General features: G+C 40.8%; 1 protein-coding gene across 1 annotated transcript; it reads left to right on the plus strand.

Moving 5' to 3' along the window:
• Positions 1–48,635: 48,635 nt before the first annotated feature.
• On the plus strand, positions 48,636–121,009 carry MKLN1 (muskelin 1). The gene is made up of 18 exons (XM_063448296.1): positions 48,636–48,770; positions 71,875–71,944; positions 72,100–72,242; positions 73,635–73,723; positions 78,455–78,564; positions 80,273–80,465; positions 83,030–83,107; positions 86,055–86,120; positions 91,450–91,562; positions 96,560–96,772; positions 97,559–97,780; positions 99,051–99,180; positions 101,233–101,380; positions 109,507–109,621; positions 110,716–110,855; positions 116,568–116,670; positions 120,351–120,405; positions 120,571–121,009. Exons 1-18 carry the CDS (start codon positions 48,676–48,678, stop codon positions 120,690–120,692), a joined length of 2,205 nt encoding a protein of 734 aa, XP_063304366.1. The 5' UTR covers positions 48,636–48,675; the 3' UTR covers positions 120,693–121,009.
• Positions 121,010–134,811: the final 13,802 nt, after the last annotated feature.

Consider the following 134,811-nt stretch of genomic DNA (forward strand, 5'->3'; position numbering starts at 1 on the left):
ACAGCATGGGAAAGTTCTTTGGAATTTTCCCACACTGTGTAATTTGACTCATAACACACTGATTGGTTACTTAATCCACCAATCAGAGTGTTATGAGTCAAATTACACAGCGTGGGAAAACCCCGAAGAACTTTCCCACGCTTTGTAAAATGACACAGAGCACTCTGATTGGTTAGCTTGAAATCCATCCAATCAGAGTGCTCTGTGTCATTTTACACAGCGTGGGAAAGTTCTTTGGAATTTTCCCACGCTGTGTAAAATGACACAGAGCACTCTGATTGGTTAGCTTGAAATCCAGCCAATCAGAGTGCTATGTGTCATTTTGTACAGCATGGGAAAGTTCTTTGGATGAATTTCCTAATACCAAGTAATCTGTCCTTAGTATTAGTAAATTTGGCAGAAAGACCAATTTAGGTCTTTTAGCCTTTTGGTAGATAGCTCCCTAATACCGTGGGAATTAGGGAGTTATCTACTAAGCGGCTGCTTATTTTATGTTAAGTGATTTCCCTCTCCACATTTGTTTGCAGGGCACTTGACCTACTCTTACCCCCATTTTACTTCCTTTTGCAGCCTTCTAGCCCTTTCCAGGACTTTTTAGAGCCATTTTTGTGCTCAAAAGTTTGGTTCCCCATTGACTTTAATGGGGTTCGGGTTCGGGGTCAAGTTCTATCCCGAACCCGGACTTTTTTCCGAAGTTCGGCCGAACCCACCGGACCCGAACATCCGGGTGTCCGCTCAACTCTACTCCTGACATCAATGGGGGCAAGAGCAGTCCAATCACAGGCATCTCGTAGACCATTTAGTTGGCTTAAAGTACACGTGGATGATCCGAGCCAGGGGAGGGAGTAATGAGGTTTTAGGTTTTCTATTTCTGATTGATTTGGAAGGAAATGTATTTTTGTATAATTTTCTTGACAATCAGTCAAATTGCATTTGCTGTTAAAAGGGTTTTCAAATGTGCAATGACTGCTGCAAACAAAATAAGCATTTTAATGAAAACTGTGAATCAATGGGAGTTCCTGAGTTGCCTTGCTCTGCTCTGTGGCTAACAGCATCGTGGAGAAGTGGACAAAAGTTCCTTATTTTGCTTGTAAAAGATGATTGCTGCTTTTAGCAAAAAGCTGTATCCTCGGTTATGTAAGGATAGATTTACTTTTTCTGCTGTTTCCAAAGAGTTTCTGGCTGTAAAAGAAATAATAAAAGTGGGAATTAATGCCTCGAATCAATATTGTTTGGTAAGCTTTTAAAATAATTTAATATTTTTGGATAAACTTTTAAAATAATTTAATAGTAAAAATATTTAATTTTTTAATATTGTGATATATATTGATATATATTTTTAAAATACAATATATTTTTTGAGATTTTAATATTTCCAAAAAATCATTTTAGAAGTTTATCTAAAAATAGTGATGTCCCGAACGGTTCGCTGGCGAATAGTTCCTGGCGAACATAGCTTGTTCGCGTTCGCCACGGATGGCGAACATATGCGATGTTCGGTCCGCCCCCTATTCATCATCATTGAGTAAACTTTGACCCTGTACCTCACAGTCAGCAGACACATTCCAGCCAATCAGCAGCAGACCCTCCGTCCCAGACCCTCCCACCTCCTAGACAGCATACAATTTAGATTAATTCTGAAGCTGCATTCTTTTTTTTTTAATTATTATTTTTTTATTTTATTTTTTGTGATTGTGTTTATTATTATACATTATCCTCCAAAGCCAGTAACCTGTGTTTATTATACATTATCGCCCCATAGCCAGTAACCTGTGTTTATTATACATTATCCTCCCCATAGCCAGTAACCTGTGTTTATTATACATTATCCTCCCCATAGCCAGTAACCTGTGTTTATTATACATTATCCTCCCATAGCCAGTAACCTGTGTTTATTATACATTATCCTCCCATAGCCAGTAACCTGTGTTTATTATACATTATCCCCCCCATAGCCAGTAACCTGTGCTTATTATACATTATCTCCCCCATAGCCAGTAACCTGTGTTTATTATACATTATCCCCCTGTGACAAAGTGCCCTTCGCCACTTTGTCCTGGAGAGGCCTGCTTGCCTGCCTCCTCCCCTGCGACTATGGCCCTGGACTATATTGCCCTAAAAAACTTACATTTGGGGGTGGCGAAACCGACCTCGCCACGTGTCCTTGGAGGGGGCTGATTGCCCGCCTCTTGCCTTTGGACTATGGACCAGACTTTATGGGAATGTGATACCCCAGATAGCTCTACCATGGAGCCTATTCATATAATGAAAGACTATGGGAAAGACTTTAGCTCCATGGCAATTGTACTGTGTGAATAGGATCTGCGCGCTATTCGGTAGTTTTGTGCGCTCAGATCCCAGCTATCTGGGGATATGTGAAATGTCTGTGTGTTATGGATAAAAAGTAACTTTCTGTATTTTAAAGTGTTTTATGTCTTTCTGTAACCATGTGGTTAATGGAGTCTGCTTCTAGCCCTGGATAATTGGATTACTTTCCTCTTTGTCTCCAGGATAGAGGCCTATGTAAAACCTGTCTAAACCAGTTTGCCATGCGGCTAGTAAGGGACAAAAGATACTTTTAGTAACTTTTGAACCCCTGGTCGGATTCATGCCATTTTTTAATATGTTGTTCCCCTGAATGGATTGATTGTGGATATGTATTTTTATGTGAATGTGATGTATGGTTTTAGAGTTATGAAAGTTGTGTAAAAAGTATATTTTAACTGTATGTATAATGGGATTATGTGTCACACTAAGGGGAGGGGATGTGTGGGTTGCACCCATGATACTATTGGTTATTTTATGCCTCCCCCTGGGTGTGGCCTGTATGTGTACACTTGTAATAAAAACCAGGCTGGGCGTTCCAGCACCTCAGACCACTGCTTGACCCTCAACACGGAGCCTCGTCTCGTTCTTGGGGGGATTTACTGTATGTTGTTGGAGACTGACTGCCAGGAGTGTAAGCTGATGTATGCTTTTCCTGTTCATCTGCTAGCAGCTATTCGTGAGGTTCCAGTTTGGAGTGCTATTTTGTATCCAGTTTGGGAGTTTGATGTTCTACAATAGCTGTGCCTGTCTCTCAGAAAGGGGATTATCGCCTAAACGGATTTTAACCCCTTGTCTGCTGAAACGGTCCGTTACACCCCCTACAACCAGTAACCTGTGTTTATTATACATTATCCCCCACAACCAGTAACCTGTGTTTATTATACATTATACTGCCCATAGCCAGTAACCTGTGTTTATTATACATTATCCTTCCATAGCCAGTAACCTGTGTTTATTGTACATTATCCCCCCCATAGCCAGTAACCTGTGTTTATTATACATTATCCTCCCCATAGCCAGTAACCTGTGTTTATTATACATTATCCCTCCCATAGCCAGTAACCTGTGTTTATTATACATTATTCCCCCATAGCCAGTAACCTGTGTTTATTATACATTATCCCCCATAGCCAGTAACCTGTGTTTATTATACATTATCCCTCCCATAGCCAGTAACCTGTGTTTATTATACATTATCCCTCCCATAGCCAGTAACCTGTGTTTATTATACATTATCCTCCCATAGTCAGTAACCTGTGTTTATTATACATTATCCCTCCCATAGCCAGTAACCTGTGTTTATTATACATTATCCCCCCCATAGCCGGTAACCTGTGTTTATTATACATTATCCTCCCATAGCTAGTAACCTGTGTTTATTATACATTATCCCCTCATAGCCAGTAACCTGTGCTTATTATACATTATCCTCCCATAGCCAGTAACCTGTGTTTATTATACATTATCCCTCCCATAGCCAGTAACCTGTGTTTAGTATACATTATCCCTCCCATAGCCAGTAACCTGTGTTTATTATACATTATCCCCCCCATAGCCAGTAACCTGTGTTTATTATACATTATCCCCCATAGTCATTTATCGTTGGACCTAGGCAGCATGATGTCTTAGGCCGGCCCAGAGAGTGAGTGAGTGAATAATATATAATATATATGTTCAGAAACATATTAGTAATATATGTAAATCGGGTTCATGCAAAGAGGGTGAATAGGTATTAAAGAAAAACACACTTATTGCATCAAATTTACAAAGTCAAACTTTTAAAAGCTTTCCTAATTTCTTTCTCGGGATGAGGAATATATCGGTTGTAGACTGAGGATTTCCATCTGCCCAATCTTTTAATAATATGCACTGGAGTGTCAGTGTTGAAGGAGACCGAAGCTGCCCCTATTCTAAATGAAAGACCCGAGACATGGATACAACCCAATCTTAGGAGTAGTGTTCTGATGTAGAAGATGAATTTAGCTGTAGTCAGAGGGATTCAGTGAGAGTAGTGGTAAAATGTGTGTGGCATGACTGAGTGTGGGTAAGTAAGAGTCAAGTATTTTAACTGGGCACTAGTTCTAGGTGGGATAAAGTGATATAGCGGATGGATGAGTAGTTTGGTTCGTTGTAGAGGTTTGTAGAGAAAGTATATAGTGATCATGATTTTTAGCGATATCCAATATTTTTAAGGTGGTCTCAAACAAACATAAAATGCTATATAAAATTTGTGGGAATATCGAATAGTCGTGTACAGTAAATCAGAGAGGGCTCAGAATATCGACCATCGATCGGTAACCTGGATGAATTAGGGGGTCTATCTGTTTTATTAAATACGCGGTAATATGCTTTTAATGGGATAGGACGTTAGGAAAGGTGTGTGATTGGGATAAGTGGTTGTGGCTGTATTTACCTTATCCTGGGACCGACCTGGCTCCTATGCTTGAGCCGCGCGTGGCTGGATCACTCCTGCCTCCACACGAGCCGCATGCGGCTTGATCTCCTCTTCTGACTTAGCCGCGTGCACTGACCGCAGTGATCGGTCACGTGGCCCGCCTGGCACTAGGAGCACGGCTCGAGTCATGAGCTCGCTCTTAAAGGGGCAGTGGGAGCCAAAAGTTGATTCAGGCTCCCATTGGCCCACGTCATTCCAGCACCTCCAAACACAAATGTTTTGGGGGCGTAGGCATGACGTGGGGCAATCACTGGTGTAACAGTAGTGTACATTAAAAAAAAAATAGAGAGGGGGCGTGGCTAACCGCCGAGCTTAATGGTCGCTTGAACCTGAGCTCTGGCTACTGAGGCCGACAATCCTTATTAATCCAGACACTTAGGACCAACTAATCGGCACATCTTGCCAACATTAAGGATGGCACAAACCAAAGCGAAGAAAAATGCTGCAAAAACAGAGAAAGCTAACTTCTTTGGCACGAAAATCTCGCTGGACGCTGCGGACCAGATGAGGCCTGCGCAAAATGGCGGAGACAGCCCAAACCCACGAGACTTACAACAAGAGGCAGAATCGACAGATCACCTCACAAAAGGCCATCTACAACTGGCACTTGACAACTTATCCCAGAAACTAATTATGTCCTGGCAACACTCCATGGACTCAGGAGGGATGTGCAAGAAACCACCAAACGCACAGCACAGGTCGAAGCCAAAATGGACGACTTTGCGACAGCACACAATGACCTGGCTAGCCATGTAGAGCAATTGGAACAGAAGCTTACAGTGACAGAAGCTAAGTTGGCAGACCTCGAAGACCGGTCCAGACGGAACAACCTGCGGCTGCGGGGAGTTCCTGAGTCGGTCACACAGGAGGAATTACAGGCCTACGTCAGAGGCCTCCTAAGAGCATACGCACCGGACATTCCTGGAGAGATGCTGCTATTAGATCGAGTACACAGGATCCCGAAACCAAGGTACATACCGGACAGTACTCCAAGGGATGTGCTCACGAGAGTACACTTCTTTCCCATTAAAGAACTGGTACTGCGCACGAGTAGAAATAAGCCTGCGCCACACGCAGACTATCCGACTGTGAAATTGTTTGCAGATTTATCTACTACCACCTTAAGAAAAAGGAAAGAATTTTCCCAGATAACTGATTGCCTGAGGAATAATGGAATGAGATTTCGATGGGGATACCCTACGAAAATGATTGTTTCTCGGGAAGGGAAATTGCACACCATCAATTCACCTGCTGAAGGCCTGAAATTGTTGCACGCATGGGGCATAGCAGAAAACTTGACAACACAACCACAGACACCATCCCGGCGCTTACAGGTGGAATGGCACCCCAAACCAGTGAAAGGAACAGATCCGGACCGACACTAAATGGAGAAAGAGACCCGGATAATGAAGTAAAGCACACAATATAGGCATACGGTACGCCTCACATCTTCGGAGAGAGCACTCAGGACATTCACATACCGACACCCACAAGGAGTTAAGATTCAAGGAACGCATCAGTCGAGATGGACAGCAAGGGGACTTTATACATAATAGAGACCATGAGGGTTAAACCAAATTATTTCCCTACAAGGGACATCGAGCAGACGTTACAATAACTTTTATACTTGTCATATAAAATTGAGCAAAGCAGGGCGGACCAGACAGGAAGGAGGAAATTGACAAACAGACACTGTCTCCGGTGGGGTTCAGGTACTACGCAACGCATACACATGTATATGTATGGGATAGGTTATGCTAATTCGCCTAGATTATGGGTAAATACCTCAATTAAGACTGATATTGTATAATATGGCAACACACATCCTCCTACGTTAATACATGTACAGAGGTAACCATAGAATGCAGACCTAGAAACATGGCGGTATCTATGGAGACCACAAATTAATTCTGAGTTACTTCCGCCTGGGGAGATGAGCACGGGGATCACTCTTCAGCGCTTACTGTAGGCCGACAAAATATCCCACCAAAATAACTAATGGGAGGGTGATCAGCAAGGCATAGACGAAAGAGAGACATGTATGGAACACACATATTAGATACCCTACATGAGCTGAAAATTCTCCTCTGAGAAAAGTATAAATTGTTAAAAAGTGTTAGATATATAAATAAAAAAAAAAAAAAAAAGGTACAAAATTATTATTGGGGAAGCACTCATGGACTCTATATAGACACACACTGTATATACTAGATATCACAGAGTCGCATCATTTAGGTATAGCGACATACAAGGGGCATGTAGACAGATGCGACAATTCCATTTCATTATGGTGTATGTGATATTGTGGTGTATGTGATAATATGCTTGTATATATATGTGCTAAGATGTCAATGATATGTATAACTTACGATGTGAATTTTCCTATGGGAGACTAACTCGAGTAATATAATGGGTATGGGATAGGAGGTCTCTCTCTTGAACTAATAGATCAGACGTACACGGGTCAAGTTCCACATCATAAGTCCTAAATTCCATAATTGTGTCATTAGGCCGTTAGCCACCCGTACAGATATCTAGATATCTCCCCCCCATGGCTATGCAAACAGAAGCCATGACCCCTCATGGGGTATTTTGTACAGACCCAAGTTATTTCCCCTCCGGTTATCCACTCCCAAAGTTCTGACGCAGAATATGCTACAAAAGCTGCAGATTTAAGCACCAAACCCGGTCAGGTTCTACGCCTAACATACCTGAGAACTATCCATTTGAACCACATAACACTAACTAACATCACAGGAATATATGCTGGGCAACATATCGCAGCCCAAGAGCAACATAATTTCACCGTAAATGGGGGTGAAAATCCAATCTCATAATGTAAGGGGCCTGAATGCTCCGCACAAGAGAAGAGTTTTGCTTGAGGCAGCGAAACGTGACCGGATTGACATTATGTGTATCCAGGAAACACATTTTAAGCATAATCATGTCCCAGAGTTTGGCACCAAAGAATTCCCTACACAGTATCACGCAACCCACTCTTCGAAATCCAGGGGAGTATCCTTTCTATTTCACAAGTCTCTCACATTTGAATTACTACAAGTAAAGAAGGATACCCAAGGTCGTTATATTATAATCCATTGTAACATTAACACGGTTAGGTACACGCTGGTGGGGATATACGGACCAAATGTCAATCAGAGGAATTTTCTCCTTAAAGTTCTTAACAAAATCCCACTTTTGCAAAAAACATCGATGATACTGTGTGGAGATGTAAATCACATGTTACACCCGGGGGTAGACACATCATTAGACCAAAACTCTCCCAGATTGAAATTACTTACTCGACAATGCAAAGACCTAAATAAAGTGCTCATAGAACATAATTTATACGATATCTGGAGAATACACCACCCAACTGAAAAGGGTTACACGTATTATTCCCAAATCCACAAATCATACTCTAGAATAGATATGATCTTGGCAACAGCCAACATATTACAAACCATAGCACTTAGTGATATTGGTGACATAGTATGGTCTGACCATGCTCCGGTATCGATGTCCCTGAGGACCAATTATGACCATAGAGGGAAAACCCCATGGAGACTAAATGAGACTCTGCTCAATAATACAGACTTCTGCGCACAATTAGACAAGGACATTGAGGAGTACTTTCACATTAATACCTTACCAGAACTAAAGCCCACAACTACATGGCAAGCTCACAAAGCAGTAGTCAGAGGGATCATCATAAGTAGAGCATCGTACCAAAAAAAGATTAGGGACCAAAACTATCTTACAGCGCTAAAAAAACTCAGAGACTTACAACAGACCCAATCGTCATACCCAACGACCGAACGGGATCAGGAAATACTTCTAACCACACGACAAATAAATGATCTCCTTCTAGACAAAACAGCACATATACTTCAAAAGTTGAAAATACGTACCTATACACAGGGTAATAAAGCAGGTAAGGCATTAGCATCGCTTTTACGCCAAAAGCAAGCCCAATCTAAAATTCCACATCTGCAAGCCCGCACAGGGGGGTAAACTATATGACCCACAGGACATACTGACAGAGATGGCAAACTTTTATGATTCCTTGTATAACATTAATCGAGACTCCCAAACACATCAGCCCTCCACACAGGAGATCCACAAGTTTTTATCCACAATCTCCTTACCTGGGCTAACGGAGGAGCAGAGGGGGGAACTGAGCAACCCAATCACTCTACCTGAAGTTCTGCAGGTCATCAAATCACTGCCACATGGCAAATCACCGGGCCCAGATGGCCTTACCAATGCTTACTATAAAAAATTTTGCCACATCTTAGGGCCTCATTTGGTGACCACCTTCAATCATATAGTCTCCACTGGCACCATGCCCCCAGACATGCTGATGGCACATATAGTCACGCTGCCAAAACCGGGGAAACCGCCTAATAAACCTCAAAACCTAAGACCCATATCCCTGTTAAACACAGATACCAACATTTTAACGAAATTGTTTGCCACGAGACTTGCACACGTAATGCCCGGGATAATCCATAAAGATCAAGTGGGGTTCGTAAGGGGAAGACAGGGTACAGAAGGCACAAAGAAGCTGTACAGCCTCATGTATAACAAGGGGGTCCCAGTGTATTTCTGTCGCTTGACGCTGAAAAAGCGTTTGACAGACTGCACTGGGGCTTCCTCAAAGAAACTCTGCTGAAATTCAGATTTCCACGGGAATTCCTGCAATTAATAGAGGCGATATATTCCACCCCGTCGGCCAAAGTGACAAACAGTGGGTTAGCGTCTATGCCCTTCGCTATCACAAATGGCACAAGGCAGGGCTGCCCACTGTCTCCACTCCTTTATATACTAGCCTTAGAGCCATTGTTGCAAGCCATTAGAGACGAACAAGCAATCACAGGTATTAAAAAAGGGGGGAGAGAATACAAGGTAACAGCATTTGCTGACGATGTTATGCTATCACTAACCAACCCACACAGCTCTATACCATCATTTAATGCGCTACTGAAAGTATATAGTGATTGTTCATACTACAGGTTAAATACAACTAAGACGCAGGCGATTAGTCTATTCTCAACCCCGGACACAATCAAAGCCCTAAAAAACTCCACCGCATTTGAGTGGAGATATGACCACCTCACGTTTTTGGGAAACAAGTTCACGACCCAGTCACACAAATTGTTCAAAGCAAATCACATTACACTTCTCCAATCCATCAAAAGTCAACTTTTGAGCTGGAAGAACAAATACATATTGTGGACGGGTAGAATAGCCGCTGTAAAGATGATGGTTCTCCCCAGGCTTCAATATCTATTTCGCACACTACCCATATATGTACCTCAAACCTATCTTACAGAGGCACAGAAAATAATCAACTCCTTTGTGTGGGCAAAAAAAAAGCCCAGAGTTGCTGCACATACACTATATCTATCACAAGCTGAAGGAGGTATGGGACTCCCAAACATTGATAGATACTACAAGGCGGCAATTGTTGGGACAATAGCGTCTACATTTCAGACAAGTACACAACCCCCGGCGTGGGTACACCTAGAGGCGTCACACACAGAGGGCTGGACAATCACCACAATAGCAGGAATAAATAAACCACATAGAAAACAATTTCAAAACATTCTCCCCATTACGTCTCTAGCCTTGAGGGAGTGGGATAGGTACATAAAATTTCTGAACCTCCAAACGGAGATACTCCCGATAATGTCGTTACACTCCTTTGAACTTCTGATTCCACAAATAAATGTCCGTACATGGACCAACCTGGGGTTAACACACATACATCAACTCATTCAAGACGGGATATATTTGACATTTAACGAGCTGCAAAAAAAATATGGACTCCTACCTACAGCGGAGTTTACATATAGACAGATACTTTCTTGGATCAGGAGACATAATAGACAATCGCAACTAATACACAAAACAAGTAATTGGGGAATATTGAAACAACTATGCACGAAAACCAAACCCACAACGACCGGTATACTTTCTCAAATATACAAAAGCTACATACAAAGGCAAAAGATATACAAAGGCAAAAGATATGAAATTCATTAAAAAATGGGAAAGTGATATAGGACGAAATTTGCCAGAAGAAGCTTGGAGAGAGACATTCGTAGCCCACAAAAGATTAACATTGTGTGCATCCCAGCAAGAAATGTCATGGAAAATATTATATAGGTGGCATATAGTGGCCATGAGGTTGAAATATTTTGACCCGACACAGACAGGCGCTTGTTGGCGGTGTGGACATATACCGGGAAATGTAATACACATCTGGTGGACATGCCCAAATATAGCTACATTATGGGGGGAAGTTGGATCTATGTTGCAGAAAGGGGGAAATATAAATATACCGCTAAACCCCGAGATATTTCTCCTGCAGCATTACCCAAAGGACCTCCTCAAATCCCATAAGTATCTCCTATTCCATATATCCATAGCAGTGATTACGGGTATAGCGAAAGCATGGTTACAGAAAGAACCCCCAACGCTGGATGCAATTATCTCCCAAATAGATATAACCAAAACCTACGAATGCACCACCAGAGCGTACAGAGCGCCAAAACAATTCTGGGTAGACGCCTGGGAACTATGGGAAGTAATTAAGTAATTAAGTAATTAAGCAATTAGGAACGGGAACACACAAATAGGGACATCAAACATATAATCTGGAATACAGACACAAGATACACAAGATAGATCAAGGCAACTTCAGACACCGCAGAGAACATAAGCATCCACCCTACCCCTTCCCTGCCCACTCCTAGTTATTCACCCCCTCCCCCCAGGTTATGAGTTACTGGTTAATATATATAAAAGAAAATGGGTACATATATCAGACTATCAGCAAATAGTGACATTTACACGCTACTACGAGCCCAAGATGTAAAAATCGAAAAGAGGAAGATACATGGTAACAAGGGACTATAAGTTTAATACATAGTTACATAGTTACATAGTTAGATAGCTGAAAAGAGACTTGCGTCCATCAAGTTCAGCCTTCCTCACACCTGTTTTTTGCTGTTGATCCAAAAGAGAAAAAAAAAAAAACCCCCAGTTTGAAGCACAATTTTGCAACAAGCTAGGACAAAAAATTCCTTATTGACCCCAGAATGGCAGTCAGATTTATCCTTGAATCAAGCAGTTATTACCCTACATTGAAAGATTATATCCTTGAATATTCTGTCTTTGCAAGTGTGCATCTAGTAGCTGTTTGAACATCTGTATGGACTCTGATAAAACCACTTCTTCAGGCAGAGAATTCCACATCCTGATTGTTCTTACAGTAAAAAAACCTTTCCTTTGCCTTAGACGAAATCTTCTTTCTTCCAGTCTAAACGCATGGCCTCGTGTCCTATGTAAAGTCCGGTTTGTGAATAGATTTCCACACAATGGTTTGTATTGGCCCCGAATATATTTGTATAATGTTATCATATCCCCTCTCAGGCGACGTTTTTCTAAACTAAATAGGTTTAAATTTGTTAACCTTTCTTCATAGCTGATATGTTCCATTCCTTTTTATACAACACAATGACAAATAACATTTGAAGGCAGGAGAGGGTTTTCTATAAGGATACCATGTCCCAAATCAGAGGAGCAAAGACAAGCGAGACACTAAGATACATGTTGACTGAGGACTAGACAGACAGCAGGTTACGGTTACCGAGATAACTGAGAGCAACCTACAAAATGCAAAGTATAAGATAAACGTATGCATTTACCATTGAATAAACAACAAGGCAAGGGCGTTTCTACAAGACACAAATAAAGAACTAATCGGTAATGTAGTAGGATGTTTAGCCACAGAAAATTGTTAGCTGTTTATGACAATGCTGTATCAAGAAAATGTACGTAACATTACTGTATAACGATTGTATGTACCTTATAAACTACAATAATAAAATAAAATAAAAAGTAAAAAAAAAAAAAAAAAAAAAAAATAGAAATTTGACTGTGAAATAATAGCAGTCAGTTTCCTTCACACGTGTGCGTTTCAGGACCTGCCAGGGCACAGTGTCACACCAGTGCAACTCATATCTGGTGTAACAGTAGTGTACATTTAAAAAAAAAAAAATACAGGGGGCTTGTTGTACCCTTTCGGGGACCCTTGGTGTTGTACGTGGCTGGGTGGAGGAAGAGACCTTCAATGACATCAGTGAGGACAAGGAACGGGACATGGCTAGCTTGGTATCCAACCTTGTGCAAATGGGGAGTTTGCGGTTGTGCAAATGGACTGTTTGCGGTTGTTTGCGGTGCGTTAAACGGGGAGTTTGGTCTGTCACTGTGAAGTAACCCTTACACTACCTGATCGATACAACATCATACCTGATGTTTTAAAGCACGTTATTCCAAACAATTTAGGAATGTTAGGTGATTTATGCCCTTTATGGATTAAAACCAGACTCTGCATCAACTATGTAATTTACCATGGGAGTTTTGCCATGGATGCCCCTCCGGCATGCCACAGTCCAGGTGTTAGTTCCCTTGAAACAACTTTTCCATCACTATTGTGGCCAGAAAGAGTCACTGTGGGTTTTAAAATTCGCCTGCCTATTGAAGTCTATGGCGGTTCGCCCGGTTCGCCCGTTCGCAAACATTTGCGGAAGTTCCCGTTCGCCAACAGAAAATTTTATGTTCGCGACATCACTATCTAAAAATATTAAATCATTTGAAAAGCTTATCCAGTAACATTATTCAGGACCTAAAATGTTCATTTTTGTCACATTTTAGATTTGCTAACTTTGTTGAATTATGGATAGATGTGATGAATTTCTTAAGGACACAGGTTTGCAATATTCCATACTGATTTTCACATTTAAGGAAAAAAAAAATTGTCAAAGTACATTTTATTTGGCAGTGTATAATTATCAAAGCCACTCTCTCGTAGCATTTCTTGTCCCATGCAGGCCAATAAGTAGCTGATTCATTATCATGCATGTTACATTTGGACAGTTGTCTAAAACAGCTACTTAAAAATTTAAATTACAAGGTATACCCAGTACTTATTGAGTTTAGAGAGCATGTAAGGTAAATTCACCTTACTGTAGTGGAATAGAATATCTAAAATATGAAACAAAATACTTTGCAAGGTTCATTTCAGGCAGCAGGGCAACCTAATCAGTGGATTTATCTAAAATGAACCTCAAAAACAACTTTTGATTCTGCACTAGAATATGTATTTTTTAAATTTCAAAGCCTTTATTCAATGCAAGTGGCACATACAACAAAAGTTATATAATGAAAAAGAATATATATAAATGTTGTACAATGGTTTGACCCAAGCAGCATTTAAAAAATTACAAGGCATTGGTATATAACAAACACAGCAAACACAGCGGAAGTAATGGAAAGATTTGAACAAAAATGCGAATGTAAGAGGGTGGAGGGCTGGCAACCCTTCTAGGCAACTTTCTCTAAGAGACATTATAGAAACATATGTAATCATAGCTTAAAAGAAATACGTATCAAACCACCATTCACAGTGGTGTCCTATGGTCGAGGGGGTAGTGCTTCACCTTCTACCACCAATGGTGAGGCTACCCTATACCTTGGATTAGACTCAGTAAGCCCCAGTGAATGGTATTCCTCTGATTCTAGGAAACTTTCCCATTTATACCAAAGGCCTGGAACTCGTTCTGTAGTATCATAAGTCGAGGCTACTATGAGTTCTATCAAAGAGATCTCCTCAATCTTGCCCTTTTGATGGAGGACTCTATTTTCTCCACAATAACAGAATTAATGTTTTTGCTGCATTCATAAGGTGTCTGAGTAGACATAATGATGCAATATGATTAATGTTGAGGTCAGCTAGATTGGGTTTTCTGAAACAAGAAACAACTATTTGGAAAAACAGACCAGTAATGCACAAGCTCAGGACAGTTCCATCAAAGATATAAATAAGTATTGTCCTCTCCATCACAATGTCAACAGACATGGTATGGTAAGGGGATCGGGTGGAGAAAAGCTGAGGTAGGGTAGCACCTTGATAGAATTTTATAAGCAGACTCTTGAAACTTGGAGGAAATTGAACATTTATGAATAAAATAGTATTTTAATTACTACGTAATCCGAACAAGCTAAAATGAGCACACGTAGGAAATTTGCTTCACTTGTGAAATTCACACAGAATGCTTTAGGATTTTGATTTTTTTTTCCCCGAATGATCCAGTGTGACAGTTATATATTCTGTTGTACTTCATGATGCCTATATGTATCATTCAAAATGAAACTGCACGTACTGAGATGTTTTATATTGCTATCAGAGTTGTAACTCCTCCTTCAGCAGTGTCATAAGTACGTCAGTAGCCAGCCCAGAACAAGAGTTCCATGCTGGCTAATGTCAGTTCTGTGCATATTTGTGAGGTTAAATGGATACACAACTGAACGGGAAAAAGAAAGAAAAAAAGAAGAAGACTGGAGCTGAAAATTAAAAAAATCCTCCTAGCTGGGGGATAACCCCTATAGAGTTAGAACATACACAAAAAGAGAAAATTGGAGGATGCAAAAACAATGTGCGAGTAGTGGAATACTCCTATGGTGAAACAACCCAAGTCTTTAAAACATAAAAGTCATAAGTAAAAATGTCCATCAATTGATGGACTAGAAAGTATAACACAAACTGGACAAAAAATAGTACTATTATCAAAATGAAACAGACTGATAAAAACATACAGTTGGGCGTTAGGAGAGTCTACAGTACGGTTATAATATGTTGCTTAAATAACCATCTTATAAGGGTGTATAGTAGACTAACTCACCAACAACACACTGTTACTGATAGAAAAAAATATATCATGATGGTTATTGATAAACCATCAGATAACACTTGTAAGCATGAATGCAAAAGACGTGGTATGTCAAAAAACATTTGCACTAGCATAAAGATGTCGAGGCTATTGAGACCTCTAATCAGTATATCTGCGCTCATAGATATGTAAGCTACCAAGCTACAATTATGGTGTTTTCCAAATAGTGCAACAATTGTAACTAGCACTGTAATTGATACAGTATCGGTTCAGGGGATAAAAGTTTCCAGAATGGAGCGGGGAATCTCAAGTCTGGGAGTGGGCACCCCTTTATCACGGAAAATATTATCCCTGTCCTGTCCAGAAGGATATTTAGCCTCTCATCAAGATTGTTGAACTGATATAGATATTATCCTCATACTATATCCTAATGGATTTGATCAAACTATACACCACTAGTAACGGTCAGCCGATAATTGCCGTTGGTGTTAAAATAGAAAGTCATTATTAAATAGTGGTATGAACAGAAAGAGTTATATCTGTAGCTGGTAGCACGTAGTACGAAACTAGGTAATATAACAACAATTATGGCCAGCATTTACTTGATATGTTGTTTGTTGAGGAAATAAACATGTCCAGTATGAGAAGAGAAATCGAAAGTCTGAGAGTCTAAAAGTGACTTACCCTATTGTGCCTTCATGGGCACCCATTAATCCCCAAAAAAGACTTGCCCTGTACTTTCTTAAGGGATATAATTCAGCTCCCACCAAAATGACTTAAGTGATTTAAATGTTACCTCGTACTACATCCTAGTGGATTGTTCAAACTGTACGTTATCTTACAAATTGAAAGTAATTATTCTATCATGGTATGAACAGAAAGATTATCACTGTAGTTGGTAGCTCTTAGTAGGTACAATGCTAGTGAGAGCAGAAATGCCTCTGACGAGCGTTTTACTTGTTCAGCTCATCAGAGGGGAACCGGACACTGAGTGTTACCTGTATAAAAAGGGGGAATTGCTTAAACCTGATTGGATCATCGATGTTTGAATAAACCAATAGGCTATCAGCATCCAAAGGTGTGTGATTAAAAAAAAAAAAATGAATTCTTTATTTTTGTTGTGGATTTGATCATATAGTGAAAGGTGCAATATTCATACATATGAGTTTCCACTTTTTTTGTTAAAGTAAGTGATTAAGCAAAACGTGAACACATAATAACATATTATAGGTATCAAGGTTGCGGGGTTTGTGCTCATGCTGAGCTGATGTATTGAGGTGTAAATGAAAGTGCTTAACTGGGGCCAAGATAAGCGTGTTTGCAAGGCTGTCTCGTGGCGGGGCAGGCTAGTCCTAAGGTATATGGTGCCAGTAGTAGTGAACGCTGATATGTGCTGTTAGTTGGGGGGGGGGGGGGGTGGAAGGGGTGGAAGCCAGGTTGACAGGGCTCGAGGATGTGTGCGGTGAGTGGTTGGCTATGGATTGGCCCGTACTCCCTTATGGGGTCTGCGGGCTCCGCTGCTGACGTAGAGTTCGACTCCACTTTGCCCTTTCTGTGCCGTGTCTGATGGTCGTCCATCTCTTAATGTTAAAGTAGATTAGAGAGGGGGTTAGTAGGGGCATGTATGTGTAATGAGAGGAGTTTTAGAACCGGTGTGTGTACCACGACAGTGTTCGGCTTGTCTATACGCGCCGCTGTCAGGCTCGGGTTCCGGCTATGGATGGCTAGCAGCCTATGGCTTGTTGGGTAATGCACAGACTGAAAGCAGCTGAGAAAATATAATAAAATAATTTAAAAAAAAGAAAAATATATAATAAAAGTAAAAAGTGGCAGGGACTGGGGTTTAGAACCGTGAGTGACTAAGGGAGGTGTCTGGCCAGGCCTGATTCTGGATGAATGTCCAGTGCATCATCAATACCAGGTGGTGACAGTCCCTGTGTATCAGTCCACTGTGTATCAGTCCACCTCGGCTCAAACGGGGCGATGTTGTCCACATCCCATTGGTGCCTCCAGGGACTGTAACTCATCAGTTTCACTGGTGAAGTTATGCCCTGCTGGAGTAGACACTGCTGACCCTCCGCTGGTGAGTTGAGCTTATAGACTGTCCCTTCCGTGGTAACCTGTAGGGAGCGCGGTGAGCCCCAGCAGTATGAAATCTTCTTCTGTCTCAGCACGTTGATAACAGGGCGCATTGATTGCCTCCAGAGCATGGTGGGTCTCGACAGATCGTTGTAGAATGCCAGGGTGTGTTGCTCGAAGGACAGGGAGGGTAAGTTTCTGACCGCTGTCATGACTGTCTTCTTGTCCAAGTGCGTGATGAACTGAACAATTAAATCGCTGTGTGCCTGCTGGGGCAGCCTGCCCTGCCTGCGGATTCTGTAGATATTTTCCATAAGGACAGTCTTATCCTGCTTGTGCGGAAGTATGTGCTGTAGCAGGCATCTCAGGAATTGTTGTAGTTCTATCTGCTCCACCGTCGTAGGGATGCCTCTGATTTTTTTGTTTTTACTGCGGTTGCGGTCTTCGTATTCTGCCATCTTTTGTACCATGTTGGCTTGGGATACTTTAATCTGTTGCTGTTCTACGGCAATTGTGGCCTGCTCAGCCTTGAGGTGCGAGGATGTCTCCTCTGTGGCCTTTATTCTCCCTGTAAGGGTAAGCATATCCTCTCGGAGGATCGCTAGGTCTGCTTGAAACATTGTGCGAATATATGGGTGTAGTGTTTTAATATCACCTTTTGTGGCTGGGGTATCTTCCTAATCCGAGGACTCCCTATGCAGGCCGTTGGCAAGGGTTATATCGTCCAGCGCATCCATGGAGGGTTCCTCCTCGGATGACGAGTCCTCTGTACGTTGCTCTGACATTTTGTGCGCCATGCACGGGAGGCCTCCCTGCATGTAATCCTCAATATTTCGGGACCCAGAGGCCATAGTAGCTTTATTCTTCTTGGCCTATTTTCCCATCACGTTATGGGGGTGAGTGGTTGGTTTACCTTCGGTGTAACACCCGGTTTGCTGTATTTAGTTCGCTTGGCTATACGGAGCCTCAGCTCTCAAAGGTGTGTGATTTTAATAATGCATGGGGAAGATATAATAAAAACACAGAGAGAAAACAGAGAATACGAATTAGAAATACATTATTGCAAACTAAATCTCAGTGATATACCGTAGATTTAGTATGTGGGTGTTACAAAACAAAACCTTACAATGTAATCATACAAACGGCAAAAGAAATAGATAGAGAAATAATAAAAATAAATATAGATGAAAGCAAAAAAAAAAAAAAAAAAAAAAGATTTCCTAACATGGATATTGTTTATATGTATCTGTTAATATATGTTTATATATGTATGTATTCTGTATCTGTTAATACTAAATGTATAGCCTATTCTTGCAAGGTAAACCACAGTGAAATAAATATAGTGTGCAGATTTTACAGAGATCAAATATTTTGAAACAAAAAAAAGTTAATAAAAAGATAAATACAAATAAATACCAATAAATGTTTCTGTTAGTGGTTGTAACAGTACTATAAACCAATGGCTACATGTATTGCCCATGTGTACTGTTGATGCACAGCGGTTAGTGAGCCAGTATTACCACTAATGAGAGTAGGATACACTAACCAATTGCATCAGTTTGAATAATATATGACGAACTAGGTGTCACCAAACCTGTATATCCTCATTTCGTATGACAAAGAATAACGGGATGCCATGGAGGGCAAAGAGAGAGAGTGAAACAGTACTAGTCTCCTATACAATATATGTAATCATGGTCTGATGATGAGTTGGATCGTGGCAACTTAAAGATTTCGTTCTTATACGTTAATAAATATACACAAGATGTTAACCCATAACTTGCTGGTAAAAATAAACAAAAAATGTAGAAAACAAGGTAAATAGCACTATAATAAAGTGACTGATTAGGACAATTATAACGCTGCAATATAGTAGATAGATGTTCACTAACTGCAGGAATATATTGGTAGTCGGACAAAAAAAAAGAAATAAAATAGTTGGTCATAAGTATTTTTAAATGGAAAGTAAAACAAAATTATTATTGCCACTGCTAGTGAACTATATATAGTTCGATGGAGATAAACAGGAATGTTCCTGCAGTTCCATCTTTATTATTTACTTACATGTGGTCAAAGGACGTATGCTAGGTGGGTGAATTCATACAACTAGCAGTAGATGTTATAAAATTGATTAAAGGTATTAGAATCAGTAAGGACAACCCAAATGAGAAATTTTCAAGCAAAAAAAAATGTCAAAAAGAATGAGTGAATTTCAAGTAAAAGAATTACATTAATGAAAAACGGAACAGAAGTGTAAGACTACAACTGTCAGTTTGCCATAGTCTGTTACATGAATGCATATAAGATATCAAACAATTTTTATCCATGGATGAAGGCAGTGAAGTGGAACTCTTCGTTTAAGCCTTGTGGTGACAATGTTTGGAAAACATGGATCCATTTAGATTCCTGTTTTAACAATTTTAAATGAAAGTTACCCTTTCTAGAATTAAGGGTAATCAATTCAAGAGCCTGATATTTGAGATGGTAAACATTACTATTGTGTACTTTCCTAATGTGATTTGCTACTGGTGTGGTGATGTTCGGATTCGTGACTGTATTTACATGCTGTAAGATTTGTCTCCTGAACTGTTGATAAGTTTTCCCCACATACTGTAATCCACAGCTGCAGGTAATAACGTAGACGATTTTTGTGGAGCCACAATTGATAAAATGATTGATGGAAAATTGTGTTTTTGTTTTCTGCATTCCACAACTTTAGATGGTTTTTTAAAAATATATATATATATATTTATTTGTACCCCACTCACAAGCATGAGTTGGTCGAAATATTCATAAACAACATTAGAAGCAAACATTGCAGTACATTCTTGCCATACATGGTGCTATATATTCTATCATACGTGGGCTTTGCTTGGGAGAGGGTTTTTTTTGTTTAATTTGTCTTGTCCTGGTCAATGTTGAAGGGTAATAGCTGGTGTCTGGTCAGCTATCTTGCGGGCTATCTTGCGGGCATCATTGGATATTAAGCCCTTGGGCTATTGTAGGTACTACAGGTGCGTGTGTGGCAGTTGCTCGGTGCCCTCTTAGGTAGGTCCTGTGTGTGGGTTGTGTCAGTGGTATTCCCTATGATACTGTCATGGCTGCATTGGTAGCCTGGCGTCGTCTTGGCGCTATGTGTATTGTTACACTTCCGTGCATCCTGATTTTCCAGAGACATAGAAACATATAGTAACATAGAAACATAGAATGTGAAGGCAGATAAGAACCATTCGGCCCATCTAGTCTACCAAATTTTCTAAATACTTTCATTAGTCCCTAGCCTTATCTTATAGTTAGGATAGCCTTTTGCCTATCCCACGCATGCTTAAACTCCTTTACTGTGTTAACCTCTACCACTTCAGCTGGACGGCTATTCCATGCATCCACTACTCTGCCCCCAACAGAAGAAAAAAAAGCAGAAAAAGTGAGTTTAATGGCTTCTATAAAGTTAACTGGACATTGCAGACATTAAAAAGTCTTAAACTATATATTGATATTTGACAAATGCATATATATTATGTCCATGTATTTATGTGCATATATATTTCTTTTTTTAATGTATTGTGTTTTAAATATGTGAGATAGTGAGTGTAAAAAACAAAACAAAATATGTGAACACAACCCCAGTGAAAAAGTGTATAATTTAAAGCAGACCAGAACTTCCCTGTGTCAGGTGAAGTATCCAAATAGGTCCCCAAAGACTTCATCCTGTCTTCAACAAAATGTATACAAATAGAATAGGGGATAATCTGCTAAATACAGAATAAATAAAATAACATAGCGTTTAACTGTGTGAGAGTTAGTGACAATATGTTGGTTACAATTGGCCACTCACAAATTCCCAGATGTAAAACAGCCTTAAGTAAAATCTCTCCTCCAATATCCACTATATTTTCTTATCTTCACACTCCCATCAGTAGGTTGGAATATGTAACTCAAGAGAAAAATAAACAGAAAAAAATGTTGTGCACTTCCAGAGTATAGTAAAAAAGAATTTAATGACTTACATATAAGTATAAAACAATTTGTTTGTCACCACTAGGCGTCCTACGCGTTTCGTCCTGAAATTGGACTTCCTCAGGGACTTGGTGAACCAGTAGCAGCAAAGATTCTAGTACTAGAATCTTTGCTGCTACTGGTTCACCAAGTCCCTGAGGAAGTCCAATTTCAGGACGAAACGCGTCCAGTACTAGAATCTTTGCTGCTAATGGTTCACCAAGTCCCTGAGGAAGTCCAATTTCAGGACGAAACGCGTCCAGTACTAGAATCTTTGCTGCTACTGGTTCACCAAGTCCCTGAGGAAGTCCAATTTCAGGACGAAACGCGTCCAGTACTAGAATCTTTGCTGCTACTGGTTCACCAAGTCCCTGAGGAAGTCCAATTTCAGGACGAAACGCGTCCAGTACTAGAATATCTGCTGCTACTGGTTCACCAAGTCCCTGAGGAAGTCCAATTTCAGGACGAAACGCGTAGGACGCCTAGTGGTGACAAACAAATTGTTTTATACTTATATGTAAGTCATTAAATTCTTTTTTACTATACTCTGGAAGTGCACTACATTTTTTTCTGTTTATTTTTCTCTTTTGTTACATATTCCAACCTACTGATGGGAGTGTGAAGATGAGAAAATACAGTCGATATTGGAGGAGAGATTTTACTTAAGGCTGTTTTACATCTGGGAATTTGTGAGTGGCCAATTGTAACCAACATATTGTCACTAACTCTCACACAGTTAAACGCTATGTTATTTTATTTATTCTGTATTTAGCAGATTATCCCCTATTCTATTTGCATACAGATAGTGAGTGTATGCAGGTGTGCAAATGCATGCAGGGTTAAAAATATTATTATGTATCAGAAGTGGTTAGAGTAAATGAGTTTCAGATGGGGGTTAAAGTCAGAGTTAGAGTACATAGGGCATAGGATTAAAAGATTGAGAGGGTTTATAGATGTGGGAAAAGGGATGTTAGGACCAGTAGTGTATCCTGGTTTTGTGCTGCCCTAGGCATGACAAAACTCAGGCGCCCTCCTCCCCCGCCACTCCCCCACCTTCCTCCGCCACCCCACCCTGCCACCACCCCCTTCCCCACCTTCTAAATACACACACACACACACATTCACTGACAGACACACATTAACTAGCTAACAGAGACAAATACACTCTCACTAACAGAAACACACAAACTAACAGACACAGACACACACTCACTAACAGACACACACACTCACTCACTGACACACACTAACAGACACACACACACACACACACACACACACACTAACAGACACACACTCCTTACCTTTGGGAATGCTGGGGGGGGGGTTCTCCCTTTCCCTGGGGGGCAGCCAGCCGGTGACTGCAGGCGGCGAGGGAGCACTGATCCTCCTGTTCAACTCCCTCGCGCGCCGCAGAGCGATCAAAGAGGAGGCGCTAGAGATTGAACAGCTCTTGGTACCCAGATCATTTAGTGTTAAAAGGATTAAAAACTTGAGAGGGTTTATAGATGTGGGAAAAGGCATGGTTAGGACCAGTGGTGTATCCTGGTTTTGTGCTGCCCTAGGCATGACAAAACTCAGGCGCTTGGAGGATGTGCTGGCCGGTGCAGAGGGACGTCCGGGAGTGTCTTTTGTGCCCGCAGCAATGGAGGTAGCCACAGATGGTGGTAGGAGGGCCAGGCGATCGCGGGCTCCTACGCATTTATCGCCCAACCCATCAAGGAAATCCAGAGGCGGCCGAGGAGGAGGCGGCCGGGGAGGTAGCGGCTTGAGGTCCCCAGGGACTACTTGGGAGGCAAGGAGGAGCCGGAGGCCTGCTGCTGGATTTGGGGTGAGAGGACAAGATGGCGGCATGGCGGGAAGGTCTCGGAGCCAGGTGTCACAAGGTTTCCCGCCGGCCGGACCGGAAGAAACGCCGGGGTCCGAGAGTGATGCACAACGACGGCACCCTAGATGCGCCAGAATGACGATAGGGCGCTGGACACATGAAGATGTCAATGCCGGAAGTGATGCATACCGTCGGTGCCCTGGATGCGCCGGAAGTGTGTCAGGGTGCTGGACGCAGGAGGATGTTGGCAAGTTGGAGGAGGATGGACACCACAGGCCCAGGACCAACAGGAGAGGGATCTGGAGAGGCTGGACGGAAGGGCTCAACTCACAATGACATTTCTAGAGGAGAGTACGCCGGTGGACGTGGTAAGGATGCACCCGTGACTCGTCCAGTATACTAGGCATCACGATGCCCAGATCTTGTTAGATGGGTTTACGTTAGGATTCTGGATTCCGTTTGTTGAGTCTTCATTGCCTCAGTTCACTGACAACTTTCGGGGTAAGGAGGACATCCTTTGGGGAAAATTAGACTTTGAGGTTCAGCAGGGTCGCATGGCGGGTCCATTTGAGTTTCCCCCATTTTCCAATTTGCAGGTTTCCCCTGTGGGTTTGGTTCCTAAGAAGATGGCGGGTTCATTTTGTTTGAGCCAGCAACTTTGGAGTTGGTTCGATGGGCCGGGTCTGGGGCGCTTCTGGCAAAATCCAACATTGAATCGGCTTTCCGTCTGTTGCCGGTACACCCCTCCTGTTTTCACTTGTTGGGCTGTTTTTTCCAGGGTTTTATTCTATTATCATATGTGTTTACCCACAGGCTTTTCTATTTCTTGTCATTACTTTGAGATGTTTTCTTGTACAATTTTTTGTTCATCAGTTCGTCGGGGTCAGCAGAGTCGTTTTGATCGTTTACGGCAGATTTCAGGGCTCCAGTGGCGGAGAGCAAAACAGTGGATCCGGTTACAGTTTTGTCCTTTTTAAGAATTGAAATCAACACTGTTGAGATGGTTTTTCAGTTGCCAGCGGAAAAATTGTCAGTTCTCCTGCGCCTGCTGGATTTAGTGCATGGGGCCAGAAAGGTTCAGTTGCAGCAAATGCAGGTGCTGCTGGGGCACCTGGCCTTTATGTGTCATGGGTCGAGCTTTTTGCAGGCGTCTGTTATTGTCGACGGTGGATATTCGAGAACCCTTTCACTTTATTCGGGTCACGCGTTGCCTGCGTGAAGACCTTCAGGTCTAGAGTTCCTTCTTGGAGCGCTACAATGGACACTCCTTCTGGCTGCGTGAGGCTACGTCGAACTAGGCGTTGGACCTGTTCACGGATTGCATCCGGTTGGGTGGGGTTTGGAGCGTGGAAGCGCGGCCGCGAGATGGCTGGGCTTGGAGGTGATCCGGAACTTGACCTTTCCGGATCAGTTAAGACTCTAAAGGAAAATATACTGTGGAAAAGGTACTGTTGAAAAGCCTGTATGATTAAAGTGTAAACTGTTTAAAACTTGGAACTGGATTAGCTGGCCAGTTGGATAGTTAGGAATACTGTTGTTTAGTAAGTCTCCAAGTTGGAGTAGGATTTATTTTCTTTTTGTTTTATTTATTTCTGTGAAGCACAGCGTTGTATGCTCTGTGGAAAGTGCAAATAAACTGCAATACTGTTTTATCCCGACGTTTGCATTTGAAGTTATTGTCAAGAGCCTGACTATCCTGCCACTATATGTATATATATATATATATATATATATATATATATATATATATATAGTGACCTTTATGGGCAAAGCAACACAGTCCTCTAGGGTAACAGGTATAGAACAACAGTCTCTTATGCAAAAAATGGTGTGGTTTATTTACAGCATGCACAAAAATCCATGTAGCAATCAATTTGTTCAAAACTGCAGCACAACAGAAAGGAAAATCTACAAACAAAATACTAGATCAAATTCGAGCACTAACTAAACATAAAGTAATGTCCCTTACTAACCAGGGTAATAAACTACACAAATCAACAAAATAAACATTGGTTTCACCAACCTTTAGCACTTTGTTTGTTGCTTCTCTGCACAGACCTGCTCTCTCTGCAGGTCAGATTGTATCTGACTCCTTTCTGCTCTGAGACCTGCTAATTAAAGCCTCAGCAGTTGCTAATTGGGCAGGTGAATGAGTACAGACTATGGAGGATTCTGGGTCCTAGATACCTTCCTTCTATTACCCTCCCATAGACTCTGTCACAATATATATATATATTTGTGGTCGGAAACTGATCGAAGTATTATTATACTATAAGTCGGTAGTGGTGTGCCGGAACTGACGAGTGGTTAGGCCTGTAATAAAGACGGCCCACCTGATTAGAGTGCTGATATTTAAATATTAACCAAAAGGGGGAGGCGGGAGGGCAACGCTAGAACTTGAATGCAGGTAAGGGGAGGAGGTATGAGTTTAAATAGGCCGCAAAACTCCTCTACAGCTACAGGCTAACGCCTTTACATTTGTGGTCGGAAACCATAGCCGATCATAAATAAGTGTTGTTATACTATAAGTCGGTAGTGGTGTGCCGGAATCGACAAGTGGTTAGGCCTGTAATAAAGATTGCAAAAGGATAAGCAATGCCTATTAAACCAGAAACAATACTTACAAAGTCATGGTATTAAAACATTTTAATTTCCTTTCTGGACGTGGTATGCACCTGCAATAAGTGGCTGATTTCCAGCTGCCCATTTCTTTATTATGTGAGTTGGAACCATAAGACTGGCTGCTCTGAAGCAACTCCTATGCGGAATGAATGACCAGAGTAATGGTTGGACTAAACCCAACCTAACTAGCAGAGTTCGCAGGTACAGGACGAACTTGTGCATTGTTAGCGGTTTACCGTGTAACTCGAGTATTGTTGAAGCATTTGACAAGCCTATAAGTAATGAGGTTTGTTTGTTGCTTGAAAGGTCCAGTGTCAAGTAGGTTTGATATGTCTCAAGATTTAGAGCTGACAATTGGCAATCTCTGTGGGTTTTGAGAAAAGATTAACTTCTACAGTACGCTCTTTATGGGATAAGATAACAGGAAACGTGAATTATTAAGGAATGTTATAAGCATATGGTGTTGTATACCTATAAGGTATACCTTGAAGGTATTGTGTGCTAGTTTTAGAGAAATGTGGCAAAAGGTGGCAAATGTGACCAATGATTCAATAGAAACTTGTTATAATCTGAAAGTCTGCCACAAATTTGGAAAACAACTTGAACACTCTGTCGTAAGTTTCCCTGGTGTTATCTGACAAGCCCATTTGGGACAGGGTTTACTGTGTGCTAGGAGAGCCTCTAATCCAGGATTGGATCTATTGAAATGAGGAGGCCTGGTCGCATGTTTGTTTGCTGTGGGGTGATGCCAGAAAAACGCCTGAAGTGGGATAATGCATCAGCAGCCGTTTTATGTACACCGAGAACATGTGTACAAGTAATAAAACCTGATGAGTAAGTGCCCAAAGAATACTAAAGAGCAGTAGATCCGATGCAACTGGGCTACAGGTCACAGAACCAGTGACCTAAAAATGGCTGTAGATCTCGTGTGGCAGCTGTATTGGTTGTATAACGGGGGAATTAACAGACTGTGGGAAATGGGCGTAGCTTCCCATTCTTAAAAGAAAGAAAAAAATGTATCACCTGGACAGGTCTGTTAGAACAGGCATGACGAGCATGGCAGGTTAATGTAGGCGGATGACCAGGGAGTTAGTGGAGTAGCGCAAATTCACAGTATGGGGCGTATGACGAGGTTCGGAAAATCAAGGAGACTCTGAAGATACCTGTGATGACAGGCCTTCCTCAGAGACAGTCTCCATGCTGCCTGGTACATCGGACCCTGCCTATGAATAGGCAGTCCTTTCCCAAATGAGTCCAGTTAGGTACACTGCAAATTGGGCTGCTGGAGGAGGCTACGGAAAAACAGGGGATATTTGAGCGCTCCGGGAAGGAAGTAGGGCCATGTGTACTTATGTCCTTCAGGGGGTAGTAAATGGTCTTCTAAACTAAGTATAACTCGACTAGTAAAGGGGAAGGATGAGCAATAGAGTTAAAAGCCAGTTGTCGAAGTTAACTTCTGAAAGTCATGGCCTGTGAAAAGGAGGGTAGAGCGCATGATTTGGTGTAGCAGAGAAACAGTGAGCGGATGTGGCGTAATCCACAAGCAACACTGCAAATACCATCTTGTATTGTTAGAGCTGCATGCCTAACCCTAAAACCCAATAGGTCTTGTAACAGAGATCCATATGTCCCTTAGGACAAAAGGACGTGTGAGATAGCTTATTTATATAGACCAAGGTAATAACCAGTTTGGGTATGTGCAGGAGTATGCTCAATGGCCCTTAGTACAAACTACTGAATAGACCCTGTAGGGCATCAGTCTACAACTGGTCTCATTTAGGCAAGTAGACCAGTATGGTGTAAGTGTAACTGGAGTGTAACTGGAGATAAGGGCACAACGTACCTGTTTTGAGTTTGTGGACTAAGACATCACCAACGGGGCAACAAATATAGATAGTAGAATTGAGCCAATAAGGGAACAAAGCTATGTATCTAACCTTAGTCCCATCAACATGATAATTAAAGAAGGACCAAATAGTATGAGAGAGTATGTTATACATCTATATTCCTAGTAGGAAACAAACTCTGGAGATCAAGCAAGTGCTGACAGAGGGGGTTATAAGAAGAAAAATTAGTGGCCTAATGAGGCCGTAGTCGTATGTATTTGCTCAAATGAGGGGCCAAAATGGAGTTGTAGTGGAATGCCCGCAGTGGGCCATATTTAAGGTATGAGAGACGGCCTAATGAGGGCCGTATGCAGAGACCTTGTTGTGGCAGCCTGAATGCCAAAAGAAACTTATGCCAAATGTAAATATTATACCATATGTGAGTGCCCAAATGAGGGTACGAAAAATTGTGCTGTACTGCATAGCTCATGGAGGCACGAGGTATGATAGGGTTGTAGCACACCCTAGTAGGTTGGAAATGACATCAGAGCTGAGTTGCTGGATAATGGGCTGTACATATGTGTCACAACTTAAGTGGCCTGGTTACACCGAACTACTGACATTCTGCTGAAATGCAATGGCATAATAAGAGATTTAAGGGTTACATTCATAGTGAGGGATAATGGACTGTCTGAGAGGTGTATGCAGCTTAGGTGTATGCCAGGTGTATGCAGCCTAGGAAGGGTTGTGAGTGGATTAGCAGGACGCTTGTATGCTGGTAGCATAAGGAATAGCAGATGTGTAACATGATAAGACATGGTTGATTAAAAGTCGTAAGTTGTGGGATAGCTGAACTTTAGCCTATGCTTGCATCCTGATGGTATCTAACTTAATTCCAGGACGAGGGTTTGGAAGTGGACTTAGTGGCCCACTGGGGACCTATGAAGTGTGTTGCAAAGGGCTAGATCTTGTGCAGGGAGTATGCATATAATGCCGAGTGATGTCCCAAATTTCATTCCTGAGGTACAGGGTGGACATGAAATACTGAGTAACACACATCGTGGGGGATGGGGGGTGGACGATTTGTAAGTCGTAGAACATTTGGGGGTTACTGGTTGTTAAAGGGACACTATTGCCACCAGAACAACTACAGCTTATTGAATTTGTTCTGGTGAGTAGAATCATTACCTTCAGGCTTTTTGCTGTAAACACTCTCTTTTCAGAGAAAATGCAGTGTTTACATTACAGCCTAGTCATAACTTCACTGGCCACTCCTTAGATAGCTGTTAGATATCCTTCCTGGGTCATGGCTGCCTAATATGCATCCAAACATTCAGTATCTCCTCCCTCTGCATGCAGACACTGAACTTTCCTTATCGGGATTCATTGTTTCAATTCATCTCTATTAGAAGATGCTGATTGGCCAGGGCTGTGTTTGAATCATGCTGACTCTCCCTGATCTGCCTCTTTGTCAGTCTCAACCAATCCTATGGGGAAGCATTGTGATTGGATCAGGCCACCACTTCTGATGATGTCAGCAGACTGCTTGTTTTTTTTTTAGGCAAACAGCATGCAGAGTTACAGCTTCTGGCTTGAATACAGTAAGGTTTTGCTATATTTATGGAGGCATGAGGGGCCCAGGGGGCTAGATGGTGGTTTTTTACACTATACGGTCAGGAATACATGTTTGTGTTCCTGACCCTATAGTGATCCTTTAAGGAGGAGCAATTAACATAGGCATGATAGAGGTTGGACGGTAGCATACCCTGCGGTATAACTGATGATGATTGAAAGGTTGGCATGGTGAACATAAAGGGATTGAAAACACCTTATCTTGATGTAATATGTACTTGCTGAGTCAATTACCTGATGACCGGTACCTAACTTGATACCGGGAGTCTAGGTTGAGACCTCTAAAATGCTAAAGTGATAGTACGGACATGAGACCGTAATGGCCATCAACCCTGCTAGTGGGGGGCAGACTATTAGGCCTGAATATGCTGGAGACCCAAATGCCATACACTTGATGCAGTAAGAGACAGGATTTTAAAACATATCTGAAAGACACTTGGACTTCTGATTTGGGTGACAATAAGGGTGGAGCGACAAGAAAGCGAAAAATGTGCACCATGAAACCAAATATTCCTGGCTGAAGAAAACCATACTTCAATAAGGAATCAAACCTAACCCAGACATAAAGCATAGTACTTAACAAAATAATTAGGTTGACAGGCCACATGGTGGCGATATTAGCGTAAACAACCTGCCATCTCTTATACAATGGCTGAAATTCAGCCGAAATGAGGGGAATGAAAGCGAAAGCCCTTACCCTTTATTTTTTAGACTTCTAAAATAAAGAGCCGAAATGAAAGTGCCGAACACGGCACAAAATAGCAAGATTCATGCAAGCAGTGTTACTGTGAGTAGTTAAAACTGCCGAACGAACCCGTTCCGTGAAACGAAAGCTGACACGCGGCAAGTTTAAAAGTGTAAACTGACACCCAGCGTGTGTTTGGGCAGGGGAGGGGTTGTATGCGGGGATCTGTGGGTTGATAGCGTGGTGCCGGGGAACCCGGTGAGTAGGAAAGGGGCCGAGCTACTGGTCCTGATGGCGTGCTAAGAGGCACACATCAGGAAAACTTACTGTTAATGAACAGACCACGTGGACCCGACAGGCGCCTGGCGGTAGCAGTAGCAGGACCTCTGTGCAGCGATAAGGACCTCCCACTGGCTTAACCAGGAAGTGAAAGACCCACAGCAACGCTGGAACTCGAGTGCAGGTAAAGGGAGGAGATATGGGTTTAAATAGGCCAGACAACTCCTCCCACAACTACAGGCTAACGCCTTTACATATATATATATACTGTATCTATATGTACATACAATTACAGGTAAAACATACAGTTGGCATTGCTTCTCTAATACAGAGCTATTTAATTACATTGGGATAAGATTAGCAATATGTATTAGGGTAGCATTTTTTAATTAATAGTTTTACTTTTTTTTGTCCAGTGATATTGCACACTTACTATACATACAATGTATGAGAATGCAAACATATTTATTGATTTTTATATGCACTAGGAAATGAAAAACAGCCTATAGTTTGCTTCTTAGCAATAATCACTCTACTGTGGTGGTTTGGCGTGATGCCTGTATACTGCAATAACATGTTATTGTAATTCTGGATTTGTATTATTTCCCTGTACAGGTTAGGCTATGTAGCTATGCATGCACTTTGTGTGTGCTGTAAATGATAAATTGGGACTAAAAGGGTTCATACAGACACAACAGTTAAGGTGTGTACAGGGCCGGTGCAAGTATTCTTGCCGCCCTAGGCCACAAAACAATGGTCTGCCATATGAGCCAACGCAAGTGCTCCACACAGTGTCTTTTCTCTGAAAAAGCATGCAGAGACAGGCTATAGACACCAGAACCACTACATTAAGCTGTAGTGGTTCTGGTGACTATAGTGTCCCTTTAATGTGATGTAAATTAGAGATTAGTGCCACTAATTAGATACTGGATTGCCTACTTACCACCAGATGAGGACAAGAGGATAATGGGCTCAGGCTGCAGTCTGCTTCAACTGATCTGGTGTAGAACAGGCTCTCTGGAGGCTGTTTGTAACAGTGCTCACAAAAATCAACGAACAGGAAGCAGCTCCATTTTTTGGGGACCCTTACACAGCTCAAGGTCTGGGCCCCCAGTGCCTGACCGTGAGTATTCCTATAAGGCCCGCCCACAAATCCACCTACATGGCTCAACCATGAGCTCGCTCACAGGGAGTGGAGTGTATGTGTGTAGGGGATGTGTTATGTGTTATTTTAGAGGATGTAATATTCTTATGGAATGTAGTGTGTGTATAGGGAATGCAGTGTGTGTTTGTGTGTAAGGAATAAATTGTGTGTTTCTGGGTGTGTGTAAGGGATGCACTGTGCGATTTTTTATTTTAATTTTGTTTTATTATTCTTTTTGCAAATTTTACATGAAATACATCACAGACAAGTACACAGTTCAAGGTTAGTCATGTACATCGATTACCAGAAGAGAGATATATGAACTGTTGAATATACATACACACATATAACACATATAACACATTTTAAAAGACTGAGCAGATTGAGCGGGCCTATTCTGAGATTACTCCAGATCTTTTTAGGTTACATAGCCATAGGGAGGACTAGAATAATATTTCTATATGTGGATTAACAGAGAACAGGTCTAGATTGTTTGGGTTAGAGTTATATCAGGTTGTCTAACCAAGGTAACCATTTTTTAAAGCAAATTTTAAATGTACATCATATTGAAAAGATATATCCCTTTCCATATCATATTGGTATTTAAGCTGAGTTAGCACCTGAGTCCAGGATGGAATTTTTTTCTGTAGCCAATATCTTGAGATTTCTATTTTTATGGCCATCAAAAGTTGAATTATTAGATATCTTTTTTGAGTTGAGAATTTTCTTATATTAAAATGAAAAAGAGCAACCAAAAAAATATCTTCTAAATCTTCTCCCACTAAGTCTGATATAACTCTAAATGACTTATTACATAGAGGTCTTAAAAGCTTACATAGTTACAATTGCAAGAAAAAGTATGTGAACCCTTTGGAATGATATGGATTTCTGCACAAATTGGTCATAAAATGTGATCTGATCATCATCTAAGTCACAACAATAGACAATCACAGTCTGCTTAAACTAATAACACACAAAGAATGAAATGTTGCCATGTTTTTATTGAACACACCATGTAAACATTCACAGTGCAGGTGGAAAAAGTATGTGAACCCCTAGACTAATGACATCTCCAAGAGCTGATTGGAGTGAGATGTCAGCCAACTGGAGTCCAATCAATGAGATGAGATTGGAGGTGTTGGTTACAGCTGCCCTATAAAAAACACACACCAGTTCTGGGTTTGCTTTTCACAAGAAGCATTGCCTGATGTGAATGATGCCTCGCACAAAAGAGCTCTCAGAAGACCTACGATTAAGAATTGTTGACTTGCATAAAGTTGGAAAGGGTTATAAAAGTATCTCCAAAAGCCTTGCTGTTCATCAGTCAACGATAAGACAAATTGTATATAAATGGAGAAAGTTCAGCACTGCTGCTACTCTCCCTAGGAGTGGCCGTCCTGTAAAGATGACTGCAAGAGCACAGCACAGACTGCTCAATGAGGTGAAGAAGAATCCTATTGTGTCAGCTAAAGACTTACAAAAGTCACTGGCAAATGCTAACATCCCTGTTAGTGAATATACAATACGTAAAACACTAAACAAGAATGGATTTCATGGGAGGATACCACAGAGGAAGCCACTGCTGTCCAAACAAAACATTGCTGCACGTTTACAGTTTGCACAAGAGCACCTGGATGTTCCACAGCAGTACTGGCAAAATATTCTGTGCACAGATGAAACCAAAGTTGAGTTGTTTGTAAGAAACACACAACACTATGTTTGGCGAAAAAGAGGCACAGCACACCAACATCAAAAACCTCATCCCAACTGTGAAGTATGGTGGTGGGGGCATCATGGTTTAGGGCTGCTTTTCTGCATCAGGGCCTGGACGGATTGCTATCATCGAAGGAAAAATGAATTCCCAAGTTTATCAAGACATTTTGTAGGAGAACTTAAGGCCATCTGTCTACCAGCTGAAGCTCAACAGAAGATGGGTGTTGCAACAGGACAATGACCCAAAGCATAGAAGTAAATCAACAACAGAATGGCTTAAACAGAAGAAAATACGCCTTATTAAGTGGCCCAGTCAGAGTCCTGACCTCAACCCGATTGAGATGCTGTGGTATGACCTCAAGAAAGCGATTCACACCAGACATTCCAAGAATATTGCTGAACTGAAACAGTTCTGTAAAGAGGAATAGTCAAGAATTACTCCTGACCGTAGTGCACGTCTGATCTGCAACTACAGGAAACGTTTGGTTGAAGTTATTGCTGCCAAAGGAGGTTCAACCAGTTATTAAATCCAAGGGTTCACATACGTTTTCCACCTGCACTGTGAATGTTTACATGGTGAGTTCAATAAAAAACATGGCAACATTTCATTATTTGTGTGTTATTCGTTTAAGCAGACTGTGATTGTCTATTGTTGTGACTTAGATGATGAACAGATCACATTTTATGACCAATTTGTGCAGAAATCCATATCATTCCAAAGGGTTCACATACTTTTTCTTGCAACTGTATATAGCTGAAAAGAGACTTGCGTCCATCAAGTTCAGCCTTCCTTACATATGTTTTTGCTGTTGATCCAAAAGAAGGCAAAAAAACCTAGTCTAAAGCACTTCCAATTTTGCAACAAACTAGTAAAAAATTCCTTCTTGAACCCAAAATAGCAGTCAGATGTCTCCTTGGATCAAGCAGCTATTACCCCACTATTAGCAGCTATTACCCCACTAATAACCATTTATCCAGTTGCAGTTTAAACATCTGTATGGACTCTGATAAAACCACCTATTCAGGCAGACAATTCCATATACTTATTGATCTTACTGTAAAAAAAACCTTTTCTTTGCCTTAGATTAAATCTCCTTTCTTCAAGCCTAAATGTGTGACCTTGTGTCCTATTTATAGCCCTGTTTATGAATAGATTTCTAGATAATGGTTTGTACTGGCCCCGAATATATTTGTATAATGTTATCATATCCCCTCTGAGGCGCTGTTTTTCCAAACTAAAGAGATTTAAATTTTTTAACCTTTCTTCGTAACCGAAATGCCCTATTCCTTTTATCAATTTTCTAGCTTGTCTCTGCACATTTTCTAGTGCCATGATATCCTTCTTTAGAACAGGTGCCCAAAATTGCACAACATATTCAAGGTGTGGTCTTACCAGCAATTTATAAAGAGGCAAAATTATATTTTCATCCCAAGAATTTATGCCTCTATTTATACATGACAAAACCTTACTGGCATTAGCAACTACAGACTGACATTGCATATTGCTGCCTAATTTGTTGTCTATAACAGGGGTCGGGAACCTTCGGCTCTCCAGATGTTTTGGACTACACCTCCCATGATGCTTTGCCAGCATTATGTGTGTAAGAGCATTATGGGGGATGTTGTCCACAACATCTGGAGAGCCGAAGGTTGCCTATCCCTGGTCTATAACAATTCCCAAATCCTTCTTGTGTGTGTTTATCCCTAATTCACTATCATTTAGGGTGTAAGTTGCTTGTTCATTCTTGACCCGAGTGCATAACTTTGCATTTCTCTACGTTAAGTTTCATCTGCCATTTTAGTGCCCAGTCCCCCAATCTATCCAAATCACTCTGCAGCAAAACAATATCCTGCTCACATTTTATCACTTTACAACGTTTTGTGTCATCTGCAAACACTGAAACATGGCTTTCAATGCCTATTTCAAGATCATTTATAAATATGTTAAAGGACCACTCTAGGCACCCAGACCACTTCAGCTTAATGAAGTGGTCTGGGTGCCAGGTCCAGCTAGGGATAACCCATTTTTTTTATAAACATAGCAGTTTTGCAGAAACTGCTATGTTTATAAATGGGTTAATCCAGCCCTCAAATCCTCTAGTGGCTGTCTCATTGACAGCTGCTAGAGGCGCTTGCGTGATTCTCACTGTGAAAATCACAGTGAGAGCACGCAAGCGTCCATAGGAAGGCATTGATAATGCTTTCCTATGAGACCGGCTGAATGCGCGCGCAGCTCTTGCCGCGCGTGCGCATTCAGCCGAATGGGAGGAGAGGAGGAGGATCGGAGGAGAAGAGCTCCCCGCCCGGCGCTGGAGAAAGGTAAGTTTTAACCCCTTTCCTCTCCCCAGAGCCCGGCGGGAGGGGGTCCCTGAGGGTGGGGGCACCCTCAGGTCACTATAGTGCCAGGAAAACTAGTATGTTTTCCTGGCACTATAGTGGTCCTTTACATAGAAGTGGTCCCAAAACAGAACCCTGAGAGACACCACTTACCACTTTTGTCCAGCCTGAAAATGTACCATTAATGACAACTCGTTGTACTCTATCCTTAAGCCAATGTTCTACCCAAGAACAAGAATAGTCATCTAGACCAATTTCTTTTAGTTTGAAGACTAACCTATTGTGAGGAACCGTATGTGTTGGCAAAATCCAAGTAGATCACATCCACTGCAACGCCCTGATCTATGCTTCTACTTCTTCGTAGAATGCAATTAGGTTAGTTTGACATGACCTGTGTTTCATAAAACCATGCTGATTATTGCTAATAACAAAGTTCTTCCCAATGAATTGCTGAATATTATCCCTTCATAGCCCTTCAAATATTTTCCCAGTCACAGAAGCTAAGCTCACAGGTCTATAATTTCCAGGCAAGGATTTTGAACCCTTTTTAAATATATGTCAGGATTACTAGTTGATCCAGCACGTAGAACTGTGTCACACCTAGGACTAATAGGTAACGTCTTACCGGGCCTTAGAATGTCCGGCCTTAACGTACCAGAAAATACTCAGAATACTTGCCGAGGTCAGGAACACAGAAATGGACACAATGATGAGGGAAAGCCAAAAGTCAAGGATACCTGAATATAGGGAAGTCAAACTAAGCCAAAGTCAATAACCAGAATCAAACTATCAGGAACGCACTCTCGGACAACCACTAAGGGAAATTAGCTGAAGAATTAGATGAGCCTAAATACCCCTCCTGTGGATCCGATTGGCTGTAACTGGCCTTTGACCCCAGAACGTACGTGCGCATCTTTTGCGTGACGTCACGCACGTGCCGACATCGTCCATGCCTTGGGCGGACGTGAGGCTACTAATTGATGTAGATCTGCAGCGGCCAGTGTCCATTAACATGCTGCAGGGGTCAGACATATCAATGCATGGCCGCTGAACGGCACTACCCCACTTGTTGGCAAGGCAATCGTTATTGATGTTGCAAGGTGAGGATTTATATGTTCAATTACCCCCCACCTGAAGACCGCCCACCAGGACCAGGCTTGAGGGGAAATTTGGCGTGAAAAGAGCGTATCTTGCGGCTAGTATGAATGTCAGAAGCAGGAACCCAAGAACGCTCAGCAGGCCCATACCCCCTCCAATCTACCAAATACTGCAATGAACCACGAGAAAATCTGGGATTATGTAAGGGATCTCATACTCCTCCTGTCCAGAAACAACCACCGGAGGAGGGGGAATCTTTGGATAGTATATCTAATGCAAATAAGTGGTTTGAGCAAGGACATATGGAAATACCTAACACATGGACACATGGAAATACGTAAAGACGTGTCAGAAAATAGGAGACAGGATTTATCTTCCTAATGATACGAAAGGGGTCAAGGAATCTGGGAGCAAACTTCATACTAGGAACTTTTAATTTAACGTTACGTGATGATAACCACATGTCACGTATTCATCCGCACCTAAAAATGTGGTTAATGGCATTTACCGTCCTGACAGGAAAAGTTGTGCCAAGCAGCATTACACAGGAAAAGTTGTGCCGAGCAGCAATCATGCACATGGAAACCTGGTAATTGTTTTTGGGGTCAAAGGCCGGTCATGGCCATTCAGATCCACAGGAGGGTTTGTGCTGGGCAGCAATCATGCACATGGAAACCTGGTAATTGCTTTTGGGGTCAAAAGCTGGTCATGGCCATTCAGATCCACAGGAGGGTTTGTGCTGGGCAGCAATCATTCACATGGAAACTTGGTAATTGCTTTTGGGGTCAAAAGCCGGTCATGGCCAATCAGATCCACAGGAGGGGTATTTAAACCCAATTCTCCTTTTGCTCATTGCCTTGTCATGGTTTCATCTTGATGGTAATTCGAGAGTGCGTTCCTGATCTTGATTTTCTGGTATTTGACTTTGGCTTTGTTTTGACTTCCCTGAATTCTGGTATCCTTGACTTTTGGCTTTCCCTCATCGTTGTGTCTGATTCTGTGTTCCTGACCTCGGCAAGTATTTTGACTATTCTTGGATACGTTAAGTCCGGCCATTCTAAAGTCCGGTTATACGTTATCCTTAATCCTAGGTGTGACACAGTTCTGCATGCTGGATCAACTTGTTATCCTGACACCACACTCTCTCACCCAACAGAGTTGGCACCCCGCCGTTTATCAGCATAAAATGTAAACCGATCAGCCGCAGTTTTGAGAGCGGAGTGAACCTTGGTCCAAGTATCATTTAAAGAATTAAGGTGATCATCCAAAGTAGGAATAGCTGTGTCGGAAAAGACAGCTGGCAGAACAGCAGGATGATGACCATAATTTACAAAGAAAGGACTATGTCCAGAAGAGTCATGATTAGCATTGTTCCTAGCAAACTCGGCCTAGTAATTCAGACCAATTATCCTGAGTGCTATTAACAAAGCAAATACACTTCTAATGACTGATTAGCCCTCTCAGCCATGCCATTGGTTTGGGGATGGTAAGATGAAGAAAATGACAATTCAATGACCAATTGTTTATTGAAAGCCCTCCAAAACCGAGACACAAACTGAGAACCTCTCTCAGAAACAATATTGTGTGAAATGCCATGCAGTCGGACAATTTCTCATACAAAAATAAGAATCATGTCTTGAGAGGAAGGCAGTTTCCTGAGTGGAACAAAATTAGCCATTTTAGAAAAACGGTCAACCACCATAAGAATATAGCCATTAGAACTAGGAAATCCATGGACAAATGGGACCATGTAACACTGGGTACGGGAAGTGGCTGCAACACCCACAAGGAAGCTTATGAGGGACCTTGGAAACTGCACAAACAGAACAGGCCTGCACATATTTCCTAACATCACTCCTGAGAGAATCCCACCAAAATGATCTTATGATTGCGGATACAGATTTATTGACGCCCGGGTGTCCAGCAGTCACGTTGTTGTGGAATACCCTCATGACATTCTCTCTTTGACCAAATGGAACAAATAATTTATCTGGTGGTTTATTGCATGGTTCCTGAGACTGAGCCTCCATTATAACACCAAGCAAAGGAGAAGACAGTGAAAGAACAGTGGAAGAGATGATACACTCAGATGGCACAATAGGGGATGTCTCGTGTTCCTGTATAGATTCTGTATCCAACTGTCTAGTTAAGGCATCTGCCTTCACATTCTTGAGACCAGGTCTGTAAGTTATAAGAAGTTAAAGCGAGACAGAAATAAAGACCATCTAGTCTGCCTAGAAAACTGTCGTTTAGCATCCCCTATATAAGCCAAATTCTTATGGTCAGTGATGATCAAAATGGGATCCTTGGAACCTTCTAAAAGATGTCACCACTCTTTAGGTGCTAGGATAATGGCCAACAATTCTCTGTTGCCAATATCATAATTGCGGGAGACAGCTTTCTAGGAAAGTACCAACATGGATGCAAAGTGGTATTCTGATTCTCCCTTTGAGAAAGAACAGCCCCATTGATGAAGAATTTTATAGTGAAGCTCTATAGTATTTAAACAGTGCAATGATTTTTTACTTCTTGAATCGATCTATACCACTGCTTTATCTCGATGGGGGACCTACTTTCTTGTTCCCAGTTTTTCCAGGCTTTTGGTTTAGACTCTATTTCTTCCTCTATTTCATACCAACTAGATTTCAGTTTAGGTTTTTTTATTATTTTTAAATAGATCATTTAATTTTTTATTTATCCTAGTATCGTCATGGAGGAGATGATTAGCCAAATAATTTTTTATTCTTAGATATGAGAACATCTCTCTTGATTTAAGGCCAAGACTTAACAGAAGGTGTGAAAAGGGCCTTATTTTATTTGACTCTTGTAGACCTTTTATTTATTTTAATTGTACCAGATTTGATCCAATTATCTATATTTAGATCAGTACTATTACATTCCATTGTGTTAATTTGACTATACTTAGAGATTTTATTTAGAATATGATTCCCCCCTGTATTTTACCCAATTTTCATAAATACCTCTTGTGTAAGAGGTTTCTATATTTGAAAAAATTTGTACTAGCTCCAGAGTCAGTCCATATCATATTGGAAAGATCTTTTGTTTTACATAGAAAGGACTCTATTTTGTACCAAGGCTCTTCTATTGTCACTGGGCCCTGCCATCTCCACAGATGGAACAACCTACTGGCTTCATAGTATTTAATGAGATTAGGGACCGCCAGGCCACCCTTACTGGACTTTTTCATTACGTGTAGAATCGAGATCCTAGATCTCTTATAGCCCTGATATAATTAAAAAATAATTTCTGGATCTGTATAAGTTTTGTTGTTGTTACAGATAAAGGGATCATTCTGAAAAGATATGACCAATGAGGTAAAATAAATGATTTTATGATATTTATTCTTCCTAACCAGGAAATTCCTATATTTCTCCACTCTTTCAGTAATTTTTCACTAGTTTCTTTTAGAAGATTATCCACGTTTTTATCTATCGTTTCTTTTAGGTTGGAGGAAAAATAAATCCCAAGGTATTTAAAACCTTGTGGTGACCAAGTAAAGGGATACTTAGTTGATAGTCTGTTAATTGTCATAGAGTCTAAGTTAATGGGCATAACTTGGGATTTACCATCATTTTATTTGTAATTTGAGACTCTACTATAATCTTCTAACTCTAAGATCAAGGTCCCTAGCAATGTGACGGGATCTGTCAATGTTAATATTATATCATCAGCATAGAGGCTGATCTTAAAATCAGAATGATCCATGATGACTCCATTAATTTGATAGTTGTTTCTTATACTCACTGCGAGTGGTTCAAGTGTCAAAATATATAAAAGTGGAGCAAGGGGGCATCCCTGCCTGGTCCCATTAGAAATTATGAACCAATCTGCGGAGATGCCAGGGCCCACGGTTTTCACCATTGGACTAGAATAGAGAGACATTATTGCAGTTTTGATGGAAGCAACAAATCCAAATTTGTCCAAAGTCTGCTTCATAAAACTCCAACTGACCCTGTCAAACGCCTCCTCAGCATCTAATGACAGGGCCAGCAGAGGAATCTTGCTCCTTGTTACATAATTAATAAAGCCAGTCAGTCTTTGAGTATTGTTACTTGGATTTCGATTCTGAACAAAGCCTATTTGGTCGTGATGAATTAAAGACGGGATAATTGATTTTAGTCTATTCGCAACAGCAGAGTAAATTTTAGTATCTGAGTTTATAAGAGATATAGGTCGGTAATTGGCTAGATTAGTAGGGACCTTATCTGTTTTTAATATTGTTTTTAATGAGATATTGTTTTTTAATGAGATATTGGCCCGTAATAATTCTTTCAATGGAAGGCCAGTTTGTCTAATCTCATTAAATGTGTCTACTAGATGTTCCTAAAGCTCGGTTTTAAACTTCTTAAAAAAAAAAAAAAAGTTAGTATAGCAGTCAAGACCTGGAGCTTTAGTCAGCTTAAGATGATTGATTAATAAAGTGACCTCATATTCAGAGAATAATACATTTTATTATTTCTGCTGATCATCTGTAAGTGTGAGCAACTCAATCCTGTCCAAATATTTAGATATTTCTGATTCTTGGAGGCTGGAGGAGAGGCTATAAAGTTGTGCATAGAATTTATTAAAGGCATTGCCGATTAATTTTGATCTTTTCAATTCTTGATCTTGCTTTTCTATTTTTTAATATATTGGAAAGCATTTTATCAGCTTTATTGCCTTTATGGTACCAATTCTAGTTTAGTTTTTGTAAAGCGTAATCGGTACCACTTTCGCAGGATCTGGGTAGTGGTCTGAGAATGAGGACACCCTCCGTAGGACCGGGACGTACCCTGGTATGGGAGACGTGAAAGTCTCCCTATGTATAATCTAATGGTTCATCCTTATATGTCCTAGAGTTGTGGAGTTTGGCGGTATAGTGAGTTCTCCTTCTCGGTTAAGGGAAGGGCGTACGGGTCCTCCAATTGGGGCATAGAGGTGTCGGAACGCATGCATGTAGTGTGCCCTGGTCTGTGCATGCAATGCCAGAGCATATTCTGAAGGTAGAAACCCTGGACAAGGGCGCGGTGGTCACCCCTTCGTACCTATGCCACTAGCACCGGGTAAGACTATCCTGGGGTCATGTTGGGACCCTCTTCCGGTCTGTGCGGTACCGAGACAGGTGTCAGGTACGGTAATACACTTATTGCCACTAGTGGGTCTCCACATACCGCTGGGGTTCTCCGGGAACTGTTTCCATCAGTACCGCTTAGAGATTTCCTGGAGTGGTCTGAGGAGGGGGTAGCCCTCAATAAGACTGGGCTGAACGGTCAGGAATGTCTGGACGTAAGCCCGTATGGGGAGGTACGGTAGTCTCCAAATTATCCAAGGGGTCACCCTTATTGGGTATAGTACTGTGGAGCTTTGGCAGCACCGTGAGCTCTCCTTTCTTGGTGCTGTCGACATACATGTATCCATTGTGTTCCGATCTGGCATACAGTAACAGATCGTACTCCATGGTTATCAGCCCGTCCTAGGGCGTGGGGATTAGACCCCAATATCTATATGTCCTTGGCCCTTCCGGGTCTTGGTTGGGTTCTCTGACGTCCTGAGGTATGTCTTGCCGTCTGTGGGGAGACAGAGTATATGTCAGTGCGTATGTGTCTACACAGTGGCTTCCACGTACAACTGGGGGGCACCCAGGTACCAAGTAATCAGTACCACTAGGAGTTGACTAGTGGTCTGAAGAGGGGTCACCCTCTTATCGACCGGGGTGAACGGTCTTTAATATTGGGACGGAGCCCGGTAATGGTCGGGACGGAGCCCGGTAATGGTCGGGACGGAGCCCGGTAATGGTCGGGACGAAGCCCGGTAATGGTCGGGACGAAGCCCGGTAATGTGAGGTATCGAAGACCTCAGTACGCTTTTGTAAGGAGTCACCCTTGTGTATGAAATTTTGTGGAAATTTCTCCATTGTGGATTGTGTGTACTTCGTTATAAGCCCTTGATTGGGCGTGGTGGTCACCCTTGTACAACAAATTGTTGTTGTTGATTGTTTGTTTGTAGTGATTTCTGGGTAGTTCTTCAGTGCTTTGTAACAATCATCATTGCCTTCTGAGTTGAGTCTGGCGCCTTAGACCACTCGGCCATCCTGACAGTTTGTTCATCTAATTGGGCAGTGCAGCCTGAGCCTGATGGGAGTTGTTCCTGGTTTGGTGTAATACAATCCCAACGGTGAGTTACCTGCAGTGGTCCTTTAGCACAGGGCTGTAGGAGTTAACTGCAGTGAGGAGTGTGCTTAGCCTGATGGGAGTTGTTCCTGGTTTGGTGCAATACCATCCTCACGGTAAGTTATCTGCAGTGGCCCTTTAGCACAGCGTTGCAGGGGTTAACTGCAGTGAGAAGAGTGCTTAGCCTGATGGGAGTTGTTCCTGGTTTGGTGTTATACCATCCTACTGGTAAGTTATCTGTAGTGGCCTTTAGCACAGAGTTGCAGGGGTTAACTGCAGTGAGAAGAGTGCTGAGCCTGATGGGAGTTGTTCCTGGTGTGGTGTAATACCATCCTACTGGTAACTTATCTGCAGTGGCCCTTTAGCACTGAGTTGCAGGGATTACCTGCAGTGAGGAATGTGTTTAGTTACACATTATATAATGTGAGCATGAAGAATTAATTCAAATAATAGGATAAACAACAAAACTTCTCAGTGTACATGACAGAATATTTTGTCAGCTTCAGTGTAAAGCAATCATAATTTTTTGCTCTTTCAATCAAGTGGTGTACCTGTGATGGCACACATACTGTAATACTTTAATGGCACATAAAAACGTTAATAGAAGCAGAAAATCTGTGCCAGTTCGTGGGAATCACGAACTGGCGAAACTAAGATGGCCGCCGAGGATCTCGCGGTATCGCGAGATCCAAGATGGCCGCCGTTCGCGCGCAAATTTGCCGCGCAGTCCGCGACCGCGGCCCGCAATTGCGGTCCGACGGACTCGGTCTGCACCCCCTCGCGCCCCCCTACCCACCCCTCGGTACCCTGGGACCCTTAGAGGAGCCTGGTGGTCCCGCACGATCGCAGTAAAATGCCGCGAATCGCGAGGGACAAACAGGCAAGCAAGCAGACAGTAACAGATCCCAGCAGGGGAAACACAGTGGGAAAAAACCCACCTAACAGTCCAGGGATAAGGATGGATTTAGCAGGGGAAATAGAGGAGGCAGATGAAAAGGGAGGCCCCAGACAGGGGGAAGAAAAGAAAAGGTACAATACCAAAACAAGTTAAAGGGACCACAAGATCAATTTGCATTATATATAGAAAAACAGTTGAGAGCTTAATACTCTGACCTGTGCCTTGGCTGGAAGCAGCAAAGAAAGAGGAAATCATGTGACTGTCAGGGCTTTATATATGGATGCGATGCCTGTTACTGATTGGTTTAAAGTTTTCTGATTGACTTGTGCTGCTGGAGGCATAAAGTAAAGAAAGTTATGCAAAATACGAAGCCTCCTGTCATGTGATAAAATCCTAATTCCATAGCCACATCCGAATGGTTCGACCAAGTAATAGCCTCAATTTTAACTAGATGACATTGCTGAATTAACTGTAATTTGACCAAAAATGATATATTCTAGAATAATGTGGTTTGGAGTAAAACGTAAACTCCTTTTCATCGGGTGTTTTACTCTCCAAATGTCAAATAGATTGAATTTAGATATTACATTCTGCAAGACTAATTTTTTAATGATATTTTGCTGTTTCCTTTCTTGTGGAACCTTTTCATCCAATGATGTGTCGAGCTATAATCTGAGGTGACAAGAGTTGGATAATAAAGAGACACTATAGTCACCCAGACCACTTCAGCTCAATGAAGTGGTCTGGGTGCCAGGTCCCCCCCACTTTTGTGGTCACTATTCTCCCCCCTACCCCTTAGTGGTCTTTCCTCCCCCCCCCCCCCCTTTAAGTTTCCTCTCTCCCCCTCCCCTTGGTGCTAAACCCCTTCGCTGTTGTGCCTCCTACCTCCCTGTGTAGCGTGGCCGGGCAGCGAGGACTGCGGTACAGGAGCTTCTGTTTCCTGAACCCGGACGGACTGGAAGGAAGTGCTCTCTCAGTGAGCACTTCCTGTCAGTCTGGCCGGTTACAGGAAACTGAAGCTCCTGTAACGCGGTCCGCTCCGCCCGGCCACGCTACACTGAATAACAGGTAGGAAGGAGTGCTGTGCGCTTCTCTCCTACTGGGTCACTCAAATCTGGGGCCCCCTGGGCCGGTGCACCCTAGGCCTAAGTCGCCAATAGGAAGCGCCGGCCTTCGGTGTGTATATATTAAAGGAACACTGTAGTGACAGGAATACAAGCATGAAAACACAGTTTAGGCCTCAAGCCCCATGTATAAGCAATTTAAAAGGTAGTTTTATTCACCATTATTCCAGCACCGTGCGGATCACTCGAGACTGGCTCCACCCTGCTCCACCTCCAAGGCTGAAATCTTTAAAATTGACAATCTCTGCCAATCCAATGCTTCCCCATAGGAAAGCATTGGTAGGCTATTGAGCATGCACTGCAAAACACCACTCTGCGCCAATCAGCATTTGCTCATAGAGATGCATTGAATCAATACATCTCTATGAGGAACGTTGAGTGTCTCCATGTAGGGTGTGGATATGCTGAATGTCAGTGCTGCACAGACCCAGAAAGCACCTATAGTGGCCATGTGATTGGCTGCCACTGGAGGTGTCCCTAGGCAGTAATGTAAATACTTTGTTTACATTAAAAAAACTGCACTACATTAAAAAGCCATTAAGCTGTCGTTTTTCTGGTGACTAGAGTGTCCATTTAGCCAGTTCAGTTCCAGACATATACTCCATCATCGGCAACCTGTGAAGCAGAATGCTGGTGGGCCAGTGAGAGAAATCGTATCACTGGTGCCACCTATAAAGGGGACTGGTCCACCCAAAGAACTGCAAGGTGAGGATGAATATGTTACAGTTGGACAACAAATCAATGAACTAGCGGTCATTTACATTCACACTGTGCTGAAACTGAGCATTTCAGCACAGTGTGAATGTAAATGACCGCTAGTTCATTGATTTGTTGTCCAACTGTAACATATTCATCCTCACCTTGCGGTCTTTGCGCTCAGCGGCCATGCCTCTGTGTACCTGATTCCAGCAACATGTTGATGGATGCCGGCCACTGTGGATCCACTTTATAGCCCCACGTCCGCCCACATTGATGACGACATTGGCGTGTGTGTGACGTCATGCGGGAGACACACGGAGATATGTTGGATGCATAAATGTCCCGGTTTTTGCAAGCCCTGTTAAAACCGGGAAGTTTGGTCACCCTCTCCCTTACCATCATTTTGCTGCTGCAGAGAGAGAGAGGTAGGGATCCAAGTCCTGGGAAGCAGAACGCCCCTCCCACGAGCAGGAAGGTCGGAGTACTCGCGGGAGGATAGAGCCCTGTACTCGCGGGAGGATACTCCAGAGGAGCTGCAAGCTGATCAGCACACACCACCACTGGACCACCAGGGATTGAAAAGTCGTCCACCCTCTCCCCCGGCCAAAGGTCAGGAGAAAAGGGGGGAGGGGTAATACCAAGCTTTATTATTATTTTTTATATAAATATACATTTGTTCCCTTACTCCCCACCGCCCCCCCCCCACACACACAGCACCCCCCAGGCAACCAGAACCCTTTCCATCCATACACACTGACCCCCCACACAAACACTGAACCCCTACACACATTACACCCCGACACAACCAGCACCAACCACACCTACTGAACCCCTACACACACTACACCCCCCCACACAACCAGCACCCCCTTCACACACACTGAACCCCTACACACACTACACCCCCCCCCCCACACGGCACCCCCTCCACTCAAACACAGCCCCCCCAAAACACTGAACTGCTACACACACTGCACCCCCTCCACACACACACTGCACCCCCCACAGCACCACTCCACATGCTGCTCCCCTGCACAAACTAAACCCCTTCACACACACTGAACACCTCCACACACACACTGCACCCCCGAAACCCACCCACAATCTGAACCCCTCCACACACTAAACTTACACACACAGCACACCTCCATACACTACACCCCCTGAACACCCCCACACAGCACCTCCCCCACATAGCACCCCCACACACTGAACCCCTCCACATACACGCTGAACCCCTACGCACACAGTACCTCCCACACATTCAACCCCTCCATACATACACTAAACCCCTTTACACACTGAACCCCTTCACACACTGAACCCCTCATACACACAGCACCCCCGCACACACTGAACCCCTACAAACATCACCCCTACACACACTCACTGTATCCCACAGTGGAGTCTGCCTGTGTGTGTATTCAGCAGTCTGTGTGTGTGTGTGTGTATTCAGCAGTCTCTGTGTATTCAGTAGTTTGTCCGTATGTATTTATTCAGCAGCCTGTCTGTGTGTGTATTCAGCAGCCTGTCTGTGTGCCATCAGCAGTCTGTGTATATTTATTTAGCAGAGTCTGCGTGTATTCAGCAGTTTTGTGTGTGTGTGTGTGTGTGTGTGTGTATTCATCAGTCTGTGTGTATTCAGCAGTTTGTCTTTATGTGTGTGTGTATGTATTCAGCAGTTTGTGTGTGGATTCAGCAGTCTGTGTGTGTGCATTTAGCAGTTTGTGTGTATGTATATATTCCGCAGTCTGTGTGTATGTTTTTAGCAGTCTTTGTGTGTGTGTGTGTGTGTATGTGTTTATTCAGCAGTATGTGTGTGTGTATTTAGCAGCCTGTCTGTGTGTATTCAGCAGTCTATTTGTATGTGTATTCAGCAGTCTCTGTATATGTGTATTCAGCAGTCTGTGTGTATGTGTATTCAGCAGTCTGTGTATGTTTTTAGCAGTCTTTGTGATTTCAGCAGTGTGTGTGTATTCAGCAGTCTGTCTGTATGTATTCAGCAGTCAGTCTCTGTGTTTATTCAGCAGTCTGTCTTTGTATGTATTGTATTTGTTGGAGGTACCAATAAATATATAAACTGAATGTTATTGATAATTTGTATTTTTATTCCTGTGAGTGGTTGCGTAGGCAGGGCCCCAGTGCATTGATTTGCCCTGGGTCCTATTGTGCTGTTACGATGGCCCTAGTCTAGGCTATGTGTGTGCTCTGATCATGCTCCTACAAAATGTAAATTAAAAGACACACATTTGAGAACCAGGAAGAGGATGAGTTGTAACAGCCACTTCTGGCCATGAATAGGTTGAAGACTTCTAGTTTTTTTTTTATAGCTATTTTTGTATCGCTAATGGGTGTCCTGTTTTTTTATTTTCAGAATCTGGTCACCCAGTGCAGTGAGCGCTCTCAATGCTCATTGCAGAGTCCCAATACACAGCAATCTAATGATGCACTTTCTGGGGCGGAAGGACAGCACCCTAAAATAGGGACTGTCCTTCTAAACTGGGAGGTTGGGAGGCCTGCAGAGATGCCATGTGCAGAAGTCATTTAATAACTCTTTCAGTGGTGGGGTGATACAATGTGCTGGTTGATGTGGGACTGAAAGGGTTGATAGAGGTGACTTAATAAGAATATATGATGAGGGGGGACCTGTTTTATTAGCAGGGGATGATGAAGGAATAAACAAGAGAGCAGTCTGCTAATCACATGAGATTAGAAAAAAATAAATGCAGACATATTTTCTATTGCTTCTCATAGACATTAAGGGCACAGCCTGCTTCTTTTTGCCTAGGAGATGTCACGTGCAAGCGTTGTACACTGGGATGGATGATTTATTGACCTTACAGGACTCCGTCGCCACGCCCACCTCAGACACACACACACACACACACACACACACACACAGAGTCGGCCCCGCCCACCTCGCACGGCCTGCTGGCTGCATCGGAGAGATGTGCTAACACATCACACAGGGAACCAACTTTAGCAGGACACCAGGCTCCGCCCCCCAGCTTATTGCTGACAAGATGGCGGCGGCGGCGGCGGCGGCGGCGGCGGAGTGCAGAGTGCTGGCTTACACTGTGTACAAGTGGAGCTCCTTCTCATCCAGCTACCTGCCTGAGTGAGTACCAGAGTCCGGGCCAGCCTGTAGCCCACCATGGCAGTACCCAGGCCGCCACCCCCAGCCTGCCTAGTCACAGCACTCTGTGCCATGCACGGGGGACACTGTGCTCCCCTCCTCTCTCTCTATATTCTATACACACACAGCGTGCTGCTATAGTCCTGCAGGCATGCTCCATACGCTGTGTGTATTCTGAGTATTTTAACACATTGCACTCTATATACTGAGCTATGAGAGCTTCCTGTGTGCTAATGGCATCACTTCTAATAACTGTCCTGCTAGACCTGTGTCCTGTGTCTGACATGCAGCTCTGGCTGTTTCTGTCTGCGGTCACTAGAAGCAGGCAGAGGGCTGTTTACAATGATCTACATCAGGGGTAGGCAACCTTTGGCACTCCAGATGTTGTGGATTACATCTCCCTCAATGCTCTTACAGCTATAATGCTGGCAAAGCATCATGGGAGGTGTAGTCCAAAACATCTGCAGTTCGAAGGTTGCCAATGCCTGATCTACATCATGGTCAATGTCAATATGTGCTCCTTTAAATATAGCCAATACTCTGTCTACCTCTCTGGGATTAACTTTGAAAGGCTATTGGAACTTGTATAGTTGCAATACTGTGATAAATTCAAAGTATGGAGTAACTACAAAACATCTTCCCACGCACTGTCTCTATATAATGTATACATATGTTATGACTGTGTACTTATTTTATGGTTAATGTGGATTTTACCAGTGACTATGGTGTAAAAGAGGCCATCAACAAAACTTGTTAAGAAAAGCCTTGCAAACTTTGGGACATGGGAATTAGATCACACTTAGCTAATTGTTCTATTTACTTCATTTTTGATGCTGCTTAACTATCATTTATTGACTGATGTGTGATTTATAGCGATTTCAGGGTGTATTTCAAGTTAGTGGAACTGAAAACCGTCCTAATTTTGAAATTCAGGACAATGCTCAATTTAGTGAACAGCCCTGTGTTTTTGTCATCATGTAAATAATAACACTTTGAATGTGGAGATGTTTCAAGTGTCCACAAGCATTTTTTTATGTTTTGTTTGAGACTGGTGTCCGCAATAGAAAAACATGTATCCAAAATAACACACATTGATCTTCATCTTGTTTTAGTGTATTGTATTTTTAAAACCGTCCCAAATGGGTTCTGTGGAGATTAAGCATGTCTCCTTATGTTGGCATATCTGTTAACTTAAATTAAGAGCATAGATAAAAGTATTTTCCAAGGTATGTATTGATAATTGCTGGAGCACAACAAAATAACCACTACAGCCTGCTGTAATGTTTGTAGCGCAAGTAGTCAAACAATTTGAGAACGGTTAAACAATGTATCTGGGGTGTGCTGGGCACCTGATACTGGAAGCTAAGTCTGACATTGCCGATCCTTTAAGCTTAGAATCTGGCTTGCATAGCTCAGTGGAGCTTCAGGTAGCAGTGGGTACCCGACAGACCACAGATAAGTTGTCAAATTATTCTAAAACCGTTTGCTAACTCTAGGAAGGTCTCAGGGTACTCCATTATAGGTGTCTTGTATTGCTTGGAGTGTTCGTTTTAATGTTCCTTTTTTGCCATTTGATGGAAAACACCCCTTTTTTTTTCTAACTTATGTTTTAATAAACTCCTGTTATGCCTTTTAAAAATAGATTCACAAGCCAGTATTAATAGTTTTAGGAGAAAAGTGTTAAAGAAAACACTGTAAAATGAAAATTACAATTTAGCAGATATATTCTCCACCACAAAAACAAACATATTTCTCATGTTTTCTATGAGGGTATATGAAATAAGACTTGAACTAGTGTGTGTATTGCAACTAGTGCCCTTCCCAATAAAGAGCTTCTTATTGAAGAAGCCTTGTGAATACGCTGTGCATATGCATGGGTGTCCATAAAATTGAGAGGTTTAAAAAAAAAAAAAAAAAAAAAAAAAAGAGGTTTGATTCCTTATCATGAGAGGCACCCTAACCAGTACAGCAAGCTGTGATGCTTGGAGTTACTCCTTTAAACATTCTGAAGTGCTTTACGTGTTTGGAATGTCTTGATGTACTTACTACATTTTGATATTGTGAGAGATATCCTTGATCAGAACATGTACGTCTTTTAAATGTCATATTAACACAACTAGCAATAACCCAGACTTGACCTTGTCTGGAAGAACACATTAGGTGAACTTGGATGCTACGAAAAGTAAACAAGGCCAGCAAACACAACATTGAGCTCATTTGAAGGGCACATAGGCTGCAACCTTTTTTTTTTTTTGGTTTTCCATGTCACATTGTAGGAGTGTGACTGCAGAATCTGCCTAAACCGTGTTTCTAGTATATCACAAAGCTAAAATACAGTAGCTCACATCTGTCTTTTATAGAAGACAAATATGTAATTTCCAGGGAATGCTATATTATGGTAAATGTGTGCATGTTTATTTTGTCCTTAAAGGGATATTCTAGTCACCAGAACAACTACTGCTTGTTTTATTTGTTCTGGTAAATATAATCATTTGCTTTAGGTGTTTTGCAGTAAACACTGTTTTCAGAGAAAATGCAGTGTTTATATTACAGATTAGGTATGCCCCCACTGGCCACTCCTAATATGGCTACTAGAGGTGCTTCATGGGGCAGTGCTGCACATCATTTCCACCCTCTGCAGGGAAGCACTGAACTTTTCTCATAGAGTTGCATTGATTCAATGCATCTCTATGAGGAAATGCTGATCGGCCAGGGCTGTGTTTGAATTGTGCTGGCTCTGCGCCTGATCTACCTCCTTGACAAGCTCAGCCAATCCAATGCTTTCATATGTGTTCCTGACCATATAGTGTTTCTTCAACGTTATAACCTTATTATTCCTCTCATCTGAATAATTTTGTTTATGCCATTCTTTACATCTGTATATATATGAATATTTGGAATATGATACAGCCTAGCTATGACTAAGACATTAGCAAATGTATGGTGTTTATTCACTAAGCTTTAAATTGTAAAACTATGAGTTACAATTTATTCAGAAATATGTGATCTGGAAAAAAAAAAAAATCTCCAACTCTCTTGCAGTTTCAGTACTAAAGGAACACTCTGGGCACCCTAACAACTTCATAAGGATATTGACCTAGGACAGGACTTCCCAATTCATTTTCCTGTGAAACTCTTTAACATAGTGTGCCAACATTGTGGAATCCCAGAAAAAAATAACTAAAAATTGCAAAGTAGTACAAACCTTTTAATTACCAGAGCATAATTTTTCTTTTTCGGCAAATTTAGTTTTTTGATATACAGGTGATTCTTGTTTTGCTACCTACCTGTTTTACGACGGCTCGCACTTACTACCAGCTCTCTTGTGGGGTGGTAAGTGTGAGCCGTTGTGGGAATTAGAGGGATTCCCTGCTCTTGTGCGTTTGTCTATTTTCGGGGAAATGTCCCTGAACATAGAAGAACGCAGCAGAGCAAGGAATCACTTAACTCCTCACTTACCGACCAGGTCGTACGAACGGAACCCGGTCGATAAGGGAGGAGTGTGTTATGTGTGTTATGTGTGTTATGTGTGTTATGTGTGTTATGTGTGTTATGTGTGTTATGTGTGTTATGTGTGTTATGTGTGTTATGTGTGTTATGTGTGTTATGTGTGTTATGTGTGTTATGTGTGTATGTATATATATGTGTGTGTAGTAAACAGATTGTAGTACTTAGGAGCAGGTGTGCTTCTGTGTATAGAGTAGGTGTTTGGAAATAAATTTAGCAATTTAATATAGGCGTGTGTTTGTAATGTTTGATTTTAAATGCGGATGTACATTTCTGTGTAGTATTGGTGTTTGAATGAAGGGTGTGTTTAAATGTTTGTATATAATTTTGGAATTCAGTGGTGTCTTTGTATGTCATGTTTGTGTTTGCAAGGGTGTGCTGTTGTTGTGTTGGTGCTTGATTGCTGGGATGTCTGCATATACACTGCCACATACTTGCAGGCAGATATACACTGACTGGCCCCATTGGCACACAGGCCATAATTTTTATAGTTGCAGCTACCTTCCTGTTAGCTTACCTTTTTGCTGCAGGAGGGTGGCTTGCTTGGAGTGTTGCTGGCTGCTGGTGTGTGAGCTGGGCAGCAGCTATCTCCCACCTCCTACATATTTTGTCAAACATGGTGCGCTCTATTTCTGGGAAGAAGTGTCACTCCCTCTCAGCTTCCCATACTAGTATTCTTAAAGGGCCTGACCGGCCCCCTGTTCAGCAATTACCAATACAAAAAAATAAGTCCTGCGCTCAGCCTCCCACTACTCCTGGGCAGCAGCAATGACCATAATACATATCAGCCCCAATACATACAATAAAAAAACAAAGAATACCCTGTTTAGCAATACCTATTCAGTGGCCCTAAGTGCTTGGGCCACCCAGTGGGCAAATCGCAGCAAAATCCCAATTTTGTTCTTGCGGAACAATGATTGGGAAACCCTGACCTAGAAGATCAGAACCACTAACCAACACACCTATTGTGATAAAGAATCATAGCTAGGCGTGTTATTATTATTTTTATAGCACTGTACAATGGGGTTATAGGGATAACGCTAGAAGCTAAACATATATTCAATTATGAGAGGCATACAAATATTCTCGCCCTTCCTTTTGGAGATTCTTTTTTTATTTACAAAAGTCACCTGTGTGTGACTTTACAGCACCAAATATGTTATCTTTAAAAGTTTATTTCAGCAAAAATGTCTGTCAGGACATATTGTGCTTGAAACAGATATATACACTTATAATAAAGCAACCTTGGATAGTAATAGAAGTATGTAGTGTAGCGGAGCTTCAATATCTAGACTGGATATCTCCGATAAGATTCCCTCTAGATGGAAGAAGAGCCGCCTTAGTGATTATAGCCCCGTTTGACAAACACTAGACAATACATAATAAAGAGGAGAACAAGCTTTATTGAAATCAGCATAGATATACAAAGACCAGCATGGAGTCTCCAGCAGAGGTATATGTAATCCCGCCCTGGCATCTGTGTCTGGGAGAAGACTGCAACATACACCGCTAATTTAATTATCCATCAGATACACAGATGGATAACACAAAATATGACCTAAACACAAAGAGCCCCCACACATATGATATCCCCATATAGCTTATACTCGTGGGAGCTATTTTTTTTTTTGTTTACAGATTAGGTGCTCATCTATGGGCTGTAGTGAAAATGGCACTCGTTAAAGTTCTGAGCGCTGGATTTTTTTGCAGTCTGCATGCTCATGGTGCCGATTAGCTCTGGGGATATCATATGCGTGGGGGCTCTTATGGACTGGTTCCTCACACAGGTGTTCATTAACTTACAAATATGCATTACAAGACTATGAATCCTATATGTCCCGGACAGTTCTCAATTCCCCAATTATAATGTTCAAATAGCAACCGGATCGGAAGTGTCAAGCCCGAGGGATCGAGTAAATTTTTGACTGGGCACTGATTACATTTCGATTATTTCTAACTGTGACAAGTAAAGCTTATATGCTCTGATTAAGTGCTCACTCTGGTGGGGTCATGGGTATCGTCTCCCCTTCTTGTTGTGCAGCAGTCATGAGCCTCTCAACCACTCATGCCTTATCCCTACTTGGGAATATAGGGTAAGCCACTTACTTGTCTGATGGGATGCAGGTAATGATTGAAGAATAGGAAGACCAAGATGGTAGTGAGAAGAAGAAAAAGAGAGAAACATAATTGAAGGGCATACGGGCTGGGTGGGGGGGGGGGTGGGGTAAGTGCGTGGGTGTGATGTGTGTTGAAGTTGGTCCTCTGGAGACGTATTGGATCTAGAATTACCACATGGTTATGTGTTTTTTGGTAGTCAGGTTGGCAGAAGCAATTGCTTCCTTCATTGTATTTATTCCCTCAATTATCTGCATTCATTGTTGTATGCTGGGGACAGAGGGTTGTCTCGAGGAGCGTTATCAGGCCCCTTCATGCCGTAAAATCATGTTTCTTGAATTACTTTTTGTACAGTCACAATGTGAGTGAGGTGTTCTGTAGGAGCATCACGTCAGGCGTGGATGGAGTAGTGGATCCTGTGATTTTCTCTACCGCCTGTGTACTCCAGTATGTTGCCACGTTTGGTTATGCCCAGAAAATATGTAGCATTGTACCCCTAGCTTGACTGAATGTGCGAGCAGATTGAGCTCTGATGAGTGATAATTACCTTATCCATTGAGCCTTTTGATAGGCTGGTGTCCCTCTCCCATTCTCACAATACTCTTGGTGGCTTCAAGGTTTCTTTTGTCAGGAGTTGTTGCTATAAGATTGAGATATCCCGAGTGATGGAAACACACGGAGTGTGACGGCAGATAAGAACCGTTTGGCCCATCTAGTTTGCCCAATTTTCTAAAGACTTTAATTAGTCCCTGGCCTTATCTTACATCTAGGATAGCCTTATGCCTATCCCACGCATGCTTAAACTCCCTCACTGTGCTAACCTCTACTACTTCAGTTGGAAGGCTATTCCATGTGTCCATTACCCTGTCTGTAAAGTAATATTTCTTGAAATTATTTTTAAACCTTTGTCCACTTCATACGAATCCAAGGATGGACGACTGCAGTGCTGAGACGAAGTGCCGGTTGAAGTGTATCAGTATTGTCTGAAATAAATACAGAGCTCTCTAGAGCAAGTTCCTTTTTATTATGTAGATCCTCCCTAGCCACAAAAGGCTCGGGGAGGCCCAAGACTTCAGGTCACTTGTTAAGCGGTTCAAAATGGGTAAGAAGTTTTGCCTATGTAGGTTGGACATGTCCCGGGTTAGCCACACACTCCGAGATGGCTCATCTGAGATTCACACCAATGAAATGGGAATCCATCCCTGATCTGCTGAGATTGAGAAGTTATCAGCTAAATGTAAAAGCACCTGAATTAACACAGCCGAGTTGGGAATGAAAAACGGCATGTAATCAGTATGTGCTCTCCCCTACCGATTCTGTATCCCATGATATCTTGGCTCGCTGAAACTGCTTGAGTGACAGGACAAATAGCAATGATGACAGCATACAGCCCTGTCTTGTTCTGTTCGAAATGCAGATCTCATGCAGATCCATCCATCAGCTGTGTGAATCCTAGCTGTGGGTATAGTGCACATAGCGCCTAAGACACTTGGGGCCAAACACCATATTTCTCAGTACTGCCACCATGTATCCCCAATCTACTCCGTCAAACTCCTTTTTGGCATCCGTAGACAAGAGGAGCAGGGGATTAGCCGTTGTTTTGGCCAGTTGAATCAGTTTGATTGCCTGCATATTCTCCCTTATTAGCCAGCCTCCGACAAAGCCAGATTAGTCCCTGTGAACCAGCTCCGGCAGGATGAGACCCACTCGAAGAGCAAGCACCTTGGCAGGTAACTTCAAGTCGTCGTTAAGCAACAAAATTAATCTATAATTGGTGCAGTGTGTTGTTCTATTCCTCCTTTGGTAATAGTTATGTATGCTGCTCGTGAGTCTTTCTCCAAAATCTCCTGTCCACCAGTAACCACTTGAATGCTTTTGTTAACCTTGGAAGAAAAATTATCCTCATATGGTTTTTGGGTAGTTTAATGGATACTTATCTGAGCCTGGCGATTTTTCCTTTCTGAGAGTGCTTGACAGCCAAACATAATTCGTCTTCGGTGATGGGGCTATCCATTTCCTCCTTGTTATTGCCTGCAATGCTGGTCGTCCTATAATAATCCAGAAAGGCTCTCATGTCTGGTGGTTCTTCTCGATGTAGTAAGCCATTCTGGGAGGGCTAAATGTATGTACAGATCAATATAATAATTATGAAATGTGGAGCAAATGTTCTTTTGGAATGCCTACAAGCTCCCTATGGGCGTTTTAATCTTGTGAATGTGTGCATCTGTCGCTTGCCTTATGACTTCAAAACATCTGGAATGTTCAGAATAGAACTTTCAAGATTTCAAAAGAAGGTGGTGCGTGTTCACCCACAACAGGTCCGCCAGATTGTGACGCCCTGCAATCAGTTACCTATAAGTGTCTTCAGGGCCACCCGCTTTATGATTGGCTTATAAAATAGCGATGGAAGTGCAGAGGTTGACTATTCTTTGTGAGTGTTTCTTTAGCCATGTGCAAAATTTGATTTGAAAAGGTTCCACCCCGGAACATGCATTTGTGTGTCCATCAAATCAGCATCTGGTGTGGTGTTTTCTGAAAAATACCGTTGCAGTGATTCTTGAATATGGTTGTGGCTTCAACATTTCGAGATAAGCGATTCATTCATCCGCCTATGTTATCATAAAAGAAAAAGTACCGTATATACTCGAATATAAGCCGAGGCCCCTAATTTTATCACAAAAAACTGGGAAAACTTATTGACTCGAGTATAAGACTAGGGTGGGAAATGCAGCAGCTACTGGTAAATTTCTAAATAAAATTAGATCCTAAAAAAAATATATTAATTGAATATTTATTTACAGTGTGTGTATAATGAATGCAGTGTGTGCGTATGTGTGTGTGTATGAGTGCAGTGTGTGTGTGTATGAGTGCAGTGTGTGTGTGCATGAATGCAGTGTGTGAATGCAGTGTGTGCAGGGCTGGTGCAAGGATATTTGCCGCCGCCGTAGGCAAAAAATTTTTTGCCGCCCCCTTCCCCCCCCCATATGTCCTGACTTCCCCTCCTCCTCTCTCAGTGGTCCTTACCTCCCCACCCCCGTGTTCCTTCACTCCCCTCCCCCAGTGGTCCTTACCCTCCCCTAGTGGTCCTTACCCTCCCCTCCCCTAGTGGTCCTTACCCTCCCCTCCCCTAGTGGTCCTTACTTCCCCCTCCCCTCCCATAGTGGTCCTTATCCCACCCCCTCCCTCTCATAGTGGTCCTTATCCCCCTTCTCCCTCCCATAGTGTTCATTATCCCCCCCCATCCCTCCCATAGTGGTCCATATACCCCCCTCCCTCCCATAGTGGTCCTTATACCCCCCCCCCTCCCATAGTGGTCCTTATCCCCCCCCTCCCTCCCATAGTGGTCCTTATCCCCCCCCTCCCTCCCATAGTGGTCCTTATCCCCCCTCCCTCCCATAGTGGTCCTTATACCCCCCTCCCTCCCATAGCGGTCCTTATACCCCCCTCCCTCCCATAGCGGTCCTTATACCCCCCTCCCTCCCATAGTGGTCCTTAACCCACCCCCTCCCTCCCATAGTGGTCCTTATACCCCCCCTCCCATAGTGGTCCTTATACCCCCCCTCCCATAGTGGTCCTTATACCCCCCCTCCCATAGTGGTCCTTAACCCACCCCCTCCCTCCCATAGTGGTCCTTATACCCCCCTCCCATAGTGGTCCTTATACCCCCCCCCCCCATAGTGGTCCTTATACCCCTTTTTTTTATTATTATTTCTTATTTTATTTATAAAAAAAACATTTCGTCCCCCCTCCCTGCTTGATACATGGCAGGGAGGGGGGCTCTCCTTCCCTGGTGGTCCAGTGGCAGTTCAGTGGGGGGGAGGGGGGGCTGGCAGAGCTGTACTTACCTGTCCTGCAGCTCCTGTCAGCTCTCTCCTCCTCTGCGCCGTCCGTTCTGCTCTTCTGTCAGCTCCCAGTGTAAATCTCGCGAGAGCCGCGGCTCTCGCGAGATTTACACTGGGAGCTGACCGAGGTGCTGAACGGACACGCAGAGGAGGAGAGAGCTGACAGGAGCTGCAGGACAGGTAAGTACAGCTCTGCCAGCCCCCCTCTCCCCCCAGTCTGTATTATGGCAATGCAAATTGCCATAATACAGACTCTGACTCGAGTATAAGCCGAGTTGGGGTTTTTCAGCCCAAAAAATGGGCTGAAAAACTCGGCTTATACTCGAGTATATACGGTATTTCATTCTGACTGTGGACTGTCCCATAACAAAATAAATTGTCCATATATCATCTGTAGGTCACTAGGTTTGCTACCCAAGGATGGACTTCCTAGGAAGTAGAATTTTTCCAGTTGGTCATAAAAAGATTTGCTTGTAGTTGTAACTAAAAATTCATAGAACCAAAAATGGTTATCTTTAAAATCATGTTAATATCTTCAATGATACAATTTATATGAGTAGATAAAATTTGATTATTGACATTCCAACATATTTATTTACTGCTATCGGAGATGATTGTATACAAGGATTTGATATCACTTGTTACCAAACTATAGCCTGTTTTCCAGATTGTATTATTCAGTTTTTAGAGTAGACTTATTGTGACTTTTTGTACTATTATTTGGAGTATTAAATGCTGAGGGACTTCTGCGCTGGGATCGGGTAAGTGAATAAAGGTGTTTTTCTTAACCCTTAAGGGGGAGGGAAGGAGGGGGGCGGGGACAAAAGGGCTCTATAGTGTTAGGAATTCAACTTTGTATTCCTAAAACTATAGTTTTCCTTTAAGCTAAAGTTGTTTTGGTGATGTATAGTATTCCTTTAATGATATTTGTTCTGTTCCCATTGAACAAATATAAAATATGCAGTTTAAGACCACACAGTCCTGCAGCATCTACAGTTTGCTGGAAACAGCATCTCCTAAATTTAGCTCTGAAATATAAAACCCACACCACTTGCTGTGTTTGATGTCAAACGTCTGATATACCCTTCTAATTTGTAAAAATCTGTTTGAAAAACAGACCTTGTTGCACCAAAGAGCTTGTAGTTTGGTATCAGTGATGAATTGATAACTTTGACCCAGTTTAATTTTGTTTTACAAATGGCATTCTGTTTAGTAGGTATTCCTTGTTGAAATGTATGGGCTAATGTATGCAGTGAATTGACTTTATATGTCAGTGGGTTAATTTATAAAGATGTTATGCTTCACTGATAAAGAACATTGCACATGCTCATTATGCACCCTTCTAAGTATTTTATGTGCTTATAAGCAAAATGGTTTTAATGAGTTATAACACCTTAGTTTTATATTCAGCACTTTGTCTGTGAAATTTACTAAAATGAAACTAATTTCCAGACTCTCTTTTTGCTCAGCATGTTTAACCACTATTTTTCTGCCATATTGTCCTAATTGGGACAAGCATCTGCAAGATAGGTGATTAAAAATGTTCCTCCCCTTTACTATAAAGGGCTTCCCCTGGCAAACCCACCCCAGTTCTTCCTTGTCCCAGCACGGGACAGATGGAGCGTCTGTTGAAGGTGAGGCACACAGGTTCCTATCTGGGGGAGGAAGCCCAATAGCCGCCCGGTAGTAGGCTGAGCGGCATGGCTCCGTCCATGGAGGTTCTGGAGCCCTTTCTGTTTAACTTTGCGCCAAGTATGTTCCGGCTTGGTGAGTGTGGGCGGGCCGTGGGACACCTTCATTATGTTGCAGGCTGTGTGCCTGCGAACAGCGTTGGAAGGCACACCCGGGTGATGTTGCGTTCCTCTGAATTTCTGGACGCGCTATTGCACATGCGCGAACCGGAACTAACGGGAAACCGCCGAGTTTGCTTTGAAAATCTGTTCTAATTAAATTGCAAGTAATGGATGGAATTGTTTTGTAGAAAGTGGACTGTATGTGCAAAATAGACTGTTTGTACACCGTGGAATGCCTCTGCTATACAAGGCTTTTGCTTATTGTATCCGTACTACTCCCCTTAATATGGTTCTGGGGTTTATAAATATGACCAAGGTGCTGCAATATCTTGGGTAAAAATTAAGCAGAGTATATGTAATCATTTATATCTTTGAATTCTTACAGAGAATCAAATAGTGTATCAGCTGCTCTGCTTAAAATGTTCTGCAGAGACTGAAGAGCAGCATCCTTCGATTAATATCTGGCGAATGTCTATCTACATGTCTTGTTCATCATACTGTGTGGAGCTGGTTCCCACCTGATGTACTGACAAGGTTTATTAGGAAAAACAAAGAAAACATTACCTGGGCTCTGGCATTAATCCCTATGCACATTTAAAAAAAAAAAAGAAAATGGAGGCTCTTTTTTATTCCAATGGAATCTCCAATGAGACAGGAAGGGGTATTTTATAAACCCTTTCACATTTATAGGGCTTCTACACATACAATAAACTTTTTGGTATCAGACCAAGTGTAAACATCTCTGAGACATGAAGGGGTGTTTTATAAACCCCTACATACTTATTAAACCTAAATAGGGCTATAAAACATACAAATCACCTTGGTTATGAATTGGCCTGGGGGCAGGATAAATCTGCTAAACTTTAATGAGGGTTATTTGTTCCTCAGACCCCATGTCTTTCTCATATGCAGAAATATGAACACTCTGTGGAACAAGCCATTCTTGCGCGCCTTTTAATATGTTTACCATCAAATAGGTAAATGTTACACCCCCAGGTACACTGGGAATTCATAAAAATCTGCAGAAGTAGCTGCTTTAAAAACCCTGCCGTCAAGAAGGCTGAGACCTCTTGCAGACGATCTTTCCAGACTGCTGGGTTTCGGTATGGGTCTTTGCTGGCAGCTGCAGCAGTGTCCAAAAACGTATAACTTTGTTTACAATTGTTAATGGAGGTTATTTAAGTCTCCTGATAAGCAGCTTGTCCGTTTCCTGTTCTATTGTGATTGTCACATGCTTTATATGGATTTGACTATTAAAATTTTACAATGATGGCCAAGATCATGGGTTGATCTGCTGTTTCTCTTTTATCCTTGTGGCTTAAGCTTGCACGGCAGTTCCATTAGGAAAAGGAAAAAAGCTCTGCTTAAAGACAGGTAGAACTAGGTCCGACATTGGTAGGTGTTTAAGACGGCCAGAAGCTTGGAGGCGTAATCCTGCATTTCTATACTAAGTTTGGATAGCTCAGTGGGTTTAGACCTTGTTCAACCATTGGGGTTCGCAGGTTCATTTCCCCTGCAGGGTTAACTCAACACTTCATCCTTTTGAGGTAGATGACTGGCGTACCATTCCCAGGTTGCATTTAGGAACCAGTATATATCTGAATGTCTCTTGCCTGGCTTTTAATTAGAACCTACTTGCAATCAATGTTTTTTTTTATCTAGTTAGAGGGCACAGCTTGCTTTTTTCAAATCTGCCCAATCCATAATCTTCCAAGCATCTGATTCTCTAGTTACAGAAACCGTGTTCCTGTTGCATTCAATGAGTTTGAGATCTGGTTCTGTGAACCACGAAGTTCGTTGTGTTCCTCAGGAATCTCCTGGTTATCAAGCTCGGATCATTCCTTTAACCCCTTAAGGACACATGACGTGTGTGACACGTCATGATTCCCTTTTATTCCAGAAGTTTGGTCCTTAAGGGGTTAAACTGGTTATGAATTTAAATTTAATTGGTTCCTCTCCTAATTTTCAGAATTCCCTCATATCCCTATTGTGGCCCCTCAAAAAGTTTTCTGAACATACACCATAATAAGTGGACTGAAGAGATTTCATTGCTCTTCAAAACAATTCCCGTAACAGCATATTTTAGGGAACGAGGCATTCCCTGTTTGGGAGTTTGGCTACTTATTGCTAATTGGGACGGTTGCCCTTTTAAGTATGTCCAGGTAGCTAGCAGATCGCTACAACAACACTGTTGGATACGGAGACTATAATGTACTTCTTCTTCAGGAAGTATAGTTTTTTTTTTTTTTTTTTTTTAAGGTTCGTGTTAACCTTAAAACATTACCTCTGCATCTACATCCAATTACTAAGAGAGTGAAAATTCCTCCATAAGAACAGGAAATGAGATTGCTGGGATGTCTGAACTATTCAATTCCTGCAGTCAACTGGGCAAAATCTGGATCTGGCTGCTACAGTGGAAAATTCTTCTGGGTCAAAGTGTGGAAATCTTGGATTTCTGTCTCCTAGACTCTCTTTGAAAAAAGCGGAAGATCGGCTAAACTGGTGAACAACGTCAAGTTTTTTTTTTTCCAACAAGTCTGTCCTTTCAGCCTGTAGATGTAGTAATTTTCACCACCGAATGCATCTAACACGGGCTGGGTCACTTGTCTAAATTCTCTAATCTTTCCAGCGTTCTTGCTCCTAAGAAAATTAGTTCACTCATTTCAGAGCTCTTAAGGCGGTTCTTCACTCCCCTCACCGATTCAGATCTTGGTTGATTGAGGGACCTATTACAATGCGGTCAGACCACGACACTGTTTCCCTCACATCAACATACAGGGTGGTACTAGAGGCAAGGTCTGTTTCAGCTATGTACTAAAACGGTGTACTGAGCTCAGGATCTCTGGGAGGTCCTCTCTCCTTTCCATTCATGAGGTGTCGACAATGTCATCACCTACAACCTCAGCAAAATAAATTGGGATCAAAAGTAATGGTCTATAGATGTTCAGTCTACAGAGAGATTTGGAGTGCCCAGATAGACATCATGGCAAAGAGGGAGAAGATGAAGATTCTCAGGTTTGCCTCTCCGTACAGGACCGTTCACGTTGAATAGTTGGTCTATCAATTTAAGGGTATTTCTCCGGGTTTACATATTTTTCTCCTATAGACTGTTCCCAAGACTTTTTCAAAGAGGTGAACAGACAGAGCAGTGGTTCTACCAATCTTTCCGTACTGGCCAAACACGAGCCTGTTTTTGGCCTTGGTGGAGATGACTTTCAAGTTTGGAGATCTTCCTATCTCTAACACTTTTGGAAGACTGGATATCCTGGAAGTGCTGGAATCCATTCAAGCTGGAAGTGTGTTGAATAGGTTCTTATTGACGTAAGGCAACTGACTCATGAAGACTCAGGAGATGAAGGACCCACCAAGCAGAGTCCACTAATATATATAATCTTCTAGTCGTACTGCCACTAAATTTTACATGAAGATTTGGGTAGAGTTGCTACATTTTTGTAAGGAACATCTAGTTAATTTGTCCGGGTGGTACAAACTTGCACTTCCTGCAGGAGATTTCCACAGTTTTGGGGTTTCCACGTTAAGACCAAATTGTATTCCCGAAGTTCTTTTTGAGAAGGGATTGGTCTTCATATTTGGTTAGAAGTTACTTTAAAGCAATAGGTTTCCTAGGCCACCCAGGAAGTTCTGTTTCCTCCTGGGATCTTTCTTCAGTCTTTCAGGTCCCCTTTTACTTTGGAGGTGGTTCCTTTTAATATGGTAAAGCTTAACCAGCATTCTTAGTGGCCATTCCTCTACCAAGAGAGCAAGTGAGCTTCAAGATATCATCTTCAGTGGAATTTCTTACATCCCGTCAGGGGGATAGTTGTTTCATCTGAACACTTCAATTCTTCCAGAGTTATCTTTTAGAGACGTTAATCGACTCAGCCTTTTATAATTATGCCACCTCCCCGCTGGAACTAGATGGCATATTCAAAGGGCATTTCAGATGCACCCATCAATATCATCCGAATTCAGAAGATCAGATCACCTGTTGTCAACTTCTAGCGAAGTTTTAAGGGGAATGAAGCCTCTCTTAATCTATTTCTCGTTATTTCATCAATCATAATGGCCTACGCTTCAGTAGTTTTGATTCGCCAGCGTCTTTCACAGCACATTCCACAAAGGCAATGGGCCACTAAGTGGGCAGAGAAAAGCTCTTGCTTCACCCAAAGAAATCTGCATGGCTGCTTATTGGTCAGTTTTAGCACCGTAAAAAACGTCAGGCATTTTCAGGCTAAATGTACTCTCTGCCTCTAAAATTGCGTTGTAGCATAGGTACTTCACGCTGTTTAGGCATAAAGCCCACCCGATTGGGAATCTTCCTATATCCCATACGTACTGCCACCATATGTCAGAAAAAAAACAAATTTTTACTTACCGTAAATTTTATTTTTTTCTTAATATGGTGGCCGTACAAATCTCCCCCCCTCTAAATAAAAATTTTGCTTACATTGTGTGGCTTAGGGGTGTATTCTTGCTACTACTGAGGTGAGTTTGACGGGGGAAGCCTTTTATAGGGTAAAGCGTGGGGACTTTTCTTAATCTACAGAATATTTGACTATTAAATATATTTGGCTCGCACATGGCACACATGAATTTAGTGTGCAATTCACACTCCTGGATTACCATAGCACTACCCTTTTAAGCCGTGCAAGGACTATAATTGCAGGGTATTCGATGAAGTACATAAGAATTTGTTTGCAAATGCTATTTATGTTGTATTCCCTAATTTCATTATATAAGCTAGACACTGGATTGTGTGCAGATCCCTTTGCCAAACATGAAGTAGATTTTTGGCAGAGTACACTTTTTAAAAGATCTTTGGACCTAACTATGTAGACATTAAAATACCTAGCATGTGTAGTCTCAAAGTCCTTTGGATAAAAAAAACAAACAAACAAAAAACCTCAAACCTTTTTTAAAGTAATCCGTTTTACAGTTTTTTCACTTAACTGTTTCTGATTGTGTCGCAGGTTATTGAAATACAAGTGCAGAGTTTTTTTTGTCATAAAAGGCAGTTGGTCCTCATGAGCCTGATCTTTCTATCACTGGTTGCCCACTTTGAGTAATAGTATGTACATGAGCATATTAGTCTGCTGACTGGAGACCACCTCAAGGCTGGACTAAAGATAAATTTAAAGGGACACTATAGTCACCAGAACTACAGCTCATTGTATTCTGGTGAGTATAATCATTCCCTTCAGGCTTTTATGCAGTAAACACGGTTTTCAATTTTAATATAAAAAACTGGGCCAGACAAGGGTGTCCTCTCTCCCCTCTATTGTACATAATGGTGTTAGAACCCTTAGCGATTTTAATAAGACAAAACAAAAAAAAAAAATCAAAGGATTCACGAATCTGTTAGGACAAACAAAATTAAATATTTACGCAGATGGCATCTTACTAACATTAGAAGAATCAAACATCTCGGTCCCAGAACTATTGAAGGATATAAACTGCTCCAAAGTCTCAGGATACACAATAAATTTAGAGAAATCCACATTATTAGCAAAAAATGAGCAAAAGGACAATTAAACTTGTACAAGATACTGGGCTCCCCGAAAACCGCGCCAGGTTAAACTATTTGGGTAGCACTATAACTACAGAGCTAAAAGATTTAATAGAAGCTAATTTTCTACCTGTTCCTGTTAATACAAACTAACAAACTTAAAGGGACACTTTACTCACCAGAACTACAGCTTATTGAATTTGTTCTAGTGAGTAGAATCATTACCTTCAGGTTTTTTGCTGTAAATACAAAAAGAGAAAATGCAGTGTTTAGATTACAGCCTAGGGATACCCTCACTGGATCCTCATATGGCTACTAGTGGTGCTTCCTGGGGCAGAGCTGCACAGCGTCTCCACACTCTGCATGGAGACACTGAACTTTTCTCACAAAGTTCCATGGATTCAATGCATCTCTATGAGGAGATGCTGATTGGCCAGGGCTGTGTTTGACTTGTGCCTGATCTTCCTCCTTGACAGTCTCAGCCAATCCTATGGGAAAGCATTGTGATTGGCTTTAGCGAATCAGATAAGGGGCAGAGCCAACAGCAGACTTAAATACATGTAGGATTTTACTATATGCAGGGGCCTAGATGGTGGTTTTAAAGGACCACTATCATGCCAGGAAAACAAACTCACTTTCCTGGCTCTATAGGGTCTTTGGGTCCCCCCTACACTCTGCGTCCCCCTCCCGCCAGGCTGAAGGGCGAGGAACAGGTTAAATTCTTACCTTACTCTCCTTACCTTACTCTCCTCCCTCTTCCGACGTCATCCGCGCGCATTCAGTCAGTCCATAGGAAAGCATTTCTTAATGCTTTCCTATGGACGCTGGTGTCTTCTCACTGTGAAAATCACGGTCATAAGCGCCTCTAGCGGCTGCAAATGAGACAGCCACTAGAGGCTGGATTAACCCTAATGTTTGTATTCCTGTCTGTTACAAATCGCTATTTGTAACTGGCCCTTTAAATGGAAAATTGCCCTGCTTCCCTGGATTGTGGAGAAGCCTATTTGCCAGCCTCCTTCCTCATGATTATGGCCCCTGGAAGATTGTGCCCCTGAAAACTTATTAACCTATATTGGGCTGCTGCTGGCCCTTTAAGAACTGTCTGGGGCCATATTGAGACTTTGGGTAACAATACCCTTTAAGACTATGGCCCCTGGAAGGTATTACCTGTTAAAGACTCTTTTAGCAGATTGGATTTTATTAGGGATCGACCGATATTGATTTTTTAGAGCCGATACCGATATTCTGTGAACTTTTAGGCCGATAGCCGATATAATTTGCCGATATTCTGTACATTTACCATTTTGTAAAATAAAAACTATTTCTAAAGGTAAATGCACAAAATATACATGCCACGTGTAGTGGATGACAGGGGAGCTGTGTATGTTTGTGTAGTGTGTGTGTAGTGGATGTAGTGTGTGTGTAGTGGATGTAGTGTGTGTGTAGTGGATGTAGTGTGTGTGTAGTGGATGTGTGTGTGTGTGTGTAGTGGATGTGTGTGTGTGTGTGTAGTGGATGTGTGTGTGTGTGTGTAGTGGATGCAGTGTGTATTTGTCTAGTGTGTGTAGTGGATGCAGTGTGTATTGTGTATTTGTCTAGTGTGTATATAATGAAAACAGAGTGTTTGTGTAGTGTGTAGGTAGTGTGCGTAAAGTGAATGCAGTGTGTGTGTAAAGTGAATGCTGTATATACTAAATGCAAAGTGTGCGTGTTTGTGTAGTGTGTGTATATAAGGAATGCAGAGTGTGTGTATTTGTGTAGTGTGTGTATAGTGAATGTAGTGTGTTTATATAATGCAGTGTGTGTGTTTGTATAGTGTATGTATATAATGCAGAGTGTGTGTAGTGTGCATTATATAAACACACTGAATTATATAAACACACTACACAAACACACTGAATTATATAAACACACTACACAAACACACTGAATTATATAAACACACTACACAAAGACACTGTGTATATAATGCAGTGTTTGTATAGTGTGTGTGTGTATAATGCAGTGTGTTTGTATAATGTGTGTATATAATGCAGTGTGTTTGTAGTGTGTGTTTGTATAGTGTGTGTGTGTGTGTGTTTGTATAGTGTGTGTGTTTGTATAGTGTGTGTGTTTGTATAGTGTGTGTGTGTTTGTATAGTGTGTGTGTGTGTTTGTATAGTGTGTGTGTGTGTGTTTGTATAGTGTGTGTGTGTGTTTGTATAGTGTGTGTGTGTGTTTGTATAGTGTGTGTGTGTGTTTGTATAGTGTGTGTGTGTGTGTGTTTGTATAGTGTGTGTGTGTGTGTTTGTATAGTGTGTGTGTGTTTGTATAGTGTGTGTGTGTGTGTTTGTATAGTGTGTGTGTGTGTGTTTGTATAGTGTGTGTGTGTGTGTGTGTTTGTATAGTGTGTGTGTGTGTGTGTGTTTGTATAGTGTGTGTGTGTGTGTGTGTTTGTATAGTGTGTGTGTGTTTGTATAGTGTGTGTGTGTGTTTGTATAGTGTGTGTGTTTGTATAGTGTGTGTGTGTGTGTGTGTGTGTGTGTTTGTATAGTGTGTGTGTGTGTGTGTTTGTATAGTGTGTGTGTGTGTGTTTGTATAGTGTGTGTGTGTGTGTGTGTTTGTATAGTGTGTGTGTGTGTGTGTGTTTGTATAGTGTGTGTGTGTGTGTGTGTGTTTGTATAGTGTGTGTGTGTGTGTTTGTATAGTGTGTGTGTGTGTGTTTGTATAGTGTGTGTGTGTGTGTGTGTTTGTATAGTGTGTGTGTGTGTGTGTGTTTGTATAGTGTGTGTGTGTGTGTGTTTGTATAGTGTGTGTGTTTGTATAGTGTGTGTGTTTGTATAGTGTGTGTGTTTGTATAGTGTGTGTGTTTGTATAGTGTGTGTGTTTGTATAGTGTGTGTGTGTGTTTGTATAGTGTGTGTGTGTGTGTTTGTATAGTGTGTGTGTGTGTTTGTATAGTGTGTGTGTGTGTGTGTGTGTGTGTGTTTGTATAGTGTGTGTGTGTGTGTGTTTGTATAGTGTGTGTGTGTGTGTGTTTGTATAGTGTGTGTGTGTGTGTGTTTGTATAGTGTGTGTGTGTGTGTTTGTATAGTGTGTGTTTGTATAGTGTGTGTGTGTGTTTGTATAGTGTGTGTGTGTGTGTGTATAGTGTGTGTGTGTGTTTGTATAGTGTGTGTGTGTGTGTGTGTGTGTGTTTGTATAGTGTGTGTGTGTGTGTGTGTGTGTGTGTTTGTATAGTGTGTGTGTGTGTGTGTTTGTATAGTGTGTGTGTGTGTATCTAATGCAGTGTGTTTGTGTAGTGTGCATTATACACACACACTATACAAACACACTGAATTATATACACAGTGTGTTTGTGTAGTGCATGTGTATAATAAGAGTGTATTTGTGAGGGGGCATTTTTTATTAAATTTTTTTTATTTTAGATTTTTATATATATATATATATATATATATATAAATATATTTAATTATTATTATTAGTTTTTTGTTGTCCCCCTCCCTGCTTGTTGCCTTGCCAGGGAGGGGGGATATGTTAATCCCTGGTGGTCCAGTGGCATTGGCTTAGCTGTGGGAGGGGGGGCAGCAAGCGTTTACTCTCCTCCCAGCAGCTCCTCCAGCTCCCCAGTGTAAATCTCGCGAGACCAGCGGCCGTCAGAGCTGGCCGCGGGTCTCGCGAGATTTACACTGGGGGGCTGGAGGAGCTGCTGGGAGGTGAGTAAACGCTTGCTGCCCGCCCCCACCAAGACCGCCGGGCTTGTAATGAGCCTGGCGGTCCTGGGAGGTATTATCGGCAATATCGGTATCCCTATTGGCCGATAACGATATTGCCGAAAATACCGAATATCGGCCGATTATATCGGTAAAACCGATAATCGGTCGATCCCTAGATTTTATAAGACTGTCCCTTTAAATAATTTGGAACAGTGCTGCAGCTTTAAATGGGCACTTCGGATGCAGCCGAAGTATTCGAAGTGGCCGCCATTCGACAAACGAACACGTGGCGGCGGCCATCTTTGTTCATTCGAACGAGGTCAGCGGTATGTGCAGCCAAATTCATGGAACTGAAATCGGCTATACATTTTACCGAACACCGCTGACCCTTACCTTCTTCTACACGTCGTTTTTCAGCTCCAGAGACTAAGTCCCGTTCGAAATGGGACTTAGTCGTTTTTCGGCATGAAATTGACCGGCCGCACAGCCCAAATCTATGGAACTGTTTTGGGCAGGAAATTGTGCTTGCGGTCGGTCATAAAGGGACCTCCAGCTAACTTTTGATCCACTGGAGGGATTTGGCTGATTTTTGGAAGTGTTTATGTTTGATGTATGCGGAGTCTGAATATGATATTTTTATGGAGATTGAATGTATAGTTTTAAAGTTACAGTGTATGTGTAAAAACTGTATTTTTACTGTATGCTATAATTAGGTTATATGTTTATCTGAGGGGAGGAGACGTGGGGGTGGTACCATGTATGTGATTGGTTAATTTCATCCTCCCCCTGGGAGTGTCCTGTGTGTACCTTTTTGTAATAAAAAGCAGGCTGGGTGTCCCAGTCCTCAGTTCATAGGATAGCATTTCTCAATGTTTTCCTATGGACGTTCTGCACGCTGGATGCATATTTCGCATCCAGCGTCGCAGGCTGGAGGAGCTGCTGGGAGGAGAGTAAACGCTTGCTGCCCCCCCCTCCCACAGCTAAGCCAATGCCACTGGACCACCAGGGATTAACAAGAGCTCCCTCGGCGCTGGTGACCTCTCTTCTCTCGCTGACGTCAGCTCCCGAGTGGAGCACAATGCGCATGCGCAGCAAGAGCCGCGCGCGCATTCAAACAGTCCATAGGATAGCATTTCTCAATGTTTTCCTATGGACGTTCTGCACGCTGGATGCATATTTCGCATCCAGCGTCGCAGAAACGCTTCTAGCAGCTGTCAGGAAGACAGCCACTAGAGGTTGGATTAACCCTGCTATGTAAACATAGCCGTTTCTCTGAAATTGCTATGTTTACATCGGAAGGGTTAAAACCTGGGGGACCTGGCACCCAGACCATTTCATTGAGCTGAAGTGGTCTGGGTGACTATAGTGTCCCTTTAATTCAGCCAAGATTTCCAAATAGACTGCATTGTGACCACAAGGTACTTGTTTTTTTAAATGAGAACAGTTTCCACTAAAGACCTTTTTTGTAACAATTACTTGTTGGTTTTCAGGCACCAGTGATTATTTGAAATATTAAGTTATCACATTCCATCCTAAATGATTTAACACATTTCTTAAAGGGTTTCTTCAGGCACCATGACCACTTCAGTAATTTAAAGTTGTCGTGGTGTCTGGAGTCTGTATGTTGAGTGTTTCACTACGAAACGTTCATACAGAGTGTAATGATGTCACATTATTTTGGCATCATTTGCTTGCCTGGAAATGCCGCCTATACTCTCCTTTCTGTCTCTTAAATGAGGGTTGTTGATTTCAGCCTCGGAGGATCGGGCTGCAGGGAGAACTTCGGTGCTGTAACACATTTAAGTTTTGTGCTTTTTTTAAATATTTTTTTTTTTTGTGTGTGTGATGGATCACCACAGGAAGGGTTAATCTAAAAGTGTTTTATGAAAACACTTTTATTTATTTATTTATTTATTTTTGTTTAAGGCAAATTTACTGTGTGAGGGTTTTAATGGTGACACTCTTAGAAATCAATAAACTTTGTGCTGCTGCATGCTTTATTTTTGTGAGTTTGTACTTCATTTCATTTTTCCACAGCAACACAATTTAACTTTTTCCTTTTTTATAATCTTTTTATACAAATTAAGCTTGCTGTTGGATAACCAAGCAACAAAAATGACCAAAGAATATTGAAATATCATATAGTATCATCGTTGTACATCAACACAGATTTGTTGGATTCATTTTTGCCAATCTTGCATGCAGGATGGATAGGTGGCCTCGGTGTCTCACTGGAACTATAGTGTCCCTTTAAGTTTTGTCTAAAATGCAAAGATCTTGCTAGAAATAGTAGCACAATTTTAAAACATTTAAATATTAAATCCACTGGTAATGGAGTCCAAACCTGTATACCAAATGCTTTAGTGTCCCTGCCTCTAGTTAAATAGGTCTCCCTATGTGTTAAAAAAACAATAAAGCAGTTTTAAGTTGCAAGGTTAAAACTAAAGGGCTACTGAGCCCAGGTCACTTCACTGAGATGAATTGGCCTGGGGGACTTTAGGGGTCCTTTAATTCTTCACAAAGTAATGCAAAAAATTAGCAAGCTTAATTTGCCCATTTCCATTTTTTCTCTGCTGGTAAATTTGGCCTGTATGGTAATTTTAGTTTTTTTTTTCCTCTCTGTTTTAAGGAACATTTTAGTGGATAAACCCAATGATCAATCTTCGAGATGGTCTTCAGAAAGCAATTATCCCCCTCAGGTAAGTGGATTTTTTTTTTAACTGCAGACATGATTAGTGATTACCTACTAGATTTACTAAACCCTACATACCTAGAACAAAGTTGTGTCTTGGTCAAGTGCTGCTTTTGGTCAAGTAATATGTAATACATTGATTTGCTTGGTCTTCTCTCACAGTACCTAATTTTAAAGTTGGAAAGGCAAGCCATCGTTCAAAGCATTACATTTGGAAAATATGAGAAGACGCATGTCTGCAACTTGAAGAAGTTCAAAGTGTTTGGTGGAATGAATGAAGAAAACATGACAGAACTTTTATCTAGGTAACTAGGCTGGAGGTTTCCACAATATTTCTTAAATATATGTTTAAATATAATATTGTTAAGTTATAGTAATTGGATTTTCTCTACTGCAGTGTCTGTAAATATAAATTTACGGGTTAATTATCGAAAGAGAAAATTGTCAAACTGAATTTCACACGTTAGGCCAAAATAGCCAAACTGGAAACACTTTTTTTTCTACACTTTCAGTTTGACTAGTTTTTTGCTCAAGACACAAGATTTTGTGTCTAATTCCTAAACATGTGCATGTTATTGAAAGCCTATGATTTTCATATGAAGATTGCTTAGATACATTATGTAGCTGCATGGTAAGGCCAAGTTAAAGGATCACTATAGGGTCAGAAACACAATCCTATATTCCTGACCCTATAGTGTTAAAACCACCATCTGGGCCCCTCATGCCTCCATAAATATAGCAAAATCTTACTGTATTCAAGCCTGAAGCTGTAGATCTGCATGCTGTTTGCCTCAGAAAAACAAGCTGTCTGATGACATCATCATACGTGGTGGCCTGATCCAATCACAATGTTTCCCCATAGGATTGGCTGAGACTGACAAGGAGGGAGATCAGAGGCAGAGCCAGCCCAATTCAAGCACAGCCCTGTCCAATCAGCATCTCCTCATAGAGATTAATTGAATCAATGAATCTCTTTGAGGAAAGTTCAGTGTCTACATGCAGAGGGAGGAGACACTGAATGTTTGGATGCATTTTAGGCAGCCATTACCCAGGAAGGATCTCTAACAGCCATCTGAGGAGTGGCCAGTGAAGTTATCACTAGGCTGTAATGTAAACACTGCATTATCTCTGAAAAGACAGTGTTTACAGCAAAAAGCCTGAAGGTAATGATTCTACTCACCAGAAGAAATTCAATAAGCTGTAGTTGTTCTGGTGACTATAGTGTCCCTTTAAACTGCATGAATCAGATTAATTTTCCATTATTATATGTACACAGCATCTGGTGTCAGCATACTTTGCATGTTGATGCTGGATATAACATATATTCATTAATTGAATCTATTTAAGTCAATAATTGACAGCCACAAATTGGAGTGGAAAGTGTAAAATGCAAACTTTGCCATTTCTCAGAAATAAAATTTTTCCATTTGCAAGTCCTCAAAGGCAGCATCTGTGCCCCAAAATTACTTCATTAAGAAAGTGATTTTGGTGCGTAAACTGTTCCTTTAAGCAATCATCTCTTTAAAAAAGCCATTAGAATATGTTCTACATTTCATTTTGTGTAAACTCTTAATCAATGCATTGTGAACTTGAGATAATGAGGAAAACACTGGGATGTTTCTGTTGTTCTTGTCTTTAGATAAAAGGTGCAGTTTTCGTTGTGTAGATGAAGAATATTATTTTCTGTGTCTTTACAGTGGTTTAAAGAATGATTACAACAAAGAAACATTCACCTTGAAGCATAAAATTGACGAGCAGATGTTTCCATGTCGATTTATTAAAATAGGTATGTTTACCTTTTTGCTGCCTGTCTCTATTTTAAAATGTAGTCCACAACTGTAGTGTAAAATGTTAGACTTCAATATCACTTTTGTGTACTTTGCTAGATACTTCATTTTGAAATTTGTCCAGCAATTAGATTTGAGGTAAGATGTTTTTGTTTCACATGCCAGTTCTTGAACAAGTAATGGGGAATGCACACACTAAAAGAGAGTAATACTATCTGGGTGCTCCAAGAGGGGAAGGCAAACCCCAAGGACACACTGAAAAATTGCAAAAAAGTCCAGGCACTCCCAGAGGCTTCCTCAAAGAGGAAGACTTTAGTCAGAAACCGTGCATCACAATGTTTTGGCTCTCAAATAAGCATTTGTCAAATGCCAGTTCTGTCTTCCTGTCTGACTAGTTTTATTTGTGAGTACTTCACTGATTTACATTCACCTCCACAGTTCTATATATGACCTTCTGTCCAATAGCCCAGGCAATTCTTCACAGACTGTTACACATACCTAACTACTTCTGACTTCCTGCATTACAAATTTGTGAGACATCCTGGCACTCCAGTCCATTCACTGGAAAGAAACGTACCTCATGACCACTGTCTTTAACAACCCCAAGGTCATATTTAGTACATTTAGTGCACTATTTTAGCTTATTACAATATATAGGTTGAGGTAGAGGCAAAAAAGGCCTACAAAGAAAATCCAACAGTGTATATACAACCAGAAAACAAACAAGAGTCCTGCCCATCCAGTATAGGTGTACACACCCAGGTGCTTTAATGTTTGCTGCTTTATCTTTGTACTCAAATAAATGGGGGTAGCACCTGGGTTTGCACACCTATACTGGATGCGCAGGACTCTTGTTTGGTTTTTGGTTAGCTTATTACAAGTTCTTCACTTATTCTCCATTGTCTCACCTCCATCCGGTAACTTGTTCTTCCATGCACCCTGCCATAGTGTTTTCTAGAAATCATTATTGGTTATGTCCTCTTTCTACTCAAATCCATGCAATCTACAGATTATGCCACTTTTGTGTTCAAGGAACACTATAGTGTCAGGAACACGAACATGTATTCCTGATGCTGTAGTGCCTGTTGTTTAGCTGACCGGCCACACTCCGATCTCGCTGAAAAGGTGCTTTTACTGACCTTTTTCCCCATGCTGCACTGGTTTCATCACAGCTGGTTCAGCCTCCATGACTGACTTCATCAATTTTGATGATCTCTACCAATTCTTTGCTTTCCCATAGGAAAGCAGTTGGAACTTATTGCTCATGAGCAGCAAAATGCTGTGCCACGCCAATGAGCATATCCTCATAAAGATGCAATGAATCAATTCATCTCTATGGGGAGCATTCTTTGCCTGTTTGCAGAGCATGGAGATGGTGAACGACTGTGCAGCACTGACAGAGACAGCACCTTGAGTGGCTTTATGAAAGACTGCCACTAGAGGTGTTACTAGGCACTTCTTTACATGTAAACACTACCTTTTTTTCTGAAAAGTCTACCAGGGACATGCTTTAGACACCAAAACCACTACATTAAGCTGATGTTCTGGTGACTATAGTGTGACTTTAAAATATACAGTTTGCACTTGGCATATTCTAATACAAAATACAGCTAAAACCTCTTTTAACCACAGTAACCCATCTATCCTTAGTGTCCATGTTACACGTTAACAATAATTTTTGAATGCTGCTGCCAGGCTCATTTTAATTTTGCCTTCCTTAAGTTTTTTTTATTTATTTTTATTTTTTCTTACATTGATTTTCTCCTCTTACAGAGCACTCTACAACCTCAAATCTCATATTCTCTAAACAAGTACTAACCACCATCTTGTCTTCTACTCTTCCCATTTGCCTGAATTTGTCATCTATGCAATATTTATTTTATCTATTGAAAAGTCTTGCAGATCAATTTAAATAGGATAAGCAACTACGAAACAGAAAAATTGTTAAAAATTGTTTAAAAGAAAAACTTGAGTATTGCTAATCGGAGTTGGTACAAGGGTGTGAGTGGAAGGAAGACTGTTCTCATTTAGTACAATAAACTAATGCTAATAAAACTTAACTTTTAATAGATTATAAAATGTTTATAAATCAACAAACCCCAAAAAACATTAAAAATGAAAAATATATATACGATGAAAAATTGACTTTCTATTAAATAGATATTAATAGGTTATGATAGGGAGTTTGCTAAACCTATAGAGAATAGTCATATCTTAAGTACTATCTACTCTAATCTTGTGGAAGTTGGATATCCCCTAGATTTGAAATGTCTTAAAGGGACACTGTAGGCACCCAGACCATTTCAGATCATTGAAGTGGTCTAGGTGCAATGTCCCACTTTCTTTAACCCCTTAAGGACACATGACAAAAATATTCCATCATGATTCCCTTTTATTCCAGAAGTTGTGTCCTTAAGGGGTTAAACCTACAGTGGTAATTATTGCAGTTTCTGATAAACTGCAATAATTGCTTCTGAGGATTAACGCCTCACCTAGTTGTTGTATACCAGACAGCCACTAAAGAGACTTCCGGAATTGAAAGAGACCTTTAGTCCGTTATCTAACTAAAGTGTCAGATGTCAGATTTTCCCCATATGAAAGCACTGAATAATGCTTTCTTATGGGGAAATCCTAATGCGCGGCCATTGCCGGACATGCGCATTAGGTCTCCCTTGTCAGCTGACCTATGCGGGGGAGGAGCATGGGTGGAGCCTGCCCAGCGCAGAGGGACATCGGCGCTGGATTCAGGTAAGTGACTTAAGGCGGCTTTGTTTTCCTGGCACTATAGAATTTTAAATCCATACAGGCCAATAGTAAAATAGGTTAAAAAATAAATAAAAAAAGCCTTGTTGGATAATCAAATATAGATCATTGCTCAGACAATGAGCTCACTCAGCTAATGGGTCAAATGCCAGCAACAGTTCACTAGAAATCATAACACCAAGCTTAAATATATTGAAATATTAACACTTGAAGGTGAATCTTCACTAAATGCAGATTTAAATCTATAGAATACGTACCATGATGCAGAAGTAGTGAGAGCTAATATTGTTGCTGTGTTGGTAAAGGGAATCTTGTTGGCAATGAGGTATGAGTAACCGTGTATCCCACAACTAATCTTGGGTGTGAGATGTGACTATTCCCCATAGGTTTAGTTTTCCCCCTGATAGCATTCTGGCCACTATTTAGTTGATAGTCAATTTTGTTGTGATTTTTTTGTTATATATTTCCAATTATTTTAAAATAAATTTGTGTTGATGTATATACATTTTATCTATTAAAAGCTGAATTTTATTAGCGCTAGCTTGTTGTACTAAATAGGTACAGTCTTCCACTCACTTGGTGTTGTTATTGTTTATGCACAAGTGGTTACCCACCACGCAGGAGTATTAGTGTGATAAAATTACAATTGTGTGTGTATATACCCATTGTACAGCGCTACGGAATTTGCTGGCGCTAAATTAATAATAATAATAATATATACCGTAGATCTAAATGATATTAATAGTCCAGGAAAGCATTTTTTCTTCATATGTAAATTTAGACGGAGGAATACTTGCAGACTCCAGCTAACTAAATGCCGGTAGTTAGTCTCTTTGGTGTGCGTTTATGTTTTAGATCTGTAACTTTCTTGTCTTATTAAATATGTATTTGTTCACGCAGTGCCCTTCTGTAGTAATGCATACAGAGAAATCACAGAATAATACAATTCATTCCTAACTAAAATCAAAGATCGCTTGTGTTGATGAAAACAAGTTTATTGGTTTCAAGTAATGAACTTTGTTAACTTTATTTAATGGTTATTGTAGCATAAAAAAGTTTGTCCTCTCTTTGTTATTAACTATTCATATAATTTTTTGACATCTGTAGTTTTTCAGCAGCATTTCCCTCTTGTCAGTGACAGCCTGTCTATGGAATCTGCAGTGGTTTAAACCACTCCAGCGCCCCCTTTGATTAATTTGTCCAACACTCACACCAAGATGACAAGATGCAAATTATAGCATCCTCCCAGTTGGGGATACAAAATGAAGTCCCATCCATCCACACAGTTGTGCAAGGAACAAATAAAGCTGTCTGCCAAAGGATAATGCAGTAGTGACCCAGGAAGCATCTCTAATGGCTGTCTGAGGAGTGTAAACAATGCAGTTTCTCCTTATTTACTGACCGGTTTCTGTTCTTGCGACACGGTCGTAAAATTAATTAGTCGGTAAGGGAGGCGCATGCGCACTAGTGGAGGTCTATGTTTGGGGAAATTTTACTGAACGTAGACATATGCACCAGAGCAGGGAATCCCTCTAATCTATGTTTGGGATAAATTCCCCGAACAAATACCAGCACTCTAACGTGGGGAAGCCCGTGAATCCCCACGCTAGAGAGCTGGTCGTAATTGAGAGCCTTTTGTAAAACTGGTAGGTCGCAAAGTGAGGACCATCTGTATTTACATTAAAAAGCCTGCAGGGATATACTCACCAGAACTACTACATTATGCTGTAGTTGTTCTGGTGACTAGTGTCCCTTTAAGTCCTGCAGAATGTAGAGCTGTTCAGCCAAATGTTGGGTAAATGGTAAAAGAAAGTGTTTTTTCCTCTGTGTGTCATATATTTGTCTAGGCATTTAGAAAATCTTTAATTTACTTTTTGCTTTACTTCCACGGCAGATTAAAGTTTCAATGCTTGCACTCACTCTCTCTCTCTCTCTCTCTCTCTCTCTCTCTCTCTCTATTATTCTAGTTCCTCTCTTGTCCTGGGGACCAAGCTTTAACTTTAGCATTTGGTACGTTGAAATCAATGGTATTGATGAACCAGATGTGGTACAGCCGTGTCTCCATTGGTACAGCAAGGTAGGACTGTTTTTAACTGTTCTTCTGCTTGTTATTGCACTGAACTGTTTCACAAATCAAGAGTTTAAATGTGCTGTTACAGATGATGGCATACATTTGTATTCACTAAATAGTGTTGTGACTGACTGAAAACTGAATTTGCTTTAAAGGGTTACTCCAGCCACCATAACCACTTCTTCTTTAAGAAGTAGTCATTGTGGTAGCAGTCTGTATGTGCAGAGTTTCTGCTTGAAACCCTGCAATGCAGATATATATTTGCAGTGTGCTGGGGGCTAGTTATGAGAAGCTTCTTTGAGAAGCATTTGATTGTACTCTCTCTGAGAGGCTATGATGATGGAACGTAAAAGGCAACGTAAGGCACTTTGCTCGGGACTTGATTACAGGTACATTTTTGCAAGATTGACTTCAGAATCTTTATGAAATACTCATTTACTGTATTGGAATTTCACTGAAATTGGCTTTACGTATAGACATCTGTGACATCTGCTCCTGGCGCTGATGCAGACTAATGGGGGAAGATGGCAGCCCCTGCATAGGTCAGGTTGAGGTAAGTAAAACTTGCCTTTGCCTGCCGCTGCTGGCTTTTCAATGTAAATACTGCCTTTTCAGCTTAAAGGCAGTGTTTATATTGCTGCCTAGTAATACTTCTAGACGCCATCACTCAGCCAGTAGAGGTGCTGCAACACTATGCATTCAGACTCTGAACATTCCTTATAGAGATGCATTGATTCAGTGCATATCTATGAGGAGATACTGATTGGCGCAGTGTTTTGCCATGCATGTGCAGTAGCTTCCCAATGCTTTCCTCTGGGAATGCATTGCATTGGCTGAAATCATAAAGATTGATTAGCGGGAGGCGGGGCCAGTTGTACGAAGACCGGAGTGGAAGAAAAGGTAAGTAAAGTCACATTTTCAATGCAATCTGAGGAGGGCTGGTCATCTAAACATTTTAACACTATAGTGTTAAGAATACATGTTGGTATTCCTGACACTATAGTGTGCTTCAAATGTGTCTTTTTAGTAGCTTCCAATTACTGCACATAATTATGGAGTTTTCCTAAAAGTGAAATACTGATTGGAAGGATCTGTATGTTATTGTTCCCCATATTGTGAAGACTCTTTCATTCCCATTTATTCAACTTAATTTGCATTGACAAATTTCCACTATGAAAACCTTACACGTATATTTTGTGTTTTCACTTACAGGAAACATAGACAGATTTGCTGTAAGATCTAGAACTTGCTGTGCCTTGGTGCAAAAACTCCATCCTAAACTATAATCTTCCCCGATAGTGTATTCACAATACTTTCATTTTTTTTTCTCTCCAATCAATGGTCCTTTATTTGTGCAGTTTTTATTTTTACAATGAAAAAGTTGATGTTGCAGTCTGGACTTTATTTCAGTATAAACTGCAGTCAACTTTTTGTTTGTTAAAAAAAAAAACTGTGTACTTATATATATTTATATTATCTGGATATGTCTTTATTCTTGATCTTATTTTTATTGACCATTTAGCTATACGCCTTGTGCTACAGTTTTAGATTTGGACTTATGTGCTACAGTTTTAGATTTGGACTTTTTGAGCTTCTAGAAAATATCCTAATTTCTTTTTTTAAAACTGCCACTTTTTTGTTTCAACACATTTGACATTTTATGGTTGTTACTGTTTATCAAATTTTACTCATTCTTAACCTTGTGTTCCAGTAGTACCGTGAACAGGAAGCTATTCGCCTTTGCCTAAAACATTTCCGACAGCACAACTACACAGAAGCATTTGAATCCTTACAGAAGAAAACCAAAATTGCCTTGGAGCACCCAATGTTAACAGAGCTGCATGACAAGCTCGTACTGAAAGGGGACTTTGATGGTAGTGAGGAGTTGATTGAAAAGGCAGTGAATGGTAGGACCGATCTTATTAAAAATATTTCATTGGTCTGTTCATTGAGCTGTAAATTTGTGCTGCATCAAATGTTTTGTGACTGAGTTGAGTAAAAAAAAGAAATGTAAAAACATCTTTGAATGGAAACTGTACAAAAATAGTCTAGTTAGAATTATTTTATTTCTACCTTTTTATAAATAGTTACATTATTTTGATTGAGGATTAATGCAATATGATTCCCTGAAGCAATCTTCTTGCTTTCTTTGTAGAGTTTGGAACCAGTATCATGAAGTGTTCTAAAATGAAAAAGAATCCTTACTGAGTGAACGAACTGTATTTGTCCAAACATTTAGAGTCTGATAGTTAAGCAAGCCATGTTTGCTTAAAGGAAAACAAAGTTGTTTTCTTGGCCCTAAAGCTCTCTGTGGTGCAAAATCTGTTAAAAATCCCTTCTGTGACTTAACCCCTTAAGGACACATGACATGTGTGACATGTTATGATTCCATTTTATTCCAGAAGTTTGGTCCTTAAGGGGTTAAAGGATCACTATAAGGTCAGGAACACAAACATGACCCTATCATGTTAAAACCACCATCTAGCCCCCCTGGGCCCTCATGCCTCCATAAATATAGCAAAATCTTACTGTATTCAAGCCTGAAGCTGTAGCTCTGCATGCTGTTTGCCACAGAAAAACAAGCTGATCAGAAGTGGTGGCCTCATCCAATCACAATGTTTCACAATGTTCCTCTGAAAAGACAGTGTTTACAGCAAAAGGCCTGAAGGTAATGATTCTACTCACGAGAACAAATTCAATAAGCTGTAGTTGTTCTGGTGACTATAGTGTCCCTTTAACTAATTCCAGCGCCGATGTCTCTTGACACTGGTTCAGGCTCTGCCTCTGCTCCTAATGCGCGTGGATAATGCTTTCCTATGAAGTTTTTACATGACTCTGGTCTAAGTGCTTATAGTGTACCTTTAACTCTTTCTCCCTGATGTCTGTGCAACTCTGGCATGCCACTAAAGCAGTTCTACCTCTTCTGACTTCAGATTAATTTAATTATTTCAAATGTTTATGTAAAACTAGTATTGCGCAATGCCCATTAGGAATTCGTGGGAACACTGTCAATATAGCCCTGATATTTTAGGTAGTAGTGTTAGAAAAATAGAATATATATTGTTCCTGTTCTAAATGCTACAGAGTTTGATTCACTTTCCATTAAAACAAAATATCTTAAATGAATAACCTATATATTTAATGTAGAAACCTTTATAATGTATTGTGGTTCTTGGCAGAAAAGCGGAATATTAAATGAGCATGTTTTAGAAAATGAACATCCCTATGATGATTAATATTCATTTTACAAATCTGTTCAAGAACAATGCTTCCAATATCTTTCTATGGTGATGATTGAGGTGTTTAAATGGATACTTTACTACAGCTTACTTGTAATTGTTTAGCATTGAAGTAAAAAGTAGATGGGGGGGGAAAAAAAACTGATTTAAAAAGATATACTTTTAGATAGTATGTTTTATCTGAATTGTGCCACATATTTGTGTCTTGTATCAGAAGTATAATCCTATTTCAGTCCTGTTTGGGAAAGTTTAACATTTTGTTATATTAAACGGATACTATAAGCATCAAAGCAACTTTAGTTTAATAAAGCAGTTTGTGTGTATAAATCATGCCCCTGAAGTCTCACTTCATGGCAGAGCATTGAACAGCGAGACAGCAGGTGCATGATCTATACAACTGCTTCCCTTTAAAGGGACTCTATAGGCACCCAGACTACTTCAGCTAATTGAAGTGGTCTGGTTACAGTGTCCTTATTGCCTTTAGTGCTGCAATGTTAAACATTACAGTTCCAAAGAAACTGCAATATTTACAATGCAGCAGGAAGTCTGCCTCCAGTGGCTGTCCCCCAGACAGCAACTGGAGGAACTTCCTACATCCAAATGGACCTTTGGACCATTATCTGATGCTGGACGTCCTCAAGCTCTGTATGAGGACATCAAGCGTGAGATTTTTTTTCTCCATAGGAAAGCATTTATTTTGTGCTTTTCTACTGGGAGGTCTAATGCGTGCTTTGCATTTGCCACGCGTGCACACTAGCGCCCGCTCGTCGCGAGACGTCTGAGGTGGAACCATGGGACGTCGGCGGTGGGGTAAGGTAAATAGTTTACCTTACACCCACCCTTTATTTGCCACTGCTTGGGGTGCGAGGGGGGAGGAGGGAGGGTGGGGGGGGGGGGGGGAGGGCAGAAGGAGCTCTGTATTTCTGGCACTGAGATCGAAGAGTGGCAAGCCAGTTGTATAAAAACATGTGTTTTGTAATAAAAATATTTATTTTCATGTAATTTTTTTTTTTACTTGTTAAAAATAATGTGCAGTGTCTTTCACCAGATATTTTTTTTGCTCAGTATAAATCAATCCTTGTATTTGTGGGATCTATACATTCCCCCCCCCCCCCCCCCCCCTCCCCTTTTTTTTGCAATATGTATTTTACTGTATATTGTGCACATCTATATACTGGTAGCATTTGATAACAATGTTTTTTTGTCTTTTTCTCTCTTATGTACCCATTCAGATGGTCTCTTCAGCCAGTACATCAGTCAGCAGGAATATAAACCACAGTGGAACCAGATAATCCCCAAATGCACTAAAGGTAACAAATAATTGCTGATGTACTTGTTCTTAAAAAAAAAAAAAAAAAACAACAAAAAACAAAACACTATTCCATTTTCTTTTTCTAAAAGGGACTGTATAGTAAACAAAACAGCTTTAGCCTAAAGGGACACTCCAGGCACCCAGACCACTTCTGCCTATTGGATTGGTCTGGGTGCCAACTCCCACTACCCTTAACCCTGCAAGTGTAATTTTTGCAGTTTTTATAAATTGCAAGAATTACCTTGCAGGGTTAAGTCCTCCTCTAAAGGGACGTCCGTGTTCTTAGAACATGAAAAGTGTTTTAAGCGACGCTGGACGTCCACACTATGTGAGGACCCCAGCGTCACCAAAATCCCCATAGGTAAGCATTGCTCATTGCGCATTCGGTCTCCCACGCCGGCTGATGTTGGGGGGGGTGCTGGACTCTGGTAAGTCACTGAAGGGGGTTTAACCCCTTCAGCAACTTGGGATGGGGGGGGGGGAGAGGAAAGAGAGGTAGGGAGGAGGACACCACCGAGTACTAATGTTTTCCTGGCACTGGAGAGTCCCTTTAATGAAGCTGTTTTGGTGTAGAGATCATGCCTCTGCAATCTCATTGCTCTGTTCTCTGCCATTTAGGAGTTAAATCACTTTGTTTATGCACCCTAATCACACATCCCTGCATGTTACTTACACTTCCTGTAATGAGTCAACTGTTTACACTTCCATTATTGTAAATTATGTTTAATTTAAAATGTCTTATTCCCTGCACTGCTAATAACGTGCTAGACCCTGCAGGAGCCTACTTCGTGTTATTAAAGTTCAATTTAGAGAGCAGGAGATAAAAAACTTTTAAAGTAAGTTGCATCTGATTGAAAGTGAAAACGTTTTTTTTTTTTTTTCCATTCAGGCTGTCTGTCACAGCCAGGGGAGGTGTGGCTAGGACTGAATGGACAAACAAAAGTGATCAACTTCTAGATAGCACAGATTTGAGCAGTGAGACTTCAGAGGCATAATCTACACTGAACAAAATTATAAACGCAACACTTGTTTTTGCCCCTATTTTTAATGAGCTGAACTTAAAGATGTAAGACTTATTCTATGTACACAAAAAGCCTATTTCTCTGAAATATTGTTAACAAATCTTTCTAAATCTATGTTGGTGAACACTTGCCGAGATAATCCATCCACCTCACAGGTGTGGCATATCAAGATGCTAATTAGGCAGAAAGATTATTGTAGACGTGTGCCTTAGGCTAGCCACAATAAAAGGCTACTCTAAAATGTATTGAGGGGTTCAGGGGGGTCCGAAAACAAGTCAGTATCTGGTGTGAGGGGATGAGTGGCACAACAATGATCCTCAGGGTCTCGTCATGGTATCTCTGTGCATTTAAAATGCCATCAATAAAATGCACTTGTGTTCGTTGCCCATAACATACGCCTGCCCATACCATGCCACCATGGTTTATAAACTGGTTTATCTGTGAAGAGAACACTTCTCCAAAGTGCCAGACGCCATCGAATGTGAGCATTTGCCTACTCAAGTCTGATGTACGACGATGAACTGCAGTCAGGTTGAGATCCCGATCAGGATGACTAGTATGCAGATAAGCTTTCCTGAGACGGTTTCTGACCGTTTGTGCAGAAATGTTTGGTTATGCAAATAGATTGTTGCAGCAGTTGTCTGGGTGACTCGTCTTAGATGATCTTGGAGGTGAAGATGCTGGATGTGGAGGTCCTGGGCTGATGTGGTTACATGGGGTCTGCAGTTGTGAGGCCGGTTGGATGTACTGCCAAATTCTCTGAAACGCCTTTGGAAACGGCTATTGGTAGAGAAATGAACATTCAATTCACGGGCAACAGCTCTGGTGGATATTCCTGCAGTCAACATGCCAACTGCACGCTCCCTCAAACCTGCAAAATCTGTGGCATTGTGCAGAGTGATAAAACTGCACATTTTAGAGTGGCCTTTTATTGTGGACAGCCTAAGGCACACCTGTGCACTAATCATGCTGTCTAATCAGCATCTTGATATGCCACATCTGTGAGGTTGGATGAACTATCTCGGCAAAGGAGAAGTGCTTACTAACACAGATGTAGACAGATTTGTGAACACCATTTGAGAGAAATAGGCCTTTTGTGTACATAGAAAAAGTCTGAGATCTTTAAAGTTCAGCTCATGAAAAATGGGGACAAAAACAAGTGTTGCGTTTATAATTTTGTTCAGTGCATATACCTTCGTGCAAGGCTTTAACGCTTGTTGACAGCATAAACCGTCATGCAGTATAGGTACGAGCAGCGGTTAAATCTCTCCTGGTACCAAGGAACTCCAGGTATCTTTCGATGCCTGAGGGTCTCCTCTCTGTTGGGTCCACAGTGGGTGGGACTAGGGGGTAGGATCAAAGGGTTGGGTCTAGGGGATAAGATCAGAGGGTAGAAATAGGGACAATATTAAGGGCTGGGTTGGGAGAAAAAGTACACATAGTCGGTATCATTGTACTCAAGAATGATACCAAAATGTGTGGGTGGTGGAAAAAAACAACTAATTTGACCAAGATTTGTGATAAAAATGGGTAAATGAAAAGTGTCAAAATGCTATTGATTACATGGCATGGGGAATGTACTTTCTGCAAATATATAAAACTTTGTATCGATTTTGGATTCTGTGACTACTATTAAAGTTGTAATCTCAGCTTGCCAACTTGCAGTATTTGTATTCATAACTAATTGAAATCCTAGACATATTGGACATTTTAACAATCAGAGCTAATTGGTCAATCTATTTTGAGTTTTTCTTTATATATTGTATATGTATGTGCAGTTAAGCAGAAAGGTGGAAGTTGTCGTTGAATGAACACATGACAGAAGTGCCAAAAAAACTTGGTTACAAACACGCTGCATCTCAAAAAAGCCTTGGTATTTAAGGGGTTAAGTTGATCTACTTACTTTTTTGTATCCTCTTTTAGGTGATGGAGAAGATAGTAGGCCAGGAATGAGAGGTGGACATCAGATGGTCATTGATGTGCAATCTGGTAGATATCTGTTGTTTTACTACCTCTAACATGTCAAAGCTTTTCAGCTGAATTCATTTGAAGACTGTTATTATCAGTTTGTGTTGAATTAAGCTCTTGATTTAATGCTTTCCCAATGATTCAATATTGTTGAAAAAACTAATCATAAATCTACAAAAATTCCCATAGACTTTAAAGTGACTGTCACTTTTCAATATTTCATAAAGATCCTGACTGTGAAATTTTAGTGAAATTCCAACTCAATTGAAAGATACCATAAGGCAAGGTAGAGACTGTCTTGTGGTGAATGTGAGGTAGGCAAAAGTTGATGAATCGTTGCAGATGTGCATGTTATAACCAGGATGCTTACACCCAATGTTTTTTTCAGCACCTGGCTGGGTGGTCATAGATTTGGAGGGCACACACCCAGAAATTATTCTAAATACAGACTCCTATTGTGCCAAGACCCGCAAACATGACATCTTTGGTGATGGCCAGGGGTGCAGGGATCTTGCGTGGTCCTCTAAAGACTGCATTTGTGAGAATACATCACTGATGTGGCTCCTGTGAAGGGGATGCTCAGAGAAAAGATGGAAACGGCTGTGAATGGTAACTTCAGATAAGTCTGCATTCCAAATCTGTTACTACACAGCCAGGTCCTGGAAGCAGCATTTGGTGTAAGCATGTGCTGTATTCAGTGTACATTTATCCAGCATTGAATTGCATTTAACAGCATACTATTATAGGTAGTTACCATCTAATACAAATCTATTTACGTTACCAATTACAGAATGCAAATCTGTACACTTTTTGTTTTCGGTTATGCTCATGCTTAGTTGCTTTCTATTCACTTTTTATTTGGAAAACACTGAATAAAGTGTGTAAATGACTTATTTTCTTTAAAATATATCTGATTTTGGGTCCTCTATTTTGCTAGACAGTATACTGTATTAAATTATCTATACATTTACATTAATGTCAAACAAACAAAGCATTTGGCACCATGGCTGCTGGTGTTTTGGCAACTGTTCCATCGGATGTGCATTCTGTGCCAGATTTTGCTTTGCTCTGCTCCAGTGTGAATGAAGCTGTTGTAGTGACCAGAGTTTCTGAGCTGTGAGAATTTGTGTGCACAAAGGCTATCTTATTCGTTAGAAAACTAGGGGTTATGAGTTCTACTGAAAGGCTACTGTTGATAAACCAATAACTCTATTATTGCAACAGTCTTAAGCTCTTTTGTTCTTTCTATGTTTACATGATTACTGCTTTTTGTTTTTCTTCATTTTTGTATATGCCTAAAAAGATGGAGAGGACCGTTTATCAGTTATGTTTTAGAACAATTGTTTATTATTTGTAATAGTTGCATGAAGAAAGAGTATGGCGTTGTGTTCTTACATTTAGTTTTCCACTTTCTAAACATTGCCAGAATTTGTAAAGCCAACCTTTGTAGTCTACTAGTCTTTGTAGTCAAGTGAAATGCTACTGCGTATACTAGAGACTCAGTATAACAGTTTTGTGTACAACTTGCTGAAGTGCTTTCTGTTTATGGAATGTCACATTTTATAAAAGTACCTATTTCAAAGTGAAATCAACCCTCCTATATTTCAGTTGGAGGGGAGGGCTTACAAAAGCTGTGACAGAAGATCTGCAGCTTTTTCAGGCTTGGATTTATTTTTATTATTTTTCAGATATATTTTTTTAATTATGACTCAACAGCATTATGGGAGCGGTAGTCCAAAACATCTGGAGTGTGAAAGGTTGCTTACACCTGCTTTGGAAAATTATGCTTCCATGCTTACAGAGTTACTTTAATACACTGGTTTCCATGTTTTTTTTTTGTTAAGCATCGCTAACATTTTAAATAAAATACATTTAAACAGGTCAGATTATTAGTATTTTTTTTTTTTTTTAGCCAGTGTATTCCAAGCATCTTGATAAATTAGTATACTTGAGGGTGTGCTTTGAAAACCTTGGTGGTTTATCTGCTGTTGTACACTTTTATATGTAGTCAAGCATATCCAACTAATAATTACAGCAACTGCAATCACTAAATAAATGTTGTTGATAAAAGAACTGCAGTAATTGCATATTAATCAGTCTGCATATTCCTTACCACAATACGTTGCTCAGGTATGCAATTCTGTCTTATTTTAGAATTTTGTTCATACAGCCATCATTTGAAGCAGACACTGGAGGCCAGTAAGGTTAATAGGGAAGAGTTGGTAGTTTTATATTAATTGGTTTAAAAGGAACTTGAAAAAGATTAGGGCAGATAAGGTCAGGAATTTTGTTGAGCAGTTAGATGTCTCAATAGGTGTAGGTTGTGATGAGTAAGGTGGGATGAGTTACTGTTGCAACGTGGCAGGCATATAAATACATGAATGTCAGAAGATGGAGCTTATTGTACCACATTCACCCTATCCAGTGAATGTAGACTAGAGCAGGGGTCAGCAACCTATGGGCACGTGTTCCATGCATGGCATTCGAGGTGGAACCTCAGATATCTGCTAGTTCAAACGGAGCAGTGATTGCAGGTGGTAAGGGGCAATCCTAAATTTACACATTGCAGCACTTAGAGGAAGTGATCCCAAAAATCTTCCAGCACTTGTGAATAGGCATACATGCTGGAGTAGAGCAGCCCGCAGCAGCTATCACACTTCCTGCCCTTCACCTGTACTTGGCCAGCATGGTACCTACTGGACCTTAGGAAAGCCACCCACACTGCTAGGTATACATAAAGTTGCAGAATAAGCCTCTCCCTTATACAATTAATACAATCAATCAACACACGGTACTCACAAACACAACACCACTGACAAGGATTTGGGAATTGTCATATGCAATATCAATTGGCAGTTGCTAAGGCCAGTAACGTATTGTCATGTATGAATAGGAGCATTCATTCTCTGGATGAAAATATAATTTAATCTTTATAAATCACTCCTAAGACCAAACATTGAATATGCTGTGCAATTTTAGGCACCTGTTCTAAAGTAGGATATTATGGCACTATAAAAAGTGCAGAGGCGGGCTAAAAAATTGATAAACGGTATGGAGCATTTTAGTTATGAAGAAAGGTTAACAAATGTAAATCTCTTTAGTTTAGAAAAATGTTGCCTCAAAGAGGATATGAGGGCCAATACAAACCATTTAACAAATAAACAGTGGATACACTCGTGCAGGAGCTGGTCAAAAAGCTGCCACTCAAAAGGTTCACTCTCTCTAAAAACCTTATAAATACAATAAACCATCACCCTTGAGTGTCCAAGTAAAAACACTTGTGAAACCACACATTAGAGGGCACTAGATAACCAGAAATAGGAGCTCATATTTACCCATCTTAAATTAATGGATGTGAGATGGGGCTTAAGCCCATAAAAAGAAAGGCAGAGAAGGAAAGAAATATAAATTACAAACAAATAATTATACAATAATATGCAAATATAATAATAAAATAATAAATTATTATATACATACATACATACAGCAAAGATGAGTCCCCAGCAAGCACTAATGGTATAAAGTGGTGGAAAACAAAACCTCTTCGGTTGCGACTCCTGGGGGGTAATTAATACCTATAAAGTGCTAAAAATAGATTAAAAGGATGCTTACTTGTGAGGCTCGTAAGAAGTATAACTGAATCTGCATAAAATGCAAAAGTGGAACAATTTAAAATAAATGGCTTGGAAATCATCAAGGATGAAAATACATTTTATACCTTCGGGTAAAGATAAAAAATCATATAGGTAAAAAATTAATATGGATAAATATTTTTTATGGATAAAACTTCATGTAAATAGTAATTCCATTAGTAAAATGTGGGAATAGATAAAACAATCCAATATAAAAGGAAAGAGAAACATACTATTAAAGGCATAGTGAAAACAATATTTAAAAAAATATATATTTATAAAAATGTCAAAAAAATCACAATCTGTATTAAGACCATATGGAATTGAGGTTTTAAGTTTGTAGATCCATTTGGTTTATTTTCTCGCCAAGACCCTCCATGCATCACCTCCTCTCCGATGTGATACTATTCTATCGATTTCTATACAAACATAATTTTTAAAATGAAAACAGGGACATTTATAACCATGTCTAGGCACACTGTGTTTTTCACTTTTTGTTTTTAATACTATTAAAATGTTCTAACAGTCTTTCGTGTAATTTCCAAATAGTGTGACCTACATATTGAAGCCTGCATTTACACTGTAGCAAATATATTACATTTTTGCTTTGGCAGTTAATAAAATGTCTTATTTCAAAAGACTCCTCTGTGCTAAAACTTTTAAAATTGGTCGTCTTTCTTGCCTGAAATTGGCAAGTACTGCAGTTACCACAGCTGTAAAATCCCTCTGGGTTTTGTGGTAGAAAACTATATCTTTTTTTTTTTTTTTCCTTATTGTTTTTAGAGAGTACACTTGGAGCTAAAATCATCTTGAGGTTCTGTTTTCTTTTATATAACCTTGGGTCTATCTGGTATAATATTTTGAAGGTATCTATCTTGCATTAAAATCGGCCAGTGTTTCTTGATGGCTTATTCAATTTCAGTTGCTTTACTGTTTAGTTAAAAAGGTCATGTTAAAATCATCACTTGTAGCTGTTTTTTTTTTTTTTTTTTTTTTTTAGGACTTTCTTTTAAAATTTCATTCCTATTCAAGCACTTGATTTCCATTTGGGATTTTTGCAACTTTTTATCTTTACCCTAAGACATTAAATGTACTTTCATCCTTGATGATTTCCAAGCCATTGCTTTTAAATCGGCCCACTTTTGCATTTTATGCAGATTCAATTATACTTAATATTTTTTTTTATTTAGTAGAATGTGAGGTGTACCATAAATAAATTTTTACATAAACTGTAATTTAAAGGGAAAAAATCTTTTACATTTCATAGAATTGACAATTAACCCTTTTTGTATTTACTGTTTTCTTACATATCCCTAATATGTGGTATACTAAGGTCATGTATACACATGGCATCCTCTGTTTTGTTTTCCACCACTTTATACCATTAGTGCTTGCTGTGGACTCATCTTTGCTGTGTGTGTGTATATATATATATATATACATTTTTTTTTTATTGTACCAGATATGCTCACCAGTACAGCAGAAAAAAAACAAAACTATTGGTATAATTTAAAATAGAAAAAGAACACAATATGGCAAATGCAAAAAAAAAAAAAACATACATCATAGCTATAGCAAGCTGCACAGCACAAGAGCAGAAACAGACCCCCAGACGTTTCAGTAATTATTGCAGTTTTACTTCCTAACCAAAATTCTATTGAACAGTTCTTTGTGTAGTCATACATTGTTTTCCTTTTATCCCTTTAATTGTCTGTTAGAGACGGTGTATTTATTTGGTGGTTGGGATGGAACTCAGGATCTGGCTGACTTCTGGGCATACAGTGTCCGTGACAATCAGTGGGTCTGCATATCTAGAGATACAGAGAAAGAGGTAAGTTTTCGATTGATTCTTTTACTAGAGACGCACAAAGGTAGAAGGTGGCAGCGAACTCTGGGAATCATAACCACTTCATTTAAATCATGTGGTTTTGGTGCTCAGAATGGTCATTTAATGCCCACAGATTCAGAAAACATATATTTGTTCAGGAAGTTTGAAAAAATTATTTTGAGAAACTGACTTGCACTTGGTATTTACCTGTGAGTAGCTGAAGCAATCGAGCATTAGTTTGGCAGAACTCTCCTTAGTTGGAATTAACTGAAGTATGTTAACTGTGACATAGACTTAAAAACCTATTGCAAAAAACAAAGAAAAAAGTTACTTGTGCACTCTCCCTAATCCCCATGCATATTTACATAACTGGAGGTGTTTTAAGTATCACTCCAATGGCCATTCAAGTGTAAGCTCACCTGCCACATCAAGTGAAAACTTCTTAGGGGAGTCCTATGCTAACAATTCACCTTGGTAAAATCTCTAATGAAACAGAGGTATGTTTTTTGTTTTTTTTTAAATCCTCATCACACTTATTAACCCTTAATAGGGGACACATGGGGTGAGCTGCAGAACTGTAAAATTACTGTTTAATGCCTCACCTCACACTCTCAGAACGAGCAATACAGGAGCTCTGCATTTAACAGCCTGCACGAACCCCCACAACTCCCAGGTACTGACTGAAGCTTGGAAGATACTTCACCTCATTTATTCTTGCATTGCTACCATATTATCATGTGTTACTGTAGAATTGTTTCCAATTATATCTGTATTTTGCCACTGTAACTTTCTGTGCATGTAGTTTTTATTATTGTCATTTGATGTTTCTGACCAATATTTCATGTACACAGTAGTATTTTGGGTGATAGAATTTGATTGCTAAACTTTTTTTTAATTGTATACAACACATGGCTTCTCTACCCTCTCCTCCCCCCTCTTTCGCCCCCTTTTTCCTATGCTCCTATATCTTCATATAACTGTTCCATTTCCATCTCTGTTCTTCAGGCCACACCTTACACTCCCAGAACCAACAATACAGGAGCTCTGCATTTTTCCTCAGCACTACCCTCCTGCCCACCCAGGTTCCCCCTAAATAAATAGCATGCTCCTCCAGCTGTTTGAGATTCTTACTCTATTACCTCTTCATTCCCTCTTCATTCCCTTTACATTTTACCAATAGCTGCAATTCTCTGTGGTTCTGTGAGCCATCACTCCCAAATTTCCCCTGCTACCTCTTGTCTCAAATCCCCACTGTATCCTTTAGATTGTAAGCTCACGGGCAATCTAACTAAGCACTATGTATAACTGTATAAAAGAGCGTCAATGGCTAGATATTAGTTTATGGGCAGGGCCCTCTCTACCTTTTGTATTTGTCTTTGTATATTGCACGTCCTCCACTAATTGTACAGCGCTGTGGAATCTGTTGGCGCTTTATAAATACCAGTAATAAATAAAATACAAAAGCAAATGGGAGTTTGAGTGCAGGGCTTAACTGTGTATGTTTGAATACCTATTGGTCAACAGTTCCACCTAGCAATATGCGGTGTATATATATATATATATATATATATATATATATATATATATATATATATATATATATATATATATCTCTCAAAAGACCCTTTAGGGGTCGAAACGTTGATTGAGGATTTGACCACAAATGTAAGACACAACCAAGAATAAAAAATACCTTTTTGATGAAGTCCTGTGAGTGCACCTTTCTTCTATTTCATATTCATATTGACGCTGAGGTTGCACCCAGGCAGAATTACAACAGATATTTACTACTGAGGGGTGGGTGCCAAGAACATCTTTATATATATATATATATATATATAATCTACTGACATACAGTTGTGCTCAAAAGTTTTCATACCCTTGGAGAATTGGTAATATATGTACCATTTGTAAAAAAAAAAAAAAAAGCACACGTGACCAGGCAAAACAGATTTCTTTTATTTCTTATGGTATTCATTTTCATAATGGCAGAATGGCACAATAATAAAACAAAACTTGGTAACAAAGAAAAAATGAAATCACCACTCTTCAAAAGTATGCATAACCTTGGTTCTTAATACTTTATTGCCCTCTATAGCATCAGTGACAGCGTGCAGCCTTTTGTAATAATTGTCTGAGGCCCCTAATTCTTGCAGGTGGTATAGCTTTCCATTCATCTTGGCAAAATTCCTCCGGGCAGTCTTTGGTCGTTTTGCATGAACCACGCCTTTGAGATCTCCTCAGAGTGGCTTAATGATATTAAGGTCAGCAGACTGTGAAAGCCACTCTAGAACCTTCACCCTTTTCTGCTGTAACCACTGGGTCAACTAGCCTTCTGCTTAGGGTCATTGTCATGCTGGAAAGTCCAAGAGCATCCCATGCGCCACATTTGTGCAGAAGAATGCAAATAGTCTGCTAGTATTTTCTGAGAACATGCTGCATTCATCTTGCCATCAATTTTCACAAGATACCCCGTGCCTTTAGAGCTCAGACCCCCCCCTCTATTTTTGTCTCGTCACTCCAAATAATGGTGTGCCAGAAGCTGTGAGGCATGTCAATGTGTTGTCGGGCATATTGTAACTGGCTTCTTTTTGGCATTGGTGCAGTAACGGCTTCTTTCGGTCAACTCGACCATACAGCTCATTTTTGTTCATATATTGTCATATTGTGCTCCTTAAAAAACAAAAAACACACCTTCTTTCTCCTGAGGTTACCTGTGGGTTTTTCTTTGAATACTGAACAATTCTTCTGGCAGTTGTGGCTGAAATCCTCTTTTGGTCTACCTGACCTTGGCTTTGTATCCCTGGAATTTCCACTTCTTAATAAGTGATTAAACAGAATTGACTGGCATTTTTAAGGATTTGGATATTTATTTATTTTTTTAAATCCTTTTCCATCTTTATAAAGTTCGATACCTTGTTATGCAGGTCTTTTGACAGTTATTTTCTGCTTCCCATGGCTCGGTATCTAGCCTGCTTAGTACATCCACATGAGAGCTAACAAACTCATTGACTATTTATACACAGACACTAATTGTAATTTAAAAAGCCACAGGTTTGGGAAATTAACGTTTAATTGCAGTTTTAACTTGTGTCACCTTGTCTGTAACAAGGCCAAACATTCAAGTGTATGTAAACTTTTGATCAGGATCATTTGGATGATTTCTGTTCTCATTATGTTTTAAAAAGGAGCCAAACTACTATGTGATAAGGCTTCATATGATCACTATCCTTCAATAAAAAACATTTTGTTTTTGCACGATCAGTTGTATTTTTAAAATAAATGCCCACATTTCACAATTTCTGCCAGTTTATGCAAACTGTGAAGCACAACTGTAATTCAGTGATTATTGGGGATTTCTTTGCTCTGCTTTTGACCTTGGTGTACTTGTTGCCTGAAAACATATTTTATTAACATACATTGAAATATGAAAGGTCAAAATGATGTTACATGCAAGTGATGGCCTAAACTACACTATGCAGTTAAATGTCAGTAGATGTTTGTTTAATAAAAGCATTGAGCAGATAGGATTGGTCGTATTATTGTTTTAACCATTATGATATATCAAATCTAGCCAAAACTGCTAATCTAGTAGTAGGGCTGCCAAAACTTTCGGGTGAAAATGGGCCTATCCCATTTCGGATGAAAAAGGGTAAAATCTGTCAAAAATAGGGCAGAGTGATGTCAGGCCGAGGACCCGAAATTGGGAGGGGTCCCCGGCGGCTTGCCCTGTGTGCCGCCAGATGCGTGGCCCCTCCCGTCTCCCCAGGGAGAGAGCCAACACAGTCTGCAGCTCCGCTGAGTATGAGCTGCAGACTGTATCTCGCAATCTCAGGCCAATCAGAGCGTTGATGAAGATTACCACGGCAACGCTCTGATTTCTGGAGCTTGCGAGATACAGCACAGTCTGCAGCTCACACCCGGCGGAGCTACAGACTGTAGGCACAGAGCACTGGATCACCAGGGGGAAAAAAAGGTATTTCTAACAACCCTCCCTTCCTCAGTCACTCTGTCACCCACTCCCTCAGTCACTGTGATGAGTCGCTCAGTCGCCCCCTCGCTCCCCCATCCCACACTATCTCCTTCCTATACTACATCCCTCTCGCCCTACACACACACACACACACACACACACACACACACACACACACACACACACACACACACACACACACACACACACACACACCATCCCTAGCCCACTCCACACGATGTGCCTTACATACTCTACATAACCTACACACTACATCTCTATACTGCACCACACCATGTTCCCTACACACACACACACACACACACACACTATACAACTTGCACACATACACACTACACCCCTTTCCCACACCTCACTGTATTCCATACACACACTACATAACCTACACAAATCATTTGGGGGGGGGGGGGGAGAGAGAGAGAGTCCTTTTCAGTTTTCGTCCAAGGGCATCCTGAATTTTCGGTTTCGGCCTAGAATTTTCATTTCAGTGCATCCCTATATAGTAGTAATCATTGTTTTATGTATGTACACCTAGCTATTTTATCTTGTATGTGTGAGTAAATGTAATAGTTATCAGATCTCAATGTTGTGTCAGAATTGGTGGTCAAAAATTAATAATCTTAAATACCGTACTTATATTTGATACAATCATTCTTAAATGTTTGTCACTGGCTATACCTTTTCTGGTGATGTCCACACACTATGCTGCCTTGCATTTTGCTGTGCCAGAGGAATAGATTTTGCTATTATTACAACCATTGCATGGAATGTATATGTAGTGTTATGCCAAGCTTTTGGATATTTCAATATTCCCATTTTCTGCAGGTTTATTCCCTGTTAGGTGGGATTGAGTTTTAAAGTACTCAAACAGTGAACATTACCCAGAACGTGAACCAGCTTGGTAGTATAGCAGTCCATGTGGTATATTGATGGAAACTACTAGGGTGAATTATTTGAAAGATATGAGATAGCAATAGTATGTCATATTGTGTTTTTCTCCCTTCAGAATGGCCCAAGTGCAAGATCTTGTCACAAGATGTGCATTGATACACAGAGAAGGCAGATTTATACTCTAGGCAGATATCTGGACTCCTCAGTTCGAAACAGCAAGTCACTGAAAAGCGATTTCTACCGCTATGATATCGACACCAACACATGGTCACTACTAAGTGAAGATACTGCTGCAGATGGAGGACCAAAACTAGTGTTTGATCATCAGGTCAGTGGTAGCATCGTTTACATATTGAGCTAGAAATTTTAATGATTGTTTTGTGTTTTTATCAGTGAAATGTACTTATTAATGTAACAGTCCTTGTTTGTGGAAACCATTTTTCCCAGCTTCTTTTTTTTTTTTTTTGCTTGTTTGTCACACATAAGTAAAGAACTAAGAGTCTATTACGGGGTTGTGGAATTTACACCATCCGACAACCAGGACATGCAGTTCTAAGTGCAGAGCAGGAGGTTGTTCTAATACTTTTAGAACTGCTATAGGCATGAGCAGGAACTTCACTGAGCTAGTCAAAGTAGGAAGTAGCAAGACCGGTTGTCTAATTGACAGCCAGGGAGGGGGTGTAGCAAGGTTAATTTATAAAAGTGTCAATTTCTATTGTAATCTGCACTTATTAAAAAAATGGGGGGGAAAAAGAAGACTCTCTTTACACATCAGTGCTTTAGGGGGAGTGTTCCTTTAATAGAGGCCTTGTAAAATCCATGAAAGCAAGGACTGCTTTATTAACCTTCGTGCTGGCATGAACATGCCAAATTAAACCTTGTTAAGCATTTTACATTACAATTTGATAATTCAATTCTTACTGTTTTTAAACAAAATAAAATTTGCTCCTAAATATGTCCTATACTATTCCTGAATTTCACAGGTGTTTGTTAACCTCCGTTTCAGTTATCTTTTTTAGGATTCATGTACCTAACAATTATGTTTCCACAATTACAAGCTTTTGTATTTTATTCAAGCCTGTAATTTGTAAATTACTCAACTCTTGTCTTGTAGATGTGTATGGATTCTGAAAAGCACATGATATACACTTTTGGAGGGCGTATCTTGACGTGTAATGGCAGTGTGGATGACAGCAGGGCCACAGAGCCGCAGTTTAGTGGACTCTATGCTTTTGATTGCCAAACACGGACGTGGAAACTTCTTCGAGAAGACTCATGCAATGCTGGGCCAGAGGACATACAGTCCCGCATAGGACACTGTATGCTATTTCATTCAGTAAGAAAATATTTATTTCATGGACTATTTACTGCCAGTTTTCAATTTGTGGGTTGTGCTTTTTTTCTCTTTTATTATTGTACAGTGTCAACTCCTATAAAAAAATAAAATAAATATATATATATATATATATATATATATATATATATATATATATATATATATATATATATATAATATCCACACACATTAAAGCCTTATGGCAAATTAACCATTAATTTTAGCAAAACACTTACATTTGAGACAGCTGTTGGGCTATCTAACATTTTATAATGCTGGTTCAATAATCAGCAACTTGTTTGCACACAGCTTGTTTTGTATTCCCCATTTCAAGGTACTGGGTTTACTGGAAATTTTTTAGTGATTTATTTTTTTGCTCCACTTTTGTTTTCCCCTAATTCTTGTGTTTTTTTTTTTATCTAGAGGTTTTTATCTAGAGGTATGAGTGCAGCGTGTATGTGTGTATGTGTATGTGTGCAGCGTGTGTATGTGTATGTGTGCAGTGTGTGTGTGTGTGTGTTGCAGAGCCTTTGTGGGGGGTGGGCAATTTTATTATTATTATTTTTAATTATTTTAATATTTTATTTTATTTTTTATTTTATTTTATTATTATTTTTTATTTTAATATTTTTTATTGTTATTTTATTTTATTTGTAATTTTTTTTTTTACTTAATATTTTATTATTTCGAATTTTTTTTTTTTTTCCGTCCCCCCTCCCTGCTTGATACATGGCAGGGAGGGGAGCTCTCCTTACCTGGTGGTCTAGTGGCATTGGCAGTTCAGTGGGGGGGGGGGGCTGTGGGGGCTGCAGAGAGTTTACTTACCTCTCCTGCAGCTCCTGTCAGCTCCCTTCTCCTCCGAGAGTATAAGCCGAGTTGGGGTTTTTCAGCACAAAAAATGTGCTGAAAAACTCGGCTTATACTAGAGTATATACGGTATATTTTCAATTTAGCACTATTTTGTCAAATTAGTTATATTTTTGTATCTCTGGAATCAGGCAACCAGATCAAGAACAATCACGTAGTTATTGTAATTAAAGGGAAACTATAGTGCCAGGAAAACACTCGCCGGCGGGTGAGACCTGATGCGCATGCACGGCAATGGCCACACTAGCATTATAAAAACTGCAATAATTACCACTTCAGGGTTAAGGATGATAGGAGTTTAAACCCAGACCACTTCAATGAGCTAAAGTGGTCTGGGTGCCTACAGTGTCCATATACACGTGAATATTGTTTCCCCATAACCTCTCTTGTTCTTCATTGCCAGAAAAATCGCTGTTTGTATGTGTTTGGAGGACAGAGGTCAAAGACGTACTTGAATGACTTTTTCAGTTATGAAGTTGACAATGACCATGTGGAAATCATATCAGATGGCACCAAAAAAGACTCTGGCATGGGTAAGAGTAAAATGTCTTTGGAGCACATAAGGGTGCTAATTTTTTTTTTTTTTTCTGAAATATTGTTTTGTATAGCTCTTTTGTCCACAGCTCTTGCTCAAGATTAATAAGCAGTCACAAGTAAAACTAAAACCATAATATTGTACCACATTAAAATATGTATAAAATCCTATATTAAAATGGAATCTAATTGGGTTGATCAGAAAAAAAATTTTTAACAGTAAAATATTCTATAAGGGTATTAAGCTACTAATACAGATAGTGATGGTTCTAATGTGTCCTAATTATTGTAGATGAACAAATATTCTTATATAAGCAAGGTCCAATGAATATTGATTATGTGAAAAACCTAACTTTAAATGTGTATACATGATAAATCTGTTTAATCTGGGCTGATCAGAACCAGTCTACAGAGAGGGCGGCTACAAAATCGTCAAATTATTAAAAAATATTAGAATCACCTCGGCTAAATTTCAATCCGATCCAAAGGTTCACAATAATTATTGTAGTAAAAAATATTGACCACTGGGGGCCACTCTAGTTGGTCTAGTTCTCACAATACCCACTTGAAATCATTCCAATGTTGTGGATGCAGTGCTTAAATCTTTCCAGTTGTACTGACAATAAGGATATTAGACAATGAAGGGGCAATAATACCAGATTGTAAATTAGGCTACCGTTACAGTTTTGTCCTAAGTATAAACCTGACATTGTATTATATTATATGTAGACCCTTAACACAATGCAATAAGATTTTAATTGCTTATACTTATGTATACATGGCTGGGTTCCCTATGTGCTTCGTGGTGCTTACACAGCTTTCTTCCACTCACTCACATGGTCAGATGAAAAGAAGTCTCTTTAGCAGCAGTTCCTCCACAGCACTGACCTCCATGTAACTCTCCCCCTCCCAACTGTTTTTTTTCTCTCATAATCTTGGCTGCCTTTGATTGGTTGGGGAGCTTTAAACCCCTAATTCTTTGCAAACCAAGATACGAGAGAAACTTGGACTTCTTACGGTCGGTTGTGAAGACAGTCGGCAGTGATGCCTCCAGGGGCTTCCTGGCACAAAGTTGTTTTGGTGCCTTGAGTGTCCCTTTAAAGCCACCTGCCTAATATCTTGTCCGGCCCCTCGAACAGTCAAAACAGTTCTGATACATTTAGGCATTGACTCCACAAGACCTCTGAACCTGGAGCATCAAGACATTAGCAGCAGATCATTAAGTCCTGCAAGTTATGAGGTGGAGCCACCTTGGATCGAATTTGTTGTTATGGCACAGGTGCTCAATTGGTTTGAGATTTGAGGAATTTGGAGGCAAAGGCAACACCTTGAACTCTGTCATATTCCCTAACCCATTCCTGAATAATTTTTGCAGTGTGGCAGGGTGCATTATCCTGCTACAACAGGACACTGCAATCACGGAACACCATTGGCATGAAGGGGTGTACGTGGACTGCAACAATATCTAGGTAAGTGTTTTGTTTCAAAGTAACATCCACATGAATGCCAGGACCCAAGGTTCCAGTAGAACATTGCCCTGAGCATAACGCTGCCTCAGTCTGCCAATCGTCTTACCTTCAGTGCATCCTACTGGCATCTCACCCCTAGTTAAACAATGCATGTGCACCCAGTCATCCATCTGATATAGGAATTTGTTGCTACAATATAAATGCTAACATATAAACTGTTTTTTTTTTTTTCGTTTTTATATCTGTAAAAATAATGTATTTTTCTTTATTCCCTTGATCTGTATGAATAGCTAAGGTTACCTAGTATCAAACCCTTGTGAATGTGACCTTTAACTCTTTAAGTACCAATGTCCATCTGAGCCATCATGATATGTTCTTTGGGAAATGTTGGTGCCCCAATGGTTATAACCATTATTCACTATATTTGAAATAATGCTGGACTTTAAAAATGTGTTACAAATAAAGTAATCCCAGTAAAATACAATGTTTCCTCAGCTTTTTTGCCTGCCTTTTTTTTTTTGTTTTGAGTATTGTTCTACAATCCATTTAGGATCTTTGACAAAATGTTGTTTTGATTTGTAGTCCCTATGACTGGATTCACTCAAAGAGCCACCATTGATCCAGAGTTGAATGAAATCCATGTATTATCGGGTCTCAGTAAAGATAAAGAAAAGCGTGAGGAAAATGTCAGAAACTCTTTTTGGATATATGACATTATTCGTAATAGCTGGTAAGTGTAGCAGCTTGTCTAAATCCTTTGATTTTTACCATAACTTTTCAGTGCATGTATATACTAATTAAATTATAATAAGAATGTAGATATACTCAACCCAAGTGATATGTACAGTGACCAAATCATGTCATGTTCTGGTCCAGGGGTAGACAAACATTAGCACTCCAGGAGTTGTGGAGTACATCTTGCCAGTATTATGACTTTAAGATGCATTATGGGAGCTCTCCACAACTTGAAGGTTGCCTACTGCTGTCCTATGCTGTATGCTCATCTTCTATATTATATAATTGATTGAGCAGTGCTCTCTTTACCTCTTGTATCTTTACATTTTTTTCTGTTAGTCACTTGCAGTATATCCCCATTGTAGAACTGTAGCACACTGTTGAATATGTTGGCACTATATAGATGCTAATATATAAACTGTTGGGGGTGTTTTGTTGGTCTGCTGCATTTCTCCCTCCACATAATTATACGAGGTTCTATACCTACCACTTTTCTATGACAGAGAAAATATTTATTATAGTTTAATTTATTAGATGTGAATATACAGAATCAAACATTTATTTTTTGGCTTCTTGGTTGAGAAATCCAGCAATTATTATATTATTTCCTGCGGGTAGTCAAATTTGTAGAATGTGTAGATTTCATGTGAGTAGTCAAAGGAGTCAGAGCTTTAGTAGAAATCAAGGTTGCAGCTAGAGTCATTGTAGAAAGACTTAAAATTACAGGTCCTATGCTACTTGACAAGCTTTAGTTACTCGGGATTGCAAGCCTAGAGGATCCATGGCACACACTTGCCAGAGCTGAATTTTCACTCGCCAGTGAGCAATTATAAAATATGAGCCCTGATTATAGGACCCAATATCAAGGCATCCATCTGCCTCCAGATGTTGAACCTATAATTTTGGATGGCTTCTTTGTAGGCACTTAAAGCTTTTTATCTTCTAGAGTCTTTAGATATTTTTTTTAAAGATCCCTGATGGTGACATCGCTGTTTGGGGTGCGAGGGCCCAGGGATGCAGTTCTGGTGAGTTATACTTACCTGATGCTGTACCTCCCAAGCACCGCTATCTTCTTTTTTCAAATCCTGGCGATTCATCCACTACAAGCCCATGTCGGTGCTGTACTGCCATGCATGGAAGGTTCTGCAAGACTGCGGGTGCATAATCTAGTGGTTTATTTTTTTATTTATTTACTTATTGAAGTAGTAGCCCAAACTATTTTTTTCAATTATGTCAATCTACTTATTATGAAAGAAGATAATTTAAATTACAAAAAGTGTGGCCTCAGCCAAGAGCCCTTGACTGGGTTATTTGCTTTCCCTTTGTCATAGTGTGTGTCCTGTGAGTACTGGCTCTGTGTAATATGTTCAGTGTGTTCTGGCTGTATGCCATGTGTGTTTTTAGGAGTACTGGCTGTGCTTGGTGTTTGCTGGCTGCGTGTAATGTTGTGGTATGAAACTTTCTGACATAAACATGCACATACACTGACCCATACACACACAAAGCACACATTATCTGACACTCACACATCACACAGTCCAATTAAAGGAACATTAGGGTCAGGAACACAAACCTGTATTCCCCATAACACCCCATTGTGTTAAAAACACCACTTGCCCTTCTAAATATAGTTAAATCTTGTATATAGTCAAACCTGTATTCCTGACCCTTTAGTATTTAAACCATGATCTAGTCTCCGCTTGCCACCTCAATGTAGCAAAATCTTACCTTTACTCAAGATCTGCCTCCTTGGCTGACCTCATGAGAAGTGATGATGATAGCCAATCACAAAACTTTCCCATAGGAAAGCGTTGGGTTGGGTGAAATTGTCAACTCTGATCTCAGCCAAGGAGGTGGGTTAGGGGCGGAGCCAAACACCGCCCTGGCCAATCGGCATCTTTTCATAGAGATGCATCTGTGGAGTGGCCACCAGAGTTGTCCCTAGGCTGTAATGTAAACACTTCCTCTGAAAAGACAGTGTTACTTCAAAAAGCCTGCAGGCACTGACTGGACTCACCAGAACAAATACATTAAAGGACCTCTGTAGGCACCCAGACCACTTCAGCTTAATGAAGTGGTTTGGGTGCCAGGTCCCTCTAGGATTAACCCTTTTTTTATATAAACATAGCAGTTTCAGAGAAACTGCTATGTTTATAATAGGGTTAATCCAGCCTCCAAACCCTCTAGTGGCTGTCTCACTGACAGCCGCTAGAGGCGCTTGCGTGATTCTCACTGTGAAAATCACAGTGAGCGCACGCAAACGTCCATAGGAGAGCATTGTAAATGCTTTCCTATGAGACCGGCTGAATGCGCGCGCAGCTCTTGTCGCGCATGCGCATTCAGCCGAAAGAGAGGATCGGAGAGGAGGAGGAGAGAGCTCCCCGCCCGGCACTGGAATAAAGGTAAGTTTTTTTGTTTTGTTTTTTTTTAACCCTTTATTCTCCCCAGAGCCCGGGCGGGAGGGGTCCCTGAGGGTGGGGGCACCCTCAGGGCACTATAGTGCCAGGAAAACGAGTGTTTTCCTGGCACTATAGTGGTCCTTTAAGCTGTAGTTGTTCTGGTGACTATAGTGACCCTTTAAATATTTAAATTACCAGCAGCAGCCTGAATGTCTTTCCTCATAACAGGGAGATTCTTTAGATGGTATAAGGGAATGGGAGAGCTGGGTCACTAGAGCATAAGAAAGTGTTGAATGTTGTCTAATTCACTTGGGCGGTACATTCCCCTACCGAGGAAATTGCAATCCAGAATGTATTAGAAATAAAACGGGATGATGCAGGAATCTTGAATAGATCATATCTTTATTTAGATGTAATATAATGAGAAAAATACTAAAGATGCAAAGTTAAATAGTAACACTAACACGTTTCACCACAATACATGGCTTTCTCGAAGTGTTACTGCTGTCTAGACACATCCTCCTTAGATAGCAGATGAGAATTTTGAAGATTCGGTCGTATGACCACAAACAGTTGGCTTAAGCAATACTATAAAAGTCTTACAAACATATAGTGGATATATCTAAGATGGATATTGCTAAAAGTATCTGAAATGTAGCCCCCAGGTGCATTGGACTGAGGTAAATCTTACTTTCTCTTAGGCTAGAAACTGAATTTTCATTTTATTACTTATTTTTTTTTTTTTTCCCTCTGGTATATATTATGAAGAAGACACTGTTTAACCAATATATCTCAAAGTGGGGCTTATACCACTCTATGCTGTTTAAAGGAGCCATCACGCTGCTCCATTACATGTGACTGCAATCCTATTCTACCTATAAAATTGGCACATTCTGTCCTGATGTGCTATGCTATATTATGTTATTTTTCTGTTCTTATTTCATATGCTGGTCTACCTGTTTAGATCAAGAGATACACTGCAAATCCTTTAACAGGGATTGTACCGCTCAAGCACATAAAGTTTGAGCTAATTCATAGCTCCATATCCTGTAAGTGCATCTCTTTTTACCAAACTCAATTTGAACAACATACTACACTCTATAATCCCCTACAGTCTTATTTCTCTCGTTCCATATACCATCTAAGGATATCTTAAGGCGCTACTTCCACTTTATGATGAGCATTTCATAAAGATGATATCTTCATGATATGCTCATAATTTGTTAATTTTCTTTGGTGACAGTCATATTGAATTGAAAATAACAAACACACGGACACCCGTGAAAAAGTGATAAAACACAAAACAACTTAACTGATAGGTACACGGCTCACAAGGTTATCTCCCAGCTGATAACCATATGACAAGACTGTATAATTAATGGGATGTTTTGGGATATTGCTAGTGTACCTATAATAGAGGACAAAACAGTGCAAATATTGCTAATAAACTATAATGAAACTGCCAAAGATCAGAATGCACTCACATATTCCAGGAAAATAAAGCGGATTATGGGTGCCTCCCCTTGATGGAAATGGGGGGTATGTTACTTTAAAATTCCCTCCTCAAGTGATAGCCAATAGGGTATCCAGGTCAGCCCGAAATTTCACAGACAGCAACCAAAAGGAATACTTTTAAAGGCGATTTATTCACTTTGAAAAAGGTATAAATAAAATAAAATATTATAAAAACAAATTTTGGAAAGAGATGCTGGTCCTACGCGTTTCGTCCTTGTACAGAAAGGACTTCCTCAGGGACCTCTTTCTACAAATCAGATTCAACAGGTACATAAAATCAAAAGCAGCATCCTAAAAACGCTAACATTCAAAAGTTCTTAAATAGGGCTAGACCCTGCAAGTCATTGGTGGAATAGTGGGTGTCTTCTAATTTCATGATTCCCATTCGTCGAGGTTTTCCTCTCAGGTGTAGCTGTTTAGCCGCGATGAAAAAAAGCCGGGTCCGTTCAAAGCACCAGCCACTAACACATTCGGCATACGCCACGCTTGCGTCACGTGTGTTATTGCCGATCACATGATCGCTGTGCGTTCTACGCTCGGGAAGAAAAACATGGCTGTGCGTTCCACAGCGTTAATAGCAGCCTAAAGAAGCATTTTCTCATTTTTTCATACTTGGTGTTTGTACACCAAACCTGAGAGGAAAACCTCGACGAATGGGAATCATGAAATTAGAAGACACCCACTATTCCACCAATGACTTGCAGGGTCTAGCCCTATTTAAGAACTTTTGAATGTTAGCGTTTTTAGGATGCTGCTTTTGATTTTATGTACCTGTTGAATCTGATTTGTAGAAAGAGGTCCCTGAGGAAGTCCTTTCTGTACAAGGACGAAACGCGTAGGACCAGCATCTCTTTCCAAAATTTGTTTTTATAATATTTTATTTTATTTATACCTTTTTCAAAGTGAATAAATCGCCTTTAAAGTATTCCTTTTGGTTGCTGTCTGTGAAATTTCGGGCTGACCTGGATACCCTATTGGCTATCACTTGAGGAGGGAATTTTAAAGGAACATACACCTCATATTGAATTGAATACTAGAAGGCCAAAGGAGTACACATAGTTTTACTAGTTTATATGTTTGAGAAAAATAATGATCATTGTAAATATCTTCTTTGCAAATGCCTAGTCTCCGTTACTATCTTGTGCTTTTCCTGCCATTCCAACCATTTTCTATTCCAATGACGGAATCATTTTCTATGCCAATGAAGTAAAAACCTTTTAACCCCTTAAGGACCAAACCTCTGGAATAAAAGGGAATCATGACATGTCACACATGTCATGTGTCCTTAAGGGGTTAAGGGGCTTTTTTTCACAGTTTGGAGACTTATATTAACCTCAAACTGTGTTATGTGCAATATTAAAATGTCTTGGGTAATCTGGCCTAAAGTTTTTTAATTTTTTTTTCATATTCCCATGGCAAGAGCCAACAGTCAATACCAAGTATAATTTTTTTTTTTATGCCGTATACCAAAGGTAACTAGCAAATGGCTCTTCAGTTTTTTTTCCCAAGATACTATAGCTACCATGCAGCTTGGACGATCAAAGGCCTTGTTTTCAGACAGCTGTTCCAGCATCATGGGACTTAGTTACAAAGCAGTTGGAGACAGTACCAAATAGTTTTTCAGAACCATATTATACTTCTACAGGAAATAAACCTCAAGACCCTAAGTTATTTGTTTTATTTTACAAATAAAACAAATCTCAGAAAATAAATGAGAAATGTTTTACTTATTGCAGTGATAGAAATAAAGTGTGATCTCTTACAAAGTTCTGCCATAAAGTGGCCTTCTAAGCATCAAAACCACAACAGCCTTCTGTAGTACCTTTTGTTGACAGCCTTGTTAACCATTTTTTAACAGTTTGACACACATGGCCTGTGGTCCAGCCTCTTGTTCGTCTGACACTCTCATCGAATGAATATATCAAGACTTGGACAAAATGTAATAGAGTGGTACCTCAGTTTATGAATTTAATGCGTTCTCCAGGACTTTTCTTATTGTGAAAAATTAATAAACCGAAACGTGGCTTCCCATAGGAATGCATTGTAAACCAATGAATCCTTTCCGGAGGTCAGAAAAAAAGTCAAAATGAGCTGGCATGGAAACCAACCCACAATGCAGAACACACAGTAAAAGGCATGCAAACGGCGAAGCTCAGGTCTCTAACTTTCCATTTGAGAAATGCACCAAAAAGTTCCAAGTCCCAAAACCACTGCAAAAAAATTCCAGAATGGCTCCAAAACTCAATGCAAAAACCGCTCCAACACCTCCACACTCGACGTCACATGCTACCCACAGACTCCAGCATGCACAGGGGCAGCGCTATAAACCTCCCAGGCGCAATGCATCCTGGGGAAACTTGCTTCATATTGCAAAAAAATAAATAAATCGTAAACCATGGCATTATTTTCATTTGTAAACCGAAAATTGTTAACAGATGTGTTTGTAAACTGAGGTACCACTGTATTGCTAATGCTGGAATATCACTTCTGCAGTAGCAAACTGCTAAGCTGGGGACAGAGTCATGGTAGCACCAAGGGGAACATCATTTGTTCTCAAAAGGTGTGAGAAGGAACCTGGAGATGGGAACGTCTATGTTAAATATGTAGACAGTGGAATTATGCTTGTTAGTTTTTACTAATTTTCTTTAATTCTAACGACATATTTGACATGCACGAACAGTAGGTGAAGGGGTGCCATTCGAGCTTAAAATTTAAAGTTCTGCAGCTTAGCTGACCTATAAATTATTTTAGTAATAGCCTGGAACTGTAATTAGTAATATTACAGCAACAGTAGATCTCTGTATTTTAAATGCTTTATTTTATCAAAAATTGAATGAATTTTTGTAAAGATTAGCAACAGTAAGCGTCTCTGAAATGGTCTTAATACGTAAAATTTTATATAAAGTGGATTGGTTTAAAGTAGTTCTGATACATTCTAAAAAAAAAAAAAAAAGTTTCATTTTAATAAAGATTCTTTACATCTAAAAAGTTGCCTGTTCAGATGTCCACTATATCTGTTCTTGTTTGCATCATGAAGAAAGTGAAACAGGCAGTATAACAATTTATTTTGCCTCCATTCTTGGATGATAGACATTAATCGACCTGTCATGCCTTCAACTATTTATACTATTTTGAAAAAGCATGACATTTCATTTACACATCTACGTTGGCTAGCAAATGTGTAGATTGGGAGAAAAACCTTAATAAAATCCTAAAAAAAACACAAAAAAAACATTTACTTCTATATACTTTACAATCAAGTCTTTGCATTGGTTCTTGGCTGCCGGATTGACTGATGAGGGAGAGCAGAAAAGACACGTGCTGAGGTTGCTATGGAAACTCCCTTGCCTACACTGCTTGTGCATGCTTGGGAATAAAGGAACAGAGTGACTCACTCCATTCAGAAGACGTCATGCTGGCTTTATGGTGGTGGTTTGCCCTGCGTAAGGAAGTTTTCCCAAGCTGAGCAAGTTTAAGAAGACCAGAAGAGGAGCAAATGACTGGACCAGAGGTGAGTGTTATAGGAAGAATAATACCCATGAAGCTCTGTAGACGGCAGCACTAATAAGTGAGGTGAGTATATCTCAATATTTTACATTAATTGCATCATGTATGTGTTCAGTGCATTTCAGGGTGATTTAAGGCAAGTTGTTTTTCTTAACAGGTACACTTTAAGTTCATTTCACACAGTTTCGTTTGTGTCCTAGACCTTTTCAAGAGACTTGTTTTATTTTCTTGATCAATTCTTTTTTTTTTTTTTTTTTTTTTTGTGAACATATTCAAATAAGAAATGTAACCTTCCTTAAAGCAGACATCAGCAGTAATGTATATCGGGCTTGATCCATGTGTGCATCTACAAAATGCTTCCATTTCACAAATGTACGTAACAATTAAAATTCCAACACATCTGTGCTCATTGACATGCTTTGTAAAAAGACTCCTATTTATTGTTCTAATGTATATTTGTTCCCTCAAATGTGTTGGCTTATGGAGTGGCTTATCATGCGTTTCCATGGCTGTCCTTTCTCCCAGCAGCTCAACTCACACTTGTTTTCAGTGGCCGGGTATGTACTAAAAAGCATAGGCCAGTCCAGAACTCATGTGAAAAGGTTGTGTGACTTATGCTGCTGTAGAAAACTGCCAAAGGTGTATATCATTATTTAATCAACACTAGATTTATTTTTTTATAAATGTTCTTTTCTTTTAGGTCCTGTGTCTACAAGAATGATCAAGCATCAAAAGAAAACCCAAATAAAAGCCTTCAGGAAGAAGAGCCTTGCCCTAGATTTGCACACCAATTAGTTTATGATGAATTGCACAAGGTATACGCACTGCCTATTTTCCAATGTTACAAAATACAGTGTTGATATTCATGAATTGTTTACAGGTCTGTGTGATTATTGCAATAGGTAGAATGTATTTTTTCCAAAATAAGATATATCCATTTTGTCTCAAGTGCTTTAAAGGACCACTCTAGGCACCCAGACCACTTCAGTTTAATGAAGTGGTCTGGGTGCCAGGTCCCTCTAGGTTTAACCCTTTTTTATATAAACATAGCAGTTTCAGAGAAACTGCTATGTTTATATAAGGGTTAAGCCAGCCTCTAAATCCTCTAGTGGCTGTCTCACTGACAGCCGCTAGAGGCGCTTGCGTGATTCTCACTGTGAAAATCACAGTGAGAGCACGCAAGCGTCCATAGGAAAGCATTGTAAATGCTTTCCTATGCGACCGGCTGAATGCGCGCGCAGCTCTTGCCGCGCATGCGCATTCAGCTGAAAGGGAGGATCTGAGGCGGAGAGGAGGAGGAGGAGATCTCCCCGCCCGGTGCTGGAATAAAGGTAAGATTTAACCCTTTACTCTCCCCAGAGCCGGGCGGGAGGGGGTCCCTGAGGGTGGGGGCACCCTCAGGGCACTATAGTGCCAGGAAAACGAGTATGTTTTCCTGGCAACTATAGTGGTCCTTTAATGTTTGAAAAGCCTTATAACTCAACCTCTTTGTCGTGTGTCTTGTATTCCAGGCAGTTAAGTTTCAACTTAGCCATGCCTGTTATACTCAAAACAGTTTGTTTCCTGAGTCCCATGTTCAAATGTACTGCTTATCTATTTATATTATGATCTTTCTACTCCGCTGTAAAAATTAATCTGTGCACAACACTTTGAAATTATTCACTACTTTTTGTTCACCAAGCTTTATCAGTGTGAGTTTATCAGGAAAAACTGCAAGACTGGTACACGTGTGTGAGGAGTACCTCAAAACCTGCACAGTTGAGGAGCACTGAACACCGTAATATAAGTCCACAAATAATTTGGTCAGTGCCTGATTTGGTAATTCAGAGTCAGTAATGTAAAATATGTGAAGTCTATTGCAATTAATGTTTCCAAAAAGTATCTCAATATTTTTCTCATTTTGTCTCAGGTCCACTACTTGTTTGGGGGGAACCCTGGAAAGTCCTGCTCCCCAAAGATGAGGTTGGATGACTTCTGGTCGTTAAAGCTGTGCCGACCTTCCAAAGAGTACTTGCTGAGACACTGTAAATACTTAATTCGAAAAAACAGGTACTGGAAAACCTTTTAAAAGGCCTGAAAACAATCAATGTTATCAATGAATCATGTTGTAGTGGGATGGAAAATTTTAAGGGGAACTATAGGCATCAAAACAAGTACAATTCAAAAACCACCCAACCATAAAAAAAGTGTGCTATATTTTAACCCATTAAGGACGGCGGGCGTACTATGCCGTCCTTGGAGACCCAGTCCTAAACGCCGGGGGGCGGCATAGTACGCCGTCCTATGTACTTACCTGAACGCCGGCGATCGCAATGTGGGGATTTGCCTGGCATCCCACTTGTTTTCCTGGCACTATAGGGTCTTTAGGTCCCCACCCTCAGGATCCCACTCCCACCGGGCTTAAAGGGGAGGAAGGGGTTAATCACTTACCTTTCTCCAGCGCCGGGCTCCCTCAGCGCTGGGGAAATCTCCTCCCTCTTTCGACGTCCGCGCTGAATGCGCATGCACGGCAAGTGCTGCGAGTGCATTCAGTCCATAGGGAAGCATTTCTCAATGCTTTCCTATGGACATCAGCGTCTTCCCACTGATTTTCACTGTGAGAAGCGCGGAAGCGCCTCTAGCGGCTGTCAATTAGATGGCCACTAGAGCCTAAATGCAGTTTCTATGAAACTGCTAGGTTTACAGCTGCAGGGTTAACCCTAGATGGACCTGGCACCCAGACTACTTAATTCGCTATAGTGGTCCTTTAACCTCTTAAGGGCACATGACATGTGTGACATGTCATGATTCCCTTTTATTCCAGAAGTTTGGTCCTTAAGGGGTTAAGTAACGGTTTAAGATCAGAACTCCTGAAACAATCTGATGGCTGTGTTTATAATGTGCCTCACCACACCTAAATAACATCTGAATAAAGCTAAAAAAACCAAAAAAAAAAACCTTAAGGACCGGACTGTTTTTTGCGATGTTGTACATTTGCGACCAGGCATCTTTTTACACTTTTGTGGTGTTTGTGTTTAGCTGTAATTTTCCGCTCTCATTTACTGTTCCCATACAAATTATATATTGTTTTTTTCAGGACAAAAGGGGCTTTCTTTACATACCATTATTTATATAATCTCATGTAATTTAATTTAAAAAAATATATAAAATTTGATGAAAAATTTAAAGAAATACATGTTTTTTGACTTTTATGTGAAAAATCTTTTACTCATCTACAAAAGCGAATAAAAAAAACAAAAACTGCTAAATAGATTCAAAATGTTGTCCTGAGTTTAAAAATACCCAGTGTTTACATGCTTTTTGCTATTTTTTTGCATGTTATAGGGCTATAAGTACAAGTAGGATATTGCGGTTTCAAAACATACATTTTTAAAATGTATCAATAGGGACATTGTAACATTATTATCTGTCATAAATCTCTGAATAACACCCCACATGTACATATATTTTTTTTTAAAGTAGACAACCCAGGGTATTCAATATGGGGTATGTCCAGACTTTTTTAGTAGCCACTTAGTCGCAAACACTGGCCAAAGTTAGTGTTCATATTTGTTTGTGTGTGGAAAAAAGTAAAAAACTAAATTGAACGCTAATTTTGGCCAGTGTTTGTGACTAAGTGGTTACTAAAAAAGACTGGACATACCCCATTTGCAATACCTTGGGTTGTCTTCTTTTGCAAATGGTATGCCATCATGTGGGTAATTCTCATTCCTGGGCTACCATACGCTCTCAAAGGCAACGTAACCAACCTGGCCATTTTCAATGTAAAAATATTTGCCCCATATATTTGCCCCTGTAACTTTCAAAAACGCTATAAAACCTGTACATGGGGGGTACTGTTATACTCAGGAGACTTTGCTGAACACAAATATTAGTGTTTCAAAACTGGAAAATGTATCACAACAATTATATCATCAGTAAAAGTGCTGTTTGTGTGTGAAAAATGCAAAAAAAAGTCACTTTCACTGACAATATCATCGCTGTGATATGTTTTAATGTTTTGAATCACTAATATTTGTATTCAGCAAAGTCTCCCGAGTAAAACACTACCCCCCATGAACAGGTTTTAGGGTGTCGTAGAACGTTACCGGGTAAAATACAGTGCTAGCAAATTAAGTTCTCTGGACTTTCGACCTGGGTTTGCAGGCAGGTCCCTCAAATTGCAATCAATAAAATTACTTAATTATGTAAAAATATTACATAAATACACACGTAGAATTTAAATATATATGCATATTTATATATTTGAAGTCTACATGTATATTTATATAATTATTTATGTAATTTTGTATATGGACATATATATATTTCGTATTCTTTTTATTTATTTATATATACACATAGATATATATACAATTTCATTCTAAGTGTATTTTGATATAAATATATATATATTAATATCAAAATACAGTTAGAATAAAATTTCATATAGATATATAATTTTCTTAAATTTTTATTATTTTTACATTTTTTTATTTAATTTAAATTACTTATTTGTATTTTATAATATATATATATATATATATATATATATATATATACAATATATAATTATATATGATATATATACGTGTAATTTAATTTATAAGTGTATTTTTATATTAATATATGTACATATTAATATAAAAATACACTTAGCATGACATTATATATATGATATATAGACATATATGATATAGGTATAATATATGTCTATATATCATATATATATATATATATATATATATATATATATACACATATATAATTATTTTTTTTTTTTTATTAACATTAACTTTATTTTATTTTTTTTTATGATTTTACACTAGCAGGGAGACTGCCTGTCAGCACAGACAGTCCCCCTGCAGGCAGACACATGGACACCTATTGTGACCATGTGATCGCTCTGTTGAGCGATCACATGGCCCCAGGGGTCCAAATCCGCCATGGGGAGACTGTCTGGGCTGCAGGCAGTCTCCCCACACCGGGAGCGCCGCCGGGGGAACGACGGCGATCGGGTAAGTAACTAAGACCGTTAGGACGGTTCAGGACCGTCACCGGTCGGCAATGCAAAAATGCTGATGACGGTCCTGAACCGTCCTCGGTCCTTAAGGGGTTAAAATAATAATCAATATATAAACATATCTCAAACAAAAATTAAATCAACAACACATAAAGAATTCTAAACCTCCAAATTAAATAACATTTATAAAAAATTAAAACATGCCTGTAAAATTTAAATAGTAAAGGAATTAAAAGTGAAAACCAACAATAAACCCATGGATGTGAATAATCCTAATTTTGTTACACATAACAAATCACATCAAAGACTGAAGAATACGGTTGCCGTCAGTTTGTTTTGGGAGTAAAGCAAAGTACTTGAAGGATTATGCGTAAGATATAGCAGACAAAACATAATGTATATATTTTGGGGGTACATGTTTCCTCCTAAAGAATACTTTTTAAAAGTACTCATTTGAAACCTGGGGAGGTGTGGCTAGAGTTGCATGGACAGAAACAAGTGAATTAACTCCTAAATGGCAGAGAATTGTGCAGTGAGACCACAGGCCATGACCAATATACAAAAATGAAATTATATATATATATATATATATATATATATATATATATATATATTTTTGTATATTGGTCATGGCCTGTGGTCTCACTGCTCAATTCTGTAGTTATATAGGTAAGTGATTTGGGCAAAACTTAAATGGATAATATAGGCATCAAAAGATAAAGATGTTTTGATGCCTATATTATCCATTTAAGTTTTGCCCAAATGACAAATATATATTTGTGTGTGTGTGTGTAAAATATATTATTTTCCTAATTCTGAATGCAGAGTAACAATCTGGTTAGATTACCCTCATAAATGAAAATTTAATGCAAAAATACAGAATGCTACCTGCTTTGATCATGTTCCCAGAATCTGCAGTAATATGTACTATTATATAGTATTGTTATGAAATGTAGAAATCCATGCATCGGTGCTGAATTTTGCTCTCTATTAATCAATGTTAGAACTTTTTCCCCAATACCAACACACATTTTTTTCCCAAAATTGACCTACCTTCCCTTGGCCAATAAAGTCCTTTGGCTATTTCAAATGTCTTCTGATTCTCTAACCACTTAGTCTTAGCTGTACCGACTTCCATTCGTCTGATGATCTCACCTATCTATATGGGATCTAGATTTGGACTTTGGTTTATTAGGCCTGTCAAGGCACAGTCTGTAATTAGGCAGCTCATGGTAATGAGGGGAGACTTTTAGAGGTGCACAAATAGAGAAATGAGCTTTGCCTACTACAGTAACAAAAACAAAACTATGAAGAATACCCAACCATCAAGGGAGTTCTCTTTGCTGTCTCAGGTAGGAATGCCAGAGGTTACAGCAATTGAATTGACTTTTTTTCCCCTATACATCTGTTCTTTACCTATTTAACTTTTTCAACCAGGTTTGTTTTTTTTTTTTGAATAAATATCTAGGTTGGAAACAGTCTTCCTACCTCTTTTCATGACCTAGGGTAGAGTAGTAATTGAACTTAGGTTCCACGCAGTAAACAAAATGTAAAAATATCCGCAAACCTATAAATCTAATACATTTTAGAAGAAAGTTCCATGAAAAGTGCTTCATACATTTATACATGGCAGTAAAACAGACCACATAAATGCAGACGCACGCACACACTCACACAAACACTCTTAACTAAAAAAAATAAAAATATATATATATGGGGGAGGGGAATAACAGATAAAAGAAAACAGAACTGCAGGGAAACTTGCCACATTGCACCTCTACCAAAAATCGTTTCTCAGATTTTTGGCAAATAACTATAATGTGTTTGTTGCTTCTGTATTGAGCAGGAAGAGCAAAACTGTCTAAGGATGACACCTTGTTTCAATTGATCACCTCAGCCATTTCCTTCTCCTATGTTAATGGATCACACCCACTGGACACTGGAAGTTGTCCTACCTTCAGGGGTTGCCAAAAAACAGGGTGCAAGAGAATTCTTAGAATGCACAACAGCTCATATATATAGCTTGCCCTTTCGTGGGTCCCCACTCTGTTCTCAAGCTGGTTTTAGCTCATCTTGTGCCACTGCAGAGAGAATTTAAACCATTTGCGCACCAGACTGATCCAACCAAAAAGTACAATCCAGATTCAAAATGCAGGCCATCTCCCTCTGCATTAGAGATACAGTAATCACAGATGATCGTTTTGCCACTGAGGTATAGCTGAAACCTCTATAAGCTTTGTGAAGGATACTGAGAATGGACTCATAGCTTGCTGTACCTTCAGGGATTAAACTGTTTTCAGAGAGTTTTACTCTAAAGTTGGTCCCCCGGATCACCCTTTTCTCTACTATCACTGCCCGTTTTCGAACTTCTGTTCACTCCTGAAAACCTGCCTTGGTGAATTTGAAGGGTTACTTTCATCATCATAACCACTACTGCCTGCTGTTTTCTATTACCATAACCACTACACACCCTGACTTAGTTTCCTTTTAGCAGAATTAACATTAGCCTGGCTAATGGTGCTCTAATAACTCTGCCGGAGGTGAAGTTACACCGCCTCCAGCAAAGATATAAAACTCTGTATGTGCACCATTTCAAAACGAAACACTGTATGTACAAACTCCAGGCACAATGACCACTTCAAATCTCTCAAGTGGCCATGTTGCTTTGAGTATCCCTTTAAACTGTCTATGGACTAAAGTGTAGTTATTCTGTAAATGTAATTTGTAAATGGATTTCAATTTGTGTTATTTACTTCCAGGTTTGAGGAGCGTGCCCTAACAGAACCCCTTAGTGCACTAAAGTACTTGCAGAATGATTTGTTTGTCACAGTCGATCACTCTGATCCTGAAGAGACTAAAGAGGTAGGGAGTCCATTTTTTCCTGTTCTGTGTCTGAATGTTCACTCAATAACAAATGGCTAATCTGTGCAACCCAGATGTTTCTGAACAATGCAATGTTGCACAGACAGTCTTATGAACTACTCGGGATTTGCTTGTTAGTCAGGTGGATGTTTTCCCTATTGCAGTAAGCAGAAATAAAAATTCAGCAAGTTCTCCATGTATATGTCACTGTCTGACAAAGTGGCTGGTAGCAGTGGTGTTTGCAGGGCACGTCCTGAAAATCCTTCCTACAACAGAAACAAACTACAGTTGACCACAATGTAAGGGGTCTGGGTGCATTGCTTATTGCTCGTGCAGTGGAAAACATTGCAGTTTTTGAAATATGGCAGGGATTTCGTTGCAAGACTGAACACACCTGTAGTGGCTGTGTTCCCGAGGGTGCTTCCATCAAGTCAGATGCAGTTTTGTGACGATTGACATCAGTGCTTCTTATAGAGAAGTGTTTGGTGGATTGCAGTGCTTGACACACACACGCGCCTCTTGCACCACACGCACGCGCCTCTTGCACCACACGCACGCGCCTCTTGCACCACACGCACGCGCCTCTTGCACCACACGCACGCGCCTCTTGCACCACACGCACGCGCCTCTTGCACCACACGCACGCGCCTCTTGCACCACACGCACGCGCCTCTTGCACCACACGCACGCGCCTCTTGCACCACACGCACGCGCCTCTTGCACCACACGCACGCGCCTCTTGCACCACACGCACGCGCCTCTTGCACCACACGCACGCGCCTCTTGCACCACACGCACGCGCCTCTTGCACCACACGCACGCGCCTCTTGCACCACACGCACGCGCCTCTTGCACCACACGCACGCGCCTCTTGCACCACACGCACGCGCCTCTTGCACCACACGCACGCGCCTCTTGCACCACACGCACGCGCCTCTTGCACCACACGCACACACGCGCCTCTTGCACCACACGCACACACGCGCCTCTTGCACCACACGCACACACGCGCCTCTTGCACCACACGCACACACGCGCCTCTTGCACCACACGCACACACGCGCCTCTTGCACCACACGCACACACGCGCCTCTTGCACCACACGCACACACGCGCCTCTTGCACCACACGCACACACGCGCCTCTTGCACCACACGCACACACGCGCCTCTTGCACCACGCGCGCACGCACACGCGCCTCTTGCACCACACGCGCACGCACACCCCTCTTGCACCACACGCGCACGCACACCCCTCTTGCACCACACGCGCACGCACACCCCTCTTGCACCACACGCGCACGCACACCCCTCTTGCACCACACGCGCACGCACACCCCTCTTGCACCACACGCGCACGCACACCCCTCTTGCACCACACGCGCACGCACACCCCTCTTGCACCACACGCGCACGCACACCCCTCTTGCACCACACGCGCACGCACACCCCTCTTGCACCACACGCACACGCACACCCCTCTTGCACCACACGCACACGCACACCCCTCTTGCACCACACGCACACCCCTCTTGCACCACACGCACACCCCTCTTGCACCACACGCACACCCCTCTTGCACCACACGCACACGCACACCCCTCTTGCACCACACGCACACGCACACCCCTCTTGCACCACACGCACACCCCTCTTGCACCACACGCACACCCCTCTTGCACCACACGCACACCCCTCTTGCACCACACGCACACCCCTCTTGCACCACACACACACCCCTCTTGCACCACACACACACCCCTCTTGCACCACACACACCCCTCTTGCACCACACACACCCCTCTTGCACCACACACACACCCCTCTTGCACCACACACACCCCTCTTGCACCACACACACACCCCTCTTGCACCACACACACACCCCTCTTGCACCACACACACACACACCCATACCTCTTGCACCACACACACACACACACACACACACACACCCCTACCTCTTGCAACACACACACACACACACACACACACACACACACACACCCCTACCTCTTGCAACACACACACACACACACACACACCCCTACCTCTTGCAACACACACACACACACACACACACCCCTACCTCTTGCAACACACACACACACACACACACCCCTACCTCTTGCAACACACACACACACACACACACACACCCCTACCTCTTGCAACACACACACACACACACACACACACCCCTACCTCTTGCAACACACACACACACACACACCCCTACCTCTTGCAACACACACACACACACACACACACCCCTACCTCTTGCAACACACACACACACACACCCCTACCTCTTGCAACACACACACACACACACACACCCCTACCTCTTGCAACACACACACACACACACACACCCCTACCTCTTGCAACACACACACACACACACACCCCTACCCCTACCTCTTGCAACACACACACACACACCCCTACCCCTACCTCTTGCAACACACACACACACACACACACCCCTACCCCTACCTCTTGCAACACACACACACACACCCCTACCCCTACCTCTTGCAACACACACACACACACCCCTACCCCTACCTCTTGCAACACACACACACCCCTACCCCTACCTCTTGCAACACACACACACACCCCTACCCCTACCTCTTGCAACACACACACACACACCCCTACCCCTACCTCTTGCAACACACACACACACACACACCCCTACCCCTACCTCTTGCAACACACACACACACACCCCTACCCCTACCTCTTGCAACACACACACACACACACACACACCCCTACCTCTTGCAACACACACACACACACACACCCCTACCTCTTGCAACACACACACACACACACACACACCCCTACCTCTTGCAACACACACACACACACACACACCCCTACCTCTTGCAACACACACACACACACACACACACCCCTACCTCTTGCAACACACACACACACACACACACACACCCCTACCTCTTGCAACACACACACACACACACCTACCTCTTGCAACACACACACACACACACCTACCTCTTGCAACACACACACACACCTACCTCTTGCAACACACACACACACACCTACCTCTTGCAACACACACACACACACCTACCTCTTGCAACACACACACACACACCTACCTCTTGCAACACACACCTACCTCTTGCAACACACACACACACACACACCTACCTCTTGCAACACACACACACCTACCTCTTGCAACACACACACACACACACCTACCTCTTGCAACACACACACACACCTACCTCTTGCACCACACACACACACACACACACACCCCACCTCTTGCACCACACACACACACACACACACACACCCCACCTCTTGCACCACACACACACACACACACACACCCCCCACCTCTTGCACCACACACACACCCCGACCTCTTGCACCACACACACACACACCCCTACCTCTTGCACCACACACACACACACACACACACACCCCTACCTCTTGCACCACACACACACACACACACACCCCTTGCACCACACACACACGCACACACACACTCACCCCTACCTCTTGCACCACACGCACACCTGTCTTGCAGGATTGTAATTAATTCATATTAAAAGAAAACACAAATTAAAACTTATCGAGTGTGGATGCAATGTTTTTCATGCTGGGTTTTCTTTTTTTCAGTTTCAACTTCTTCCATCTGCGCTTTTTAAATCCAGCAAAGATTTGGCCCCTCTGGGTAAGTGTATTGAATTACATTTAACCATGATGAAAATGTGTTGTTTAAAAAGCAGTGCACAGATACAGATACACAATAAAAATACATGAATATAGCACTTTTAAATGTGATACTCCAACAATATGTATTATGTAGCAATATTTTTACTTTTTGCCTTCTTTCTAGGTCTCTCCGATGTCGATCACACTTATTCTCAGAGGACACAACTCTTTGATACTCTTGTCAACTTCTTCCCAGACAGTATGACTCCTCCAAAGGGCAACCTGGTTGATCTAATTACACTGTGAAAATGATTCCCAGGACTGAGAAGAAACATAAAAGACTGATAAACTACACTTTTTTTTTTTTTTTTCTCTTGGGGGGGTTTGTTTATTTTTGTAATTCGCACTGGAGCTGTATAAATGGACTGCAATAAGTGCACAAGAGAGTATTTAGTGCTGGCATGGTAGATACCTGTTTTCATAGAGATAACCTGATTACAACTTTCTGTCAGGAAGACTGGCAGTAGAATTTGATTTTTTTATTTCTCCTCCAAAGTTTTGTTTTAGTTTTAAATTTAAGATTTTTGTTTTATATGTATATATATAATCCCAACTATTCCTCATCTCCCACAAAGGATGGCCTTTATAGGAGCTAGTAAGAATTAACACACTGTTAATTGTAGCAGAATACATATGTTATAGTAACATATGAAGCAGAGTATAGTCATGGGTGACCAGGAATTGGTTGTCCAGACTTTAAAAAGAGAAAATAATGTAAAGGGTCTCATTGAGTAACCTCTTGTACAGCTACTGTATTTTCTGTATAAAGAATGTGAAATTATAAATATAGGGATTTGTTTGTTGTTCATGATTTTGTTAAATGATTTTCTGTAAAAGGCATTGCTCTAAAGAATGAATGTGAGGTGTCAATACTGAGATACCTTCCATTGGTAAACTAAATGCTTATTTATTAGCAATCAATATTGACCATCCAGTATCCTGGTGCTTTTCTTTACATATAAAACACACAGCATTTTTGTGTACTTGATTGGATTTGTGTGCCTAGTATGTAAAATCTACTAACCTAAACGTTGCATCAGAGCCTTTATTGAAGCATTTTCTAGGATGAGGTATGCTGCGGATGGAAGTTTAACCCCTTAAGGACACATGACGTGTGTGACATGTCATGATTCCCTTTTATTCCAGAAGTTTGGTCCTTAAGGGGTTAAACCACCATTATGTATGCAGTTCTGGCTATTATTACCATAAAGCCATGGTCGGCATTGGATTCATCCCTGTGATACCGTACATGCATATTAATGGCATCAAGGGATAGCGGTGATTTTCTTGCATGTCGGGTATTGGATATAAATGAAAATGAAATCATAAATGAATTTACAAAAATTTTCATGCAACAATTATTTAAAGCCTTTTTTTATATTTTTAAATAAACTGTGTTAACATATTTACAAAATTTAGGCAAAAAGAGTCAAGGAGGTAAACAACTAAAAATCAGCTGATTTTGGAGGAATTTCCAAATTCTCACTGGTTACTGAACAACTTTGACATTAAGAGTGTGTTGTAGAAGTACATTCTAGTGCCTGTGCACCATAACCTCTACAGTTCAGTTTATTTATGTTGCCAATAGCCTCTGAGTGCCATCCCCTGGATTTCTGCCAAAAGCTTTAGAAATGGGTCACTACCCAGCAACTAGAGTCACACCTGCTCAGCTATACGGATAATGCAACATTGACACTAAATCATTGCAGCTAAAGTAGGGGTGTCTCTTGGTGCTAGTGAGAGCCCTGCTTTTTCCCCAAAACCGTTTAGGAGGGGGATGGTGCACAGAAACTATTGTTAACACAACCACTACTTAGACTGTCTTTTTTATTATATAGTAGGCCAAGAATAACTCTGGGAGGTTACACTTGCTAATGTAAAAATATAAAATGAGCACTTAACTAGATCCTTAGGTTTGATTTTTCTGATATTCTTACTTTGCAGCATGTATCTCTCTGCACCAAGCATTACATTACCTGTCATGTCATTTACTAGGAGAGTGGAAAGTTCAGTCATTTTCGGGGTTATATAAAGACATTGCTACCCCCTAGCCCTTTGTAGTACAGTTGTATGGTGCATATAGGGTCTATGATGATTGTGGCCAACACAATGAAGACAAGCGGTTATAAATATGAAGTCTCATGGTAACCAAGAGTTTATTACTGGTGATTGCTTCATTTTTAGAATTGTACACCAGAATTAAGTTTTACATAAGCACAATTTGTTATATTCATTATGTATTACATATATATAGAAAGGCAAAGTAAACTGATCCAAAGCGTTAGTCATGATCATGTCTTTTGTCCTCTACTTCACAAGACCATCACACATTTAATTAGGAAATGTTTACTTATGAAGAAGATAATGCTACATGATTGTAGTCCGTTACCTTAATGTAATATATATGCTGTATGCGATCACCGTTTTAAATGTGCATAATCTACACGAGATCTAACCCCATACCTCCATTTTATAAACCATTGGATTGTTTATTTCTTATCATTTTTGCAAACAAGAAATTGTATTTCTAAAGATCTAGTGATACTTTCAAAACTAACTGAAAATCTTTCTATAGTGTACTTAAGAATCTTTGCATACAACCAGGTTCAGTACTGTACTTTTTAATCCATAATGTAGCATAGTTAAGCAAGTTGTTTGCTTTTCACACACACACACACACACACACACATATAAATAAAACAGAAAAAAAAAGTCATTATGATTTTGCTTTCCAAATTTTACTTTACAATTGCCTATGTACAGACATGAAGAGGACTACGTACTTGTATTTTGGGATTTATTCCATCTTTAGCTTGCTTAATATGAGAAAGATAATTTTGAAAAGTGGTGCACCTTGATTTATTGTGGTATAAATTTACCAACAAAAAGCACTCTTAAAATGGGACTTTTCCTACTCAGAATAAACATCTAGAGATGAAGCAATTTTATGTTAATCTGTCACCTTTGGGCCCTCAATGTTCTGTCTAAAACTTCATCGTGATTCACACTAAATCCACATTGATTACAATTGCCTATAATGTGATTGAAGACAATAGCAGACATATAGGTAAGACATAATGGCTAAGCCTTTCTTTACGGAGTTATATGATATACATTTTAAGGATATTGGTGTTAATGAATTCAAGTAAGTGGCAACTGCCAAATTTGTAAAACAGCAACTTTCTAAAAAGGACTGGGAAAAATAATAGCAAATTTGTGATTACTTTTTGTCCATGTGATGAAAAAAAAATGATTAGTCTCCGTATCAACTTGTATTAACTTACTTTATTGAGGTCTGATGTGCAGATCCTACAGTTTTGACACTTAAAGATTTAATCACTCCTCATTTTCTCAATCATACAATACCCCCTGCTAACACACACAAACTAAAACTTGTCTCAATGATGTAAGCTTAGATTTTTTTTTTTTTGGATTCTGAATCAGATTTAATGCAACACATTTTTAATATATATATATCAGTTTAAAAACTTTGTATTAACAATAAGATAAAATAACTAATACACATCGGAAATCAGTCAGATTATAATATATTGGTTTACTGTTTTCATGAGTTCTTTTTTTTTTTTATTATAAATCTTTCTTTTATTATGGCATATGCGTTATGGGGTACAAAAGAGAAAGAGGAGGCATTGTGGGGTAATATGAGGTAATAACATCAAGATGTTGTGCAATGCACTTCAAAGAAAGATTGCCATGGTTTTTTATTTTTTTTGGAGTATGTGGTACTTGAAAAACAGGCTTTTCTAAACGTTAAAACAGGTTAATTACACATGAATAACAAGATAAGATCTCAATAACAAATTTAAATCTATAGCCCTACAGCATACAGTGCGGTTTCGCTTGTCTGGTGCGCGGGTCGTAGTAGGGTTAACAAAACTTGTCGCGCTGAACACAGCAGGGGTCCACTATGTGTATCGGTTATCAAACTGCTGGGACTAGGCCTATGAATAAATTGAGAGTCTACGGATATAGACTTGCGTGAGCATTTGGTTTGCCATGCTAAGTCCGAGACGCTATCACACTAAGTGTTGTAATTCTGTAGAATTAGTGTATGATTGTTAACTATGCTTATTTCCTTAGGTTTAGTATATCACTAGTGTCAGTGGACTGTTCGCAAACCTTATGATGGCCCTGCGAGATGTAGAACAGTTCAAGTTCAAATAGCTATTGGACAGGTTAATAAGTAAATTTTTAAAAACATGCTTAGTATTAACGTAGCCTGGTATGTGCGGTTAGTGAGCAGTAGGGAACATGTTATAGCAATCGACTGGCCTACCACGCTTAAGGATAGAGCTGGTTATGTAGCAACAGGCTGATCTACAGGTAGGATAATTATTAGGGAACACTAGTACCGCTGGGTATGAGACATGCAATAATGACAATATAAGCACTCAAGTCCCGTTCTGTTGTCTAATACGGCCACTGGCAGAAGAGGAACTGCAATCCCCACCCTGTACCAGTAATGCGCTTGTACAGGCAGTCCAAACCTTCGCCCGGCACGGTGGGAGTTGTGCACTGGAACCCAGGGCCCCGGTTCGGCATAGCTGTGACTGTAAAGTCCCTGGAAGTTACAAAGTCCCGCAGTTGTGCCAGGAATAATGGCCTCTCCGGAAAAGCGTAATAGGTAAAAGTGGCAGTCGTTGTGGTGAAGTTAATGTCTCGCCTGCGGTCTGGTTTTCATAATGGCTGTCAGTTCCTGGTTGAGGTTGATTTTTTTCAGCCGATGCCGGTCCTGGGTGATGGGTTGGAGGGCTGTGTTGCCGAGCAGGTCGGATGCCCTGACTTGGCTGTGCTTGCTAGGTGGGGTATGTGTCCCGTCGAGGTTCCCTCACCGGTGGGTCGTGGAAGGGTTGCCGTTGGTTGTAGGGGGCTGCCTCCTTGATCCGTTGCTCCCTTAAGGCCTGGGTCTGTTGCTCTATAACGGGTGTATTGACCCAGTGGTTGCTTGGCCTTCTCAGTTCTGTTCCTCCCGGTGCGACCCCTAGTGCATTGCCGCTTGAGTGTCCCATGTCCGAGGCCTTAGCGGGGGCCCTTGCCACATTTCCATTGACCCCTTCTCCAGGGTCGTGGGCCCAAGGCTTTGCCGGAATCCGGTTGTTCCCCTGGGCGTATGGATGGCGATGAGAGGTAACCCTCAGGTGGGCTCCCTGCTCGGAAGAAGAATGGGGAGAACTCTTAGGTGCACGGGGGGTCACCCGCTTTCTGCTGCTGTGCTGCGGTGCCTGTGTCCTCTTTAAGGTTAGGCCTGCAGGCAGAGGCTCTCTCCTCCGGCGCCATCTTGGGGCCCCATGCTGCTTAGGAGTGAGACGTCGGCATTTGTGTTGCTGAGGCAGCTCCTGGCCCTGGCAAGTGCTCTGTTTGTTCAGCCATGCCCGGCGCTCCAGCCGTGCCCAGAAGGCATCGAAGATAGCGGTGAGTCTGGCTTCGTAGTCTGGTATGACCGTGAGGCGTTCATGCCTCTCGCCCGGTGCTGTTACTGTCGCCATTTTAGGTAGAGTCTCGTAAGTGGTGTTGGGCGATTCTCCCGGGTGTCCCAGACATGATTTCTCAACCCAGGTGGGCGACTGTGCCGTGGTTTTTGGGGTTTACCCCCTCGAAATTCAGTATATAGCAGGAGCTGAGGTGAAACACAGCCGCTCAGCCTGAGTGCCAGGCTCCGCCCCCCCCTTTTTTTTTTTTTTATTGTTTCACATAGTGTGTGTTCTCTTCACTGCTCAGAGCAAGTAAACCCAGTGTTAACAAACATGCAACTAGCAATGCTGCTATGGTAGACTTGCATATATTATTTAAAATGAGCATAATCTTTATATGGATTGACATTCATTTTAGCAAAGCATTTGTGTTATAGGTAAGGGACTAGCATATGTTTCTTACGTAGTAGTGGGATATGCATGTTTATGCCTCACTTGTCTAAATGAATGTTGTGCACAGACTTATCCTCATTGTTTTAATTTGCCATCATTTGTTTCTAAACAAACTAGAAGGCCTTTGCATACAAGTAGCTCAAAGGGACTTTTTTTTTTTTTTTTGGATGTTCCCTACGTGTCTGTATGTGATGCTCATCTATGTCTGTTTTTGTTTTTGTTTTTTATTTTTTTTTTTTATTCTAGTTTTCTGCAATATTGTTTATAAGATAAGCCTGTACAAATTCCAAGTGTTATTAATTTTCTTTTTGTAGTATGAAAAAACTATTTAACACTTAATGATTGCTTTAATATAATTTTTCACATCGAGCATATGGTACAGTGTGATCAGTGTGCAGAACGCCAAAACTGCTGCTGCTTTGCAATTGTACATAATTCCCTTTTATTGGTGGATAAGACCTTGAGGCAATCTTGCAGTAGTGTGTGTAATAGAATATATATGTATGTGTGTGTGTATATATATATATATATATATATATATATGTGTGTATATGTATTGCAATGCATATAAAAAATTTAAAAAAATCTTAATTTGAAACACTAGAAAATAACATATTGATGATGATTATTAGGAATTCTAATTTTAATAAATAAAAATGTTCTCTTGGTGTTTGTACAATCTCTCTTTTTACCAATGGCCTCACTCTGAGTTATGGTTGCTCATCCAGATTCTGGCTTGCTTAAGGATTCCCTCTCCCCTAGTCTTTCTTCCTCATTTCAGCTATACACTCTACATAAATATATTTTGATTGCCCTACACGTTTCAATCTTTGGCTGACAATTTGGTTTGTTGTACAACAAGGTGTTTTTTTTTTTCTTAAAACATTTGAATAAAAATAAATGCAAATCCTGTTGTAGTGTGCTGGAACGACATGGTCAGCTCTTCAAGTCAATTGTGTGTGTGTGTGTGTGTGTGTGTGTGTGTGTATATATGTATATCAAACAAGCAGCTCAGGTAATCACTCTTCTCCCCAAAAAATCATTAATTAAATCTGGCCATCCGTTAAAACTATTCTGCTTTGTTCAGACGGTGTTTTGATCTATCCTGGTAATGCTTGTGAGTCATAATAAATAACACCCTTGTTAAAATATAAGGGAAGCATTTTTCAATTCCTATCCATAAGATGTTTTATATAAGATTGGCAATATTTAGGTTGTGTGTACATCCATTATGTATGAATAGCACCCAATGATTTGTGGAAGTGTAATTTTGTATTATGGGTACCTGCCAATGTAATAGAGATGATAAAAAATATATACAGTAGATTAAAATATTGTCATACAATTGCGAACAATATATTGTACTTTTATGTATTGGTGCACATTAAACACAATCTTGGTAAAAGTAATACATTTCCTTATAATACGCCTAAATTTATTACATATAGTTTCTTCTTTCACTATCATACTAGCTGCAGGCTAGGACCAAGTTTGTTGTTAAGCCTGAGTTCCAGGCCATTCTTATTTTAGTAAATAACCCTGTAAGTAAATTTTAAACGTGAAGGGACACTAGGCATTAAAACAACAAGCTTAATGGAGTCATTTTAGTGTATAGATCAGGGATAGGCAACCTTTGGCATTCCAGATGTTGTGGACTATATCCCCCATAATGCTCTTACACTCATCCTGACAAAGCATTATGGGAGGTGTAGTCCAAAACATCTGGAGTGGTGAAGGTTGCCTATGCCTGCTGTAGATCATGCCTCTCAAGTTTCACTGCTCAGTTTATCTGCCATTTAAGAGTTCTTTAATTTAAAAAACACTTTTGTTTCTGTTCATGCAGCCATAGTCACACCTGACACTGACACAGCCTACATGAAATGAATTGTTTAATTTCAATCAATTGTTAACTTGCTTAGAGGTTTTTATCTTATGCTCTGTAAATTCAACTTTAATCACACACAAGAGGCTCCTGCAGGTTCTAGCAAGCTATTAACAGAGCAGGAGATACATTCTAAAGTAAAATGAATGTGCAAGAAAGGAAGTGTAAACATCAGATTTCTCTTTTCAGGAAGTGCTTAAAAAAAAAAGCTGTGTAAGTCACGTGCAGGGAGGTGTGACTAGTGTTGCATAAACAAAGTCATTTAATTTAACTCCAGATTGGCACAGAATTGAGTGAGTTTACAGGGGCGTGATCTATACACCAAATCCACTCCATTTAACCAAAGTTGTTTTGGTGCCTAGAGTGTCTCTTTTTAAGGTTACAGCAGCTGAACTGGAAGCATAGCTGACTAAAAGTGTGAATATAGAATATGGCGTATACTGCGCCCAAGGGTAATACGTACATAAGAGCTCTACTTTGTTCAGCGTGGACGGGGATATGGGGATAGGAGAAGTAATAGAAGAGGGAGAAAAGTATGAATGAACTAACCTCTGCACATATACAACATATAGGTCATAAGAACATCATATAAGATGTTCTTATGACCTATATGTTGTATATGTGCAGAGGTTAGTTCATTCATACTTTTCTCCCTCTTCTATTACTTCTCCTATCCCCATCTATGGGATATATAGGGTATCTATGCTTGGAACGCAACGCACACCATTTTTGATGATGCGTGCGTTCCAAGCAGAAGACACGTGACCGCTGAGTCTCAAACCACGCCGCGTCACTTCCGGTTATGACGCGTGCGGTCCACGATGACACGCACACCATGGCCGGAACTTGCCGACCGTTTCCTTTTTTGCCACATCACTTCCGGTATACATCACGAAACCGGAAGAAACATCCACCAGGTAGCGTTCTACAATCAACTTGCCCATATTTATACAGGGCATTGAGGAACCACCCCACACTTTTGATAAAGCCTCTGGAGAGGCGAAATGCGTCAAGTGGGACACCCATCCTCTTGGACATTTGTATTTATACTTTTATATGTTATATTTTTATAATAGTCTATTTTATTACATTTAGACATTTATCTTTTATTATTTTATTTGCATTTGATGTCCTGCTGACTACCTGGTGCCATCATATCCTTAGGTGGGGATAGTACCACCCATGCTGTGATTACTAGAGCAGGTCTTGCTCTACAAATTGTAAGTACATTACTTTATCCTACTACCCTGGTTTTATAGTACTTACTACACTATCAGAGTGTTTCTCTCTTTTTATCCCCATTTTGCATCTGGAGGACCAATACCACCTTTACCATCCTGTATCCTTAGACGGGGATTATACCGTCCATGCTGAACAAAGTAGAGCTCTTATATAGCTCTACTGTATGTGAGTGATTTTCCTACAGTTACCCAGCACAAATATTTGCACTGTTATATATACTGTATTGCACTATTATTTTTTCTCTGTTTTATTACTCCGAAGTATTTACCAATTCTCCCTCGCAGAAGTGTATGTACGTATTACCCTTGGGCGCAGTATACGCCATATTCTATATTCTCTGTTTCACCAATACACAAGGTTTGGGAATCCTTGTATTGTATACAGCAGCCCTCACTGATTCATCATGTTATAGCGAGTGCCTATATACCCTGTTTTTCTTCTGACTAAAAGTGTGGCTACTTTGGCCTTAAATTTGAAATTCAGTTTGGTTTCCAACAATTTCCACTTTAGTTAACCTTGCTATTGTAGATTGTAAAATATAGTTTAGCAAAGTCTAACCTAGCACTTCCACCCACACCTGCAAAACAAAAATGTTTAGATATAATTTCAATTTTATAAATGGCAGTAAACCTCTAGCTGCCTCATAACTAGGTAATTGGCCAGCCTGACACGCAAGTTCTAGGCTGGCAAAAGTCAGTCCTGTGCATATTGAATGTCTTCACTCAACATACTGGCAAAAGATGACAATTAGTGGCACAGCCAACCCTGCTAGTTCGAAGAATATATTCAATCTAATTTATAGAATTATGTATTACATTTCATGACAATTGTTCATATGATGTTTTAGTTACAAAGGGATTTCTTTATGTTTAATCAGTTTATTTGTTACGTTTCCATAATATTAAGGCATGTCTTAAGCTAGATCTATGTAGCCACATCTCTGCTTCATGACGTTAACATTTAACTCATTTAGTATATCGTCACAGTACTATCCTATTGCTTGCTGTAATAAACTCCTGCAGGAAATGTGTTCAACATGGTTTTCTTCTTCGCCATTGTTATTTGTGTGAAATTCGACATTGGAAATAATTTATGAATCACCAGCTTCTCTTCCTACGCATTCCTTTGAGCTGTGAAAAAACAATGTTCATCATTTCTCCAGAATTTTTTTTTTCTTCTAAAACATTTGGGAAGAAGCTTTGCTATTATAACTAGAGGATATTAAAGTAGCTTTTATGTTTCAAGCAGTCACTTAAAAAAATGAGGGCAGGGGGAGTGATAGTGTGTGTGAGAAAAATGCAAAACCAGACGCAGAAATGCATATCCATGTTTGGGCAAGATTACAAAAGCACACAAATAAATCCCTTCCTTCCAGTTCTTAGAATGCATAAAATAAAGATTCTAAAGAAAAATGTATTACAGCGTGGAATTTCAAGTCCTTTAACATCCTGAAAAAGAGACCAAACAGAAGAATTCTGTGTACACACAACGTTAATTCTAGACAAAGAGGTCCATATTTTGTCTTGCACTACTTTGCAATTTAAAATGAACATTTTTAAACAAAGCAGCAAATTGAGCACTTTGGAATGCTGTCTTACAACTCAACGCACTAAGAGGTGCAAAAACAACAGAGTGTACCTAGTGGTCATTGTAAGATTCGAATAGGTAATGCCAACCACTTCCAAAGTATATAACCCCATCCCCTCCCCAATTACTAGGCTTTAACTATAGCAGGTACAGGTGTTCCTAGACCATGTCCCTGTTTTGGGATTCAGACATGTCTTGCTACATGATTTGATCCTTTCCCATGGACCACAGAAGCAATTCTCCAAGGTAAAGGTCTTCTATTTCCTGTACTGTCTGGTGTCAACCCCCCTATTCCAAATCCTTCCAGACAGGTGCCATCCCTTCACTCTGCACCTTCCCTTTCTTTAGAAATTTTAACGTTTGAGCAAAAAAAAATTATAGCTTTCTACCAACTGGTTTGCAGACTCTGCAGCAGATTCCCCTTAACTCTGCTACTTGAATAACTGAAAAGTACAGTGCTTTGACAATTGTTTCAAAATAAACTTATTTTAGTTCTTTATTATTAACCTATGACGTGCCTTGCACAACTCCACATACACAATTAGTTGGGAAATGTAAAATACATAAAATGTCTGAAAAATAAAATAAAAATGTGAGTGACCATACAACACAATAAAACATAACTCTCCCCTTTCTGAAAGCATTTTTAGCCTTGTAGCACAAATAGCTTCCCTCCCTCACAACTCCTGGGTAGAGATGTCGCGAACATAACATTTTCCGTTCGCAAATGGCGAACGTGAATTTCCGCAAATGTTCGCGAACCACCATAGACTTCAATAGGCAGGTGGATTTTAAAACCCACAGGGACTCTTTCTGGCCACAATAGTGATGGAAAAGTTGTTTCAAGGGGACTAACATCTGGACTGTGGCATGCCGGAGGGGGATCCATGGCAAAACTCCCATGGAAAATTACATAGTTGATGCAGAGTCTGGTTTTAATCCATAAAGGGCATAAATCACCTAGCATTCCTAAATAGTTTGGAATAACGTGCTTTAAAACATCAGGTATGATGATGTATCGATCAGGTAGTGTAAGGGTTATGCCCGCTTCACAGTGACAGACCAAACTCCCCGTTTAACGCACCGCAAACAACCGCAAACAGTCCATTTGCACAACCGCAAACTCCCCATTTGAACAAGGTTGGATACCATGCTAGCCATGTCCTGTTCCTTGTCCTCACTGATGTCATTGAAGGTCTCTTCCTCTAACCAGCCACATACAACACCAAGGGTCCCCGAAAGGTGACAACAAGCCCCCTGGGACGCCTGCTGTGTTTGGTCTTCCTCCTCCTCAAAGCCACCTTCCTCCTCTGACTCCTCTTCTTCAGACTCCTCTCTCTGCGTTGCCTCTCTCTGCGTTATTATAAGGTGTGTTAAGTAGTACTATTCCTATCAGTTTAATCCCTGTTACGTCCCCTATCAGGGGACGTGTATATGGCATCGATTTTAGGAACCGGGAGATGGAAAAAGATGCTTGGTTGGTCCTCCTACTTCAAATTTGGGGCACTGCGCGTGCAATCTAATGTGCCACCAGATAGGAGTGGTGTGTTAAGTAGTACTATTCTTATCAATTTAATCCCTATTACATCCCCTATCAGGGGGCGTGTATATGGCATTGATTTTAGGAACCGGGAGATGGAAAAAGATGCTTGGTTGGTCCTCCTACTTCAAATTTGGGGCACTGCGCGTGTAATCTAATGTGCCACCAGACAGGAGTGGTGTGTTAAGTAGTACTATTCTTATCAGTTTAATCCATGTTACGTCCCCTATCAGGGGACGTGTATATGGCATTGATTTTAGGAACCGGGAGATGGAAAAAGATGCTTGGTCGGTCCTCCTACTTCAAATTTGGGGCACTGCGCGTGTAATCTAATGTGCCACCAGATAGGAGTGGTGTGTTAAGTAGTACTATTCTTATCAGTTTAATCCCTGTTACGTCCCCCTCATCAGGCCTTTTTTAGTCGAATGTATCGCCCACTGTCAGTCCCTTTGGGATCCATCCCTCATTCATCTTAATAAAGGTGAGGTAATCTAGACTTTTTTTGACCTAGGCGACTTCTCTTCTCAGTGACAATACCTCCTGCTTCACTGAAGGTCCTTTCTGACAGGACACTTGAAGCGGGGCAGGCCAGAAGTTCTATCGCAAATTGGGATAGCTCAAGCCACAGGTCAAGCCTGCACACCCAGTAGTCAAGGGGTTCATCGCTCCTCAGAGTGTCAATATCTGCAGTTAAGGCGAGGTAGTCTGCTACCTGACGGTCGAGTCGTTCTCTTTTGCACAATCGAGTACAGGTTGGGGATTGCCTTTTGTGCAAAGAAATTTCGGCCGGGTACCTTCCACTGCGGTGTCCCAATAGCTACAAATTTTTGGAACGCCTCAGACTCCACCAGCTTGTATGGTAAAAGCTGGCGGGCTAAGAGTTCAGACAAGCCAGCTGTCAGATGCCGGGCAAGGGGGTGACTTTGTGACATTGGCTTCTTCGGTGAAAACATGTCCTTGACAGACACCTGACTGTGGGCAGATGAGCAGGAACTGCTCAAGGCGAGAGACGGAGTGGCGGATGGTTGAGAGGGGGCAAGGAGGACAGCAGTGGTTGATGTTGCTGAAGATGCTGGACCAGGAGGAGGATGGCGGCTTTGAGTTTGTGTGCTGCTTGTACTCATGTGTTGATCCCATAGGCGTTTGTGATGTGCGATCATGTGCCTTCGCAAAGCAGTTGTACCTAGGTGGATGTTGGACTTCCCACGACTCAGTTTCTTTTGGCACAGGTTGAAAATGGCATCGCTGTTGTCAGCGGCAGATACACAAAAGAAATGCCATACTGCTGAGCTCTACAATGACGGCATTCCGGTGGTGGCAACAGCATGCGCTGATTGACGTGCTGTCTGGCTGACCCCGGGTGCCGATGCATGCTGTCTGACTGGGCCACTAGTTCCTTGCGATGACCTCCCTCTGCTTCCAACTCGTCTCCTCTTCCTCTCTGTCTCACCATCTGAACTTTCCCCCTGTTCTTCTTCTCTTCTAGCGGGCACCCACGTGACATCCACGGACGCATCGTCATCATCAACCGCTTCACTTGTATCTGAAAACTCAGCATCGGAAGCAGCACCGGGTATAATATCATCATCATTACACCGTACGTCCATGTGTGTAATGCTTCCTGACTGAGACATATCCCTGTTATCTACATCCTCTGGCAATAATGGTTGTGCATCACTTATTTCTTCCAACTGATGTGTAAATAACTCCTCTGACAGATCAAGTGAAGCGGCTGTGGTGCTACTGTTGGTGGTGGCGGCAGGCGGGCGAGTGGTAACTTGAGAGGTGCCCAAAGCTAAGCTGGAGGAGGATGGTGCATCAAGGTTCCAAGCGGAAGCTGTAGAAGATTGGGTGTCCTGTGTTAGCCAGTCAACTATGTCCTCAGAACTTTTCGAGTTCAGGGTACGTGGCCTCTGAACATTGGGCATTATTCTAGGGCCAAAGGGAATCACAGCACCACGACCACGACGGCCCCTGCGGGGTGGCCTGGCTCTGCCTGTCATTTTTTTTTCGATTAGTGGTACTACGCATGCAAGCTACTGTGACAACAGATATGAGTGGCACTGTGCACTGGCAGAAGTTGGCAGAGTAGATGCTGTAGGCCTGACACACACGCTTGCAGACAACTAACTGCTATTCAATCTATTACAGTCAAATATATATTTTTTTTAATGTACACTACTGTTACACCAGATATGAGTTGCACTGGTATGACACTGTGCCCTAGCA

This window comes from Pelobates fuscus, chromosome 3, assembly GCF_036172605.1.
Source record: "Pelobates fuscus isolate aPelFus1 chromosome 3, aPelFus1.pri, whole genome shotgun sequence".
In the NCBI taxonomy this organism is placed as follows: Eukaryota; Metazoa; Chordata; class Amphibia; order Anura; family Pelobatidae; genus Pelobates; species Pelobates fuscus.

Coding starts and splice junctions, on each gene's coding strand:
- MKLN1 (XM_063448296.1), top strand. CDS start 48,676: ATGGCGGCGGCGGCGGCGGCGGCGGCGGCGGAGTGCAGAGTGCTGGCT. Junction 97,781..99,050: donor ACTGTATGCTATTTCATTCA/GTAAGAAAATAT, acceptor CTTCATTGCCAG/AAAAATCGCTGTTTGTATGT. Junction 99,181..101,232: donor CAAAAAAGACTCTGGCATGG/GTAAGAGTAAAA, acceptor TTTGATTTGTAG/TCCCTATGACTGGATTCACT.